The 144,179-nt window shown below is 39.5% G+C and overlaps 3 protein-coding genes and 1 long non-coding RNA gene across 8 annotated transcripts; 2 read left to right on the top strand and 2 right to left on the bottom strand.

The window, feature by feature from the left end:
• The first annotated feature begins 60,080 nt into the window (after positions 1–60,080).
• On the top strand, positions 60,081–86,211 carry CIBAR1 (CBY1 interacting BAR domain containing 1). Of its 3 annotated transcripts, XM_068933055.1 has the most exons (9): positions 60,081–60,181; positions 61,785–61,889; positions 62,254–62,488; positions 64,300–64,368; positions 69,615–69,716; positions 73,863–73,967; positions 75,097–75,210; positions 76,949–77,068; positions 85,381–86,211. In XM_068933055.1, coding segments are annotated over exons 2-9 (855 nt in total). In that variant the 5' UTR covers positions 60,081–60,181; positions 61,785–61,887; the 3' UTR covers positions 85,489–86,211. The 3 variants fall into 3 exon arrangements, with proteins under 3 accessions (XP_068789156.1, XP_068789155.1, XP_068789157.1); XM_068933054.1 differs by lacking the exon at positions 61,785–61,889 and having other exon boundaries at positions 60,087–60,181; positions 85,384–86,211; XM_068933056.1 differs by lacking the exon at positions 61,785–61,889 and having other exon boundaries at positions 60,115–60,181.
• On the bottom strand, positions 75,221–82,526 carry LOC104144820 (uncharacterized). Its single transcript, XR_694198.2, has 3 exons — positions 82,444–82,526; positions 79,619–79,923; positions 75,221–77,062 (listed from the first exon to the last, which is right to left on the bottom strand). It is a non-coding gene; the product is annotated as an uncharacterized lncRNA (long non-coding RNA).
• Positions 86,212–88,416: 2,205 nt separating the features above from the next.
• On the bottom strand, positions 88,417–96,264 carry RBM12B (RNA binding motif protein 12B). Of its 2 annotated transcripts, XM_068933052.1 has the most exons (3): positions 95,960–96,264; positions 93,526–93,571; positions 88,417–92,808 (listed from the first exon to the last, which is right to left on the bottom strand). In XM_068933052.1, the coding sequence occupies exon 3, from the start codon at positions 92,778–92,780 to the stop codon at positions 90,675–90,677; it is 2,106 nt and encodes a 701-aa protein (XP_068789153.1). In that variant the 5' UTR covers positions 92,781–92,808; positions 93,526–93,571; positions 95,960–96,264; the 3' UTR covers positions 88,417–90,674. The 2 variants fall into 2 exon arrangements, with proteins under 2 accessions (XP_068789153.1, XP_068789154.1); XM_068933053.1 differs by lacking the exon at positions 93,526–93,571 and having other exon boundaries at positions 95,960–96,181.
• A 1,951-nt stretch (positions 96,265–98,215) lies between these two features.
• On the top strand, positions 98,216–131,897 carry TMEM67 (transmembrane protein 67). Of its 2 annotated transcripts, XM_009676023.2 has the most exons (28): positions 98,216–98,444; positions 100,263–100,351; positions 101,849–101,942; positions 103,422–103,521; positions 104,045–104,114; positions 104,210–104,284; positions 104,964–105,026; positions 106,609–106,763; positions 106,891–106,999; positions 109,227–109,313; positions 111,342–111,407; positions 113,173–113,329; positions 113,701–113,824; positions 114,965–115,070; positions 117,149–117,205; positions 117,298–117,396; positions 117,915–118,013; positions 118,349–118,435; positions 119,229–119,328; positions 119,430–119,569; positions 121,660–121,800; positions 122,295–122,375; positions 123,550–123,666; positions 124,805–124,921; positions 125,003–125,107; positions 125,446–125,548; positions 128,136–128,278; positions 128,737–131,897. In XM_009676023.2, exons 1-28 carry the CDS (start codon positions 98,261–98,263, stop codon positions 128,815–128,817), a joined length of 2,949 nt encoding a protein of 982 aa, XP_009674318.2. In that variant the 5' UTR covers positions 98,216–98,260; the 3' UTR covers positions 128,818–131,897. The 2 variants fall into 2 exon arrangements, with proteins under 2 accessions (XP_009674318.2, XP_068789138.1); XM_068933037.1 differs by lacking the exon at positions 118,349–118,435 and having other exon boundaries at positions 98,219–98,444.
• Positions 131,898–144,179: the final 12,282 nt, after the last annotated feature.

The following is a 144,179-nucleotide window of genomic DNA, read 5'->3' as shown; positions in this document are numbered from 1 at the left end:
ATAATTATCATCTCCATTGTCTACATGGAGTTTTCATCACTAGCCACTGGAATAACATGCACTCACGTTTCACGGTGCTCACATCAGCACTCGTGCCATCTTTAAATTACGCAATTGCAGAGGAATGAATCTGGTCACTGAATTTATAGCCCGTATGTGCAGGATGTAGAGGGCTACATACCTGCTTTGCTGTCAGCTTAAGTGCCAGTAGAATCCAGTCCTGGTGCTTCCGCAGTTTCATATCCTCAAAAGACATCCCAAAGATACATGAGATTTGAGAATACACTGGACAACCTGCTAACACTATTAATCTTAATATTAACAACCTTTTTGTAGATCATCTATAATTACAGCATTGTATATTTAGATATTCAAATGTTATGGCTACCAACTGGAATATACCTGAATGTTTTATATGAGAACAGAACTGCTTCAATTTTCCCCATTAAATGATATTTCTATCACAGAGTCCTTGCAAAAAATGCTTAGCAAATGTCTGCGAAATAGTCTTTTATAATGTGACATATAATGATATTGTGTTTTTCTTTGGGCAAATGCATGATGTTACCATGAGCAAACACTAACAATGCACAGATGTGAACACTGCTGTGAATATAAATGCTGTCCCCTACAAAAAAAAAAAACACCCAAAGTACCGCATCTTCATAAATCCTATGGGTTTTACGCATTGTTACTATTGGAAAAACAACAACATATTGAGTGACGCATTTTCAGATAGGATTAGTTTAGTAAGTCTACGTAACTCAGCTTAGCTTCACCTTATGCTGATTTGGAATCCTGTTTCTATCACCTGAAAGTTACTGTGCTCATTACTGCTAGCCTAACAAGATATTCAAAAAGGAGGAAATGTTTATTAACTGCAAAGTAAGATATGTCTTCCTGATTTATCAATTATAATGTTGCAGCCAACATATTTTACTACAAAAACGTCATGCACTGTGCTTTTTGAAAAAATATATACTTTTTGATTGTTTCTGTTATTTCAGGAAAGCGTAAATCCATTGTACCCTACTATTTTATGTTTTTAAAAGGTGACCTATACTTTACATTTCAAATGCGGTTTCTTTAATGAAAATATTGTAATGTCAGTCCATGCAAAGCAAATGCATATTAATATGCGTTTACATCTGTCTCATATTAATATTCATGCCTGAATCCACATCCCTACACAAAGCCAATTTTCTGACCATCTGTGTGATGGCTGGTGGATGCAATGAATAAATTTTATTTGTGAGGGGAGTGATAAATCATGTATCTTCAGTTTTTCACCCACAATCTTTCCTCTTAGGTGCTAAAATGTTTCCATCATGGCTAAGAATTTTTAAGTAAACTAAACTGATTAACCCCTTAGCTGATCATGTAGCTTCATTTGCCGGGTGAAAGTCCACAAAAAACATACAGGCTTCAGTTGTGTGACTGAAAAAGAGGTACCGCAGCTTAGTAGTTTATTTCTTTTCCTTTTCTTCGTGATTTATTCTTGTCTCAGAATCACATTCAGTGTGATACTTTAGGTCAAATTTCTGACACTCATGCTGCGGAGTACATTATTTTGCAAGAAGCCCAACTGCTTGCTGTGGACTTGTCTTTGGAGTTAAATGCTATTCAAAGAAAGGTGAATGTAATCTGAACTTTAGCAAAACTGATTCACGTGACATTATTAGGCTAAGGTTGGCTAAGTAACTGGCTAAGTATGAGCCATGAACACCAATTGCTAAGGTACCCACTTTGCATCGGGTACAGAGCTTCGAGAATGCAAAGTGATGCTTACTTTTTCTACAAAACAAGTCTGCCACGAGATTCCCAAAATGTGTTTTTTTACGTCAGTCACACCGTTCAGAATAACTTTGCTGGTAGCCAGAACAGCTTTTTATCTGAGGGTTATTCGCAGACAGGCCATAATATAAATGTGATCTAGTCCAAAAACATAACTACAGCAGTTTTCCACAAAGCCAGGTACAATAATATTCAACCGTAGGGTGTAAATATTAAAGAAAAAATTCTCAGCTAAGCTTCAGTCCCAGACAGCCTAAGTCTGGAAGGGTGATTAAGACGACCTGCTTTCCAGCACTTTGTAGCCCTAACCACGCTTAAAAACAATCATCTTTTGAACTTTACCCTTACACACACCCCTAAACATAGACCCTATTTGCTCTCACTCACAAGCACAAGGTCTTAACGGCCTCATTCCCACATCCCACCCAAGCGCCATTGTAATTCAGAGAGATGGTACAAGAAGTTACCTTAACATCCTCTCCATCAGGCAAACACAGACCACACCTAAATCACAACAGCAGCACAGCCATTTATACCTGACTAAACCAGCGCTGGGGCATTCATTCAAAAACGTTTTGGGGTAAAAAGTGCCAGCACCAGTTACCTGGTTAGGCATGGTTAAAGCATTCACTCGAATAGCAAGACTTGTGCTCAAGTCGTTTTTCAGTCTGTGGTGTTCAGACAATGGCTGCCTACCACTCCACAGGCTGCTGACTAGTCTGAGGTTGCATTTCATCTTTTTTTTTAATTACCCCCTCTGCAGGACAAATGTGCGCCACAAATTTTTAAAACCAGAATCTTTTTTTTTTTTTGCCAATACTAGGCTAAATCATTTCTCCTGGAGTCACTTCACTATCTCTTGACTGAAGTTATGAGGATATACTATTTAGCCTAGGATACCAAAATCTCTGTTTAAAGTTGGACTTCACACACTTTTCTCGAAAAGGATTATTATCCACAAAGAGGGGAGAGATTATTCCTGCCTCCTTCTAATGTAGGTCAAATCATGTCAGCAGCAAATAACCTACTTCTACCTTGACAATCCAGCCGTAGGTAGTTTGAACATTATTGTGCACTGAACTGGAATCTGAAAAAGGAATTGTGAATGAACTTCACACTTCATCAGCATAATTGGCAAGAAATTACTTGCAGTTCCACTAAAAACGTACAATTGCTAAAAAAGATGCTCAAACAATACTGCAAAAAATAAGCAAGATAGTCAGTAAATCACCATTTCCAAGCAAACAGCTTTGTGAGAAACCTCTGACTGAAGATATATTTACATTTAATGTTTTTTGTCTTGGCAAATTGTGTTCTGTTTACAGCCTCTCATAATGGGAAAATAGGACATTTCCTGAGCATGTCAAATCCAGAGATCTGAATTTCTCTTCCTGCATTCCTCTCCACAAGGCAAAGACGGGACAAAGCAGGATATAGCACATTTTATCGCTAGCTTGTCGTTCAGGGCCAGTAGTAATTCTGAAAGACGTTACCATTCACATGGGTATTGAGTCACCTATCAGAAATGAGCTAAGTTTCATCAAAGTTCCCAGTGGACAATGCCTGTATTACAGATACTGCTAGGAAAACTATTTGGTTTCCATTACTAGTAAAATTCGTACAGAAATATCATTGATCAAAACACTCCCATTAGTTTTATGCTTAAAACATGCAAATATTTATTTATATTTTTTACAACAAATTTATATTTTTTAATATTTTGCAACATTGATTCCTAATAGTTTTAAAGCATCAGAATCAAATGAATACATGTATATTTTACCCATTTGGAAAAACAGAAACCATTTCAAAATTGGTTTTCACCTCTTTTCGTACTGGTTTCTTTGATTGTCTGGTATCTGCTCAGATATATATGCAAAATCTCTTATTCACAAAAACAGCAAAGAATAATAAAATCCCTGATGTTCACTGGGACTACTCACATGCCTGATGATATAAGTGTTTATAGATGCTTTGTTGGCCTAAATTATTATTGTCACTTTTAAGATTGCAACTGGCCAGCATAAATGCTGTGTGCATGCAGAGAGTACTCTTGTGGAGAAAGAGGCATCAGAGGGAGTGAAAAACAAACACGGCCTGGCACACTTTTACGTAGCTTCTTGTTTCTTGTTCTCTGCCCACTTTAACTAATGGGATGATCAGCAGGAATTTTTAAAAGGCAGAAATCAATTCTGTAATCAAGGGGCTCCCCAGACCAAGCCTGCAGGGGAATTTTCAAAGTCCCTACAAATCCACTGTAAATGTACCGGAAACAGATACAATCTGCAGAATCACAATGGGACAAGCTCCTGAATTAAATACATACCTAGAGTTCCCAGAACTGCATTCAGCTCCAAATGCCTTGTCTTTAATTATAGTGTCATTCATTTTCCAGTTCTCTTAAATAAAATAAGCCTTGCAAGTACTAAGCTTCAAAAGATTATTTGTGTCCAGACATGAATACAAGTATTATTCAGATAGCATTGCCTGTCACACAAGCACACAAGGGTTTTTCCCCTCATGCTTTGGGGAAAAAGGCATATTCATTCTTGTTATCTCCTCCAAAACTGTCTCTTCCTCTTAGCACTTCTAGTACCTCTCAGTGAGACTAATTACATGAGGAACAATGAGCAACTTGGTGTTAGACCAGAAATTCAAGACCATGTCAGGCAGCTTGATTCCTTCATTCTTATTCTTAATGTAAAAGATGGACTAAGAAGGCAGCAAGCCATGCTTGTACTGCATCTGCTCTGTTTGTACCTAGCTTGGCAGTGAAGCACAGAGCACTGCGTGTACCAACCACGTGTCAGGCTTTCCACCATAGGAAACTGAGCTGTAGCAAGACGGTACCTACCTTGTTGTTGCTGTCTAGCTGAGGCCCCCACTTTGTCCGTGTGGACAAGCAGAGCCTCTGAGATCATGCAACATGATGCTCAATGTCCGTCTTCTCTTAGATACCCAAGGAGCACACCAGGCCTTTTGCATTGGTCTCTCCCCATCACTTCCTCCTGGCTGAAGCGGTTAGGAGGAGCAACACAGGTGATGCACACCAATGCTGGCCTAGCTACAGAGGTTCAACGAGTGCATTTCTGCCCGCCTCAGAATGTCAGAACAAGGAAAAGGTGTGAGTCAAGCCAACAGCATTGATACCTAACATTCAGCCCCCAAACCACAGAACTCGAGATTTAATTATAAATCCAGTGTCCTTGGGCCTACACGTTCTACAGAGAGCTAAGCGTTTCTGACGGTTCTGAAGTAGCTTTCTACAACTGGGCTCAGGACCCAACCAATTACTTTTCTATACAAATACTTTCCCTGAACGAATGATGCTTGATCTGTATATCATTCCTTGGGTTCTCATCTGCTGTAGGCTACATCCTCACAGTCTGAAACTCCCACTCCAGGTCCTTACTGATTTCCATTTTAAAGGCTCCAGGAACCCTCCAGCACTGCCTCTAAGACTCCAGGCTGTGGCAATGTAGGCAGGCACAGCAGTGAGAAAAAAGGAGTGTGCATTAGTAAAGGAGTTCCTCTCAGAGCAATTGCACTTATTTATAGGCTTTCTCCCCGGTGTCTTTGTGGCTGCTATAATCTCCCTGGAGAATGTGAATAGCATGGGTGTTTTAAGTTTAAAAGGGTCTCCAGTGGATCATGGAGGAGAAAACTCCTCACAGGAGCTGCACCACTTGCAGCAAAACTTTTCATCCCCAAGGCTGAAAATGCTGACAACTTGGGCTAGGTGCTCAGTTTTAGCATGGGCTGCCCATCACCCAAATGTCACTATCTTCTATCCAGAGTAATCAGTATCTATGAAGCTGCCTTAAGGATTGCAAAGACAGTTGAGGAGTTTAAAAGGCAGCTAGCTGAGATAAAATGCAAATTTAATTGACTCGTTCTGAGTAAACTGTATGTGTTGTAGGGAGGAGATTTTAAAGAGTAATTGGGAATTTCTAGGTTCCACAAGCTTGTGCTGTATGAGTACACTGAAAGACTCACCAAGGGGAGGGTGGATAGAAGAGCAAATCCTCACTGACTTTCATAGGCTTTGGATCAAGTCCTTTGTATTGCTTCACGTGTTCGATCAATCTCTGTAAATTTCAAATAATGCATTAATAAGAATTAATAAGAAATAGAACTTAACTAGGCGTTTTCTAGCAAATTGCTTCACGGCTGGAAAATGTTACTTCATCTACATAGAAACTTTTCATGAGGTTTGTTTGCTTTTCAGCAAAACTTCTGCCAGCAGGTACTCCTCAGTAGCAGGATATACTTTCAGGGCAAACAGAGAAAAAGGATATTGCTTCTGAACTCATAAGTGAGCCACCTAAAAATGCACAAGACCCCAGATTCCACATTCTACTCTGTCTTATTCAGAAAAAAGACCAATACTTAAGAGGGCTTTAACACTGGATTTTTCATGCCCCAGGAGAGGCCGGGGGGATTGAGAGTCTCTGCCTGTCTCACTGAAGATGTCTCAATCTCTATAAAATAGCAGAATATTCAGAAGTGTGAAACACTCACTGAGCCAGGACAAGAGTGACAGCCCCCAGGTTAAGGCTCCTGTCCAGGAGCCTGGCGCCGCAGACAAGCAAAGGTGGGCTTCTCTCAGCTGGGTACAGTGCTCCAACTAACCATGAGGCTCTAGGCCCTTCACAGATGCATTCGTGTGTCTCTCTCGTTTTTCCCAGAAAGATCTTTGAAAACTTTTTGTTTCATCCAACACAGAACAGAAGGCTCCTTTCATCTCCAGAGGTTTTGCAGGCCAGGGAATCGTACAAAAGAGCTTACAGAGACTGGGTTTCCTTTTCACCTCCAACTCCACAAGGAGATTCTGCCTCTTTTGGGGTACTTATATTTTCTTTCCACTGTTCTCTTTTTGTTTCTGTATTTTTCCTTACTATTTGATGTTTTCTCTCTGCTGCAAGAAGCGGGCCTAACAGTGCCCTGGGCAGACAGGGCTCCTACCTACAGAGGAGGAAGGAGAGGAAAAACCTCGCTGCTGCGCCCAGGTTGCAGGTCACAAGTCAGCTTTTAACCTATGTCTCCTTCTCTACCAGAGGAGGTGAATTCTCATTTCTCAGGACTCTGGTCTTGCTTTCGACAGTTTTTCTTTCTTACATCCCATTATCAGTTTTCTCTTCTACCTCTTTACCATAGGTTCTCTGCCTGTGAGGACTCTGCGCTGGTCCGGTTTCTTTGCCTACCCTTAGTACTATGTCCTTAGCACTTAGACCTAGCTGAAAGTTCTCAGAAGTATTACCATCAGAAAATGTAGAAAATAAACAGTCTTGGTAAATATGCAGACCTCAAGAAATCTTTCAAAACTGAAAGATACTACTGCATACTACTGCATGTAGTTCGCCCAGCGTTTTAATAGAACTGGACCCAAACTATGGTAACATCAAGATTTCCAGTTTTTAAAATAAATTATTTCTATTCTTTCTAAACAAATATATTCAAAATTTCCCTTAAGTGGGAAATACTCAGGTTCCTTCTTTCTATTCCCAAAACATACTTATGTTATTTTTCCAGATTCTAGAATTTCTCAAAGATGGCAAATAACCCCGACAAATCTGATTTGTCTAATTAACCCTTCCCCACTTCACTAGTCGCACCATCAGCCATGATTCCACAGCTTAAACTCACACTTGTGTGTAGGGAGTTACATATCGCAAGGCTGCATTAAATCCGTGAAAAAGTTTTAGCATCATAAGCTCTTTACAACTTTAAGACCTTTTAAATTTGGTCAATATATATTTAGATAAGTAATCTCATCTGTGTAGCTCACTGTAGTTCCACTGACTCCATGGATTGATGCTAATCTATGAACCAGTGGAAAATCTAGCTCAGAATTACTGCACTTGCAGATGATCAGAGTTCCATCATTCATCACGAAATAAAGCTTAACTTTTAATTTCGTGAACAGAAAGGTCTGTGCTTTGAGAAAGGCCTAGGGTGTTCTGAGTAATATCCTTCAAAGACATTTTCTAATTCAGACGTTTCTCGTCGTATCATTTCACTAGTTGCAAAATGATATTAGTAAGAATCTGTTCTAGAACCAGAAAAACTCCATTTTTATTAGTCAGTATAAATGATCTCTTTAGTACCATGTTTTTGACAGATCTTAGCTTTTCAGTTAACGCATGCCAAAAACTGTCTCAGTAGCGCTCAGCAATAACATTCGGAATAATCTCAGGAACTCATTTATCATTAAAAAGTCACATCTCAGAATTGGCTGCCATATCATCTGGCATGTTGAAATAATTGTATTATATTTAACCCCTCAATAACTCAGCTACCTAAATCATTTCCAAATTATATCTTCCATTTTCCTAGGCTTTCATTATACTGACAAATAACTGTGTCACTACGTGAGCTACAAGTTCCTCGGAACAAGCGTTCTTCCCTGCGATGTTGTTGCCAGCTGATGCCAGAAGCAGTATGAGTGATTTGTTTGCTTTGTGAGGCTGGCTTTCATTGTCCTGAATTCAACACTAACATCTCACTAATCCTGTGTCTAAATCTATGGACACTAATGCCCCCTTTTTTGGACCTCCTCAGTGAAGTATCAAAGGCTTAGAAAGACTAACAATAATTTCTCCATCTGCAGAGCTCACAAAAAAAAATGAGGATAAAAATCTTTGCAGTACATAGGTTGTAAATTATGTATTTCTCTGGATATTACTATGAGTAATTCTGATTCACTTGAAGTGCTATGATCCAAAGTCTGAAAAAGATTAAAGGATGAATTTCCTTCTCGATTCATTATTGCACATTTTGTTCCTTTTTCATACGTCTCAAAACTCTGTTTATGTACGGAAAATGTTTTATTCATGGATCCTTACATAATTGTCCACGGCCATGCCACAGGATCCATTCAAATGCCTTGATGCTACAAATATACGTCTCATCTTATATTGTTTAGGATTACACAAACATTAACTCTACCATGTTCTTGTGCACTGATTGTGTGACATCTAAACGGTAAGTAGTCCACAAGTTCAAATTCTGCAATACACTAATCGCTTTCGTATTGCAAAATGTACAGATGCAGGACTGAGCTGATTGCTCTAGAAGGCTCTGCTAGGGACTGACTTTTTTCCAGAGCTTTCTTACTTTTCTTTCTTCCGTATCCATAAGGTTTAAAGGTTTGGTGGGGGGAGACAGGGAGAAATACTGGAAATCTACATCAAAATTTTCAGGGGATCATAACATCTCACCTTGGCAGCTTTTTCATCACCTTGCCAGTCGTGATCAGAATAAGATTTATTTTTGTCTAGATATGAATTTGCAGTGCAGTTGGAATGGCATAAGATTCTGCTAATGCACTCATGCAAATGTATAGTCATAGCATACAATAAAACCTCTAATTAGTTCAGATATGACATTGCTTTCTATTCCAGTTTACTAGTAAAGTTAAGGGATGGTGTGCGCTTGTTTTGAATACATTAAACACTTTGTTCTGATTAGATTCTGTGCACATTTCACAGAGGAAAATACATCTGCTCCATCAATGATATAAAATGGGTATTTCCTCAGGGGTGTGTAAAGTGTGTATAAATCTCTGCATCTGCCTGAGATTTGCATAGAGGCTGGTACATAGGTCACTTGTGCACTTAGTTTTCTTTGTGATTTGGGAGTAATGCTGGTTAGCTCTCAATGGTGTAATGAGATCATGGACATTTTTGCTTACACATGTAAAGTTTTATTCTATTGTGAATAGGGCTCTATATTGCATTCATATTTTAAGTTCAGTGTTTTTACATAGTTAGAATAAAAAAAGCTTGCTTTGAATGGTATCACTGACCAGCATTTATGCACCCAGATTAATTACATCTTTCAAGTTAATTAAATTAATAACTCACATATTTTGCCCATGGAGTAATTGTAGCAAGTCTGTATGTTGAGAATATTCATCACAGCTCACAGAAAAGCACCCTTTTGTATAGCCTATTGTCTCATATTAACTCACTTTTTTCTCGAGGAATTCCCCCTGCAGCAATCCCCACTGTAAGCCATTAGATGAGCACATCTGCCCACTCTAATGACCGCTCCAGTGTACACATACCTGACTGCCATCTAATTTAGACATCACCCATAGGACACTAATATTAATGTCTCCTGGGCCAACTAAGTCCTGGATTATTGACTGGCTACAGTTACCACTTCATTTGGTCTTTGGAGGTGAACCAAGTGCACCTGAGGTCATAAATAGGTCAAATGATTATAAAGCTTGCAGAGGAACCAAGTATTTTTGCTACCCTAATAAGAACCAAAAATACACTTTCTCATTTGTTTTGACAGAGAATCCAATTGCTTTGCCTTTATGCAATGTCCCCTTTGTGTAGCTATGAAAATGCAGCCAATTAGGCGTAACATCCTTTTTCAGTATGAGCAGCAAGTTAAATAAATTGATGCCATTTAAAATTAACCAGAAAAAAAAGAAAGAAAATTGGTGGCATCAAATATCTGATAATCAATCTTTTATTTTATAAAGAAAAGAAAAAGGAAGAAATCAAGGCTGCTATTTCTAATTAAAATAGTAAATAGAGATGTGACAAACAATGGGGGTTATGATTGCTGTCAATAAATACGTTGGGGGAGGTAAACACAAGGAGAGGAAAGAGCTACTTAAGCTACAAGAAAATGCTGGCATGAGAACAAATGGGTATAAATTGTTTCTAAATATATAAGACTGGATGTAGAATAAGGTTTTGAGCCTTTTGAGGAGTAAGTTCTCGAAAAAATTCCTAACATTATAGTAGGGCAAAAAAAATAATTGGTGTAAACTGGAGCCTAATAAGGAAATTATATAACCTATCTTCATCTGAGAAAAGGGCATGCACTCAGAAATCCAGGATTTCCCTTTCAGTCCTGTACTTCTGAAAGTCATGTTTGGACAATGGGTCAAATTCAGATATGTTGCAGAAAGCACAGCTCAAGGGATATTAGTGTCATTGCATGTTTTTACATTGAAAGCAAATCCACTTTGCTCTAGTAAAGCAAGAAGTGGCCTTCTTGTCTATACTGTACAGAAACTGGAGCTAACGCTGGCCCTGAATTTGGCCCATAGGGGAGCAGATTCAAATTCGCTAGAGCACCCATGGGGTAAAGAGTCAACTATAGCAAGTAAATGTGAGAGAATGGAAAATTATGGGTGTTCTCCTTCTGTGAATACTTTATATGCTTTAATTCCAAAGGAAAAAATGAAGTAGTAAGGACTGCATTAGGATGCAGCATGGATGCCACCAGCTGTAGATTTACAAGACAAGATAAAACATAGGACTAAGAAACAACTTATTTTTGTACAAATAACAGCCCAACACATGAAGAAATGCATATGAGTTCCCAGGTAAATCAGCAAACCTACAGAGCAATTGTGGGGGCTTGATGCTTCAGACTCTGTACATCTAAAACTCCAGTTGCCCTCAACGTGAGGTTGGAATTTCCAAGCTATGTTCACAGACGTGTTCATTCTAAGTTGCCGGCGTAAAACATGTAGGTGGTCACCTTATTTTTAAAAAGAAACACTGAGATTTTGATAATGAAGTATAAGAACAGAAGGAAAATGATACACCAGCTCTTCCACCTCTTAATTTTTGCTTGTTTCAGAGTAAGAAGCAGATACATGATTTTCCTCTGCCAAGTTGCTAAGAAAACCTCTATTGCAGGAACAAGGTCAATGCTACAAAGAAATGTATTTCCCTTTAAAAGCAGATTTACAGCATGCTGTTTTCACCTGATGTTATAAACTCTTGTACTGAACATTGTATATAATCCAGGGAAAGGGTAGTCATTTATACACATTTCTTTGTTAGGTGTTTTTCATTGCATGAAGAGTCATCAGCAATCTGCCCCTCACCTGCCTTTGAAGCCGGGTGAAAGTTGTCAACAGCTGAAGTATCCACGCAAGGGCAGATTAAGAAGGCAGCTGCCAGTTTCTCTGATCCTCCGGAGAGCCAGATGAGATGTGTTGAGACATGCAGTAGCTGCTCCAAATGTGCAAACCTCCCTTGTTCTCCTCATACACAGCAAGTACCACAATAAATGGGGAGTGATGAGGCTTTAAAAAAAAAAAAAAAAGAAGAGGAGTAATATTATTACAAATAGCAGTGTCGTCCCCAGAGTACCACTGAAGCTCAGAGAACTGTTGTTCTGGGAATGGTTCTGCTATTAGCACTAAAAATTAAGCAGTCTCACTAGATGTGGCTAACAGTTTTTAAACTGTCAAAGTGTTTCATATACAGTCTCTCTGTTTCCCAACTCCATTTCCTCATTAACAAAGCCAGAAGAATGACCGGAGTAATTAGTTTTCCTTCAGCTTATTTTCTTTCTTTTTCCTAATTATACTGGCTCCCCTGCCCCTGCCTGTATACATCAAAAACTTGCACTGGCTTCACTGGGAGATTTACGCAAGTACCAACTGATGGGTCAGAACCACTGTTTGAACAAGCACCAGGTAGTCACTCTTTCCTGTATACAGCAGCAGCACCAGAGATTCAAGTCTATACCTTGAACTTGAACACGGAAACACTGATTGAAGACAATGTAGCACAACTCATCACCCTCCTAACCATCGCTGACCACTCCTGGGCTCTGTGGTTTGCACTGCTTCTCCAGGGCAGCTCAAAGTGCAGGCAGTGCAGGCAGCATCTTCAGCTGCCAGCCATGGGAGGCAGGGATTTGCCAGCTTTGCCTGCACCCTGCCAACCGCACTGCTCCCGTGGCTGCCCTTGGCCCCACACAAGGACTGTGGAGGGAATTATTTTGGAAAGAAGAAGCTCCTCTTAGAAGCAGTAATGGGTACCTGCAGGCCAGTAATAAAGGCTAAGCTGAGTTCTCCTTCCACTTTCTCTTCCCCCGTTCCTCACTTGTGACCTCTCTCTACAGTAGAAGGAGGCTCCAGTTTCATCCTCTTCTCACAGGAGAAGAGGGAGAGGTAGAGAGGGAATGGGAAAAAGAGGGGAAGAGCCCTTCACGCTCACACAGAGCCCACTGGAGGCCTCCCACATCGGCTCCTGCTCTGAGCACCACCACGCCAGGTCTCCCACCCTGAGCTACTCTGAAACTCCACCGACAGCACTGCCACCCATCCTGCCATCAAAGGGATGCTCGCTGGCGACACGCGCAGGGCCACAGGCACAGCAGATGACCTCAGGGTTACTAGGACAGCGTGTGGGCACAGAGAGGCAGGGTGCTGAGCCAGTGCAACATCAGACCCACCACCACACATGCCCAGCCATGCACCTGCAGCAGCGAGAAGAGATGCCCCAGTGCAGGAGTAAATCAGCAACTCCAGGCACCGCTTGTTCCCACAGCGTTGCCTGCCCACCTGCACCGCAAGAGCAGGTGTACGGCGAGACTGGCACACACTCGCCGACACGTTTTTTGCATAGCAACTCCAGCTAACTGTTAACTGTCCACAGTTAACTGTGTTAATGTTGTTGTTAACACAGAGGTGAAATAAGGATAATGTCCCTTCGTCAGAGTTTTCCTTCTTACTTTCCTTTCCCCTTCCTGAACCATGACAACCCCTGTTCTTCTAGTTCGCCCTAGCACTACTTTGTCACTTGCTATTTCACAGGGGAAGAAAGAGAGAGGAAAGAGATTGCTATTTTACAATTACCTTTACAATACAGTAAGCGTGTGCAAGGTGAAAGGCTGAGCAATGGCAACAGCACTGCTGTAGCTGCTGCGTATGCCTGGTATCCACATTTCAGCCCGTGCTAAAACAGCTCATTGGTTTGACTGCCAAAAAAATCCATTTAAATAATTATGTACCAAAAAAAAAATCATTTGCACTGCACAACACTAGATGTCATTTGATCCCACCAGTTCGAGATACGCTGTATGGCACAGACACCTATGCTATGAACTGTCTGTCTGTCTGTCTGCCTCTCGCTTTCTCTCTCAGTAACACAAACAGACGCAACATGCAGGTCCTTACAGACCCCTGTCTGTCGCTGCAGAGTATTCGCCAGCTGCAGCATTAATATACAGGGCTGTCTCAGGATTTTTAGAAAGGTCTCAAGTCCAAAAACCGACCTAAGGAGAACATGCTGAGAGTAGGCAGGTTCTTTGGTGCTATTTCGTCCTCAGTCTGAGACAGACAGCAGGAGTCCCAGTCTGCACCGGCTGGGTAAATTATTGACCGGCTGGGTCAATAGAAGTGATATCTGTACACTCAAAAGGGGATTTCACACAAACTTCTATCACACAGGCCAGCCAGCCACAGGACAATTTTATGGCTGTTTAACTGATTGAGCCACATTCAGCCCAGTAACTAAACAAGCAATGGCTTCATTTCATATTATTAATTCTCTACGCTTTCTGCTAATTTCTCTCTTTTGCTGTTTTAAAATACACCTGTAAGTACTCAGTCTCCTGCTCTCTGCTCAGTAAATAAATGTCTTCAGAGCAGACAAGTTGCTGTTATTTATGCAGATTTCCATAGGATTTGGGAACGGTGTCAGAAGCGCTCTCTGGCATCTCTGCCAGCCTGCGAGGGCGTTTCTTCCCGTGTCATGGTGCACGAGGGTGCTCCCACAACCAGCCGCTAAGGCTGCAAGAAAGTGCTTTTGTTCTGCCTCAGATTGCCGCTAGGAAAGCACAGACAGCACGATTGCAGCCAGCGCCTCTGGTTGCGCTGTCTGTCCCTGCTCTGCCTCCTGCCTACCATAGCTCAGGGCTTTCAGCCTCTTGTCAGGGAAAAAGGGAGAGAGGCGGAGGGAGGTCACAGAGGATGTTCTCAGGGAAGAACAAGAAAATGCTCCAAGCACGCCTCAGACGGAGGCTGAGTCCTCCTTCCTAGGCAGTCGCCGCTGAAGCACCCTGAACCTCAGGCGAGGCCTTTCCACCCCTTGCTGAAAGAGGAATCTCTTCTTCTTTTTTTCTAGTCAGCAGCTTCTTATGGCTGGGGCAGTCACTGGTCATTCGCTTCCATTTCCAGTCACTGTAGACATTTTCTGCTCCTCTGCCTTCGGGTATGGTTGGCCAAATCCTCAGTCTTCGGGCTAAATATATGACAGAAAGCATTAGATTTCAATAGAAAGGCCGCTTAATCACATTTAATGTGAAATTTTTAAAAGTTTTTAGAGGCGTAGTCCAACATACAGAACTGGAAGAACTGACCTCCTGTAACATGGAATATCCTCAATTTACCATTGTTTTGGGGATAGTCTTTCCAGGAAAGTTACAGATTTGAGCTAAAAATGTGAATCTTACAAGAGAAAGATATTTATTGATTTTCTGTTCAATTCATACTCTAGTTTTATTTAAATAGATTCTTAAAATAATAACGTTGCTTTGAAATGCCAGGTACGTCTCAGCTTAACAGTGCAAAATAATTAAAGAAAAATTATAATACATACAATAAGACAGTCTTTTAATATCAATGACCATTTCAATCAACAGGGAAAATTAAATCTAAGATTGCAATATTATTATATGCATAAATCTGCACCTGCCATGCTCTAAGCTCCAGTTCTGTATGCAGAGTACTACATGATCAGGATTTTGTAAGATCTGAAAGCAGAGTATTAATTTCTACAAATGTTTATATGATAAGCAATGAAGTGATTTTTAAAATGTGCTAGATTTTTCTCTTCCTTGCACTGGTGAAAACCGAGACTAATGTGAAGTCTATATCATCATTCAGGACTTCTAGGGCCGCTGGGAGCAAAATCTACCCCATTCTGTTTGTTACCCTTTTTCATCACTGAAGACTTTTTAGCACTTTTATACTCGCCTGTTTCACAAACATGTGTTTTTCTCCCTTCATTCATAAAAGAAATTTGAATGGCATAATGCTTACGGTTTATTGGTTTGCTTGTCTACTAATATTCAAGCACAATCACTGATAGTATCTCTACTGCACTGGAAGTAACATCATGTTTGGTCAAGGATAGAGTAGGACAAAGATACTTTTTCTGCTTTTCGCCACAAAACTAACGAAAATATTTAAGAACAAGAAAAGCTCCCTGGGAACCAAAAGCCTGGCCTCCTTCCCGGGTGCTCTTATCTACAAACTTCTCTGATTGTGATTAATGAGGCCCAGGCTGGAGCTTGTAACAATGACAACAGGTTAATGAACGCTAAGGGAATGTGCTGGTGAAGTAAAAAAATAATTCCATTAGTGTATTTCTCAAGCTGCACACACCACACCTAACAAACAGCTAATCTAAGTGAGAAAGCTTCAGGAGATGTTGCCTTTCTAACCACAAGAACATCAGATAGCCTCACAGTATCCAACTGTCCCTACTGCTCATCCTCATTACACCTTCACTGTAAGGTTTACGCTCCTTCCTTTCCACCTTTTTCTCTTGAACTTACCTATATTCTCCTCTTCAGCTGCCTTTCTCATTAATCCAGATCATAAGGCCCAGGTAGCGGCCTTTGGGTCAGCTCTAGTCCATGGGTGGTTCCTATCCAACCTGTCATATCTTACCTAGAGAAAACAAGGATGGGGGTTCAGGCCACAAACACTGCCCAAAGAGCAGAAATTCTCCTTCTGCAACTGCCTAAGCATGATACCGAGAGCTGGAAGATGATACAGTAGCAAATGTGGTGGTGAAGGGGCCAGCTCTTCTCAAACAAGAATTGTACTGAGTTTACTTTTCTTGAAACCACAAAACTCCAGGATCTGCTTATTGCTAGGGAAGACCTAAAGCATAGGGCAAGAAAAAGGATCTCCTGATCTGGGAGTCTGCATAAAATCATTTGGCTTTTCTATCTCCCTGTTCCCTGCTGTGTTACCTAATGTTTGAGAGCAAAAAGTTCCATTGTGCTAGAGTATCCTAACACCTGCTGGTAGCCAAAGAGAGAAACTGGTGTACAGAAATAGATCCATAACCCCCTGATTCTCTCAGTGATCTGACAGTGCAACCCTATCATACTGGTTGTTATTAGCAAAGAAATAAACACTAATGATGTTTCGGCACAACAAAGCCCCAATTTTTCTTGCATGTAAGTGAACTGTTGCAGCTGCCTTCCTCTTTGGACAAATGAGTCATCATCATAACTTTTCTCCTTTTTTTGTTTTTGGACAGGAATTAAAAATGGTATATCAAAGAGGAGACCAAACTCTGATTTTGGTAACAAAATTCAGGGAGCATACTTCTGAAATAAGCCAAGATCCATATCTGGCCTATGTTTTTTATTTCTTATTTAAATGATTCTCTACTACAATTTCATTCAACTATATTGGCACCGAACTGCCATATTCCCTTCACTCTGCTTTTCGCATCCTCAATTCGCATCTTAATTCTCAACCGTGATAATATTATCTTCTAGTTGATGTCTCAATAAAACACATCTCTGCCATTTCAAATACATTTCCCATTCCAAACATATGCTTCTGATTTCAGAGAACTTGGTAAGAGTCTGGCACTTGAATAAAACTCTTTGGTCGTAAAACGTTTTTCCTCCTTGCTCCCCTTTTTGTGACAGGTAGTATTTGGGAAAACTATCCAACCTCCCTGGTCAGTCCTAACAAATTCTGATAGCCAAATACTCGTCCTGCATCCCTGCTTGAAATTTGATTTCTTTAAGCTGGTATATGCATGCCTATCTATTCTGCACTTAACAGCAATGCTCCCTAGCAACCATACCGTAATGAATCTCATTTCCTTAACCAAACCCCTGCACTCTGTAACTTTTGGATGTCTCTGAAGTCCTTCACAAAGCCAGAATGACATTTTGTTTGCTTCATTCTCCATTAAAGATGGTTGACCCATATCTTGAATTGTTCGTGCTCCTTTCCCTTTAATTTTTTCTCTTCCTGTTTAATCTCTGCTTCCTTTTCTGCTCTCTAAATCAATCCATGCAACAATATCCAGATTCTGGCATCAGTCAAATAGATCACACTCACATTAGCTTTATTTCATTAGAGAAAATGCCTGTCTCTAAAAGATCCCAGTTGCTTGCTACCATCCCATCTCCTTTACATATGAGCCTTACCAGGATTTCATTATGCACCCCAGAGTCACCATTTTAAATTCTGTACCAATTGTAGTAGCTAATAACAAAAATTACTCAACTCATCTGTTTAGTGTGCCAGGCTCACGCAACATGAAATGGGTAAATTCTATATTGCCCACATTAGTGGAAGGTAAGATCTGTCACTGTAAGCTGACACTTACTGTGATCTACAGTACTGAAAATTCCCAGTCCTTGGATCTGTACTGGTAGCAGTAGGATTTTTGCCAACAAAGTTGTACAGTGTGTAGCTTCTTTCTTTTAACTCTTTGTCGTTGACCCCCCATCAGTTTCTCCTGCAACATTTTGCCACGCAGTAAACTGTTTCTTCTCCCAGTTTTTTTCCGTACCAGGACTGTTTCCAGCCCTCCACCAGCAGACATCTTTCTGAGTAAATCTACTTCTCTCTCCAATTCAGCTGTCTCTGAGTTTTAATTTCCTAACAATGCTCCCATAAAAAATATATAACAGCAACCTCAGTAATTTTAAACATTTCTCAATAGGCACAATAGTTTAAAGCACATCAGTCCCATGGGATGTGCAGTAAACTGCGGTTTGCACTGTGCAGATGCCTAGATCAGTCACCACTTAATTTCCAATCAAACTATATATTTTTTCATTCCTGGATTACTCATTTTCTTTCTCACCCCTGTGATGCTTCACTTCTGGTCTCCAGTAGATGATGTATCTTTTATAACTCTGGTAGATACAACCTTTGTGCAGTTGTTAAGCTCGTTTTTCACAGTCACCTTAATCTGCAGTTCATACTGATAGGTTTCCAAAACAAAACTTAGCCAAAATTAGTTTCAAGATTTGAGCTTTAGAACTACAATAAAAAACTCTGAAGTATCTATTTTATTCCTCACTGTTACCTACACTCATACTTAATGTCATACAAGTACCTTTAGGTCTCTGATAGGCTCTAATCCACCAAAAAAAAAAAAAAAAACCCAGAGTGGTACAATTTATTAACTTCTGTTTACTGATTCAGCAATAGCAATAAGGGTTCAGATTCTTATTTGCTACATTGAAATAAATTAATAGATTTACTCTTAGTTACATCACTTTAACACAAATCACAGTCTGACCTGGAGTATGCAGCAGCTGAGGAGGATCTATAACACAAAAAATCCAAAGATGAGCTGGCTTTCATCCAAGATGGAAGTAAAGTGCCAGAAGAACAGGCAATATTACCAGCATTAACGTGTTTATAGCTTTTTATATCCTCAGCTGTGTCCAGGATGTGCTGGGTAGAGCTAAAAAAAAGCTGCTGCAAAGAAATCAGTTTTTTTGACCCCTCTGAACTCCCCACTCTCAGTCCCAGCACTGATTAGAAAACTCTTAGGGCCATTCAAATTTTATATTTACTGAGCGTAAGACCTTAGAGAACATCTGCTAGCTGAGGGTAACCCAAGCATAGCAGAGCCTCCTCATTCACAGAGCTCCCATAAGCCTGTTTCTGGAAGTGGGGTGAGGCTGGCCTGGAATAGCCAATAACTCTATGTTTGGTGAGGGCCAGACCTTCTTTGCTGCTGGGGTAAAGCAAGGGGTCCAGACCCCGGTGAAGGAATCTGCCCTGAGCTTGTGGTTGGCAGTACAGGTAGTCCATCAGCTGGGTCATGGAGGATAGCTGAAAGGAGCAATCAGGCATAAATGCTGTACAGACACGAGCTAGTGCAGAACCTTCCATGCTTTGGGATGACAGAGCATGCTCACCCCCTAAACCTTTCCACAGATAATAAGGTCCACAATTCTCACCATTCAACTCAGCTCCACATATCAGAAATGCTAAGCTTGGTCTGGAGTCTGCAGGCCACAGGATAGGAAACATTGGATTAATTATCTTTCATCACGCTTGTCTGAGGGTGAAAATTCAGAAACAGTTCTATATCTCTCAGTCACATGTTGGAAGCAAAGAAGAACCCAATCACTTGCCTGAATCCAGAATGAATGGGGGTAAGGCTACGGTTAGAAGTCAAACTGACCTGACTCTTCAGCAGAGTTAGCTGCACATCTCTCGAGCACAGACACTCTTGGTTATCACAGCAATCAACACTACACTTAAAGTTATGTGAATAAAAGTATTTATTGTTATACTTTGTTTAGATTTTTATGACCATGAAAAATTACTATTACAGCTATATCCTCCTTTAATCGAAAAACGCGTTCTGCAGATATGTTTTACTTCATCCTCAAACAGAAATTTTACTCATAAGGCAATAAATCAAACACAGACTTTTGAATGCTCTGTAGTGATTTGAGAAATGAAATGGTAAAATTATCTGAAGTTTGAACTGGGACAATCTTTTAATTTAAAATTCCTAATTATGCCATTAGATAACTTAAGATCATTCAAGAAGACCTGTTATCACCTATTGCGTGCACAGCATACAGCTGGTAATCATCTGAAAAGCAAAATCATCAAGTTCAAACAGAAAAGCACTGTCCTATTGGAGGTGCACAGCCTTCCTATACAGGACAAAGGCAGGAAAGGATTCCCTATAACAGACTACAAATGTACTTTTAATTCATGGCCATTAAGATGACATTTAGGCTTGAAGAGTTAAACTGGTCTGTTTGGCAGTTCTTTGTTTCTTCTGGACATCCCAGCCCAGGAGTCCTAATCAGACAACTGTTCTTGGCATAAGTCTATGCAGGAAGTGACAGAAGATGATCTGTTTTATAGCTATCTGACAACAATGTCTTTCAGTAATCTAGAATCTGCATTTGAACAGATGATCTGCAGACAAAATTCTCTGTACTCCTTAACTCTGTAAGGCAACTAGTCTCCCAACAGATTTTAACATGGTGTGTACTTTCACCACCGAAATTCAGGTTAACTCCTGTAATGTTCAGTGGAAGAAAACAGGCTTTTCAGGAGTGCTACTTAGACCAGAAGCCTAATTCTGTGTTTTAAGTTATTCGCGATAAGTAAGTTATTCGATTGTTTGGGAAACCTCAGGAGACTTTCCAGAAGGCTGAAAACCTGGTTGCAAACGGAGAATATTTTGGTATAGTGGCAGCATGGAAATCAGTGGTGCTGGATAACTGTAGCTGAATGCCAGAATCTGGGAATCCCTTAAAATCATTCTTCAGTAATGCTAGAAACTACTCGGAGTTCCTCTTTTCACATACACCAATGCGGCGATCCTCTGATTTCTGTAAAATAGCACTGGGCTTATGTTTACAGAAAGAAGCATTTACGGAATCACAGAACAGCTGAGGTTGGAAGGGACCTCTGGAGATCTCCTGGTCCAACCTCCCTGCTCAAGCAGGGTCACCTAGAGCACTTTGCCCAGGACCAAGTTCAGTCAGGTTTTGAATATCTCCAAGGATGGAGACTCTACAATCTCCCAGGGTAACTTGTTCCAGTGCTTGCTCATCTTCATATTAAAAAGTGTTTTCTTATGTTCAAGCGGAATTCCCTGTGTTTCAGTTTCAGCCCATTGCATCTTGTCCCATCACTGGGCACCACTTAAAAGAGTCTGGCTCTGTCCTTTTTATTGGCCCTCATCGGGTGTCTATGCACATTGATCAGTCCCCTGTGAGCCTTCTCTTCTGCAGGCTAAACAGGGCCAGCTATCTTAGCCTCTCCTCATGAGAGACAGGCTCCAGTCCTTTAATCAGCTCTGTGGCCCTTTACTGGACTGGCTCCAGTATGTCCATGTCTCTCTTGTACTGGGCAGCCCCAAACTAGACACACTACTCCAAGTGCAGCCTCATTAGGGCTGAGTAGAGCGGGAGGATCACATCCCTCGACCTGCTGGCCATGGTCTTCCTAAACCAGCCAAGGATACTGTTGGCCACCTTTGCCACGAGGACACATTGCTGGCCTATGTACAGCTTCTTGCCCACCAGAACTCCCAGGGCCTTCTCTACCAAACTACTCTCCAGCCAGTTAGCCCTCAGCTTGTACTGGTGCATGGGGTTATTCCTCCTCACATGCAGGACTTTGCGTTTAACTTTGTTGAACTTTATGAGGTTCCTCTCTGCCCATTTCCCCAGCCTGTTGAGGTCCCACTGTATGGCAGTGCAACTATCTGGTGTATCAGCCACTCCTCCAGCAGTTCATCTGTGAACTTGCTGAAGGTGCATTCAGTCCCGTCATCCTGGCCGTTAATGAAGATGCTAAACAGTACTGGCTCCAGTATCAGTCCCTGGGGAAAACAACGAGTGATAGACCTCCAGTTGGACTTCATGCTGCTGATCACAGCAACCCCTTGACCCTGGCAGTTCAGCCAGTTTTCCGTCCATCTCACTGACCACTAACCTAGCCTGTACTTCTTCAGCTTGTCTGTGAGAATGTTACGGGAGACAGTGTCAGAAGCCTTACTAAAGTCAAGGTAAACAACATCCACTGCTCTCCCCTCACCCACCACCCAATTATCTCATCACAGAAGGCTATCAGGTTGGCAGGATATGATTTCCTCTTTGTATATCCATGCTGACTACTTCCAATCACCTTTCTGCCCTTCACATGTCTGGAAATGGTATCCAGGATTAGTTACTCCATCATATTCCCGTGGAACAAGGGGAGCCTGAATGGTCTGCTATTTCTCGAATCCTTCTTTTTGTCCTTCCTGAAGACAGGAGTGACATTTGCTCTCTTCTAGTCCTCAGGAACCTCTCTTGATTGCCATGACCTTTCAGAGATAATTGAGTGGCTCTGAGAGTGGCTTCCCGATGACATCTAGCAGCTCCCTCAGCACTCATGGGTGCATCCGCTCAGGGCTCACGGACTTGTGTATATCCAGCTAGTTTAAGTGTTCCCCTAACCTGATCCTCCTCAATCAAGGTTGAGTCTTCACTGCTCCAGACTTCCCCTCCGGTCTTAGGGCCTTGGGATTCCTAAAGGCTGGGCTTACCAGAAAAGACTGAAGAGTAGAAGACGTTTGGTACCTTTGCCTTTTCTGCGTTCTTCATTACCAGGCCCACATTTTCCCTAGCCTTCCTTTTGCTGCTTACGTACTTGCAGAAGCCTGTCTTGTAACCTTTCCCATCTCTTGCTAGTTTCCTCTCCAGGTGGGCCTACCTCTTTTAATCCCATCTGTGCATGCTTGGACAGTTTTTCTATATTTCTCCTGGGTCACCTGTCCCTGCTTCTACTTCCTTTTGATGTTTGAGGATGTCAGGAGCTCCTTGCTCATCCATGCAGGCCTCCTCCTGCCTTTGCTTGATTTTCAGCTTGTTGGGATGGACCATTCTGAAGCTTGGAGGGGGTAATCCCTGAATATCAACCAGGTTCCCTGGACCCCTCCTCTCTCTAGGGCCATGGCCTACAGGATTCTTCCAAGCAGATCTCTAAACAAGCTGAAGTCTGCTCTCCTGAAGTGCAGGCCTGTGATCCTGCTGTTTGCCTGGCTTCCTCTTCAAAGGATCCTGAACTCCACCATCTTGCGGTTGCTGTGGTCAAGGCTGCCACCAGCCCCCATATCCTCAACCAGTTCTGCAAGTACGAGGTCTAGTAGAACACCTGTCCTCGTTGGCTTCTCGATTGCCTGTGTTAGGATGTTGTCATCAATGCACTCCAGAAACCTCCTGGATTGCTTGTGCTGTGCTGTGCTGTGTTGCCCCTCCAGCACGTATCAGGGTGGTTAAAGTCTCCCATGAGGACCAGGGCCTGAAAACATGAAGCTTCTTCCAATTGTCTGAAGAAGGCCTCCTCTACTTCCTCCTGATCAGGCAGTCTATGGTAGACACCCACAACCCATTTAGGCTTTGAATATGATATTCCATCCTTAAGTCATAATTAATTATAAAGAGCTCTAACAAAAGGCTAGACTACTATACCTTCAGTGACTCAGTACTCTATGTTATTACCCCGTCAAGTCAGTCCACTAAAGTCAATAAATTCTTTTGACTGCAGTGCAGCCAGCCTTTCACTGGGTGAGCTAAGCAGCTCTTCACGATTAGAGAGGTATCCAGCTCCGAAGTCTGAAATGTAGGGTTCAGGACAGGCACAGAAACCACACACTCATGACAACAGTGCACAATTCATTAAATTATAGTAAAATGTACCTTTGCAGGTAACAGAAAATTCATATAAGCTATTCCAAGCCGTCTCATGTTTAATTTGTATAAATCTGAAATAATTCCACTGGAATTCATGAAGCTCCAGGCCTGTAAAATCAGTATCAGTGATCATAGATCCCACCTTAACTATTTTTGGACATATCCACCAACTTTTCTGTATCTGACTAGACTTCTAGGGGTAATTTAATCAAGACAATGAGCATCATTTGAATTTGTAGACTAAATGATTGGATGTCCTGGGAAATACTTCTGGCAGGTGCACTTTCATCTGAAAGAGATTTAGCTGGAGCATCATTGCGGAGAATGTTGGCACCGGGCTGTTTATTAGATAACAATCTAGTAAGAATTATGGCAAAAGAGAGAATCAATTTTGGAGCAGATATACACATTAGGCTCTAGGTATGTGTAAACCCAACATCATCCAGCTGCATTCTAGGCATTAAAGAATTATATATACCCACTGGAAGTGTACCACAGTTCTGGCAGAAGTTCAAGAATCTCTGAACTTGTATAACCCCCAGAAGAGTTGTTTAGTAATCAAAGGGAAGAGAAGGTTAGCATCTTAGTCATTCTTGTTCTTATATAACAAGGCCTTTTAAGCAATGAAACTTTCACTATGGAAGCGCTAAATTAGCTTTAAAAGAGGAAACTGGCAGAAAACCCAGACTGAAAAATCTTAGGAAGAAATTGGTCTGCAAGACAAAACAAAAAATTGATTAGTTAAAAAAAAGAAAAATATATAATTGTGGATATAATGACAAATACATTCTAGAAGGGATAAAAATAACAAGAGTAAGTCAAATTGAAAAAGTGATAACAGAGATAAAAAATTTAAGTACAAGAAAATCTAATGATGAATTTGTGTATGCAATAGCTTAGAAAATACTTAATTGCTATAAACTTTCTATTTGCAGTATGTTAAGTGAAATGAAGTGTATTCTGTACCAACAACTCACAACAATTTTAATATCTTCTTTATTTCTCAAAGGTTAGTAGAGCTGACACAGCACAGATTCTAATATGATTTATACTGATTTAACTTGTATTTTTTGAGTGATTCAAGTGCCTGTGAGATCACAATCAGGCATTGTTCTTGAAGTTGTTAGTCTAGGTAGTGGGCCATTCACAACAGAGACAAAGACAGATGAACTTCCCAGGATACGTTCCCTACTATTCAAATCCAAGCAGTGATTTGTAGCAAGATATCACAAATCTCTTAGTTAAACATCCTGGGAGTCTTGGGGGCCTAGCAATGGTACGCCGACATACACCCGTGGGTTCAACTCCCTTAAGTTCAAAGCATTCACTGGTTCTTTGTTCTGGTCACCTTTTAAATTTTTTTCCATTTTTTTTCTCTGAGGCTTACTTCAGCAGTTGCTTTTCCTCTCTCAGCTGTTACATTACTTTCTCTATCCACCACTGGTATTCTTCACTCTTTTAATTCATTCCAGTATCTGTCACTGTGATGTACAATTATCAAGAACATTTTGGCTGCTTCTGTAGCATTTTCTAATAGTTACTGGAAATTTGCATGTTCTATCATTTTTTTTCAGGAGACTTTCATATCAGTTTAAGTTGGGGTTATATTTTGATACAGGTTAGAGCGTTTAATGAGTAATCAACTAGAAAACACAGGTGGTTTATGCAAAAAAAGTCACAGCATTCAATAATAGCTATATTGAAGTCATTAAACATAGTTTGATTGTTAATTCCATTAATTAAATCATATTTACACATTGTTCTGAAACATGCATATCCATTTCATACATAAGCTAAAGCTGTTTATTATTCCTCTGCAGACTCATCTCACAATGACATACCATCTCTCTGGAGTATCAAACTACACCTTACTCACTCAAGGGTATTCAGAGTCACAAACTTCATTCAAAAATACACACTTGATTACTAAATCTTAACTACCAGTTCTGATTTGTACTCTTACCCTCATTCTGTGGTCCACTGAGTTAGTACCACAGAATCATTCTTATTAATTCCCAGTGCTAGAACTGGATATATCCTTTTGATGCTGACCACCACTCTCAACACAGGCAATCACTTAACTGAGAACATGATCCTGGGTAAAGGTGAACAGTCTCCATCAAGTTTGCATTGGTCACTCTTTATCCGTAGCTGAATTCACCTCTCTGATCTCAATGGGAGGACTCCACTGTCTTCATCTCTCAGCGCTGTATTCAAGCTAAGAACAGGGAAGCACGTTTTTCTTCAATATCTAATGCTTTCAATAGCACTTGATCTTTTCATTTTATTTCCAGGCAGGCAAAACATTTCCTATCAACATTTCCAGCTGTGTCCAAGTACTACAGCTTGGCTATTGTTCAGTTAGGAGGATTTAGAGGCTGCATTCATGGCGGCTCAATGCTTCAAGCCTTTCAACTGGCAAGGGCTTCAGCATTTGTGCTATTAACTGGTCTACCACACTTCTTGCTCCTCTCAATGCCATGGCCAGTAAGTCAGAATCAGCTGGACTTCTTATATGAATCAGATGTGAAGCCAAGTCAGCTATCTGTGTAGACAGAAAGTCTGAGTGTTAAACCCTTGACAAGTTTAATCTTTTTGGATTTTAATTTCATACTTCTATATTTTTGTGTGGGCTTCATACTTTGGCTATTCTGCATCACTCTCCGCATGCCTTTTATTTAAATATGTGCTGGACTATGACTGCTTTGTCAGAGTATCTTTTTAACTGGGAACTATTACCTTTTTCAGTAAAATTCTTACAAGAACTTAAGTTTAGTCAGGTGCATCCTGTATTCAGTACTATACACCGACTAGCAACCAAAGGAAACCCTGAAATTGCAACTTTGAAAGTACCTTCCTGTACTGAAACAAGGCCAGAGATGCTGTGAGCTTTACCCTTTTTCTTGATCCCAGTCAGGCTCCGTTTTTGTTTTTCTCCAAAATATAAACAAGTCAAATCCTCAGCCCTATTAATATTCCTTCCATGCATTTAAATTTGAAAAATGGAACAATTTGTCTAGTCTTCCTTCTGCTTTTCACTCCTATATAGTAGGGCTGGCCTACTTGGTATTTCTAAGAGATATCATACTCTGAGGTCTCAGCATGTGTTTTTTCCTTTGGCTCTCAAACTTCAATATTTCATCCTACTGGGTACAACAAGCATGCTACTTTATCCATCGTTTGAACATTTGCTTCTAATGTATGCCTGGCTACCTGGTGGTGTGTAGCTGACACTGTCTTTTGCATGCCTTGATTCCATCTGTCTGTTGTACCATATGGTTGTAATTTATCTGGCAGATGCCCTCCTAATCACAAGTGGAGCATCCTCAAGTTTCTTCCATTTCATGAGTCGCAGCAGCTCCTCATCACATCATTAGCATTATTGGGAGATTCTGATCTCAGGCTTTCCCTTGCTGCTTTACTACTTCCTTCACGGCAGTCTTCAACAAACAATAGTCATCTCTGGGGATGTCCAGCAATGTAGAGGCCTTGCATAAACCCTCATGCCAGACACAACCATTTAAAATTTATCCTGTGACATGTAGGCCTGGGTCATAGTCAATTTCTGTCAGAATCCTTTCAATGCCCCGGCAGCTGTGCTGGCTCTCTTGCTTTAAGAGTGGTTTCTGCGGTTTGGTGTAGGGAGGAAGTACTCATGGTCTTCCACTTCTCTTTCTTCATCCATTACCAAATCAAAGACTAGTGAGACTGATTCTGAATTTCTACTGTGACCCCTCTGTCCAGCAAAGCCCGTTTCCACTTACTTAGCATAAGGCTTGATACACTGCCCTCATTAGCCTTTCCTGAAAACAGATGCATCACCAGGTATGCCTCAGGGTCCTGGCATGCCCTAGCTGACCAAATGGGAGGGATATACATTTGAAGCATGAGTTGCTCTATCTTCCAGTTATTTCCAGCTTATTTTATAATAATGCAAGAGGAGATCAACTGCTCCTATTTCAAGACAAAGTTATCTTAACACTGGCACCTTTCTTCTACCCAGAGAGGGAAACTGCAATCCTTCAACCCTGTAGTCCCCCAAGGTTATCTCTCTCAGTTCACTCACTTTCAAGCCCACCCAGAAATGCCAAATTCATTGCCAAAGTGATAAACATGGGTAGTGGGCAGTCAACAACCGAGATAAAGAAAACCTGTCCTCTAACAGACAAGCTTTACTGGAACATACACAACTATGCAAAGCCAAGCAGTGATACACAGTTTCTGTTAATAAAATCTCACTAGTCTGTTGGCCAGATGTCCTGTGAGTCTTGAGAATATGGAGATGCTCTACAGCACAGATCATGTAGATTCAGCTCCTTTAAGTTCAAAGCATTCACAAGTTCAAAGCTTTCTCTCAAGTTCTCTGTTCTGGTCACCTTTTATAATTTTTTTTCTGAGTTCTTTGTTTGAAGCTGGTAATGCCTCTGCTTACATCAGCAGTCCCTTTTCCTCCCTCAGCTGTTGCATTCCTTTCTTTATCTTTCCAAGGAGGCTTTTCTTGGCTTTTCTTATCTGCTTCTGTTCTGCTTAGGGAGTCTTAGATAACACAATGGCAGCAGCTACTCTTCTTCATTAAGAGAGGGGGCGGAAGGTTCAATCGTAAATTACTTATGCTAGCTGTTGCTCATGCCAGCTATAAGCTACTTGGCCTATAGCCTACTGACCTGAAGTAAATCATAAATTAAGTATAGCTTTTAATTGTTTAAATATGGTCACACTCGATTCATGGCTAATAACTCTTTACTTCCTCAGTACTTCAACAAATATCAACAGCTTTTAAAATCTAAGCAAACTACGGCCATCAATCCTATTTATCTGTTTTTTGTTGAAGTATTTGAAGGATTCCTGCTTTACAGATGAAGATTTTCCTTTACATAAGCATTGTTCATATTCTTTCATATCATGTCATCTGGCTGTTTTATAGCTATTTGTAATTAGCATTTCACCCAGTTCATCTAATTTAAGTTTTACTGACTTTCAGAGGATTTTCCTAAAATATGCTACCATTCACACCTTCTGTGTGATGGTTTGAATCCATGGCAGTTTTAATCAGAGACACATATCCGTGTTAGAAGTTCTAAACAGTATCTTCATTATTGGGTGTCTTTGGTTCCTTGGATGTTCTGTCACACAGTCCTGGAATTTTCTTTTACCTCTTTTTTTGAAAAATTGGTCTCTGACATTATTCTCTCTTTATTACTTGACACAAGTAAGAGCAACACAATGAACTCCCACGCATCTTCTGAAGGGAGGACCTATGCAAAAAAATTATACAATTTTTGGTAGCACATTCATCTGTCATAACTGTTTGTTTAATTCTTTGATAGTCAGCAAAGCCATCACTTCCTTTATAGGCTTGCTGTTCTTAATATGCTTAAAGGTTTCTTGTTTTTTGTGCTAATACCTCTGGATAGTGACTCACCATATTCCATCTAATCTGGAAAAAATAATGGGCTGTAATTAGTGTGTGCTCCACATAACACAAGGAAACAATTCAAATATGTAAACATGTATTGAAAAACATGAACAAGAACATGACTGGGAACAGCCAGGTAGCCTGGATTTACCAAGGGCAAATTCTGCCTAACTTGATAGCTTTTTATGATGATATGACAGGTACAGTGGACAAAGAAAGAGCAATGCTGACTTTAGCAAGACTTTTGTGATGGTCTCCTATGGTATTCTTATGGCCAAATTGGTGAAATATAGACTGAGTAAGTGGATGATAAGGAGAACGGAAAATTGCCTGGACTGCCAGGATCAAAGGGTTGTGAGTAGTGGTACAAAGTCCAGTCAGCACCAGGTTACTAGTGGCATCCCCCATAGATCAATACCGGGGCCAATACTGTTTGGTGTATTTATTAAAGACCCGGAAGATAGGGTGGAGTTCAGTAAATTCCCAGATGATACCAAATTGGGAGGAGTGGTGAATATGGTACAGGCAGAGCTGCTATGCAGAGAGACATTGATAGGCTGGAGAAAACTGCTTATCAGAACCTCATGAAGTTCAATGAAGGTAAATACAGAATCCTGCAACCAAGATGTAATAATCCCATGTTGAAATTATTTTCTCTTTTGTTCATTTGTGGGCACTGGTAATGAGCAGCAGGAGTCAGATTTCTTAGTTGCTAAGTTTTTTATTGCTAGCAGTAAGGTGCCTCTTGGCTGGGAGCACGGGAAGGACCCCAAGCAGTTTCTTGTTACAACTTTTAAGTGAAGGTAAGTTGTTGCATATTCAATACTTTAGTTTACCTAACCAATCAGATCTATTCATGATTCTCAGTTTTACCAATCGTTTTGTCACGTTACAGTATGAGATAGTTTCATGACAGCCTTAAATGATATAGCTTATAATCATTCATTAGCTGATTTTGCATCTCCTCTGGTGTTACCTTTGAACAACTTCTGTACTGCTGGCTGGATTAAACCGGTCTCTTTGCATTTCTTCAACTTTGTGTGAAAAACAGGGCTAAGGCGAGGTCAGATAAGATGTTCTGCTTGCAGGGCATGCGACCTTGTATGTTCTGTCTGCAAAAACCAGAGTATATTGGAAATTTCCTTAACACCCATGGAACAATACAAGCTGAGTACCAGCTGGAAAAGAGGAGCTTTGCCAAAAAAGAACCTAGACGTCCTGGGGGACAGCCAGTTGAATACAGTCAGCAGTTATGTCCTTGTGGCAAAGAAGGCCAACACAAACTAATCTAGATTAGCAGTACGAAACAGACATGGACATACTGGAGCAAAGGACCATGAAAATGGTTGGGGGCTGGAGAATGACTCCCATTCACCCAAAACTAAATGCTTTGCAATGTCAATTGTGCTGGGAAGAAACTGGAAGGGATGATATGCTGTGAATATGATTCACTTAATTCTGACAAGCAGGTACCTTTTCCAAGTCAGATGCTGGGTGCTTCTCAGCAGCTGTTATATATAGTGTATGTATGTATATAACATATAGTACCTAAATCAAAAGTGACTCAGATATATCTTCTCCACAGCAACCACATTTCCCAGCTGGTATTTATGCTTAGTCTGCATCCTCTCCCACCACCAGTGATGGGTAGCCAGCAGCTTAGTGACAGATATCAGAAGTTCTCTATCCCATAGTCAAATCTCCTCTTGTCTTTTCAAATTCTTCTCTCAGACAACCCAGCATGATTCCTGAGTTGCTCTGAATTTCCACCCTGGTAACTGAGAATGCTGATTCTTGTGTTACAACCATATTGATGGGAGACAAAGGTGCCAGGACACTTCTTTTTGTGGAGGGGAGGGGAGGTGTTTTTGTTTTTTTCTCCAGAAGAAATTATATGCATACAAACCTGCTAACTCAGCTAATTCAGTTTTGAAGGGAGAAAAGTAGATTTGCCATTTATACTCACACTCTTACATTGTCCATCAATTAAAAAAAAAAGCTAGTCATAATAAAACTCTCCAATTCTTCAACAGGCTCTTTAATCTGGTAGGGTCCCTGGTCCACAGACAGTAGCTGACACTGCAGGAACTGGCATTAAAATTAGCAAATCAATTTTGTCCCCTGACATGAAGAAGGGACAAAAGTTACCCAGACAAAATAAGCAAGTAATTTTCTCAGCAATGGAGCTAATGACCCCCCACCTATTAACGCCTCAAGGGGAAAACCTTCTGTATGAATTGGTGATCTCTTGTAAGGACAGTAGCCTTTCCTTTGGTGAGCAACCAAAGAAAGTTTCTTTCATCCAGCAAGATTTCTATTTTTTTACAAAATGTGTAAGAATGCAACATCCCTAAGACCTATATCCCTTTATTAAATTTAGTTGACATTGTTCACTGGATTCAGAAATGAACTGCGTAGACAAGCATAAATACATGTGCCTTGACACATACACAGACAGATAGGCACACACATATATGCCTGTTATCACATAAGTCTCATTTCCTTAAGCAAGCAAGATAGAAATACATTCACAGAAACACACAAAAAAGTCCAATGAGTAATACATAATCTGTATGCTTTCGTTAGAGAAGATGATTTTTAACAAAATAATGATTTAGTGGCAATTATTAATATGTCATATGAGCAGACCACCCACTGCCCACTAACAGAGACATCACACAACCATGCCATAAAACTCCAGGAAACTATTAGAAGAAAAGTGAGGTAAATCACCTCCTTTTATTCATGTCATTCATACTCTTCCAATTATGAAAATCCATTTACGGAATGACCATCCCTGCAGGATTACAAAGTCTGTGTCAGCACTTCCAGCTGTTCCAGCCCTCCCCAACAAACGTACACAGTAGCTGCTCTCAATAACTCAACGTTCATTACAATTACCCCACTTCCAACTCCCCACCTAGCATTCCCTGCCTAGCTGGAGAGCACTCCATGCAGTCATATCCTCCTCTGCTCCCAAGACCTAGGACAATACGGGATCAGCCACAGCACCACCTGTGCCTGCTATGAAGCTCATACTTCTACCTGTGCCCATGAGGCAAGCATTAAAAACAGTCTGCAACAGTGACAGCTCTAAGTCAAGATTTCATGGGAGGCTGTTTAAGGTTGCTTAGCTGTGTTTTTGCTCAGGAATTTTCAGTCTTTTCCATGCCTGTGCAAGGAAGCCACCCAGCAAGCCCTGTTACCATCAGACCTTCCCCACTGCCTTCTTGCTGCCCTGACCTTTCTGGTGCTGGTACCCTGGGAACATCCGCCTCAGTCAATGGAAACCATGGGTGGCAACATCTGTAAGAACCACACCTACTGCCAACAAAAGGCTAAAAGATGAGCTTCTGTGTATAAAATGAAAAAAGCTAAGGTCCTGAAGCACGTTACAGCAGTAAAACAAACTGATGCAAAACTAGACACAGATAAATTACTGTAATTGCACATTGTGGACCTAACTTGCATCCTTTCTGTTTGTACCGGTATCTACCAATCCAAATCGAATTTTAGTCAACATAAAAGAATGCCCACAAATAAATTTCCACAGATTTATCTAGCAGCTTGACTTAAATTTGGCTTGATTAAACTCATGTAGCCTTTGTGTCTAGAATAGGCATAAATTGCTAGAATGATCTTTCCCACTGCAAGAGTAGAAAAATTATATATTCTAAAAGAATATTAATCATCTGAAAGAATTCTAAAATTATTCTAAGTGAAAATTATCATCTCTTTGGGAGATGAAAGTTATAGAGGAAAGCCTCATTAAAATGCATAATTAGGTACAGGAAATACAAAAGATTGATCATAAAGCAGCACATACTAAAGCCCTGAACTACTGAAGGTATTCCTGAAGGATTATCCCAGAGTCTTAAAGAGGCGATTTGGATTTGATCAAGAAGTTTTAAACCAGTGAAGAAAATGAGCAAAATTTAGGCTGCATTTATGCCAATGGGAGCACGGTAACTTAAGCACTTACAACTTAAGTTGTAAGAACCTTGTTCTACATTTATAATGTATAGTGAAATTTGCACACTGGCATTCAGGATGAAAGTAGTACAATACAACTTCAAGTTATATATATCCAGTTTTCTACGATGTTATAATATGAAGGGTGTTCTTTTCAACCTTCCATTGATCCAGCCACTCCATCCTATTCAAGTCAACATCAAAAGTTCAGTTCCATTATTTTACCTTTGAGAAGTATAGGGCAAGAGAGGTAACCAAAAAAAGCTGCACTGCTATATTTGTACCTCAGCCCATACCCATGTTGCCATGTCATTATCCTTCTCCTCCTTCTCTTGCATTCGCTGTTTGTCTAACTTTCAAGCATCTGAAAGTATGACAGTATCTGTGCCACCTTGAATGCAGCTCTCAGGACAAGGGTATCTTTTTGTTTTGTAAGGCACTTACCATATTCTCAGCGCTTGCAAATTTATGAATAATAATGTTGCGCAGCCACATATGGCCCCTTCATCTTAAACGCTTATCAGCAATGGCCAATAGTGTAAGTTAGTAGGGGAGCAGAGAGCTTAGTGAATAGAAAATTAAAATAACAATTTTCATAAGTTTCTCGCAGAAATGAATTAGTCCGACATACAACACAACACTTTCTCTGCTGGCCAACTACAGTAAGTATAGTCATTAGCTAAGCTGCTTAAAAAGCTGTAACTTCACCCTGTGTTCAGCTAAAAACATCTCTGACCATTGCGGTAAGACAAAGCCTGCTGAAGTTAGTTCAGATGAGAGTAGTTCCAGAAAACAGTTTGCAGTTAAAGGTCCATATATCATCTCCCAGGGTAAATGAAATACCTATAAAGATACGTGGGATAGCCTAGGATATAACTATTTATCATTAATGTCATTAATATATATCTGTTATTATTATCATTAATAACAGATTAGTGTTTATTTCCATCTGCAGTTTTTACTTACTAGAATAACAATAGCATAGATAAAGAGAACACAGTCTACAGACTTTTTAGCCAAATCTATAGAATTGTTTAGTGTAATATCACTGTCTATTACATTTTGTAGTTTTTAGAACCATTTTTATGAAAATGCTATTGACTAGTTTGACCTTACTCATTCCATCTCAGATTAACTTCTGAAGGAGATTTCAGTATGGAAAGGCTCTATTACAGAAATAAAAGTCACTGTAGTATCTCCTCAAGCCCCAGAACTGTGCGGAGAGCGATGTGGGTCTATTCCTATCCCAGGCTGTCCACATGGTACTACTACTCCCTTGAAGGTCTGTCTGTAGTAGATACCAAGAGCTTGGATGCTCTGCACATATCCACAGCAAGACCCTCACTCCGGGAGGGCTGTTCAATGCCCTTAGGCTTTAAATTCTTTCCAGTTCCAATGATCCAGAATCACACCCTGCACCACATCAGGTCACTCCAAGTGACCTGATAAATTAAATTTAAGTTAAATTCCACAGAAATGTCATAGAATTCCTTTGTGCCCTACAGTCCTCTAGCATGGGAAAAATGTAAAGTAGTAGCACAACAAAACAAAAGTAAGGGTGGAATTGACCAATAATGGCAACTGTGAGGGGTGACATACTTCCCAGCGAGGCCTCTAGATATCTCTCCCTCCAAACACGATTCAAAGAGAAAGGACTCTGTTCTTTGTTTCCAAGCCTGATTCACTCCGAGCAGAAACTTCATGAAGCTAGTGCTGCCTTAAAGCCTCACTAAGCTCCAGAGATTCTCTGCTGGTAGAGAAAAGTTGAAGATCTGAAGATAAAGAGATTTAGGCTGTTCATGTACACTCAAATCAATTCTATTTTGCTGAAATTAGAAGTTTAGAATTGGATGATTAAGCCTTTTGTTTAAATTCTCTCTACAGGACTGTCCTGCAAGATCTCCACATGCATGCATCTCTATCAACTGGAAAGGAACTGACCTGAGCTTATCTTTCTTTCTTTACAATATGTAACTCAAAGATATGTTCAGAATTCAAAGTGTGATCTTCTCTGTACCAACTCTATAATACAGCAGCTTTTTACTATTCATGCACTCCATGTACATATCCCACTCTAATGTAGGTTTCTTCTCCAAATGTAGGCATTTGGCCTACATTTGGAGAAGACAGGCCCTGACAGGCCCTCTTCCCCATATGTGTCCCAGGTGGGACCGAGCTCACAACAAGGTAGGACTGTGACAGCACGTGGTCAGTGGCTCTGGCACGTGAGATATTTTCAAAAACATTCCACTGTCTCTGCCACAGTGTGCAAAGCCTCACAGAGCACACACACATCTGCGCTGGGCTCTAAAATTACGCATTTCGATGTTACAAGGGTGTCTCTTCACAGTGTATTACACTCGCAAGAGAGACATTGTATTTGAGGTAAACAATTTTTTCCTGTATCTTCTGCCAAAGGATGTTTACTTCCTCTTTTGTTTAATATTGGCTTAATTAGACTATTTCTATTTTTCACTAAAAGTGAGCAATTTCATCCTGGTGCAGAGTTCTCCTTTTCTGTTACATACATATATTAAGTCTAATTTGCAAGTGTCTATAAAAATTCATTGGGGGTGAAAATCAGTTTTGTCTTAAACTACACAGTATACTTCACATATAATATTTTTCCGTGAATCAAAGTGTACTTCCCTACCCATCATTTATTAATAGGCTTACCATCTGTATTCAGCTTTAAATTCCACCAATTAATAGACTCAAGCCTGGCAACATTGTGGGTACAGCTTTCGTAATGTGCTATATCTGATAAGCAATTCATTTTACGCTGAGGAATTTAACCCAATACCAAAGAGATTGTAAGAATAGATTTATTGCAAAGACTTAAAATAAATTGATTTACTTAGATGAGACAACTTTCATAGGCATTCATTTAAACACTAAACTTCACTAGCTGCAGAGAGTTAACAAATGTGCTACAAAGCTCTTCAACTCCCACACAAGCTGACTCACACAAGATAACAAAACTATTTACTCTTGAAGGAACTCTATATTTTCCTCTATTATTCCAAAGACTTCTCCAGTTCTGAGGGGCACAATTTCAGAAATGTACAGTACAGAGAAAGTGATGTTTGGAAATGGATGGGAGACCAGGTTATAAATCAAAGAAAAGAGTTCTAGTGACAAGTGGTTAATGTCACCATCCCAGCTGCAAAATTCATCTGAAATTCAGTAATTTATCCAGCTGCATCCATTATTTTTACAACTAGCTAGCAGCCCATTCCAAAACAAGCACAATCATTGCTGTTCAGTTCCTTCTTTCCACTGCATCTCTCTCATGTCATCTTTCTGCTGCTGCTGCTGTCATATCAAAACTTGTGTTGCATGTCCTCGGTTAATTTGCTTATACTATTCATTTGTGGGTCCAAATGTCATTTTCTGTGACTCCCATACTTTCTTCTAACACTTTTTATCTAAGTCGTTCTACCACGAAAGGCTTTTTTTCAGTTGTATCAATACAAAGCTGCCAAATGCAAGTCTGAAGTTTATGATTTGTACATGTCAAAATTAGATCAGACATTTCTTTCACTCTTCTTCATTTTGACATGTTTTTACTTTTGTTGGTGTTCCTTTCCAAACAGATCATCTGAGTCTTAACACTAATGAGAGGTCATACAGTTCTTTCTAGGAACAGAAGTTTCTTTCTAGGGCAGAAACTTAACCACAGGAAGTTCCATCTGAACCTGAGAAAAAACTTCTTCCCTGTGAGGGTGACAGAGCACTGGAACAGGTTGCCCAGAGAGGTCGTGGAGTCTCCTTCGCTGGAGATATTCAAAACCCGTCTGGATGTGATCCTGGGAAATATGCTCTAGAGGTCCCTGCTTGAGCAGGGAGGTTGGACTAGAAGATCTCCAGAGGTCCCTTCCAACCTCAACCATTCTGTGATTCTGTGATTCTGTGATTGCTTATGTGCTTTGTGTAATACATGTGAACGCCTTATTACTAAAAGCAGAGACTTTAAAAGTAGGTGGTGTAAATGAAGCGATGAGTTTTTCTTCTATTTTGTCTGACTTGGCCCCAGATAGGTACCAATAACAAATACAAGATAACAAAATCTCTGTGCTCTGGCCTTTTAGGCTAGGTCCAAGCTGGGGCACCTTGGAGCACTTCCAGTCTCCTCAGGCTGGAGTATGCACTTCAGAGCTTTAGGCTTGGGCAAGATCAGGCATTCCACAGCAATTACTTCATCCTGACATCCTCTGTTTCCCCTGGAGTGAAAGCCAGAACACAAGAGTCAGGTCTAAACCAGTGATCTGAACCTACTGGGGACTATGACTGCAGGGGCAGTGCTATACCATATGCACCATTAGCTTACACATAGCATTAGGAAAATAAGTCAAACCATTGAACCGTATGGGATGGATTAAGGCTTGTACAGGTAGCTCATAGGAACACCAAATAGCAGGCCAGAACAAAAATGCTTATAAGAGAAAGCCTGCTGTTTCAGTGAAAGGAAGGACAAAGACTTGCAGTTCTCAAGCAGAGGTTTGTGGTAAAGCAACAAAGAGAGGATTGGGAAGGGGGCAACACAAAGGAGTTGGGAATAGGTTCCATATGGCACCTTAAGAGAGAGGCAGGTGCAGAAATTCCTTAATGAGTCATGAGGTAGAGAAAGAGCTCATAGTATGTTTGGAATATGAAAAGAAGGAAGGGGCTGAAGAAAGAGGCAGAAGATTGAGTTTGATTTAAGATTAAATTTGAATTGAGAATGTAATTTGAATAGCATAAGTCTGGATGTGGTTACGGGGAAGCTGCAGAACAGGAAAGAGATTATGTAGCAGGTCTGATAGCTTTTTGGATCCATCCTGTCATCAAGTACCGCAATTCTTGGATCAATCCTGAAGAGACCAAAGAAAAACAAACAAAATTCTGTGCCGCTCTGTACCTGGATATGTAGAAATAAGATTAACTGCAACTAGCACATGATCTATTGATTAGATGCCACTAGATGATGAACTGCAAGCTAATGGCAAGCTATTACCCAGTCCAGTCTAGGAGCAGTGGAGTAAATCAATACATAGCACATATCTGACTTTTTTTTTTTTGCTGCTTTTTAGGGGAGGAAAATCTGCAACTTGCAATATTCTTTTAAGCATGTACAATGCAGATATACAACTTAGGAACTACATTTTGCTCTTAGATACATTGGGACAAAGATTTTTTTTTTCTCAGCTGTCTTTGGTGAGCACTGGACCTTCATTACAAGCACCTTAATCCTAGAAGCATTAGCAGCTTCGTTGTTCAAGCTACACAACGCATTATTGTATGAAAGAGGGATGCAGATAATAACTGGAGCTTTTTCATAGCTGCAACAGTCAGATCAAGCCAACTGTGGAATTTTGATTAAAATTCTGGAGCATGTGGCTTTCGTCCTGTTCCTTATTCAGAGATTAGACCTTGTTGCCCTTTAAATTTAATGAGTTTTGACAACGTTTAGGACATTATTTCTAGGAGGTGGAAGAAGAATATTGTTGTAACTGTCACTGAATATTTGGGGAGCTCTCTAAAGTCGAAATTCCAAATTGTAGAATCAACAATATCAGCAGCCAGGTATCATATACGTCAGTGTTGGGGATAAGTATCTTATTACCTCTACAGATTTAAAAATTTGTTCAGAAGACAAATAAGAAAGACATCAGTTCAAAACACTGTGGCTTCAGATTAACATCTTTCATTGTAATAAACTATTTTTCACCATAGGCAGCTATTTGATTTTCCTGCTTTATGAATCTGGTGAACTATATTTTTAAAGATTTAAGTTAGACTATGGATGATCAACGGAAAATTTCAAACTGTCATTCAATGACCAAATTGACTGTGAGATTATAACATGTGTTTTAATCGATAACTTACTTTTCTTTCCTTTCTTACGTTAATTAAGAATTAGTATAAAAAGAAATATCTATCTATCTATCTCCTGCACGTAGTATCTTTTCAAGAATGAAATGAATTTGTGGCTTTGTCTTAGAATGCATAGAAGCTGGAACAAAATAAATCTATTATTTGAGGGAATTTCTTTGTGAGAAAGCATGATTTGCTATCTTTCTTCCACAGTGCACTACCAAGAGTACCCTAAATCCAGACAATTCTCTCTTTACAACCACTAAAAAGCATCTAGAGGATTGTGTCCCATAGAGGATCCCCGGTACAAGAAAGACATGGAGGTACTGAGTCAAGTCTAGTGGAGGCCCAACAAGATGACTGTGGGCTAGAGCACAGGAAACATGAGGAGAAGATAGGCTGAGAGAGCTGCATCTGTTCAGCCTGGAGAAGAGAAGGCTCAGGGTGATCTCTTTGCCGTCTTCAGCTACCTAGTGGGAGGGTAGAGAGAAGATGGAGCCCAACTCTTCCTGGAGGTGAACAGTGATGGGACAAGGGGCAACAGTCACAAGCTGGAACATGGAACATTCCAGTTAAATATTAGGAAAACTTTTTCACCACAAGGGTGATGAAACACTGGACCAAATTGCTCAGAGAGACTGTAGGTCCTCCACTCTTGGAGCTGTTCAAAACACAATTGAATGCAGCCCTGAGTAACCTGCTCTAACTGACCCTGCTTTGAACAGCTGGCTGAACCCAATGATCTCCAGAGGTCTCTTCCCACCTTTAAGGATTTTAGAAGTCACAATCCTGCATTGTCTTTTCTAAATACCTTTGCAACCACCTGTAGAAGATGCTTCCCTTTAGGATCCCCTTACGCACCTGCTGTCCACAAATTTGTTCAATCTTTTTTAAACCTGCGGATACTTTCTCCACAAACTTCTGGAGCAAGAAATTCCAAAGGTTCCTTGCCTTCTAAGTTAAATGGAACTATGTTTAATCAGTTTTAAACCAGCCTCCTATTGGCTTCACCATGTTCTCTCTATTTCTACTGTTGAGGAATTTGGTAAAGAGCAGTTCTGTATTCAGCTTATCCAACATCTTCACAATCTCCTAAAGATTAATCATATCCCCACAGCCTGCTTGTCTCCAATTTGAAGAATCTCACCCGTTACCATTTCTCCTCATATGGCAACTGCTCCGTCCTCTTAATCATTTTAGCCATCTTCTCTGCATCTTCTCTAAGACAGTGGACTCTGTCCTTGACATGCAGAGACCATAACTGTATTCAGAACTCAAGATGTGGGTGCTACAAGATTTTATATAACGGTAAAATAACATCTTCGGTCTCCATATTCTCCATACCCTTTCTGATGAGTAGCAAGCTTTGAAAGAGCTCGGAAGCTTTTTTTGGCTGCTGCACATTGATCTAATAAACGTATTAAATTTCTTGTTTCATTTTAGTCATCAAATAAAAGTTTATTTATCTCATTATGCTATGCATCAGCCTTTCTGAGCTATACTGTAAGCTTATTATTTTACTTCAGCCTCCGTCTTTACACCATCAAATTGTGTCAGGCTTTAAATAAGTTTACAAATTCCTCTTTGCAATACCTTCTTTTTATTGTGAATTGCCCATGATAATCCTGAGCATCCTTTAGGACTGACATAGTAGGAAGAAGAATGTATGGTATGATATGCAAATTACTGTACTTTGGGGCTAACTTTTGCTATCAGTTAGTTCACTAATATCAGAAGGAGAGAAAACATTGAGTTTTTTAATTGATTATATGATTGATCCTAATCAAGCGTGTCAACTCTGGAGGTGATTTTGGTATGAAAAATGTTGCAACTTAGGATTGATCAGATGATGGAGAAAAAAGTGTGTATTGGCACTACTGCCAATACTAAATCCTGATTTGGAATGCTGTGCATTAGATTGGTACCCATTTTCATGAAAACTAGAAAAGATACTGGGAAGGACTAAAAGAATAATCGGGAAAGAACAGAAAAAGAGTCAAAGAGCTTGGATTACTAACCCAGCAAAACGGGAGTCTCAGAAGAGATACAATTGCTCTGTAGGGAAACAGAAGCAGGTAACATCAGGGTTGGAAAGAACTATTTGAACCAGAAGAAAACACTAATACCAATGGCCATGAATAAACGTGGATTAGGAATTGGAAGTTTCTAACCAGAAGGAAGGAGGTACGAGGTTGCTACAGGAACGCAACCAACGGGAGGATTGATGCGTAGTGACTTAATAAAGACTGTCCTCTTCAAAACTGTGCAGATTCAGATGGACAGCTCCCAGGAGCAGCAATTTGCCAGTCACCTTTCTCTCAGCTTGGGATAACCTAGCACATTGGCTCACCTATCTGCCAGAGCGAGTTTAACAATACAAAAGTTTCTGCTGGGAGTACTGGTCTCACAAAGAGGCCTCCACAAACAGTAGACCTCTACAATTCCAGAAACTAGATAGTAAGAAAAAAAGCCTCCCATGAAGATTACAAGAAGATACAAAAGATTCAAAACCAGATGGATATATTTAGTTTAATAACTATGGATTTTGTCAGTTTGCCAGGTTACTGCTGTCTGTATCTGCCCTGAACCTGATCCTCTCTCTCTCTTTCTAAAAGGGATGCTGTGGTAGCTGTTCAGCAACATACCTGTTAGGTCTCAGCTGGAGAACCGTGTTTAACTGCTTTCAAATAAATCTTGAGAGAGCTCAGAGAGAAAGCAGAAGCACGAACAAAAAATCAGTTTTGGAAAGTATAATCTTCTGAAAGGATAGAAGCGCTAAGTCTGCCCTAGCTGGGGAGAAAATCTATGTTCATTCACAGATACCAACAACCAGGATACTATAAAGGGAAAAGCTCTCAGATGATAGTGAAATGACTTAAGTTCTTCCTTGTAAGTGGAAAATGAGGTGGTAAACTGCGGAGTGGGACTTCACGGGAAGGTAAGAGATCATTTACAGAGGAAGAATCGAGGTTGTGGTTCTATAAGTTGTAAAACTAGGGTTCAATCCATGTGCCAAAAATAAAGGTGCAGTCATGTTTTTCCTTCAGTTATTTTCAGATTGTCTGCAAAGTCCATTTTTCGCTCAGATTTTCCAGAGGTCAAATAGGGAGAGGTATACAAAGTTTGCACTATTCCACTCCTCTTACTGAAGTGCTTACTCTGGAAACCAAGGAGGGTCTTTAAATATAAATTTTCTTCCTTACAGCTCCTGATGATGTTACAAGTAGTTTCTAGGTACTCTGGATCTTCCAGGAGAAACCAGCAGTTTAATTTTAATTCAATTTGCTCTCTTATTTCAATGTCTATCCTTCTTGCTAGAGGTCATGGCAACAAAATTATTGCTACTGCAAAATTATTTCATAATTTTGTCAGCTTTGTGCATGGATTTATTAGAACATACAGCAGTTCTAAGAAAAATATAGGAATGCAAATTTTAGCAGTTAAAGCCTATGATAAAACTCCTCCTGAAATGAGGGGGAACACAACTAGGTCAATCAACTGCTTTGGAAAGTCCCATCTTCAAATTTTGGTTTATTCCTTATTGCTCTATTCCTTCATTTCCATAAATAATTCTAGACAGTAGGACAAATAATGATTACATATCAGCTAAGTGCTTAAATTGACACTTTCCCCATGGCCTGAGTGGGAAATCATGATCGCTGTACTATGAGATCTCATAAAAATCCTTCATTTATTGAAAAATATAAAAATTGTATTGAGTATGTACACAGATTCACAGGAATGAGGCAATTTCGGCCCTTGGCAACTTTTCAAAAGTTACCATTAGGCACAAAGTGAAAGTATTACGAACTAGATTCAGGCAAGTCTTCCAGGAAAAGAAGAGAAAAGCCTCAGAACATATGTACATGCCATACGGGAAAGCTTTTAGACCAAGATCCCTTCAGACTCATTTATGGTGTTCAGGTCCAAGTAAGCTGATGATCTCTTCGATTTTTTCAAAAGAAGCCCAATTGATTACTGAGGCTATGCATAGCATCTTACTAAGCCCATAAGGGTTGTGGAGTTCCACTGTCAGGGTCTAATCCCACCACAAGTAGCAACCAGGCTCACTGCTGTACTGTATCTCATGAAAGATACAGTACAGCAGTGGCCCTTGTGGCCAAGAAGGCCAATGGGATCCTGGGGTGCATTAGGCAGAGTGTTGCCAGCAGGACGAGGGAGGTGATCCTGCCCCTCTACTCAGCCCTGGGGAGGCCTCACCTGGAGTACTGTGTCCAGTTCTGGGCTCCCCAGTACAAGAGAGACATGGCACTGCTGGAGAGAGTCCAGCGGAGGGCTACCAAGATGATTAGAGGGCTGGAGCATCTCTCCTCTGAAGAAAGACTGCAAGAGCTGGGCCTGTTCAGCCTGGAGAAGAGAAGATTGAGAGGCAATCTCATAAATGTGTACAAGTATCTGAAGGGGGAGTGTCAAGAGGATGAGGCCAGCCTCTTCTCTGTGGTGCCCAGCAACAGGACAAGAGGCAATGGGCGGAAACTGAACCACAGGAAGTTCCATCTGAACCTGAGAAAAAAATTCTTCCCTGTGAGGGTGACAGAGCACTGGAACAGGTTGCCCAGAGAGGTCGTGGAGTCTCCTTCCCTGGAGATATTCAAAAGCCGTCTGGATGTGATCCTGGGAAATATGCTCTAGAGGACCCTGCTTGAGCAGGGAGGTTGGACTAGATGATCTCCAGAGGTCCCTTCCAACCTAAACGATTCTGTGATTCTGTGATTCTGTGAAAGCCATGGGGCTTTCACGCAGGCTTCAAAGTCTACTATATGCACTGCATATTGCATGATCTAGGCCTGTCAGTACGATCACTGATCTTTCAGGGAGTCAGGCTCTTGCCACTTCTGCAAAACTGACTGACAATAGTCAGACTCCAGAAACTCAACAAAAAGTAAAATCTCAACTTTCAATTTCAAAGTTATCCCACACTCTGTAGCCTTCAAAAGAATTCTCAAGAGTTGGATGTCTTTCCCTGACTGCTTTCAGCTATAATTTCAACCATCAGCCTTCTTTTGTTATCCAATATGCCTTGCCTGTGCTGCGCTCAGCTGATGCAGTTGGCTGGCTGCCTGCCAGGTCTTGCCTTCCGTTTGTGCCAGTGCAGACAACTAGTGAGGTAAATATTCACAGGCATGCCTCTCATCCGAAGAGATGTGTATACACAAAGCCAATGCCAAGTAGGTGTAAAACTCTCAATATTAGGGACCCTGAAGAAAGCAAGAGGAGCCCATAGGCTGCTGCAAGTAGTACTCCCTTTGCTGAGGCTGGAGCCTTGTGCCTATCAGCCCTGAAAGGCAAAGGTCATGGGAAGTTTTTCAACTATACTTCCCAGGAATTTGATGACTGATTGGATATGCTGGATAAAACCCTCAGAAACAAAGTAAAATCAGGTGACCCCTTGGCCACAGGGAAATTGGAGGGATCCCACCAGAAGTTTCCCAGGTTTGCAGACATTCAGAACAAGACCCATCAAGGAGCAAGACGCTTCCTGGAGCGCGCTGATGCCTCTAGACTTCTACATCCAAGCAAGATTTTTTAACCTCTCTTCCTGACCCAAGACCCTTGCAGCTTTACAGCCAAACTCACCAGCACCTCACTGCACTTTCTGTGTAGGCGTGGAAGTTGTTTTCCATCTGTGAAGAAAATTGCAAATATCAGTAAGTAGTTACATAGCTGCAATTTGAAAAAATATATATAAAAAACACAAATTAAGCATACTGATGAAACTGGCAGTTAGTATAATTCAAAATCTAAGTGAAAATATCAATGTGCTTTAACTCAAGAAAAAAGGATACTGTCTAGTTATTTTCTCTAGCAGAAAAGGAGAACCAGAGCAACAAAGTATCATTTACTATCATTTAATTATCCAGTGAAGTCTCCTCTCTGTTTTTATTTCGTGTTATCCCAATAAAATTCCTTGAATTTTTAAAAAAGAAAATCAAGAACTGGTGAGTTGAGATAGTCAAAAGAACCAGTAGTATCTCCCAGTGGCATTAAACTGTTCCAGATGCAACAGACCATGAAATCCGAGGATAAGGATTTTCCTCAGATCAACACTTTCTTGTGTGCAAACAAAATATAATCATTTCAGAAAAAAAAGAACAATGCTCTATTTTAAAGAACATTTTAGAAAAAAATGGTTTATTTTAGCATATCACACATTTTTCTATTAAGTATGCATTCCTGTCACTTGCAAATATAAGGTTCAGTCACCACAAGCTTCAATTTATTATTTAAATGATACTTAACAGTTGCAATGTATTTCACTCCCTTTTAGTTTTCTAATCAGTTTTTAAAACTTCTTATATACACAACCAAAATTAACTTAATTGAAGTTCAGCTTTAATAGATCAGTCTTCAGCAGATTTCTGTAAACTGTCCAAGTCTGTTTCCAATAGGAATGTATCCTCCTACTGCTGTGCATGAGATAAAAATGGACTTATTGACTCTTAAAACAAGCACATACATGTAAATGAATTTCTCATAACCCAATGTTCTTCTATTTTCCATCTTCTTTCAAGCGGCAATCCTCCAAAAATGCTTACAATCTTATAAAATATCAACACTTTTTTCATAATTGCTTTTTATTTTTTTCTGTTTTGCCATGAAGTGTGTTTTACGTAAGAACGGCTAGATCAAAAATAGTCATAAACTCTTTGTTGCAAGTGACCATTCAATTAATGAATGATATCTGAAGCTTCAGCACATATGAGAACTGTTTATAGTTTTAAGAGTGTATCTGTAGAAATCGTTTAGCATATTTTGAAAGAAATATTAGTATCTTGTCACCAAAAGCATCTCTCCATTGTCCTTATTTTCATTTCTCTGAAAGAATATAAAATTGCAATTGTGTAGTCCTCAACTAACCATAATTTATATAAGCTACAAAGCATTTTAAATTTTTTGCAATTGCAGAATACAGAACTAACCACCTTGTGGGGACATGCTTCATTGTTTCCTCATCTTTGAGACTGACAGAATTAAATCTCTCTTGTGATTCTGAAACTCTTTGACAGACGAAGCACAGTGTATGAAAACTTTAATTACGAAACCTCACAAAGAAATAATGATTTTGCTGTATTATGTAGTACATGAACTAAACAATCAAAATAAATAATCTTTCAAATTTTCCATTAATCTGTAAACACTTAACTTCAGCTTTGTCTGTGACAAACAATGCGTTATCATGATGATACATTATCAAAGCTCAAAACTGGAGTATACCTCTTATAGCTGGAGATACTACTAACAGAGTATTACTAGTGTCTTGAAAATAATCTAGCGCATGGTGGATGATTCTGCTTTAAACTGTGTAGTTAAAAACACCTGTAGGAAACATTTTGATACTCCCATGATCTGAATCCAAAGTGAAAAATATGCCCATTTCAAAAGTCTTTGTTTTCTCAGCTGAAACAGGATCTAATACACTGGTAATATACTAAGTATCTGCTATACCAAGATTTATCATTTTAGCTAAGATAATCTTGGAAATCAACACAAATTTGTTGTCATTATCGAGTAAGCTGTGTGGGTGACTATAAGTAACGCTGTGTCGTTCTTCTGTAGATTCTTGAGCAATAACCTTACGACTTTGTTTTTATAGCTTTTAGCACAAAAAAGTTTTGTTTTATTTGAAGCCACGCTCCATGCTCAACTTTTTAAGACCTGCTTTTGCCTTGCATCTGATAGACCTCTACAATTAACTGAAAAACTTCTGCACAAATCAATGTAAGCTACTAGTTACGTGCTACGTTACTGTCTTTACTGAACCAAGCAACTCTTTTCTCCTTTCCTTCTAGAAAGTGTAATCCCTGTTACTTTCTACTGTGTATGTGTTAGTTTGTGGGTTGAATGTTACCATTGCACTCAGAATCACAGTCACAATCCAGATAAGAATTAACGTAACCAGGTAAAAATACATTCTGGCAGTAATCTCAGTGAAGAACTGAAAGCAGTCTACAAGCCCTTGTTGAGGGAATCTTCCTCTACGAATCTTCTTTTCCCAAGAGTAAAGGAAGCCCATTTCTTTCTGCTTCCATCGTATGTCTCCGAAACTCTCCTTCTGCAACCTCCTCAGGAGCTCAGCACAGGCTAGCTGCATCCTACCAGCAGTCCTCATGGCAGCCAGAACTGCTCTTTATCTGGCAGTTGTGGAACCAGACTGAAAATGTCTCTGGAAAGAGCTCCATCTCAAAAGGCCCTGCAAAAAGGACCCTTGCTACCATATTTCAAAGCCTTACCACAAACGCTAGCTGAACCTTTGCAGTAAACACATTTTTGTCCCTGTTTACATAGCCATGAGTAAATCTTCTGAGAAATATTCTTCTTGAATGTCAGCTCCTTCCTTAAGCTAAAAAAAAAACCACAGAGGCTGGGGTCAATACCATATTTTAAAAGACAAAAATGAACAACCATTTTTTTTGTATGAAATTCATTGCAAGACACAAGAAACAAGGAAAATCTTTTATTAAATCATTTCTATGGTGTAGCATTTTATTTTTAGCTTTGAAGTTAGCTTTTGTTAAAAGATTAGGTTTCTTCAGGCTTTTGCACTGAAAACAAGGTTTAACCAGCAGTTCCATTGCTAAGTGTCACTCTCTAAAGGTTTTCTTCACTAAGTCAACTTTTACCTTCCTGATGCAACAAATCAAATAAGAAATAGTCCCTGAAAGGGACCTGTGATAGATAGTCTAGTATTACTTCTTTATCTGATGTAAATGTATCAAAAAGTATTTGAAATTAAAGCTTATAGAGTGTGTATAACAAAGTTATTTTCAATGCCATTGTGGCAAAGAGTCTCTACTTTTACTAAGTTTCCTGTGTCCACTTGAATTAGAAATGATTTTTAAAGATTGTGTGTGCCTGTGTGTGTGTGTGTGTGTGTGTGTGTGTGTGTGTGTGTGTGTGTGTGCGCGCGCATAAAACTCCAGCAACATACAACCGGACAGTTTGTACATCATTAACAAACTGGAATGAGTTTATCACAGTTCATGTGATGGTATAGGAAAATGGCATCCATATGTGCTTTGAGTGAGAAATTGGATGGATTTTTTAGCAAATTTAAAGCAGTAACAAATGCTAATTTCACTTCTTTTACTCCTGTCAATCTCTGGAGGTTTTTATTGCCTTGTAAAGATGGCAAGCTTTATTGAAACTGAAGCACTGACTTCTGCTTGTTTTCAATTTTGTGCAATAAAGTGGGAACTGATCATAATAATTTCTCTATAAAAAAAGAAGATATCTTCTGTCTATAAAATGGAGCATCGTATAGACTTCTAGGTGAGCTAACCTATGCACAGAACACAGTGCACTGTTTTGCAGTGATACCAGCTCAGATCCGTCAGCTACTCTATTCCTCATACTGTGCCAGCTCTCACAGAGTCAGAGCTCATATGCAGCACCTTTTGCCTTGCACTTCTAGCTCCAAAGGTAGCATTCAACGAGTTCTCTCTCCTGCTTTCGTGCCCACAGTATAGCCATTCACTTAGAAGCATATAGTTATAAACTGAGAAGGCATTCCCATCCCTTTACTCAGTCTCAAGTTTTCCTTCGTGATTTTAGTCCATAACTTCCAGTCTACTTTGTGTATGAGCTTATGCCTGTCAAGCTGGCTTATTTACTTGTTTTCTCATGAATCAAAATTAAAGCAAGGCTAGTTTACAAGGGCTGACAACTGTTTTATTCTGTTTCATTTTGTTTAGCTTACAGCTGAAACAGAATAAAAATCCCTCTACCCTAATACAGCCATATAGAAAATGCACTTTGTATCACGAGAAAGACAAAAGTGTCTGAAATTCCTAGATTTTTGAATTATTCTTACAGATTCATTCGTATTTCATTGCTGAAATGAAAACAAAAGATTGAATTTGTTCACCAAGACCTATTTAAAATTTTATTGACAATGTAACAAATAACAGTTGTATAAAAACCTCAGTTTGGAAGAACAAGATATCCTTACAGGTAATGTCTTACTAAGGGAAGAGGAAGAGCTGACAGAGTTGTCATACAGTAGTGCATTCACCTTTGAATTCACCAAATACACTTTCTGCACTGAGGCTGAGGAGAGAAGTAACACTGATGTCACATTTTCACACTGTCAGATTCAATTTATATTAATTTCTTGTTTACATTCTGCCAGTGTAGTCTCAACTTAGTATTTCATTTGTGACTCCAAGAGTTACACTAGAGCAAAGGAAAGCACTGGCTGGCCCTGCTTACGGAACTGAGTTTATGCAATTGATGCCCAGCCAGAGAAAGCTCGTATCAGCATGGGCACCAACTGCACTGGTGTGCCCAGCTAACAGAAGGAGAGATAGTGAAATTTATTTTTGTCACTAATCAGATATGACACAAAGCGTAGAGAACTTATTTGTTGAATTACTTACTACCATCTTAAAATAATCACTTTTCAGAATATAGCCACACTTTAAATATGGAAAAAGCTATTTGCTGTGTAGGTAATACTTACTAAGCATAACTAAAATTGAAAGCCACATAACCACACTCAATGCTACTGCAAAACTATAGAACGTTTCTGTGGCCAGCACAACAAAATGTCGTATGCTGAAGACATACACAGCCAAGAAGTAATATACTCAGTAGCCTAAATACAACATGCTGTGGGCCGGTATCTGTGCAAATATTTCAGAAGTGAGAAAGGAATAATTATTCTGAGAAGCAACGCTATAACTGCAAACATCATTGTTTTTAGATACACAGATTGCCAAAAATTAAACACAAACCTTGGAGAAGAACAAAAGCTCTCTTCTCATGGGTGCAAAATTCTACGGTACTTCCCTCTTTGAGAGATCTCAAAGATATCATATCTAGCTTAAGTATTTCACCTCTTGACTTCTGTAGAAGGCTTGCTGCGATTTTTTCAGGCACTAAGTCACACAGAATATTCTATGTTCTCTTTGCACACTTCAGAAGTAGACAACAAAAGGTTTTCCCCCCTTTCATTATGTTTTATTCATAACCATTGAAAGGAAAAATCGAAACTATGGTGAGAGTCATTCTTTAGACTTGTCTCTATTAAAAAATTGAATCACAACTGGAAATAGTTTCAGATGCATATACGCAGGACTAGCACTGAAATCAGAGTAAGAACTAATGCAGACTTGTAAAAGGTAGTTTCATTACAATTTTAAAAATGAGATTGAAATGACATCTGATTTGCACCAGGGTTGCCACTGGGATCACATTCACTGGTGAAACAGGTAAACAATATCTTTGAGACAAAGAAAACAGCTGTAGGCTTCATTAGACTACAAAACAGCCATGGTATACAGTGTGCTTCTTACTCCCCATGGTCACTGTTCTGGACGCAGAGCACTGTCAAAGGAATGAATTTCTTCAGAAAAACCCAACGATAGCAATGACAAGGGTGTTATAAATATGAGCCAGAGTGGCTTTCCCTTAACCAGAGGCATCATATCTGATGCTCTGTGATGTTCCCAAGCTAAAAGAGAGTTCCTTAGTCTATATTTGAACAATCTCACTTCTTGACCACCCCTATAGCTTTGAAATAATGACATCCAGGGCTTCGTTCTCGGTTACATTGACTATTCTTTCTGATAGTTGGCTGCAGTTGGAAACAGAAAAAAAAAAAAAATGCATCCCAGGCCCGAGGATTTTTCAACAGATGTAAAACTCATGCAAAAAGTTCTATAGAAAGGAAGAGGAAGAGGAGTCTAGCTTAAGATACAGTTGCTGGAAAGTAACTTCTAGCGAGTTAGACCATTAATCAAGAAAAATAAAATGGTCGCAGCTCTATAGGTTATGAGGTGGTTGAGTAGTATTATCACCATTTACACTAGCACTACCCATTTATACTAATGGCACAGCTTACGATAATTAATCCTTCAATTCTGAGTCCCTTTCGACCAATTTGACGTATGTACTATTTCCACCCTTTACTACTTTTAGAAGACGGGCTGTCACATTGTCCTAAAAAAAATACTATAGATAACATTTTCTGGATCATTAGCTGAATAGCTCATACTGGTCAAGGTAGCTCGTCAGACTTCCAATTAATTTTTATTAAAAATGACTGCCAGATTTTCCTTTCCCTGCAATAAACCCCAAACAACAAAAATTAAGATCATTTTTAAATCTATAACCCCAGCAGCAAAGAAATGAATAAAATTGCCCCTGAGAAAATCATCATCTCTGAGGCTGTTTTTGAGAACAAGTGTATCAGTGGATGAACCATGGCGAGGTGAGCAGGGCTACAGAAAAGCCTGTCCATAAATAAAAGTGAGCTACATTTAAAATAGATCTTTTACTTATCACCTTCCTTTCTTTTGATTGCATTAAGCAATGCTTGCAAATGTATCAGTATTCATTTCCAAGAGAGGGGGGCACCCACCCACTATTCTCATCCACCATGTGTGGGCAGAGCAGAAAATCATTCACGTTCGTCTAAATGCCAGAAAACAACGGATTAAAAAAACAACAATCAGCTAATATTTAGAAAAATACTGTTACAGTTATGTCATGCTCTTTTTCTGTCAGCTGGATTGTGGCCTCAAGATGTTGATAAGAAATATAATGTTTGCATCCATAGTTCATTTCACTCCATTTAAAACAATAAGGGAAAGACTGGTAAGAGCAGACCAACGTATTTTACGCACAGCACTTACCCATTTAAAAAGTGGGAGGGGGAAGACAGCAAGGAAAGCAACAGGGGCCCGATCCTGTTCCAATCAAAGAAAATGAGAAGTTTGCCATTAACTGCAAGATGCTGGATTGTGCCTTTGCTTTGCTTGGCAAAGCTGTATGTCAATTTGGTATTTTCCTCTTGTGGCTAAAAAGCAGTCATTTGCTGCCCTCTGGAAGCAGTCTTCTGCATAATCTTTGGTATTCTGCAATACAGTCCTGTTGCTAGCTTTAGATTTTTTTAAAGCATATAACAACAGTGCAAAATAACATGGAAGCATTTTATTATCTCTGCATAAATAGTACATAAGAGTACATAATTAAAGATTAATCTAATGTTCATGAATTTCTACTGTATATTTAACTCTGTTAGTGCTATTGTAATGGCTATTGAAAAAAGAGAGCGTGATGAACTTGCGGTACTGAGGATGTTGGAGTGTTTTCTGAATTCACAGTATTTTGATAACATGTCCGATTATTCAGTGGATGCCTAGAATGTTATCCCATGTTTCTCCTAAGATTATCAAATAGAGATTACTTCCAAGAAGAAATGATCTCGAACTATTTTTTTTACGCTGTTTAATACTCAAAATTAGCAAGACAGGATCATGACTATTTTGTTAGCCGCAACCCTCACCACATTGATAAGGTCACAGAGAGGAAAGGGAGATTCATCAGGTCATGTGAAATCATCACAAAATAGCTCAGTAAGTTTAAATTGTGTGTAATCTTTTAATAGCTTTTTCTCTTCCCCTAAAGTAGTAAGGATCTCACTTATTAATAAAAAGTATTTGCCTATTAAGTTTATAGAACTTTTTGTTCAATTTTATTTTATTTTTGTTAGCATAAAAAACCTAACAGAGTGCTGGGAAGTGTCTGACTTCTGCCAACTCTCTAAAGACCTACGAACGGCTAACAAAATTTTCTTTAAACTTACAGAAAAAAGACAACCCTCAAACCTTCCAACCTCAGCTCCAAGCAGAAGTCAAATGAGAATTTAGGTGTGAAAGCAAGTAAGAGTAAGATTCAAATGTCATATATCATTCAGTTATCATAGCATAAGGCAATTAGATGATGAGCATAAAGTTTCCTTAGGCAAAGTACTTTTTACCTCACTACCATCGCAAGTTGATTTTACGGGTGAAATAGTCAAAAGTATAAATATTTTTCTAGTACCATTCCGCAGACTAACAGCTGTCATTTCTTTTAGATCTCATACCATCTTCATTACTATACTACTATGTTTCCGAAAGTGACCAGGCACAATGGGGGTCTCTTCTTGTAGGCCAGCTCTTAAACAGTTGAAAAGCTCTTGATTCTCCTTATATCGGACTAATTCCAGCGGAATAATTGCCCACTTAAGGATATCTGCAATAAGGCACCGCAAATCTGAGGCACTCATATTTACCAGGCATTTAAAAAATCTTGTTAGCTACTTTTTCACAGTAGTTTGACAAGAGATACAAAGAGGATGGGTCTGCAACTTCGTATCTGCAGTGAGGTATTCATGAGAATTAAACTGAATGAAAAGGTTATGCCAGCTATAACTTTAGGTCATCAAGGTTGACTCTGTAGTCAACGGAGAGAGATAGCTACCTCTAAATTAGATTTTGGTGGGTGAAGTATTTTTCTAATCCCAATGTCTCAATTAAATGCCAAAAATTGGGTAAAGTTTATTTGCAGCTGCTTACGTGTTAGCTCTTCATGAATTTCTACTTATTAGTAATGCTAATATTACACACTTCCCAGAATGAGTCTGATATAGTTTTTCCTTTGGGAAGGAAAAACTATTTGCACTTTGGGAAGTGCACATCAAAGTTCAATAACTCATTTCAAGTACACTTTCTCCTCATAACCAGATGCATGCTATTTTGTTTCTAACTGGCAAGGTCAAGATCAAAGGCCCAAGAGTTTATCCAGGTTCTCTGTAAATAAAAGAGTTGTGCCATCTTCCAAACAACAAGACAGAGATAGACATTAAGTTAATTACTTCACTTTGATTATTTGATTCAACTGCAATGTCAGTAAATGCTATGTACTCCCATAGTAAAATACAAGTAGAAGCTGGGTCATGACATGTCAAGTCCTGAGCATACCAATCAAAATACTGTAAGGTTAGTTATTTAAAATACTTATAAAGAATGTCAAACCAGGAACTTACAAAGTTTTCTAAGCTTGGCTGGCTGTAGAGTTTTCAGCTAAATAAAGCGTGGAGTGGATGCCACCAAGTGGTAGCTGTTATCACGCAGCAGTATCTTTAGCATTATCTCACTTTTGTGAGATATATATAGAGAGATGTATGTGAGATATGTATAGAGATATGTGGGATATGTAATAGTAGAGATATTATCTCTACTATTGTAGGAAGAGGAAAACAATTCCCTAAGGATAAAATTTGATTCTTACTGCCAATGAAAAAATTGTCATTGACTTGAGTGAAACCAGTATCAACTTCTTTTTGAAGCCTTAGATGATATTTACACATTGCCTTTTGGTAACCAATCCAAGGCTGCCTGAAAGACCAGATCTGCAGTCCATGTAGACAGCAAACCTGCAAGAGAGGTGCTAGGTGCATCTGGAAGACTTTTCCAAGTATCAAAGAGTATGTGGGTATAATATTTCCTAAATGAAATAGGACAATGAGATAAAATCAAGTATTACTTAATTGTCTTATCACTCCCTGATTCCAGAGAGTTCCAGATGGCTCCTTCTCAGACAAAGCATGGTCACTATTCTGGGAAGAGTTTACTGTGAAAATGATCACAGAAGTCTGTATGGTTGAAATTGTATCAGGTTTGTTTCTTCCTCTCTCCAGTTTATTCTCTCCATTCTCTTCTAATTTTACTGTAGCAAATTTTGTCCCTCAATTATCCCAACAGGTTTTTAAACCACGTCCCATGACATATAGAGCCTCAGTTTCATGCTATAAGTAATTCTCTGGAGGGCTGTTTCATGCCTTTGCATTATTTCAGCCGCAGTGGCACCACAAGAGGCCCAGAGGAGACATCCAGACAGGTACAAATGCAACCACCCTGCTGCAATTCTAGTGCTGAGCTAGTAATTACACTGAGGACATAAGCCAACCTATGCCACTTGGCCCTGGGATCCCTGGGAGGCAGTCGCTTATACAGGAAGCAGTTTAGGAACATGCTCTGTCTAGAGTCACACCCTTCAAGTGCTGCATAGACATAACTCAAGAATCCTGCCCCGAAGACCAGTTTGAGTCTGGTATAGAAAAGACAAAGAAATGTCAGTCAAAGGTATTGCACCTGGTATGCATTACAGATGTATGGTTTGTTCAGATAAGCTCCTTCCATCTCATTACTCTTCCAGCCTCACTCACTCTGATTTTGAACAACTTGGGAGACATTTCCTACCTGCTGAATGGGACAACAAAGACCTTTCTACTCTCCAATCTGCTTCTCAGGTAGCAAAGTGACTTGCCACCCATTTTGTATTTTAATAAATAAGAAACTGAAAAAGTAGAATTCTGACTTGTTTGTTCTTGTTGACTCATACTCTTCAATAATAAAATCTGTTTTGCAAATAACCACTTATTAGTTAAAATGACTTACCATGTTAATAATACAGGTGTCTATTTAATTAATATATGTATTAGCACAGTTATCTGAAAGCAAAAGGTAGATCAGATTGCTTCTGGCACCAGCCTGAGAGGAATGGCAAGTCAGTCTGGCTTCACGGCCTACTTTGCGTCACTCAAAGCCCTTAAGGCCAAGGGGGCTGCTTCTAGTGCTACTGCCATTGAAGCAATCAGGGAAGATGTGGCAGAATGAGCCGCATGTCCACTCTCCAAGGCTTCTTCTCCTCACCATCGGTATTCCAATTCAAAATGAATCTTTCGATTTTTACTAAAGATCCCCATGGAGAGATGTAATAATGAGTCTCTTCCCAAGCTTCCCCTCTTCCCTGCATTTCCAGCAACATAAGCAGATTGGTGTGGGCTCTTCATCTTGAGGCACCAACGTTCAAAATGTGCTTACATTGCTCAGGAACATTGCTCACTGAGCAGGCTTTGATAAAGCACTTTGACTGTCTAATATCTACAGTGCTATCAAATAAGCGGAGCACCATTCACTGATGATAATAAGAATATGCAGAATAATCTAGACCACAGATCCAGGAAGAGATATTGTACAATGCCTTCCCTGACACATGAATCAGTCCTTACTATATGTAACAGAGATTACAATCTGCATCAGAACAAATGTATGCTTTGAATAGTTAGCGTATCAAACACAGAACAGCATCAACATAGAACATCTTCATCTGATAATATCTGAGCAGTAGGTCTTAGCGATAAACCAGAAAGCATGTGGATTAGCTAGACTGGGGGACCAGCTCAAGCAAATACAGTTGTACTATAGAAAAGCGAATCTGGGAGAAACAAGTCTGAAAACGTAGATGATATCAACAGTAAGACTGAGAAAAAAATCCTACTTTCTCACAGGGCACTGGAAACAAGAAACATCCAAAAGTCTGTATAGCAGCATGTCCCAGATGTATTTTGCATTTCACCTTTGAATCCACTATTTGCATAAAGAAAAGCACAGAGGCAGAAATACATTCACAAGGTAAGTAAGGAACCAAACAAAAGAACTCTTCTCAGCTTGTGAAGAACATGAGAACATAAAAGCACACAAGACTCTGTACTGAAATGTCCTGCCAGCCCAGGATCCTACATCTGACAGTGGCCAAAGCTCAATTAAAGAACTAAGAACACAGCAAGCAAACACATAAATCATCATGAGACTTATACGCTCTAACCGGTACTGACAAAATGGATGAGAGAAGGTTATATCTGCCTATGGGTATTAGCCTGAAGAAATGATGTTTTACTGTTTTTAAATTATGTTGTCAATTTTTTCCTCTAACACACTAACTGATTTTTAATTAAGACATCCTGAACTTGGAACTGGAGATTTGTGCATTGGGGAACAACTGTTCCCAGAAACTGTCTCCTGACCTTGATGAAAAACAGAGATAGGAATAGGAGCAGATCTAGTTCCTGGATTAAGTGAGGGAACTGCAGACTCAAAGAAGTGAAATGAAAGGAAGAAGGGAAACATTGGAATAAAAAAAAAATTAAATCTCAAAGAACAGTCTCCAATCCATTGTGAGCTAAACTTTTATGCTAAAATTAATATCGTTTGACATTCAAGGTCTACAGTGATTGCCTTTCTATACATATGATAGAGTTGGCTAGCACAGGTGTAGGTGAAAATGGAGCATTATAACAAAGCAAAAAATATTCTGCAAACAATATGACTGAAACAGGAGCATTCTAAAGCTACAAAACATGCTAGGCTAAAAGAAGTTGTCACGCTAGCGTATGTGCAACTGACCAGTTATACTCAGGGAATTAACCACATATGCTGTTCTGCAAAGATGAACCTTTGGACCTCTGTGAATCATTCTGTAAGCACTATACTCTACATACAATATAAGTTTAATTTAAAATGAAAGCGACTGAATATCTGTTGGTATTTTACATATATATCTAGGATGAATTCACTGATGAAATGCTAAATTCCAACCCAGAAAAATGGCTCTACCTTACCAAAGGCTGAAGTGATCCCTAAATATTACAGTATAAATTCTATCCCTATTGGTGTGCTTGAAGTTGGCACAGACTCACGTATATCACTTTTTTTTTTTTTTTACCTAGCAATGATAGACAATTCAATGCTGCTGAAAACTGCTGGAGTGTTATACTGTTGTTCAATACAACAGTGCTGAGAATTCACTCAAATTCATTTAAGTCAAGAGGATGCTCTTTTTGGGTAAAGTCCCATTGAGATTTCTGGGTGTGACCATTTCTAAAACCAGTTTCACAAAATAAATAGACCTAATCATGAACCCTGCTAGTTCCTTATGTTCTGGAAGAACATAAAAACACTGTCAATTGAATATTTCAGAGCTTTCTGATCTTCAGCCTCCGGAAAAGCTAGAGGTATCTTTTATAGGATGTCACTGGCAGAAGTTGTCATTCATAAGATATCATCATCTTTAGTATGTTAGTCTGGAAACTTGCTTACAGGTAATGAGCAGGAAATTTGGCATTACTTTCAACATAATTCTCCATAATTATTCTAAATCATACTATAGAAATATTTTTCTACTCCATGATTCATGCAGCCTGTGCTTTTATGCATTCTGTAATGACTCAAAATTTCAGCAGACCCTCATGACATTATTATAATTCTTCTCAACGTTTTATGAGCCGTTGAAGCTTGCGGGCCATACAGTCCAGGACTATCTGTTGTATCGTATTAAGAACAATAAAGTCAAATCATGTGTGAAATCAGCATATACAAGTGAAGTTTTCTAAAGTCTGTGCAAAGGTTTTCAGGACTGAAGCAGATTCAGTTTGTAATAGCTGAAGATTAGCTGTCATTCCTCTTCTGTGCCTTGTTCCAATGACAACTCCCTTTTTGATTTCAATCACAAGTAACTTCTCTGTATTTTCAAAGTATTTTACCGTCTCATAAAGTGTCAAGATATCAGTCTCTGTCTCTCATTGCCTCATAATCTGAAGCAAAAACAATTTTGTACATTTTCTTACAATGCTTATACAGCATCTCATAGAACAGCACTCTACTCTGTAAGAACTTCTGGCTGTTCTAATACTTGCTATGCTTTCATTTTCCTGAGTGAAGGTGTTTAAACACGCTCTTAGTAGAACAGATGTTTTCTACTTTGGCAGCTCCTAATGATACAGGACCAGGTTAGAACCTGTGAACAAGAGGTGCTGCTGGAGTACCAGGCCTAATAAGACAGGACCTCTGCAGAAAAACAGGAGACTGACCAAAGAACATGTCAAAACCAATGGTTTGTAATTAAGCACTTAAGATCAGGACGCTGTGTGAGCACAAAAACCGAGTGGAAAAAACATGTAAAAGATGAGCCTTGCTTTGGTAAGTGGGCTGTTTGCACATAGGGTGAAGTGCTTAAACTTAACCGGAACTAGGCAAAGGAACCAAGGCTAAAGTAGAATGAGATGTCTCAGAGGCGCTGCAAGATAAACAATGTGCATCCAGTATGAACCAGGTAATTGAAGGGAAATCTGGGGGACTTTCGGGGGGAACAGAACCTTGCGAGGCCATCAGTACCTAGGTAACCGTATTGGCAGTACAGCCAAAATTGCCCTGCTAACAGTATCAAACCCACCAAATTTGGGTACAGATGTAGCAAAATCAGGAAATAAGGGAAAAAATAGCTAGGGGCAAGTTATTTATTTGGGAGGAGACTGCGCAGGAAAATGCAAGTACAAGCACAGTGAAAAAAGTAGGTCGAGTGACAGGAAAAATGGAGAATATACTACAAAATTAGTCAATGAACAGTGGAGGATTGCTCTTCCGACAGCAGGAGTGCGGATACCTGGGGACTGTCGCCAAGGTGACCTGCAGACCCAAGCCCACTGGCATGCTGGCGGGAATCCCCTTGAACAACCCACAGGACTCACCACTTGGTCGATGTCCAAAAGACTTGGTGTGGGAGGACAGAGTGAAGACGGACAGAACTGCACCCTAATAATAAGCAGAGTGAGACGGTAGAGAAAGGTGACAGGACTGTATGTAATTCAGCAGCAGCTGTGTATAACTCCTAAGCCTGAAGAGCGATGAACTGTAATGTAGTACTTACAGCAGTGTGAAGAATGATAGAATTGTAAATTAATAGTAGTAATGTGATTATTGGTCATTTAGCTAATTTATTAGATTATTAGCAGTGTGTTGATTAACCAACAAACCTTACAGTTTCTCATCTCAAGCCTGTAAGTGAAAGGAGGAGAGCAGGACCTTGAGGTGACAGCTGACTTCCCACCCACGGGACCTCTGAAGGATATTTTGAGATTACGTCTATTACTCTCTCAAGATCTTAAAAGGTTGCAAACCTTTGGGTTGAGCTTTACCATTGATTTCATAAGCTTTTCTCAGAGAAAAACGACACCTTTTTTTTTTTTTTAGCTTAGCCGACACAAACCACTATTAAGATCCTTTTTATTTAAACAATAGTTTGCTTTAGCTCAATTAAAACTTCAGCCTGGCTTGGCGTATGAAGCCGCCCCTAACAGCAATAAACTGATACAAAAGCCTAAGTCACAAAACCTAATCTTAAATAAAGGGGTTTAACGTCACGCTGGGTTAAGCCGGTAACAGTTTCTCAAGGCGTGCCGAGCGCGCGGCCCTGCCCCGGAGCGGGGGTACCGCGGGCACCGCACGCCGCCCTTCCTGAGGGGGCTGTTTGGCGGGCCCGGGCCCAACCGCCCTGCCCCCGCTCCCGCCGACAGGGGGCGCGGCCCAGGCAGGGCTCCGCCCCTCGGCCCCGCCCCCTCCCCCTCCCAGCGGCGCCGGGCGGCGGTTGGGCCGGGGCGGCGCTCGGTCCCCATGGCAACGGAGCGCGCGCCGCCTCCTTCTCGCCGGCCGCCGCCGCCATGATGATGCTGGGGCGCGGGCTGGACGCCAGGTAGCGGCGGTCGCGGCGGGGCGGGACGGGCCCGGTGCGTGTCCCGAGCGGCGGGCGGGGGCGCTGAGGAAAGGGCGGGTCGGAGCCCCTGCGGCGGGGAGCCAGCAGCCGCGGTGCCCGCTGTGGGCCTGCCGCGGAGGCCGGGGTTCGCGCGGCGGCTGCCTCGCGTGGGGCCGGGGGGCTGCGGGCCGTCGGCCTCCGGCCGCTGGGCAAGGCTGCGCCCGCCGCCCCGGTTTTAAAGAGCTTTGTAGAGCGGTGGTCGCTGGTGTAAAGGCAGAAAAACTTTTCCAGGCTTGGGGTGCTCAGTAAAAGACTTGCGGAGATGGTCAGGCCTTTCGCTGGTAACGCTTTGGTTGCCTTTAAGCAGTCTTTGAGGAAAAATAATAAGGAAGGGGAGGGGGGGAAAAACACCACTCTTCACACCCTCATGTAAGGCAAGGTGGTGTTTCATGTTCCAGAACTGAAGGTTATTTCCAGGGGAGAGCTGGGAGGTCAAAATTGCAGAGCGTGTGTACAAAAGTGCTTCGGGCTCCCTCCTGGGAGTGGAAAGGGTATTTTTTTAACGTGAAGATGTGTCCCAGCTGATAAAATAGGAAAGGAAACAGACCCTTTACTTGAGACTTTATAAGAGATTGTTAATGTTGAAAAATTATTTCAATACTTAGACTTACTTTCCCACTTCTGTTGTGATGTCTGTCCAATTCAAAGGGTTTGAGAGTCAAGCATGTCCTGGAGAGCCGAGTAACAACTCAGAGGTTTAGATTTTTTTTTTCCTTTTAAAGGAACAGAAATTGTTATGACTATAGTCTCCTTGGGCTGCTTATTATGAAGTGGCCTAACTGGTCTTTGTCCATAGTAGAACTTTTTCCTGGAATATTTTAACACAATGTTCGTCTTTATTCATCTGAATTGACTGCCTCATTACTCAGTCTTAAAGTACTAAAGTTTTTCCAGTATTTCTGATTTTATGTGTTGTGATATTAATATTTAAATATTGATCAGTACTTAGGTCTGGGATCATTTCAGAATATTAAGGGTAACTTCATAAAGATGAAAGAAACTTTCATTTCTGTACCTCACCATGAGAGAACTAGGAGTGACTTCTCCTGCTAAAAATTCAAGCGCTTTGCTTGAATCACTTCCTTTAGGCCATAAGGACTTCTTAGGACCCAGTGGCATTTACTGTTTGCTAGTTGGTTCTAGTAGTGCTTCAGCTGGAACAGTAGGATGAGTTCACTGGCACTGTGATACCCTTAAGCATGACCTTCAAATGAAGGAGGAATAGGAGAGCAAAATATCAAGTGACATATATGAGTTCACAATTCAGAATAACTTACTGAAATTATTAATTATGAACCATACAGATATTTGATTCAAGTTAAAAATATTAATGTAATGTAATTAAAAAGAAAAGAGTGGTGGGTGTGATGGGCATCCTTCTTTCTACTTTTTTTTTTGTTTTTAGAGTTGTCACCTCTGTATGTTTGTGTCCATTCACTTTTCTCCTCGTCTCTATTTCCCAGGTATCTTCACCCTCACTAGTGCTGGGTCAATGCAATTAGGTACCTGTTCATAACTTCAAAAAACTTTAATACCTTTACAGATTTTCCCTCTGCTGCCTAATTTTAATTTATCCAGCCACTGAGTTGTCCGTTTAGATTGCCAACTGGGGAAAGGAAGCTTTATGACCCGATCTTGTTTGAGACATGTAGGTGTTACCGTTGTGTTAGTAATTAATGCTAACAGTAATCATGGGCTATTGGTTAATCACAGTGGGAGAATTTCTAGGGTGGTTTTTGTGATTTGGGTTTTCCGCTATTGAATCTTTATTTTTTAGCTAAATGTAAATGCTGTTTTCTATTCTTTCTATTTTTATTGTTTGGTATTAGTTCATCACTGAGCACAAATTACATCAGACTGTTACAACGTTATCTTTTTAAGCTTAGATCTCTGATTTACCTTGAAATGAGATGTCCCAATCACTTATAAATTTTCCATAGTATGATAATGCAGGTTTTTATTCTGTATATGTTCCCCATCTTAATTTTCATTTATTTTTCTTTGGTATCTAGGGACAATCAGACTAGACAAATACGAGATGCTGTTTCAAATGTGGAAAAACATTTTGGTGAATTGTGCCAAATATTTGCTGGATATGTACGTAAAACTGCCAGACTACGAGACAAAGCAGATCTTCTAGTAAATGAAATATATGCATATGCCGCTACAGAGACACCAAACTTAAAAGTTGGACTGAAAAACTTTGCAGATGAATTTTCCAGACTTCAGGATTATCGCCAGGCAGAGGTACAAGATTAAAGCTGTAGATGTTGTGTTTGCCAACTGAACTTTTCAGTTACTCATCTGTGATTAAAAGGAGAAGAAATATACTCTGCAATCTTAAGAGGACCAGAGGAGAAAACACTCTTAAATGTATTAGTGGCACACCGTGATAGGCTCCCAAAGCATTCATAGTTTACTCTGCTAGTAACTTTAGTAAACTGCCTGTCATTTGTACTATTTAATTCAGTGAAGCTATCCATGTGAATGCTGACAGAGTTTGAGATAGCAAGCCTTTTGCAGAGCCAAAAAAACTCTTAGATTTTGGATTATGGTTTATGGTTAGTAACACTTTTCTCTTTTCTCGTGATTTGAGTTGTCTAGCAGCAACTGAGGTAAAATCAGTGATTTTCCTTTTGTTTAATCTGTTACCAGAAAGATCGTGAAGAGAATACTGAATGCAGTCCCTCACTGGGCTCTGTGATAGCCAGTCTGTGGTGCTGTAGGGGACCGCTGTAGGCTTCTGTAAGGCTGCAGTTCAACGTTTATTAATCTAGGTCACCTCAAACTACACAGCTGATTTGGACCAGGTGTGAAAGTAGAGTCTCATTTTTGCTAGATCAGTGAGAGCACAATCACAGGTCTTTATGCGAGCTATATAGCTATATGTGAGTCCATTCAAATTGTAACTTCTGATCCAGCATTTTAAATGTTGAGATTTTTTGTTGTAACGGGTTCACAAGTACTCAAACCAGTTTTTGGAGTACATGTTTGTTCTTTCAGAAGGCATAGAAAACATCCATGTATGGTTTCGAGAAGCTAAGAAGCATTATAATTAAAAAAGAGAGTAAAGTACTTGACGCTTTTGATGTTTTCTAATAGGATTTTATTTTTAAAGGAAATATTCTAAGTCGTCCTTATGTATTAACAAAGGAGAAAAATTAACACTTTCAAAATAAGTTAATTTATGAGGTATCTAGACTTCCTTACTGAGTAGCGCGTTCTGAAAACACAAAAATACACATGGATCTTTCACTGTGTATTTAGGGACAGATTTTTAAAAACTAATAAGAAACCTAAGGATGTGGATTGTGGGGTTTTCATAGGCCTTTCTGCCCCTGACTTCCCACTGAGCCACACACAGGTCTTTATGTTTCTATCGATACAAAAACAATTCATCTGTATATTAATAGAGTAAAATTATATTATGGCCTAAGATACACGTGAAATCATACTGCATGATATCTTGGTCCTTTTTTTACCTTTAAACTATGAATCTGTAATTTCAAGAGAACTGAAAGAAAAATTCAGGTGTATTTATCCATGAAAGCATTCATATGTTTTGCGCGGCTTGTAGTAGGTATTTGTAATATTTTCAGTACCTACAGTGCTGTTTCTGTTAGCCTTAAGAACAAAAAGGTTGCATTTCTTACAGCATATTTGACAGCTAAGATGTTTCAGTCTGTAATGCATATATTGCAAGTTTAAAGCAAAAACATTTATTTTTAGCTTTTTGAATAGAAAGCTGTAAACACTTGAGATGGATTGTTGGTTTTATTTAGTACTCAGTTGTTAGAATTTCCACATTTTATTTTTCCTTTTGTATTGCAACAGAAATAAGAGGAATTTTTCTAGAAATAAATTTTAGCTCTTCAAAATACAAATGACTTACTCGTTTTTGGCAGTACCTTTTAAATCTCCATTCCCACTATATTTTCAGTATATATGGACTAAATTTCTAATGAGATGGAGTCACTAGTAAATATAAGTAATTTGTTTTCTGTTTACATGCACCGGAGGCACACGTGACTTTAGTGACCTTGTGATTTCTTTTGCAGGTTGAAAGGCTTGAAGCCAAAGTTGTCGAACCTCTGAAAAGTTATGGGACCATAGTAAAACTTAAAAGAGTAAGTTAAATGTTTAATGAGGTACATTGTGGTGTTCTGGCCACTCGGTTACAATTTTCTATTTTGCAGGAAAACTGGTTTTGATTTTTCTTATTGCAATAATCAGTGTAACTGAAAATTTATATAAAAATACATCTGAGGTGGAGCTATATATGTGTTGCAGGAAATAGTTTTGATGTGAAGACAAGGATATTCAGACGCTAGGAGCACAAACAAGCATTTTAAAAAAAAAAAAAAAAAAGGCCCTGTGGATAGTGTACAACTTTCTGGATGGTACAAATTCAGGTGAAGGTTTTTTCCTTTATGAACGGTGCCAGTGTTTGTCTGTTGTTTTATTGGGTTTTTTAATCATTTAGAGTTCCAAAAGGTGAATGTGCGTGTAATACTTTTGTTCTTTAGTCATCTATACGCTGCCTTTAATGACAGCGTTTCAAACTTAGAATTAAAAAAGGAAGCTCAGTTTCTACCTTTCAGTTAATAATGTAGAAAAGAACTGTTTTGAAGCTAGTAAATGTGTAGTGGTCTGAATGAACTGGAAAGCCATAAGGATGGCCTGAAGATGCACAACTACTCTTCTTCCACTATATTCTGGAAACAATATGTATAAGGGCATGAAATGCTCCCACAAAATACCTATAAATTTATCTCGTTCAGGAGGAATAGCTAATTTTCCTTGAGCAAGTACATTTTATTAAACGGATCTTTAGTTTATAGGATGAAAGTAAGCTCTTTGTAGTACTTACATATTGCATATATTACACAGAGATTACTTTCATCTTATAAACTCAAATCTGTAATTGACATACCTGTATCATAACATAGAAAAGTGAAATGATCAATATTTAATGACATTTTACATACAAAATCTGACACTGCATTCATCGTGGTTATATCTTAGCACTTTTTGGCATTGCACCTCAAAAATTACTGTTTTTCATATATTTTGTTCGTGCATCATTCCAGCATGGTAAGGAAACAAGTAGTGTTTGGAAATTAATGTATAGCTATCCCACTTGCTTGTAAGAGAAAACGTGAGGAAGGAAATATGTTTTGCGCTTGACTGCTAATACTTGTGGTAGTCCTTAGCTTATATAAGGGATCGTTCTTCTGATGTCTTGGGCTGTATCGTAAGAAAGTTCTGTGTCCTGCACAGATGAACCTTACTGTTAAATGCTTTGTTGTGTCCCGAAAGCAAAGCTGTAGATTAGTGTCTCTGCCCTAGAATATACCATTTTAATAGTCACTCTGAAACCCAACTGGTGAGACATTGAACTTGACTGGATGTTCTACAGGATGTCAATATTGAGGGTGGAAGAGAAGTTTATGTGTTTATGGCAGTAGTGCTGCTGAGGAGACGCACACGACGCTGCAGTTGTACTTGGGGTTTCTGAAACTCTGAAGATACTGTCTTGAGGTGTGCTACATTGCCACTGATAGCCAGTAAGTGCTGAGGACAGAAGTAACTGAAGCCAGGTCATCGTTCGCAAGAACGAATGGCATCTCCTGTTGTCTATGTCATTTAGAATCCCAGAAACCATTACATGATATTTTTCTTAGCTATAGTGAAGGGTTCTGGAGTGTTCCGAAACTGTAGACAGGATTAACTATTCTGGCAACATACCTTTGAATTAGGACAGACTTCACTAAAGATGTAGAACACTAAATGACTTTTTTTTTTTTTTTCTGCTTGCTATGATAAACTTTGGTTGAAACTTCAACTGGCTGGTCTTCATTTATTGCCTCCAAACACTGGGCGGTGTTCAGTGAGAAGAGGAAGCTGTATCTCTTGTGTAAAGCTAGCACAGGGCTCTAGCTGTAGGACCGCTTTACCAAGTAACTACAGTAACTGTATTAAGTAAAACCAGACAGAATCTGTCATTATGGCCCTTTTTATAAAGAGGATGTGCTTACTACTTAGTGAATCTGTTCCAGGAGGTACACACACTCTTTTAGTGCTGTATGTAAAAAGAACTGTTGCTCTTTCCTTCAGGTAAGAGATCAATGTCCTATCATACTAAATGTTTTCAAGAGGCCCAGGTGAATCAGTACAGCTGTTTGCCCTTTATCTGCTAATGCAATAAAATGTTTTCAGTGACATGTCCTGGTTTGATCTGAGCAGGATGGATTGCCACACTGAATAGCTCCTTGGGGCAGGAAGTCGCAGCCTCAGTGGAAGCTAGTGTGGTATTCTTGTCCTGTAATGCAGCTTCAGTATAGCATTTTAGGATTTCTTTCTGTTTCATTTTTCTGTACATCAGCCTCCATTTTCTGCTTTTCGGCAATTCTGTTTCTGTGTTCTTTTCTTCATATAGAACAGGAATCGTAAAACCACGGTGATTCACAGATAGAGGAAAGGATTGGTTTGGGCTAATGTTCACAGAATCACAGAATCGTTTAGGTTGGATGGGACCTCCTGGAGATCATCTAGTCCAACCTCCCTGCTCAAGCAGGGTCACCTAGAGCATATTGCCCAGGATCACATCCAGACGGGTTTTGAGCATCTCCAGCGAAGGAGACTCCACCACCTCTCTGGGCAACCTGTTCCAATGCTCAGTCACCCTCACAGGGAAGAAGTTTTTTCTCAGGTTCAGATGGAACTTCCTGTGGTCCAGTTTCTGCCCATTGCCTCTTGTCCTGTTGCTGGGCACCACGGAGAAGAGGCTGGCCTCATCCTCTTGACACTCCCCCTTCAGATACTTGTACACGTTGATGAGATCCCCTCTCAATCTCTTCTCCAGGCTGAACAGGCCCAGCTCTTGCATGTTTCGAGGCTTAAAACAGGTAACAGTACAATGATGAGGAGTTACCAGCTCCTGATCTGGTAGGCAGACAGTAGCTGTGCTTCTGAATGCTTTGGAATTAGATGGTTGAACAAAGTTCTTGTGTGTGACTTTAAGAAATCTATAGCTGAAAGGAAGGAGGACTACAAGCAATTTAATATTCTCCATACGTGTTCTTTATATCTCACAGGCTATTGCATTCCAGCCAATTACTGCATGGATTTAATTAAAGGATATTTTCCAAAAATGCATCCGATCTTGGTTGAGGACACTGGAAGAGAATGTAGAATTGTTTGTGGTGGTTTGTTCTAGTGGTTAGTTGATCTCATTGGTGTTGCTTGCGTTGTTGAATTTAAATGAAAGATTTCTCATTTGAATCTCTCTAGCTTCAGTGCCTAATCTCTGGTTCTTGTTATGTACTTCCACCGTGAGATTAAAGAGATTTATGCTATCATACCTTCTCTTGGTGCAGATGTTTTCAGTTTAGACTCTAATTCTTTCATGGCAATGGTGTTTTCCCCAGCTTTTGAACATTTTTTTTATGGCTCGCTGTACATGCTTTTCATTTTTTTCAACACTCTGGACAGAATATATATGTCTTCTCTGTACCCTATCTTTATACATCCAAAACTTGTGTATAGCTCTTCAACTATAGCCACAACAGGACCAAAACTTTCGGTTAGGCTTTAGCTGGCACTGTGGTTTGGCTATTGTTGCTACAGAGAACAGAGGTAGACAAGGGAACAATACAGTCCTTGTAGGGATTTCCAAAGCCGCTATGTGCCAGAAAAAATACTGTATTTTATTATGGTGACTTTTTAATGGTATCCTCAGTGTTCTTAAGTATTCTCTGGATGGAGATCAGAACCCTTTGAGCTATAGCGTTAATTTTGATCAGCTGTTTTAAATGAGCCAAGAAAGTCAGTGCTGTTAATAGGGTCCAGTGATTTTATAACACTGAACATTCAGCTGTGACCGTTAGATACAAAACTGCTTTGTCCTGTGGGGGGAAAAAAACCTATTTTTGTGTCTTCCTTTTCTGTACCTGTAACTAAAATTCAAAATATAAAGCATTAAAAAAGTTTTTTTTTTTTATTATTCCTTTTCTTCTACCTGCACAACTTTCATAGAGGAGAAAACCCTCTCCAGCAGTCTTTTAGATGGCGTTAAAGGTAGTGTAACTTTTCTTTTGGAAGAAAAGATGCAATGTTAGTTTTGATAGGCTAAAAATATAGTTGCTTTCGTTATTAGAAACCAATTCTGTGTCTCTAAAGACAAAGCACAATGACAGTCACATGCACAAGGGCATATAACTAATAAGGATAGAAACAAAGAAACTTCCTATTTTTATGCTGACCTCATTTACAAACTCATTATTGAAGAAATACCCAGCACTTTGAAACTTGGCAGGCTTTTGTTTGTGTCATTGGCTTGTGACGTGGTCATAGAATCCTAGAACTTTGGAAGAGGCGCTCTTGGTTTCATGTCTTTCTGGGCCAAGTGAAGGAGACCTAAAACTGTTAAAATGCTGAAGTCCAAGGAGGGAGCACAGGGAATTGTCAAGATGATCGTTTTTAATATCTTTAATCCACTTGCCTTTCTAGAGTGGTAGATAAATGGGAACTGTTCTTTTGTTAGAGGAAACGGTGGTTTGAAATGTATGTTCAACTCCTGCCTCAGTTACTTTTGGTTAGACTGATTCCTTTGGGCTTTATTTGTACTTGTCCTACGTACTGCCCCTTTAAATGGGAGCTATCAAAATTAATTACATCTCCCACACCAGGAGCGATGGAGCTATATCTGACAGCAGATTTAAGATCTTGGGTACACCAAAGAATTTACAAAACACAGTTCTTTAACATGAACAGGAATTTGCAAGTTGTATGTAAACAGATTCATCTTTTCCAACTACATCATTACTAGGATGTGCCTTATTCCAAATGTATTTAAACTCTTTGCTAGCTATAACCCTTTCAGTCATGGATTTTCGCTGATGTTTTAAGATTTGTGTGCCAGTTCTCTGTTCTTAACTTTTGCACTGACTGCTGGATTTTTTTTATGTTTGGTTGGGTTAGGTTGGTTTGTTTGTTTTACTGATTTGATATATGTCACTGTCTAGTTCTAAATGTCACCTTTATTCCATTGCTAAGCCAGAATGGGGCTGTCCAGTTACTGGTTTTGGAATCTCAGCTTTTGACCATCAACTTCACTTTCCTTGAAAAGCTGTTAACTATTTTAAAATGTCAAAGAAAAAGAAAGGAAAAATAAGTGTGTGATAGAGAGTTGTGCAAGCTCAGTCCCCATTGACTTCTCTTTCAGGAGATCATTTAACAGGATAAGATCAGTAAAATCTGGTTTTATTTAAAGCGGAAGTTTTGTTTTTCCGGGTAATCCATATATGCAGAAAAGCACATTTCATATTACCCTACGTCTATTTCAAATATGTCCAAAACGTTTTATTTCCAGGATGATCTTAAAGCAACCTTAACAGCAAAGAATCGAGAAGCCAAGCAATTATCTCAGTTGGAAAAGACACGACAGCGGAACCCATCAGATCGACACGTTATCGTATCCTCTATTTCTAGTGACTATAAAAACTTTTTAAAAATTTCCCAGGAATTAAAAGTATGGTGTTTAGAAAGCAATATGAAAAGAATATTCTTTGCGGAGCTCTTTTCTGTTGATTTTGCATCTAAGTATATTACACTCTCAAGGTTTGTGATAATGAGTTATAGCTTACAGTAGCTGCTTTACTACCTACTCCTTTCTTAACTGAAAAGAAACTATGATAGAGTATACACACTATCTGATGTGTATACGAAAGAGGGGTAGGCGTACATTGCCTCTAGGATCTTAGAGGTTTTTGAAAACAAGTCTAATCAGACACCTCCTTTTTACCTCTGCAGATTTTTTTGTTCTGTTGTTTTTCTTTCGTTTTTGTAGTTATCATCCTTCCTTGTACCTAGATGGGGTATGAAATTCCTCCAATCACGAGATGGTGTGACAGGAAAAGTTGCAAGTCTATTAGCAGAACAATCCACCAGACTACTCTTCATCCCAAAAGACCAGTGACCTTCCATAGCATGCTATTCTGTATCACAGGGAAAAGTTAAATCTCCACAGAATTTCCATTACAATCACATGAAAGTTTCAAATTCTGATACAATCAGAATCTAGGAAATGTCAGATTAAAGGTCATCAAGGCAGTCTTAGTTTAGTCCCTTTACACCCCTATTTTATGATATGGCAGTTAAGTTAATGACTGTGTGCTGTTTGTTTTTTCTTGCATTTTGGAGTTGGACTTAGTATTGTCTAGTGAAGCAACCCAATTTGCAGCATCTCATCGACTTTTATTTCAGAAATGAGAAGCAATATAATGATTGGGCATGTGACTTCACAAAGAGACAAAATGGCTATGATGATGAAATGTCACCCAGGGAATTACATTCTATTTTTGTCTCTACCAAAGAGTTCCTGTGTAATACTAATCCAATCAGTTAAATCAAGGGATGACTAATTAGTGTTCTTCATGTAATGAAGACGCACGGATCATCAGCCTTAGGGTTGGAACCTGAGCTGTGATGCAGAGTTCTTCTTCATTAGAATTACAGGAGTAAATAATAACGCTAAGCTGTGCTCCTTGAAGGGAGACTGTGCCCTTTCTTCCTCTCCCTTCCCCTCCCCCAGCAGTAATTCCCATTGATTTCACAGATATATTGCTGGCACCTAGCTTGTTTTTTCTTGTCTCTTCACTAAGCTACTCCCAAATATCCTTCTGTAGCGTAGTTTCTTACAACATCTGTCTCTTCTGTACTCAAGACTCTGCCTGGAAAGTTATTAACTCTCAGTAGAGTCTGCTTTTGCATATGCCCAGAGGCACCAAATGCTATGCGCTTGTATTTTAAAGTGATCAGCACAAAGTGCAAAAATAGTATAGGGAGCGGGAACCCATTTGTATAACTTTGTTAAGCTTCCCTGGGCCAGGAAGAGATATAAACACCCTTTGCATTGGCATAGAAAGGAACGCCTCAGTCGAGTAACTTGTATGGCAGACCTTGTGGTAAAGAAATTCTGCTGGGAGGTGGGAATAATGCATTTGAACATTTGTAGGCTGAAAAGAGGTCACGTTCCTTTTTGGGTATAGCCTCTTGTCCTTGTCTTCTTTACTGATGCCCTGCACAGTGTCCACTGTCTAGCCTTTACTTTATGGTACTTCAGTCAGCTTCTCTTCCACACTGCCTGGGTCCCAGCTAAAGTAACATTCAGAACAGATGTTAGATGCAAGGTATTAGATGCAAGCTTAGTTCCTATATCTGACCCCGTTCCCAGAGATGGAACATTTAATTTATCTGAGCTGGGCTGGAATATGCTCGTTTGCTTTTGGAGGATGTATGTGGGTAAGCTTTTTAGGTCTGAGAGAGGCTTGACTACATTCATTGATGATAGCATAGCTGTTAGGCTCTAGCAGTGGCTCTGCTGTTCATGAGCCGCTGTGACATAGGAGCAGTTAATAGCTTTGGCCATATTTAGTAAAAGATCTGTACTCATTCACAGATTCGAAGCCCATGTTACAAAAAGTGGGGGTAGTAGAGTTTTGCAAAGAAAACCTTATCACATTTTTTTTTTAATGAAAATGCATTTCTTTAATCAAAATCCATTTTCCGAAACGGCCTACCTAGGTTGTCCGAATTAAAAAATAAGCAAACTCTCAGTCCAAGACAAACACCTATCATGAAATATTTCAGCCTGAATGCTCAAATTCTGACAAATTTATAATAAATTGTAAGAACATCCTATAATAGGAAGTTTCAGATACCTTAATAATAGCAGCCTCTAAGTATACAGAAGTTTTCAAACATCTGAAGTATATATTTAACAATATAATAAAAATGGTGGATGTGGAAGTAGCTATTTTGGTGATGAATATTGATTATTATTTTGCCATTTTTCCTTTACCCGTATTTCCAGTCACAGGTTGGTATTTGAGAAGAGAAAACATCAGAATAAAATATTTAATTTCAAACTGCTGTTCTGCAAACTGTGCAAATTGTGCAAGTTTAAACACTTCACTCTACAGCAAACAAAATTCCTTTCCCAAAGCATCAGCATGCAAAATTTGCCCAGACTATTTAAGATGGATCAGAAGATAAATTTCATTATCACAGAAATAGCATACAGTATTTGCATGTGTAATGACTGCTTATGTATAACAGCTGCTTTCATTTAAAAAGAGCAAATAATGATTGTTCTAATTGAGAACACACAAACTATCTTGTCTTAGTCTGTCTCCCTCCTGCCTGTGGGGAAAAATCAAGAAAGGGAAATGAACACGACCAAATCTAATACTTTAAAATTGCTACCAATTTTGTTTACCCAGTAACGGCAGAATAGTTTCTATGCAAACTTTAAACTTTTTTTTGTAAGGAGATTAGGTTTCAAGTTGATAACCTTTTGTTACAGGATTAACAGATTTTAATCAAAGGAAAAAAGCAAGAGAGTACGCTTTATGCGTTAGGTTCCAAGATACGACGCTAAAAAATAGGTCATGGGAACTGGGCCCATGGTATCTGCTTCCCTGCCATAGCACTTGTAAAGAAGTTCCTCTCTAAGCTGCAGTATTGGAGGAATAGGAAGAATCCAGGATCTTGATCATAGCTTGATCCATACACCATTTTCAAATTCCAGGACAGAATAGATTCCTGAAGATACTCGCTAACAGAGCCTGTAAGAGAAGACTGTCTCGGCTAATCCATGATGTTTCACTGGTATTTTATGGAAAATAAAATCTTAAGACCCAGATGTTAGAGTCTTCAACTGCAAACGCTTACATCTTTGTAAGAGTACACAGTCCTTAACCAGAATAGCTTCAGGATCTTTAAAAATACACAGTACAATTTAAATAATATAGTTAACAGATGAATCAAAATACGTATCGAAAATGGTTTTTGTAGTAACAAAATGAGAAAAAGTGTGTGAGTGTTTATGCATTAGGGATTGGTTGGTGTGTCTCTTTCCCAGTGCCCTGCTGAAGATGTTCCATTTTTTATAAAATAAATATTTTAAAATGTTTTTATAAAATAGCTGAAACATTTTATGGATCTGAAAATGATATTTACTCTCTAGTCTGTTGATACTTACCAACAAAGTGCATTAGCTCCAACTGCTGCTCCACTGACTGTTTAAATGGTCTACAAAAACTTAGTAAAACTAGGCTCAGCGCTAGAAAAGACTCATTCTACAATGAGTTGATCTACACTCAAAAAGAAAGGGTGGTTCTTGGTTTCTTATTTGCGGCTCTGGCCTGTGCATTCCTGTCCTCTCCTTTGTAACAGCTCTAGAGAATTATTACCCTTTGTTGAAGGGTAAACCCATCCGCATGGTTAATTCTCTGAACCCAGTCACTGTGTAGTCAGATAAGTGTCAGGGATGGCTTAGTGGAATTAGCAGATGGGCATTGCAGAAAATGGATTGGGGCAGAGGGACCTTCCCAGTTGGCTGGAGCTGGTCATTTTTCCTGTTTCATGTCGAAGTCATGACAGTGTAGAAAGCATCTTTATTTGTTTACTAAGCTATAACGAAATCTACAGATAAGTAACCCAGATGTGTAATATTTTGAAAACCCAAATTTAAAGGTTTTCATAGTAATTATAGCGAATGACTTTGTATATATGTATCAAATACAGGACTGATTTCACCTTTGTACTATTTTATCAGGCTGAAACTGAATTGCAGAGAGCTTCACTGGATGCAACTCGAACAACTCGGCAATTAGAGGAAACCATTGATAATTTCGAGAAACAGAAAATAAAGGACATAAAAGTATGTGTGCTCACATTTCAGTATATGACATCACATTTCATCTTGCATCTTAAAATTACTGTAGTTACTCTTTGGCAAGATTAGCATAACTTAGCATTTAGTTAAGTCTATGTAAATATAAATCATGTAATATTCACAAGTTTTTCATAATCCAAAGACTGCGAAATTGCATGTAATTACAAAATGAATTAATTATTCTTACGGTTTCAGTGGCTTCAAGATTTTCCTGGATTAGATTGTTTAGCGGCTGCAGTGTCCAAAAGTTGCTGTGTTCTATTTTGCTAGTAGCTGCATTTGTTAGTGGAATGACGTGTATATTAAATCAGCAAAATGAACAGTAATAAAGTAAACAATATAATGATCCATGCTGGAATTCGGGTAGGTTACTGGAGTTAAGTCTTACTCATGTAGAAAGTATCAAATGTTTAGTGACTGCTAAAGTCCCAAAGACTACAGCAATTGAGAAGGTTTAAATTATGTGATCTCATATTGAACTGTAAAATTGCTGAAGTGAAATACTTTTTTTATTAAAAAATATATACATATGAAAGAATTAAAATGAGTTCAAACCAACCAACCAACCAACCCACCAGTATTTGATATAACGTGAAAAAGATTGTGTGAGCTTAGGAGATACCATTGTAAAGGGAAGGATTATATCCATATATGTGTGTATATATATGTATGTATATATGTATGTATGTAGATATGAAAATTATTATATTATTATCTCCTATATAATTATTTCTAAATTATATATATGTTTAAAGTTTACAGATAACTTGTTCCAAACAAGTTAAGATTGCTATCTGTAAAGCAAAAGGCAGTGAACAGGTTTTGCAAATAGATTTTATGATCTCATTTTATTTACTCCTAATGAGTGTCCTCTTTGCTTTTCAAATGTTTACGTAGAATTTAGTATGAAACAACCACTGGATAAGTGACAGCCCAACCAGCATTTTATTTAATTTCTAACTGCAGGTCCAACTTCTTACTACAAAAAATAGAAGGTTTTGTGCAGTCATTTGTATCATAAAAATATCACACACACAAATCAGTAAGTTCTTGTATTAGAAGCAGAAATGTACTTTACTGCATTAAGAAAACCTTTGTTTTCGTTTGCTTTTAGAACATATTTTCTGAATTTATAACTATTGAAATGTTATTCCATGGGAAAGCTTTAGAGATTTATACTGCTGCCTATCAAAATATCCAAAATATTGATGAAAATGAAGATTTAGAGGTAAGAGTAATTAAAATTTACTTTTCAATTTATTTCTTATATAAAGAAGTCATTTTTTTCCACACTCTTGAGCTACACATGTTCCAGGCAAAAAATGAAACGTATTGTATGGGTGAGCAGAACAAACTATCATTTGACACTGAGCTCTTTCTGCACCATTCCAACAAGGAGTTTACAGACTATACAGGTTTATAAACCCAGAGATTTTAAAACTAGGTGAGAACAGCAGTGACTATCTAATCTTTTGTACAAAATACGGATAAGAGACTTTTTCTAAATTAATTGCCACTCCAAGCCGAGGTCGATCACAGTTTATTAAAGGACACCTTCTAGGATAACCTTTGCAGTGAATCTTGCTGTAAAGATGCACGCTAAGAGAGAAATCATATCATTACTCTGATAAGATGTTCTAAAGACTAATTACTCCATTTAAAATCTGTATTTTCTTTCTATTCTGACTTTTGCTTTTTTTCATCCTTAGATACCGTTTATTAGGCTGTTGCTAGAGTGAAGAGACATTTGTTACCAATTTTTTTTGGCCTGTGGCAGTTACAGCTTGCCTTCAAGTCACCCTTACTCTTGAGTTACAATTCTTCTGGATATTGAACCTTTAAACTTACTACTATTCAAATGGATACTGCGTGCATGTATTCAGTTTGTCAAGCAAACTGGATCATTTCCAATATTTTTCTGCTTTTTGTAAATCTTACGGTACTAACTTTATTTTTTCTAAGACATTATATAGGACTAAGAATGGCAGCATTCAGTCATTGGAAGATATGTAAAATCATGATTCTTCAGTGACAGTCATATTTCAGATCCAATAGTGGCTTTTTTTGTTTAACTTCGTTTAGACTGCCATGTCAATGTTATGTTATTCTAATTCCATAATTAAAATATCATCTATCACTGAATCAAAAAAAGAAAATCCTTTAAGTCAATATTTTATTTTTTTGCAACCAAGTTTCTAATCTCACTTAAAAACTCCTGTTAATTTGACAAAATTTACTTCCTATAAAAATATTGACTGGCCATGATCCTACTATCTTCCTTCAGTTTATTAAAAAAAAGTCTTGCATCAATAATTTTACTGTTTTCAGTATCCGGCTGCTAGTCCTATAATTTATTGTTTGGATAATGGAAAGAACTAGTAAATACAACGAAGGCTATGTTTTCCCCTGTATTCTAAGGCTTTTCCCAAATTGTTCTTGAGCTGCACATGTCTCTTGAGCATTTCAGAGGAAACTTTTGTGATGTAACTGTGATTGGCAGCAAGAATTTGCTGGTGAAGGGACGCAGCGATTCACCTCCCCCAAAATTTGGAGAGCCTGCCAGTGGTTTACTGTTTCTAGCTGGGGTTGGTATCTCTAGCTCAGCCTGAAACACAGCTGCCTCATACCACACACAGCATGTGCCAGGACCCCAGGTAACCATTGCAGATTCCCACCTCTAAATCACTCTTAGAATTCTGCATCCCCTCAGATCTCTGAAGAATGTGTAGTTGCACCACATAAAGGTGTTGATATGTGTGACGTGTCTCAGGGTGAGCGGGGATGTTACTTCTGCTAAAAGTGATCCCAAGTGATCCATCCAAACTACAGTTGATACATATTTCTACAGCAGGGTTTTGTTACAATTGTCCAGTGTTGCACTTCTTTTAGAGAGCTTCAGTCTTGTAGACTGTTAGCTTGCAAGCTGTATCATTGCATCAAAGTCACAGCTCTCTTCTTCTGAACAGGTTTTTCGGAGCTCGCTCTATCCACCTGACTATCAATCTCGCTTAGATATAGTTCGTGCAAATTCAAAGTCCCCCTTGCAAAGAACTGGTTCCTCAAAATCTTCATTGAGGATGCTACAGGTAAGAAAGAAAAATTAAATGTTAGATCACAGTATGAAAAGAATGTCTTAAGTAGAGCCTATGACATTTACATTACAGCCTATGACATTTACATTAGCTCTACTAGCTCTACTAACGTAGAGCTAATGTAAATGTGCCCAAGTCCACTGTCTTTAGTAAGTTTAGGACAGATGCAAGACATAAAGGGACTTCCAAGTCTATAAAGATCCTATTAAGCTTTTAATAATACAGCTTCTAAATACAGGTTTTTTTCACAAGACAAATATTAGCTTTCCAAGCAATGTTGTTTTGAAGACTGTCCTTTCTAATGATGTAATTTCCTTCAGTAACAAACTATAGGTTCTTGCAGAGCAAATGAACACTAGGAGCTTCTTAGAAACTGAAATGATGTTCTTTAACCTTTGCGTAGTCTTAGTCACAGGAACCACCAACTGCACAGCTCAAACTAGCAATACTTTCTAGCAAAACAATGACCTGTACCTTTCCCTTTATGCTCCACAAATGCAGAGCAGGTGAGGAAAAGCAGAATAGTAAGAAATGGAACAGCTGGAGTAAGTGCCACAGCTTTTGAACCAGCTGCCTTGCAAGTCTTTGACTCTTGTTTGCAGCAGTAAACTTGCAGACGCTATCTCAATATAGCTATTTTTCTTTATTATAGTCTTAATCCAATAAGTAAGATGATTCTTACTGGTGTATCAGTTAAAGACAAAGATGCCCTAAATTAAAATGACGGCATCCCACCTTTCTGCTTTCGTTGCAGTCGCACGTTGTTTGCCATACTGAAAAGTTAGTTTTCTTGACTTCACACACAGCATTACCCCTACTCGCCTCACAAGTCATAGCGGATCATTACAGTTGAATTATTCTGTTGCTGAAAGCGTGATTCATTCCATTTCAAAAGATGAAAGAATCCAGTGTTTAAGTGCATGAAGACGAACCTTTACTTTGAATAAGCTGCCCATCCTCACAGTCAGACAAGCAAATTTCAGGTTCAAGTGCTGGCTTCCTTGACTGTAACTAATCATGAAAGTGCTAGTTGCTAAAAATCTAGAAGTACCCACTTTCAACTAAGTTATTTTTGGTGAAAGAACTAATACCATAAATAAACAAAGGCTAATAAACCCCCCATAACATGAAGATCCATGCACTGAGATGTACAGAGCTATAGCATCTTGTCCTGTGAAGTCATAGTAAAGGGCAATGTTGGGGTCCAAGGCCAAATTATGGAACTGTAGTGTGCCCCAAATGCAAAGCCAGATCATTCATTCTCAGAACACTATCAGAATTCTGATAACACATGCAAGCCTGTCTCAGAAGGGTTTAAATGGCTTCACTGTGGCACGTCGTATCAAAATGGCAGGACACTGTTATTCAGGACTGGGTATCTCTTGAAGTACTGAGTGAGTGCAGTATTTCAAGATGTAAAAGTTTTTTTCCTTTAGATTAAAAAGAAGTCCTTAAAACCACTGTTTCGTTTATGACTCATTTTTCACATGTGAGATCCCTACTGGTTTTCTTTTAGCTTCACGGGCTGGCTTAAATAAAAAGCCTATCTTGTTACAGAAGTAAAATTTGGCTGCCTGAAAGGTCACACCTTCTGGTACCCAAGGGACATTTTCCTTTACTTCATACACATTGCCTGAAGACAGTGTAGGACAGCTACTGTGAAGTGTCCAATTTCTTCCCTCTAAAATATATGTTGCAATTCTACAAATTCATAAAGAGTACAGCTGTTTTGATAGTCCCTATCTAACTGAGATTAATGCCACTTCACCTGTTTAGGTGGACAGAAATAAGAGACGACATGGAAAGAGATTGTTTTTTCTGCCTTGTACACTACGGTCATGATCTGCTGTTACCTATTTGAGGAAATAATAGGTACCACGTATTTGAGGAAGTGTTTATCAGTTCATTTTTGAACACCAGAGAAAGCTGGTTCTTACCTGCTTTGAGAACTCCCCGTAGCACTGTAAAACAGTATCAAGGGTAGTAGTATCTGTAAGTTACTTTGAGGCACCACAGATAGCTACACTTTTTGGACCTTATAAAAAACAGGAATCTGAATGTATGACCTTGAGATTTCTCCCAGAGGTGGCCGAGAATTCCATTTTGGCTAATTTACGAGTTTATTGTACTTTTCTCTCTAGGCCTCTCTTTCAGCTATACCTTTTGGATGTTAATGTTCTCTTAACCTCCTGTTGGAATGTGTGAGAAGTAAAGGGAGTCATCTAGACCTAGAGCGAAAGCACTACACATTCACGATAGATGTCACCTTAATCTGCTGTGGTGTATGTCTGCAAAAGAGAATCACAGTGCAGGAAAAAAGGGGTGGAATACCTTACTGCAGTCAGTAGAGGGCAATAAAGAAGATGCAGGCATCCCAGTCAGCACACTTAACCGCATAGCCCTTTTTAATTCAGCAAACAGTACATTGTGGCTAACTGCATCAGTATCAGCACCTTGAAACTAGGGGCTATAATCCCTAGAAGCAACCAAACATCTTGCTAGCAAAAAATGTGTTGAGCAAAACCTTCAGTTGACTAGTCTCACCTTCTATGTGGATCCTTCACTTCCAAAGTTTTCATATCAGTCTGGTTTCATGCTATGTAATAATCCGTGACTGACCGTAATGCCGTAGTTCTGAATTTTCAGTTTGAAGCAGTTAGAGCTGGAATGTGTGAAGACCACTTACAGACAAGAAAATTACATCCTTGATATTTTTACTTTTGTTCCGCAACTCTTCTCCCCCTTGACGTTCATAGTTGTTTAGTCTTCATCTTCCACTCACAGTAGCTGAAGAAATTGAGATGCCAGTTCCTCCACCATACCTGCCAGACTTCATTTACCAGACAGTACTATAAAACCACAAGGAAAAGAGCAATGGGCAATCCTGTTAGAAAGGGTTAATGTCCAAAGCTGCACTGACAGTACAACCATAAAAACGTGTATTTTTTCACTTCTATGCAATTAAGATAATCAGGAGAGAAAACATTAATGTATAAGAAACAATATCAAGGTGTTATTCATAGGCTGGCTCTAAACCTTTTTGTGGGTTTGGGGATTTTGTTTTTTAAACAGGAAACTTTGCAGATACTTAATTTTACACAATTGCTGAAAATCTATGTATGTTTTCATGACAGTCCTTAGCAAAAATTCCTGCATTTTGCCTTTTACTTACTTGGCAATTTTTATCTTTGGTGTTTCATTTTACTGATTCAGATTGGTATGCTGTATTTAGCCAGAACTACAGCAGAGAATGACATTTTCCAAACTTTCCCAGGCATTTTAGATCAAGGTAAACTAAACAATTTTTATTGTTTATGTGCGTTTCATATAGCCAGCTGTTTTGCACCTGCCCTTCTAGGACAGCAAAGTCCTAGAACATCACGGCTGAAACTGTGTGCAGCCAGGTGTTCCAGCACTGCCCACTGTATCACAGAATGGCCAAGGTTGGAAGGGACGTCTGGAAATCATGTACTCCAAACTCCCTGCTCAAGCAGGGTCCTCTAGAGCACATTGCACAGGATCACATCCAGACAGATTTTGAATATCTACAGGGAAGGAGACTCCACCATCTCTCTGGGCAACCTGGTCCAGTGCTCTGTCACCCTCACAGTCAAGAAGTTTTTTCCTCGTGTTCAGATGGAACTGCCTGTGTTTCAGTTTGTGCCTGCTGCCTCTTGTCCTGTCACTGGGCACCACGGAGGAGACTGGCCCCATCCTCTTGACTCCCTCCCTTTAGATATTTGTACACGTTGATGAGATCGGCCTCTCAGTCTTCTCTTCTCCAGACTGAACAGGCCCAGCTCCTCAGCCTTTCTTCAGAGGAGAGATGCTCCAGCCCCCTCATCCTCTTTGTAGCCCTCCGCTGGACTCTCTCCAGTAGTGCCATGTCTCTCTTGAACTGGGGAGCCCAGAATTGGACACAGCACTCCAGGGGAGGCCTCCCCAGGGCTGAGGAGAGGGGCAGGATCACCTCCCTCCACCTCCTGGCAACACTCTGCCTCGTGCTCCCCAGGATATCATTGGCCTTCTTGGCCACAAGGCCACACTGCTGCCTCACGCTTAACTTGTTGTCCACCAGCACCCCCAGGTCCTTCTCGGCAGAGCTGCTTGCCAGCAGGTCAGCCCCCAGCCTCTCCTGCTGACTGGGGTTCTTCCTCCCTAGGTGCAGGACCCTGCACTTGCCTTTGTGCAGCTTCAGGAGGTTCCTCTCCGCCTAGCTCTCCAGCCTGTCCAGGTCCCTCTGAATGGCAGCACAGCCTTCTGGTGGGTCAGCCGCTCCCCCCAGTTTAGTATCATCAGCAAACTGCTGAGGGTGCACTCTGTCCCTTCCTCCAGGTCATCGATGAATACATTGAACAAGACTGGACCCAGCACTGACCCCTGGGGGACACCACTAGCCACAGGCCTCCAACTACACTCTACGCCATTCACCACAACCCTCTGAGCTTGGCCATCCAGCCAGTTCTCAATCCACCTCACTGTCCACTCATCTAACCCACACTTCCTGAGTTTATCTAGGAGGAGGTGATGGGAGACAGTGCCAAAAGCCTTGCAGAAGTCCAGGTAGACCACATCCACTGCTCTGCCCTCATCTACCCAGCCACTCATTCCATCATAGAAGGCTATCAGATTGGTCAAGCATGATTTCCCTTTGGTGAATCCATGCTGACTACTCCTGATCACCTTCTTGTCCTCCAGATGCTTAGTGATGACCTCCAGGATGAGCTGTTCCATCACCTCTCCAGGGATGGAGGTGAGGCTGACTGGCCTGTAGTTTCCTGGATCCTCCTTTTTGAAGACTGGGGTGACACTGGCTTTCTTCCAGTCCTCAGGCACCTCTCCTGTTCTCCAGGACCTTTCAAAGAGGATGGGGAGTGGCCTAGCAATGACGTCTGCCAGCTCCCTCAGCACTCGTGGATGCATCCCATCAGGGACCATGGATTTGTGGATGTCAAGTTTGTCCAAATGATCTCTTACCCAGTCCTCCTCCACCAAGGGAAAGTCTTCCTTTCTCCAAACTTCCTCTCTTGTCTCCGGGGTCTGGGATTCCTGAGGGCTGGCCTTAGCAGTAAAGACTGAAGCAAAGGCAGCATTCAGTAACTCTGCCTTCTCTGTATCCTGCATCACCAGGGCACCCACCCAATTCAGCAGCAGGCCCTCATTTTCCCTAGTCTTTCTTTTGCTACTGATGCATTGGAAGAAGCCCTTCTTGTTGTTCTTGACTTCCCTTGCCAGATTTAATTCCAAACGGGCGTTAGCCTTCCTTGTTGCATCCCTGCATACTCTGACAACGTTGCTATATTCTTCCCAAGTGGCCTGTCCCCTGTGTAAAACAGGAGGAGAGTGTAGCATAAGAGAGACGGACTTACTGCAGATTCTTCCTCCTGACTGAAATAGGTTGCCATCGTTTCTGTAGGACCTGCAGTGAAATATGCAGCTAAACAGCCTGAGCAAGGACAGTCATGCAAAGCTTAGAGAATTCATTTTTCACGTGAAAATGCATATGGTAAGAAGCAGCAAATTATCAGATGGCGCTATCTTTTTAAGATCAAATTACTTTTCAGCATTAAGTAATGCAAGTAAAGCATTGGTATACTTCAGCTTTATGGCACAGTAGCAGGTATCTGAATGCCTAATTTCCTTTATCACTTTCCTTACTTTGATCCAATTTAGTTCTTAGGTTAGCCATCTTAACAGCCACCTCACTTCCACCAGTGATAGTATTTATTTAATCTACAGCTTGGTCAAAGGTACTTGACTAGTGAGCAGAAAAAACCTGAAACCCCAAATAGTACCTCTTATTCTAGGAAAGAAAAGGAGGAATCTTTTATTCAGAAATGTGATTGAAGCTCTGCCTAAGAAATTCAGATGCACTTAAATGGAAAATACTTGAAAACTTAGAGTCTGTCAATTGAAATGAAGCCACCTTAACAGGCTCTATCCGCAGCACTCCCAAATCTCCAATTACAAATCAGTGTTGCTGTCTTTTTTTTCTTTCACAGAAGAATAAAGATTGGTTTTTTAGGCATTTAGCCCAAAGTTAACCCAGTTCCATCTAATGATTAACTTTATTTTCTGTTATGTTTAGAGATTTGTAACTAAGATAGTATTTATACCAAGCACAATTATCTGCATTGCCTGAGATCAAACTGCCTTTAAATATGACAGCATCAACAACTCTAAGGATTTTTCTAGTTCCATTAGTTCAATGATTACAGTTTGCTTTATGTATACACAAAAAAATTGTGTTACTGTTTTACACAGCTGGTACTTAGCTATATACTCCATGTAAATTATGAAATCTCAAAAGTCAGAGTTTAATAGCCAGCTTCTAAGGATTTTAAAATAGGGGATTGTAAAAAAGGAAAGTTTTTTCTTCAGTACTGAAGTCTACAGATATAAGCATCTGTGAGAAAACTCAGGAATCATAACTGAATATTTAGCAATTTCCTGAACACACTGTAAATCAGAACATTTGCAAACATGGTGTGTAATGCATACATAATGACTACACTAATCTGTGAAGCATTTCCTCTTTAAGTACTGTTCCAAAATGTCATATTCATACCTTTGTAAAAAGAACTAAGTTCTTTAAATGATGGAAAGTAAAAGACAGCTTTTTTTTTTAAGGCACAAAGAACTCGCTTCATTACTGGCAGCCAGAGGAAATACTGTTCTGCAAGGCTGGGTTACAGCGTTTTAGTAGAATTGTTGTACTACATAACACACAATAAATGTCCTAAATATGCGTGTAGCATCGAATCCACTACTGTCCCTACTCACACATGGAATAAATGAATATTTGCTGCACTGGCCATATGATAATGATAATACAGGATATGATAAAGATATAACAGATATGATAGTGTGTTTGTGAAGATAAGCCATACAGAGAAAGTTCTTGGAATTTCGGATTACTGGGGAATTTCGCAGTAGAATAAATACAACCTGAAAGAGTCTTCATTATGCAGCAAGGAAATTGAATTTCATTAAACAATACCTTATTTCTTGTTACTTTCCTATAACAGCTCTTTGTATTAGTAGAGCTTATAACCACCACCGTCAGTGGCAGACAGTCATTTTACTTGGATTGATAGAAAATCAGCCTTGAACTGAAAAGGCTTTAAAAATAAAAATAACCCCCAAATCCAAGCCTTAGAATGGTAAACGTATTATGTTTTGTATCTGCTTGTATCTATAGATATTGCGTTCATATCTTTCTCTTTTGCTTTTTTATATTTAGAAATGAAAATTTTACTTCCAGTGGAAAACTAGAGAAGCTATGCTTAATTAACAGTCATATTCCCCTTTAATGGATACTCTGTAAATATAAAGAAGAATTACTTGAATTAAACAGTGTTGACCCAAGAACAAATGGACCAATTGGCTATATATAAGCGCAGAGAATCACAAAATTATGACCACCATGGAAGCTAGTTTTAAGAAGTGTTAATTAAATGGTGCATGATTGATTGCTTGCAACAGAATGAGATGGGAGCTGTTCACACAAAGGTTTTTTCTGTGAACAATACAAGGTCCTGTGAAATATGCTCCCCCTCCCCCCCAAAAAAAAACTAACACAAAAATACCTTTGTTTTGATCACTGTAGCTCATTAAGAATAGAGATCATTACACTGCAATATGTTATGTTATACACTAAAATAATTTTAAGCTACAGTTAAAGAAACAAATGGGAAATTAGTTTGATGTTTAGGAGATAAATGGGGGTTGCAGATGCCTTCAGATAACTGCTGAACCTAAAATCATTGTTCAAAAGCATTCTAAATGACTTAGATCTCTATTTTTGTAGAGTTTAATGTTCCTTTTTCAAGAAAAAAAAGCCCCATATTCTGTTTTAAGTTCTTCATGTAAGCTGGAACATTTAGAATACATCTTCAGTAGGAATTAGATTAGATTTTTTTTTTTTAAACTGGAAGAGTGTGGTGTCTTCAGAATTATTCATTGACACTCATCTTCAGCCTGTTATCTGAACTGCCAGCCCACAAAGCATGTGGCTTATGCAATGTTGATTTTTAACATTAACTCCATCAGTACACAGTTGTTCCTTTATATAATAGCTGTCAGAACTACAGGGCACTCTTTTACATTTTAAAATTCATTTACCGTATTTATCGTCTGTGCTAGAAGCTGAAGGGGTGAGCATTTGATAAACCCTGCCCCCCCACCCCCCAAAAAAGGAAAATACAGGAACAACCTACAAGTGCATAGATTCTGAATGTTCACAGAAGTTTTCCTTCCAGGAAAACAAACATACTCAATTTACTTTTTTTTGATTTTGGTTTTAGCAGATTTCCAGCAGTCAGCTAAGAAAAGACGAAGAAGAAGAGGAGGAGGAAGATGAAGAAGAAGATGAGGAGGAGGAGGAATTAGATGCTACTAAAGAAGAGAGATAACAGAACTGTTCTAAGTCCAAAGTTTTTTAAGTGATAGGAAAAAGAAAAAAAGAGAATTCCCTTTACCTAACAGCTTGTATGTATTAATGAACATTTTCACTGAGGTTGTATTTTTAAAATTCCAACAGCAGCAAGAATTTTGCAATAATAGCGCACTGTGTTCTGCAGACAACAAATAAGCAGTTTTGAAGAATGGAAAAAATCTGCTGAAAATGGACAATTTCAGTAGACAAAAAACAAAACATTTAAATAGAATCCTATGTTAGATTTGCATAGATGTTATACTGCAGTCATGATTGCATACACTTTCATGATGAACAGTGTCCAAAAACTGCACTAAGCTGACAAGCAGTTATGAACGCAGGGGTGTGCTTGTCACTTTGCCAAAATATTACCTTATTCTCTAGAGACACACCTTTTGGGTTGTCTTCTAGCTATACATGCTATACTGGTTGTTCTACATCCTAAAATAACCGTAGTACCCGAATAATCAATTACAGCAGCAATCCTGCTACATTTCATTATCTACTCATGGATGACAGAAGGCTGAGTGATAAATACTGTTTTCTCATTTTTATTTTCCCCAGGCTTGACTGAGCTGATTTTTAATGGATTCCTTTACATGTACAGAATGACGCATGAACAAAAGTATAAGGGTCTGGCCCAACATCTACTTTTCATACTGCTTTGCTTTTAAATAAAAGTGCCTTCATAATAAAACTATTTTTTATAGTTGACATTTTATATACAGTTCAAGTTTACATGTTTGACTAAATTGGTTGATTAAGTTACCAATTCTATCAAACACGTAAGAAATTATACATTTTGAGTATGTTTTTATCTTATTTGGAAATGATGCTTCCTCATGTTTACTTTTGAATAGGATGTAATTGTCTGCCAGAAAGCTGCTGCCATAGTCTAGATATAATAAAAAATTACAGAAACTATCTCTGAACTCCTTCAGAAGGAGTTCTGAATAAAAGAGGAAGTAGTGTTTAGGTTAGTTCCCACTAAAAGATTAGTGGCCAGGGTGCAGAAAGAAGAGGAATTTAGAATGTAATTACAGAACTACTCAAACTCCTACTGACAAATATTTTCAGTCATCCTGTCAAAGAAATAGAAAAATCATATATTAAGTTGTCAAAGCAAAGACTTGTTTCACTCTTGAAATGTAGAGGAGACAAATTTTACATACGCCTCCCTCCCCCAAGTACTTTCTCACAACTCACCTTAACAGTTGACCATAAATCAAGGTCAAAACTAGAACAGCTGTACATCTCTGAAACACCAGTTCTTCACACATAGTTTATACAACAGTTAAATGGAAATGCTTACTTTGAAGCAATGTTTTGAGATAAGATTTTGTTTGTGAAAAAGCCAGTCTCAAATTCAGAAATACAAGCATTCTATATATATGCATGAAATCTCCCAGCTACAAGTTAAAAAAACCTCAAATAAATAAATAAATAAATAAATAATATTGATCAGGAGAAATATAAAAGTCTAAAACAGATATTTTTAAAAGTGTCAGGTCTGAAATACTTTATTTTTCTACTTTAAAATTTTCCTCAATATTCTTCTGAGATTTGCTACAGATGACTTCTCTCATTTACTAAGAAAATCCGAACATGTAAGATAGGGCCTTCACCACACCTACTCTCAGACTATATACTGAATAAGTACATCTTCCTCGAGTTTTGTTACCCCTGCACAACCACTACAGGGAAGAAAACAAAACAAAACAAAACCCTCTTTCTGCATCAAAGGATGATTTAAGAATATGGAAGATATTAAACATTGCCTAAAGATACTTCTGCAGAGATTTTTCTCATGGGCTTAACTGCTTAGTGCAAGACTTACGCGACCCTATTAGTTTGTATATATTTCTGACCACTGGGGACTACATGATGCAGGCTTTTATCAGTTCTTGTAACGTGTATTTTGCTGCTCCACTGAAAATGCTGGGCCATCTATCTGGGACTAGGATCACCTTGTTGTCCTCTTCAGATTATCAGATGTTAAGGATCTCCTGAATGCCTCAAGCTGCTTTCATAAATGATCGCTCTTACTAGTTTCTAAAGAAGAAAGGTCTGCAGCATCAAATCAGAACTTTTGGACAACTGTAGCAAAAGCAACCTCAGATTGAGAGTGACTAGGAAGCTAGATATATTTAAGATTAACAGCACAAATTGCATTTTTTTGTTGTTTTTCTTTTACTGTAATGCATGGAACTTAACAAAGAGCAGTAATTCACCAACTTCAAACCATGTAATTCCAGGTAGAAAAGTTTCCTAGATTCATCCTTTACACTGAGAGTGCCTCCAAACCATTAAAACGTCTAAAGTTAGAAAACCCTTATTATCGGGAATAAGGAACAACAGGACATGCTATCACCACTCTATGCACTTGTATCATCCTAAATCAGGTTTCAGTGAAAACTGTATGTGCACATGCACACCCCTAACAAAACCTACTAGGCAGATAATAGCTGCAAAGTTTAGAATCTACTGTCCCAGGAACCTTCTTGATGACTGATGTATATACATTCTTTCCCAGTTTCCTTCTGCTCCAGATCATCTACGCATACTTGGAAGAAGTACAGCTCTTGGTTTTATGGACCTTAAAAATTTTGTTTTGATCTGCCAACCAGACATTTCATAGATTAATGTATAAGAGTCATAAGTTGTAATTTGGCTTTAAAGCCAAATTAGATATAGGGCAGACAAAAACAACCTTAAATCACACAATTATGACCGCTGCCACTATGCGTTCTGTGTCCGGTTTTGTGAAAAAAATGCAGTTCCTCCTCCCTAAAATTAATGGTACTTTATCAGAACTTACTCACACTTTCTGGAGAACAGATAATGTCACTGAGATAGGCTTTTCCTAAAGCAAAAAAACTCAAGCCACAAACACACTAATAAGATTTCCCCTATCCCTCCAAATTCCAAATCTTTTTAATTAAAGATTTTTATTTTGTGTAACATCTCTATTCTAGAAGCCAGGCTGAAATTTTAACGCTGTAGTTTTTGTGTTTGAAGTTACTAGCTGGAAGAACTTTAAAAACAACAAATCATTGAAAGCTGATTAACTAGAGGAGAAATGAGCTACATCCAGTTGATAATAAAGAAGCAAGAATTCATAGTAAAGATGATGTTAACTTACAACAAAAATCACACTGAAGTTTTCAACTGCATGATTAGGTCAAACAAGTTTATTCTGAGGATTCCTGATAACAGATGTCTTTATTTTTCCTGCAAAGTCTGTTAGCCTTGTGTTTATTGACCTTTTTAGTGCAACTGGGAAGAAAAAGCACCAAAATTTTTAAAATCTCTTTAAATTTGAGGGAGCATTCAGAACACAGTACAATTCTGAAGCTGATTCCTACTAGACTGTATCCAAAATTTGAAAATCCTGCTACCTTTAAGTTTCTTTGCTCTAAGGAATCTACACATGCAGAGCTGACATTACTATTTTCTTTTAAAATACTTTTTTCGTAGTACTTGTAACAGACAACAAATAAAATGCAAAAGAACTGAAGCTACACTAGTCTTTTAAAAGTTATACAATAAAAGGTCTCTTGTTTTTTGGTTTGTTTCTACTCAAGAGTTTATACAATCATCTGGTAATTAATGATGACTTCAGATGCAAGAAGTAATTTAAGGTTTGACTGCCAGTGAGGGTGATCACTGGAACAGGCTGTAGAGTTGCTGAGGTTGTGGAGTCTCTATCCTTAGAGATACTCAAAACGCAACTGGAGAAAGCCTTGAGTAACCTGCTGGAGTTGGCCCTGCTGTGAGCTTCGGGGCTTGACTAGATGATCTCCTGAGGCCCCTTCCATTCTTAACTAGTCAATGAATCTATGATTTTTGGTATCACCTGAACAAAGGTTAATGCTACAAGTTTTCACCACTGTGTTGCAAGTTTGCTGGCTCAGTTTGAAGATTGCGTTTCATAAAATTCTTTAGTACTCCAAATACTATCTTGTATAACCTCAACGTCAACAGTGTGCAAAGTCCTTACCTACACAACCAAAATAAGTTTCCTACTGAGCCTAAAATTTTAAAGCAGAGTTTTTCCCAAAACAGGTCAACTTATTTCATGTTAAAATTTAAATATGCTGGCAAAAAAGTTAGAAAGCATTGTAAACACAGAAATAAATATCTTCTTATGTAAGATAACTGCCACCTTGGTTAAGGTGACAGACTAATTTAATTAGAGTGACCTGGTATGCAGTCAGACATCACTGGCAAGTTGATATTCATATAACAAGTTTGTCATGATGAAACAAAGACCACCCTGAAACCTCAGTCTGAAGCCCAAACGCTTTACCTGTCTCCAAACATTCATTTTCTGCCTCAAGGTATTTCACTGTGTGAAGAGACCAAGAAAGCCTGTCATACTGAGTAATACAGTTTTGGAGTCACTGTAACCTAACTAGTCCCTGCTAGGCTGACAAGTTCATTCTTCCCACAGAAAACAGCCAGTATCCTTCTCACCAAGATCCACGTATAATGAGTGAGGTAGCTGAGATCAGTAACTATACAAATTTTAAACATAAAGACACACATTTAGTGGCTTTTTTTTTTTTTTATTTATTTAAAAAAGTTGCAAGCCAGCAAAGCCAGCTAATATGAACAGGAAGCTCTTAATTCCCCCCTCCCCCCTCATTGAGATGCCTGTAACCACAGGAAACTGAACCAAGATTGAACAGTTTACACAAAAAAAAAAAAGTCTTTTTTTTAAGCTATCCTGAATAAAAAGTGTAATTTACTAATGCAGGCAGCACTGAAGTTTTTCTACTTGAACCGTTTGTGTGGTGAATCATTCAGCACTTACACTTTTATTTGATGAAAAGTCATGGAACATGGATTTAAAGAAAACTGGGGGGAGGGAAAGAAGGAAAAAAAAAAGGAACATTGCAACTCCATGCTTTTATACCTTGATATTCAGTGTCCTCCAGAATTTCTGGGTTCTTCTCTGCCACAAGAAGAGGACACGATACAGTTCTCAGAGATCTTAGCCATTCAGATATTTCAATCAAGAACTAAACAACTAAACTGGATACTATTTACAACCGTTGATGGAAACTGTTTCTTCTGCATCTTCCAGTAATTAAAAAAAGTGAAAATAATTGTCAATACTGGCAAATCTAGAATATTTTATTCTAGAGCATTTTTCCTCCTTTAGAGCAAACTCAACTTAACTTTCCGTGGACCAATTGGCCTATCATTCAGTTCATTAATAGCAGCCATAGCTTCCTCATAGTTTGTCATAGCAACAATGGCATCACCAGAAGGCAATCCTTGCTCATTATACTGTATAGAAACTGACTCTGGTATGACTCTGTAGCCATAGAAAAAATCCAGAATCTCATTAGGAGTAGCTTTAAATGGTAAATTTTTCAATCGAATAGGAACAACGCGTTCAGAACCGCCACCGAAATTTGGATCCGGCATAAATCTTCCTTCAGGAAAACTTCCCATTTTACTGCTTCCAAACTCCATTCTGCCAAAAGGTTCACCATCACCACCAAAATCCATGAGTGGTGGAGGACCTCTAAAATCCTCAGGAGGGCACATGAAATCCTCAGGGGGGCGCCTAAATTCAGAAGGATGCCTAAAATTCCCAGGGGGACCAAATGAACGCATGGGTGGTCCCTGTGGTGGTCCAGAGGGTGAACCAACTGGACGGGAAAGCTCACCTCTGTCATATGCCTGTGAATGACCCTGCATTTCACTTGGCCCAGACAAGGGAACAGTTACACCGAACTCCTGCATCTGCTCTTCAGATATAAGTCTTAATAATACCTCCGTTCCCAAGAACCGTCGCCGATTTAAGCTTTCTGCTTTCACGGCTTGTTCTTCAGACTTAAACTTCACTAATGCTTCTCCCAGCCCAACTCCTTTGTCATCATAGAGCAAGTAAATATCATCTTCATCAATATCAAATCTTGCAAAAAACTTCTGCACTTCAATTTTTGTCACATCAAATGGAAAATTTCTTACATAAACACATATTTTAGGGCCAGAATGACCTTCCTGATAACTTTTTTCCTGTATGGCTTGTCCAGGATGATCTCTTTCCTGGGATCGTTTCCTCTCACAAGAATCAATTATTTTCAACATTGATCTTCTTGAAATCGGAAAAATGTAAACAGGACGATTGAGAAGAACCTTTCTATGATATTCCAAGGCAGCCTGATAATCTCTCTCACTCCTTAACATCACAAAGGCATCTCTAGTCCTCCTCTGATGTTTATCCATTAGGAACTTGATTTGTTTGCTGCAAATATCCAGATCAGGGAAAAAAGCTCTCAGATCTCTCTTCTCAAGACTAGTAGATAGATTTCTTAAGTGTATGTAATATTCCTGGGTGGGAGGTGAACGAGAACGCGTTCTTTGTCTCCTTGGTGATCTTGAGTGAGAATGCTTCCTTGAATGCATGTAGCCTGCACTTCTTGTTGGAGAATGTTCTTTGCACAAAAAGCGATCCATTTCACTTGTCATGTCTACCCTCCCACCATATTCAATCCACCGTTCTTCTGTAGATGGTCTTATTTCTATAAACCTCTGACCCATGTATTGTCTATGGCGTTTGAGTCCTTCTAAGGCATCACCAGGCGTGGCAAATTTTACCAAACAATCACCATTGTTTAAGCCATTGCGATGCTTTATCAGAATCACTCCATCGACACGTAACCCAGAAAGGAAAGCACGTACTCCATCTTCTGTTGCAGAGTAGGGTATACCACGTAGAAACAAGTAAAGATCATCTGGATTAAATGGATGAGAATCTTTTCTTGACTGGTTATAGCTTGATTTAGGTATACCTGCATCACCATGTCTTGTGCCATTGGTATGGAAACCAACCTCTGGATGATTTGGCGGACCATAACTAGATTTGCCCATTCCTTTTGTAATAGCTGCAACTATATGTGAAATGTCTCCAACGCCTGATGAACCAGAATTATTAGTACACGTTCGTCTAGACCCAGATATAGTTTCTCGTCCCCCACGATCAAATCGTTTCCGGCTCATTTCTATGGTATTCTGCATTTCTGTCTTGCTGCTGAGAAAGAGCTCTATGCGTGAGTCCTTGATAAACCCTCCTGAACAGCTCATCGCACGCCGTGCATCTTCATCTGTTGCAAATATAATAAAAGCCTCCCCAATTTCTCCTCCAATAATATGCACACCTCCATCAGGAATATTCAATCCCAAGAAGAAACGACGAATATCTGCAGGACCCGCAATAACAGGAAGCCCCTGTAAACGGATGACTACAGCCATGCTGAGCTCAACCCACAGCAAAAATCACCTGCAGACAAAAAGGTACACATGATAGCACGTCTTTAGTACTCAGCTATTACAGTATCTTAACACTTAAGCTAGAGCCTTTTTAATGAATGGCCTTGTCTCGATCAAGAGAGAAGGCATCAAACAAAAACTCACGAGTTCACACAAGAATAAGATTAAAACAGCATTCACTGAAAGTGGATTAGTCAGAACAATTAGCTACTCCACCTGCACATGTGCACACATCTATCAATATTCCTTATCCTAAGGGCAACAAAATCCACCTAAGTCACTCCTCACCATCCACAATACATAAGGAACACCTAAGTCTTTCAAGGTATAATTACTGTATGCCAGAGCTCTCTGTCTAATCCTAAGGAACAAAAAATTCCTGTTTACTTTTGATCAAGAGACTTGCTATTATAACGCAGAAAATTCTTGATGATAAAAGAAGAAAAAATAACAACTACATCACTGAGAAATGAAGCAATTCACCAACAATGACGACTTTAATGCTTTCTCAAGTTGCTCTAGCCAGTGATCAGTTCTGTTCAATAACGTGTATATTTTCTCAGCGTTCAAAAACGTTGTCTCTTTCATGTAGTCAGAGTATTAACTGCAGCAGCCACATGCGCTCAGGAGAGTATGTCCTATTTCCCAGTCACACGTCTGTGAGAAAAGGCCTTGTGTGATCTTTTCACAATACTCAGTGAAAAGCGTTAAGCTTTTGGCAGCTTACCTGTTTCTGCTTGGAAGACCTGATAAATTCTGTAAAATCAACTTAACTGTGGAAAGAAAACGAAACATAATTAATGGCTGATATCCGTACTTTGGTTTACACACTGTGCTACATTGCTGCAGCTCATCCATAGCAGTGGCTAATAATAAAGCCAAGCACTGTAATGGAACCACAGTTTGGGGTACCATGAAGAACTCCTTCCTTGTTCCAAGGGAAAGACAGTAAAATGCTATGCATTGCATCTTTGTGTCTCCGTTTTAGAAGCAAAGAGCATTCAAAAGTTAAGTTGACTTCTGCAAACGGTGAAAATACGCTGAGGTTATCTCATCAACTGTGCCACACTGAACTGTTGAAATGAAACAGACTGATCGTAAAGTGAGGGGAACACCCTCAATTCTTGGGAGTCCTTGAATGATGCACAAGTCCATCTCAATATTACTGTACGTGTCCATTCTTCTGAAGTCCACCTGCTTTTAAAGTTCACAACAAGAGTATGCTACTCACCATTCCAGCATTGCACTTAAGGGTACACAGTGAAGACAATTGCATGAAAGAGCAAAAAGAGTCAACAAGGAGATATTTCAGTGACTACTTCAATTTACAAAGTAGAGTTCACTATTTTCCCTAAATGCATACTGCCTTTCAAATATAAGAATCACTTAACAAACTAACTTCCATGCATCCCAGTTTTTTAAATTATCATCTAGTGTCATATATACATAGAACGCTACTCTCTCAGAGCAACGACAAGCCTCCAGACAAATGGCTGCATCCCTTCAGAAAAAAAGCCCAAGACCTTGATGACAAGTATCTGAGAATATTCCTTGGACAAAACTCTTGCTCAATAACAAGTGTCATGACACACTAATGAATGAAGATTTCTGATGCACAGTTATCTGTTGATCACAGTAACTAATCGCTCCTCCTGAGCTTACAAAACAAGTCGGAGAAGCCCCAGTTTTTTAACTGATTCTATGTTGCTTCTAGGTCAGCACTGTATAAACACAAACTGAAGACAACTGCCTGTTTGATAACTGCAATGAAGATCATCAGCTCTCCGCATCTTTATAATCGATCTTCTCAACAGATATGGTAGCAGTGCCAACAAGCAAGGAGAGAACTCAAGGGCAGAATTTTTGTACAGAACCTTCGTTTCTTGGAAAATCAAATCCGCTGGCCTGCTATTTCATGATGTATGAAACCTGTAGCATTTCTGAATTTTGCAACTCTGTATTCCTATCCCAATTTTTACCCAGCATTCAGAACCAGATATCCTCAGTACTTCTTAGGTGGTAAACGTCAAGTCCTCCACGACGGCCCACGGATACAGAATACAAATTGCAGTGCTCAAACAAGACACACCGATTCAAGATCATAACGTGATATTTAAGAAGTCCATAAACAAAAATACCAAAAATACAAGTTCGGATAATAGGCTTTAACTAGCTGTGCATTAAGCAACGAAGAAGCGAAAGCCAACACAGACAACCAGTGCAACTGTTTAAATGAATGACCTAAAAGTGACTTTTAGGATGAAAATATCTCACAAGACAAAAACCAGATCATCAACTGAGCAAGGCCTTCAAAGAACAAGTGTTTAGATAATAAACAGATGGCCTCATGCCAACACTTTAAAAGCACAGAAAAGTGCACACTAATGCTTTAGGAAATTCTGTATTTAAGCTGAGCTAACTAGAAAGTCGTACTGTGCCTGCCTACACTTCCACAGCCTTTGCAGAGCACATTGCAAATGCTATTAAAACTTCATACCACCTCACTGAAAAAAAAAAGCCTTCAAATATTTCATGAAAATAGGACTGCACTAGACTAGCACTTTTACTACCGGATAGAAAGATTACACAATCTGTATGCAATGAAGCCAACAGGAACACCCACAGAAATACCAGAAGCATAAAACTGAATTTTGATGAATATGTGAGTTAAGAATATGCTGGGTCAGGGAAGGATTGTTTATTCTAATCTTCTCCAAAACAAGCCTCAATAGTCAAAGTAAGTCACTGGGAGTGAAAGCCTCCAACACCGCTGAAGGCAGACGGGAGGGTGCCCTGCAGCTGGGCGGCCGCAGGGCCGGTTCCGAGCGCTGCTCCTCGGCGAGAGGCCGCTGGGAAGCCCCGGAGCAGCGGCGCGGCCGGCCGCACCGGCGGAAACGCGCCCCGCCGCCGAGCGGGCGAGGCCGAGGCGCGGGGAGCGGCGGAGAGGCCGCCTGTGACCCGACTCCGCGCAGAACGAGCGCGGCCTCCCCGCGGCACCGGGATGGGGGCACTAGGGAGCGAAGGGCGAAAGCCGCCAGCCGGGACGAGGGGCCTCAGCGCGGGCAACCGCCGCGCAGCCGCTCCGCCGGCGCGCACCCCGCGCCCTCGGCTACGCAGAGCCCTAGGGAAGCCAGGCGCCCTCCCGCGCGCCATCCACCCACCGGACACGCCGCCGGGACAGGCTCAGCACCGAGCCCCGCAGCTCCCAGCGCAGCACCGCCAAGATGGCGTCCTCCTTCTTCCCCCCGCAACAAGCAGGCCGGGGCCGAACTGCGCCTGCGCGACCCCCTCCCCTCCGACCCTACGGCTGAACTTGCACGAATCCTTCCGGGCCCCGCCGGCCGCGCGGCGCGGCGCGGCGCCGAGCGCCACCCTGCGCTCGTGCGCATGCTCGGCGCGCACGCGGTTTCCCCCCTCTCCGAACCGCCTCCGGGAGGCGGGGCCGGGAACGCCCTGTCCCTACCGCGCTTTCCGCTGCGCATGCGCTGTCTGGCTCCCCGCTCGTTTCAGTACGCATGCGCTCTGCGTAGGCGCGCCGCTGACGCGTGCAGCGTCGCGTGGTCACGGCGGCGGGATGTGCGGGGGCCGCTTTGCGAGCAGTGCGCATGCGCCGCCGGGGCGCCCCGCGGGACAGCGTTGGCGGCGCGCGCCGCCGAGGAGAACGGTGTCGTCCGCGCCGCGGTGACAGCGGGCGGTGGCGGCTGCGCTGATCGCTAGGGTTACGGCTGTTTGCAGCGACCTTCAGCCTCTCGCTTCCGTCAGTTCCGGCGCCTGCCCGGTTCAGGAAAAGGGGCGAGGGGGAAGTCCCTGCGAGGGCTGTGGGCCCCGAGGCTGAGAGCCGCTGGGAGCCGCCTCAGGCCTGGGCCTGGGCCTGCGGGCGCCTCTGGCACCGGAGAGGGGGTGTTGCACCCTGTGCTTCTGTTCCTAGGCGGTTCCCAAAGCTCAGGGGCCAATTGTTAGAAAAACAGTTTCCAACCTAAACTTTCTCGAGGTTGGCTCCAAGCGTGCGTTGGGAGAAATGGGAGGAAGGGAGAAGTAAGTAAGGGGTAAGACTGTCCATGCAGAAGGGGAGAGGCAGGCTACTTTCATCATTAAGGTTAGATAGTATTTTATCCATGCAGTGTTCATCTCACCTCCCTTTCCCTGTGTTTTAGACGTATTCCCTTATATTTCTAGACAGCAGTTCTATTGCTAGTCAGCTCCATTCTGATAGACTAAAAAAGCTTGGGGTAGATTCACACCCCCCCCCCCTTGGTCATCCTGGTAGCCCTTATCTGTCTTTTCTGGGATCGATCTCTATCTGGAGCCTAGGAAGTAGAATATGAGAAAGTGCTTCTGATGGAGTCTTCCGCAGAGCCACATCCAAAGCACGCTTCTCTCTTCTCTGTGTCTTTTGGAAACACGTTTCCTGATTTAACAATACAATTACATAGCACTGGTGGTTTGGTTACACCATGAGTAACTAATAAAATGAGGTCCTTCTGTCCTTTCAAACTGAGTTTGGGGAATTGCATTCCATTATATCTTAGAAAATAGCTAGAAAGTAACTGACATGAGGCTGACCAGAAGTTGTGAAGCTGCCTTCTCTTGGCATCCAGAAGCTTGCTGGTTATCACAGTATTAACGATTTATGAAATCCCTCTTCACATGATATAGCTTAGAAGCAGTGGTTGGAAATCTCACAAAAATAGGGTTAAGATTCTTGAGAAATAATTTTACTGCAGGTATAAATGCTATTTTCTCTGGAAATAATGCTTATAACCCCACTTTCCTAGCTTCACTGCCTGGGTGCTTGGCACAGAGGGAGCTGCTGTCTTCTCCTTGACTGGAGATGTTTAAAAAAAGAACATACAACATAGGAATTATCTGCGATAGCTGTTCGCTATCTCTAGGAGAGATGTTATGAACAGGAACTGAAGCATAAAAAGTTTAAGCATAATCACCCAGTATCTCAGCCTTTAAAAAATTCCATCAACGCAGCAATACAAATCTGATTAGGAATGAAGCATTTGGTGCGATAAGCATATATGCTTCCAAGCAGCACTATTATACGGACTCAAAATAGTTATGCGGTTATCATTCAGTAAAGAGATAGTGAGGAATAATGAAAACCGAGGACGCTCGAGTACCCAGAAAAGTTTTGGTGATGCTTGGGGGAAAGTGAATAAGAGCAAGTGAAAAAAGGGGTAACTTTGGCTTTGTGTGCGTTCATCTGGGCATTCTGTATGATCGCTCTGCTACCCGTCTCCTTAAAAACGAAAACCACACGTTTGCACCACCTGACGCTGCTCTGCCGCACCGCCGATGCCCTGCCGCCCTCCCCGCTCCCCGGCGGAGGCACGTCCGGCGCAGGCGCGCCCTCTCCCCCGTGAACGCTTCGCCTCCGCGGTTGGGCCCTTCGGGCGCTCCGTACCAGAGGCGATTGGCCAGTGAGAGCGCGCGGCTGCAGCTGCTGGGTAGCCATGGCGACGGCGCGGTGGTGGGGCGCCGCCGCGCTGCTGCTCTCGCTGGCCGCGGGGCTCCCGCCGGGCCGCGGCTTCTCCTTCCCGCTGCGGCGGCCCGGCGGCTGCGGCGACGCCCGTTACTTCGACATCTCCCGCCTGGCCTGCGGGCCGTGTGGGCCCCACCAGAGGCCGAGCGCCGACGGTGAGCGATCCGCGCCGCAGGGGGGCGGGCGAGCGGGGCTCCTCGCGGCTGGAGGTGCCAAATCTGGGCTCAGATTTGGGCTGCTTTAGTTTGCAAAACGATTGTTCTCAGGTACGAGTCTGAAAAGCAGTGGAAAGGGTCAGACCTTCCAAAAGGCATAGGTGTCCGTAGCACAGATACGATATCTGTATTCTGTTATATATCCAAGAGCAATATATGTACACCTTTTCTCTAATCTTTCTTTCCTTAGGCATTTCTGTTGTTACAAATGCCCACTTTTTTATCAGTAAAATTCTATAGGTCCCTAAATTTCTCTTCTTGAGAGCTTCCAAAACTTGAAGCTTCTTGTCAAAACTCACATGTCTGAGAACTTAAATATCTGAGACTTTCAGGCTGTGCACAGATTAATCCGAGTCCCATGTGGGAATGTGGAGGATGCTACACGTATTGACAGTACTAAGTGAAAAATGTACTAAGTGAGCAATGTTCGCTTTCTTTAAGAGACATGAGTGTATGATAGTGTTCCGCTTTTATGAATACTCAGTTTTGGAAAAGTGGTAGTTTCAGTGGTGTATGTACATTAACAAATCAAACTAAGACCCAACAGCTTATTTCTTTGGAGCTGGTCCCTCGATTAAACGCAGTCATCTGGACAGCTGCGCTCCCTTATGTGAGGTTCTGGCCAATGAACTGTTGCATGCTCTGCTTCCTACGGCGTAGCTACAGCAAGAACGATGGGTTGTCCCTTGCCTTTGTCCCCACGCTGTGGGATACTCTTGGCTTGAGACTGTTGCATAAAAAAAGATGGTCACCTGTCCCACCACCTTTAATGATATCTTAAGATATCCATAAGAAACATACTGTAGCGGTTTTCAGTTGCATTGATCATATAGTTATCTAAATCCGTAAGTCCTTTAGGCTTGAATTTTCCTCTAACATCACTGTTCTGCTCGGGGCTTCAAGGAAACATATAAATTCCAAGGCTCAAGGATTCCATGAGCTCAAGGATTTAGACTTCTCCACAGCATCTTCTTAGAGCAGTTTAGGTTTAGATTATAAAACCTCACCAAATTTTATGTGAATGTTTACATGCACGTTTCTATGACCTTAAATAATAATAAACACACACTATAAAACAGAATTGACTCTAAGTACTAATAAAATGTCTTCGAACTTACAGAGAGGGATCCACAATATCTTGAGAGTAAAAAGTTACTGGAAAAAAATGCTATTGAGTGTAACAAGCGTCTGCTGTGGTGTGCCATGGTAATTGTGTTTACTTTAATAATAAACATTAGGTACGCTCTGTTACTCATTGGAAACTGATCCGGATGCACAGTTTTAAAAGCTTTGAATTTAAAATAGCTTTACAAACTACATTTATATTTTTGAAAAAATCTTCGCATATAAAGGTTATGTTTTGTTTTTCAGAGTGATTTCCTATTCGAAGGATTAAAAACTGAATACAGACATATGATGCTAATACTGTTGTCCAGAGGATGGGCTAAGTGAGTCAAGATTTGTACCAGTTATTAGATCAACTGGTATAGCTGAAGGAAGAACGCAAAGACACACACCTAGTATAGTTTTTCTCCCACTGTATCAGTCAACCTAATCTGATTTTCCCAAAACCTTTTCCTACAGTCTGTAACATCTACTTTTTTTAAAAAACAAGGCGATTTTCATGCACATGACACTCAAGTGTTTTATTTGTGTACCTAAGAAACTAAACTGATCTCTTAAGAAAAATAACAGCTCTATTATGTGGAAAAAACAGTTTTGATTTATGTAGTTTAAAAGGGAATTATTTTTTTCCAGGTCATTCATGTGTATGTCAGCCAGGATTCAGGATGGTTTCTAATAATGGTGGGCCCTCTGTTATTTGTGAAAAATGCCCGGAAAGTATGGTAAGCATTGAACTTTTCATAGTCTGCCATAATAATGCTTTTTTAAGTCTGGAACTTCCATCTAACTGCAAGTTATTTTTCTTTAATTTTAGATTATTTTGAAAATCAGTGAATTTTTAACCTTAAGACCATGTAGTATTTATTTTCCTCTTTAAAACTGTTTATTATTATTAATTTGCAGGGACCTTTTAATTATAAAATTGTGTTTTTAGGCAAAGTAAGAGTATTTTAAATGTTTAATTTCCTTCTGCTCCTTTTCTCTTCTGCTTCATGTTGTGTTACTCTTACCCTGAGACCACTTCTTTATAGAAAGCCAAAGATGAGTTTCAGTTTTTTAGTTTGTTTGTTTGTTTTTTTCCTTATCTTATTTGGTTATTTATATAAATCCTATTTTTGTAATATTTGGGCTGTATCTTCGTACCCTGTCATTTATCTTTTCACTTTAAAAGCAGCAGCTCATTTTGCGTTATTTTAGTTACACATACCTTTGTGATTTGCTCTGTTCTTTCTGCCTGTCTCGACAAAGTAAACTTAGTTTTCTCAGTATTCACAGCAGTGAGCCACAGGCACCAGACTTAACCAGCTTTCTCCCGCTATAGTAAATAGAGAAATAATATTTCTCTACCAAAAACAACTCTTGAAAGTAAGAGCCTTCCAAAGTACTTCTTTCTCTCCAGTAAGAAAAACTCTCAAGAGATCGACTTGAGCTGGGTTAGTGAGATGCTTAATGGCTGACTGGGTAACGTAACTAATCTCCTCCCTCTTTTCATCATCTTGTTGCTACTTTAGAAAGACTTTGAGGGATATCCGTTGGTGTTTTGATCTTTCTGCTATTTCTTTTTTTCCTATAATGCTGGCATTATCATTATTATTAATCATTCTGATCCTAAGACAAAGCTCATGCAAAGACAAAAAGGTGACAAGGGAGAAGGGATTAACATCTGTATCACCTGAGAGGATCAGTTCCCTTCGTCTGCCTCCTCGCCTTTGATCTGTAGGGTAGCTACTCATGGGATAACAAGTGTGCTTGTGAGCTCTTTGGATAAGTGCAGGTTTCCATGCGACTGTGTTAATTGCTATACCTTGACTTAAGACTCCTCCATTTCCATTGCTTCTGTGTAGGTATGTATGTATAGGTAAATATGATTATTTCTGCATTGTTAACATTTATGGAGGGTTTTTTTTTTTTTTAAGTGTACACCCTCTATTTCTTTTGTAAACATAGCGCGTTTAACCAACTCTTGTCTTCATGATGGATGTTAACTAGTGTCTTCAAAAAAACTTAAGAACATCGTTTTTACTTTGTCTCTGCACAAGGATTCTTTTTGCCAGATTGCTTAGCCTGTTTTGGCTTTAAAGTTCCATGAGTGTTATTGATATTGTTATAGCTAAACACATTTTCTAGTAAATAACATGTGAATCAGGCATTTTTCACAGGGATTTGGTGATTTTTTTTTTTTTTTAATAAAATTATTATAATCTTACACTTTATTTTAGAGTGGCGTTACTAAAGATGGGTGGAATTGTATTACTTGTCCTAAAGGCCTAACTTCAGAAGGAAAATGTAAATGTCTCGGTAATGAAATATTAGGTAAGAAACATATGCAAATTATGAAATATTACTGTCTGTTTTACATATTGGAATTTATTAAGACAGCATGTTCTGCTATTAAACAACAAAGGAAATTTAACATATGCTTACACTTCTAATGTAAAAATGGGACATTCCTTTTAGTTTGAAATTTCATTCCTCAAAGAGAGCAGAAATATCTGTATCACTATTCATTATATTAAAAGCTATACTGCAGAAATTCAAAATGAATAGCAGTACATCACTTCATTTAAGCTGGCCAGCGTTGGGGGGAGGAGTTAAAAATAGGATAAAAACAATGTCGTCATAGACTAAGAAGAAAAATAAAAATGCTTTGAGGAATATAATGAATAAGCACTTCTCAGTACAGCAGTTACAGATACATTAGTAGGTGGACCAGAAGAACCTGAGCAAGCAAATTGCCGTGGATTAAGATCAGTGGATTTCATGCTTTCCTGGGACGTGTCCCTATATCTGTGCTTCCCCAAGACACGCTTCCATGTATCTGTGACTCTTACTTGATATTCTCTAATAGTTGCAGATGCTTTTCAGTGGACATAGAAAATTAATTTTAATGTTAATATAGTGTAAACGTTAACTATGTTTTTGCTTATTTTTCGTAGCATAAAACTGAGAGCACAGTATAGTTTTTACCAAGGGTGTGAAAAGGCTCCTGGGTGCTCTTGTTTTCCTTATTTTCAGATATAGGACCAAAAAGGCATATAACTCCATATAACTCTCTGAATCAGAGTATTTCATAATGTTGTCCAACTGTTTAGATTTCTAAAAGAGCATACTGTAGAGCTGCTCTCTTCCGCATGACTAATTTAAAGTTTTCCTATAGTTCTTTAAAATAAAAAAAAACCTACCTCTCTCCTTCAAGCTTTATGAGAGTTAAAAAATACATTTCACACCTTCATGGTAAAATATTGAGAATAAAGCTGATTTCATATTTTCTACCTGCAGAGCTTCAGTACTGTAATTCTTTGAGGCTTTTGTATGTATTTTTTTCGTAGTTAGACTTGAAACCTCTTGACAAATGATATGATTGTTGAAAGATGCAATTTTGAAACTTGAATTTGTGACAATTTTCACAAAACGTTTCAGATGAAAATTAAAAATAATATTTCAGTAATTTGTAAACTTAATGTTTTGAATTTTAGGTGTGCAATGAAGTTTTGATTTGAAATTTGGTTTAAAGATCAAAGGAACAGCAATGCTGGACATGAAATAATGCATTTTTTATTAAAACTAAATTGCATGCACATAAATATAAACAATATATATCTTATATCCATATATTCATGTGCATTTGTAGTGGATGTTATTGCAAATTGTGCTCTAGAATTTTTAAAAAATGTGGTCTTTGCATTTCTTTCAGAGGTCTGTGTAGCTACTTTCTTTTTTAGCACTGTTTTTAACCTGCGTGACATATTGTGCATCATGCTATTTTATCAGTTGCTTTTCTTTTCCACTTAGTGGAAAGAAGTATTGATGGCGTTTTGCTAAATGAAGCGTTATGTATACAGTGTAATGGAAGTAAGCAGTCATTCTCTGCTTCAGATGCCTTAGGAAATAGGTAAGAATTCTTGTTTCTTCTGTGTTGGTAAATTTGAAATTGTCATGATCTAATTTAAATAGAATGCTCTTTATGAACAGTCTCTGTCTGTGAGACAGACTGTAAATATCTCTGACTAATAGGAATATTTTCATTTGCTTCTACTATATACATGTTTAATGCTTAGGGGCAGTTTTAAAAGCAGTGAGTTGGAAGCTCACATTGAAATCATTGTGTTCACTTAAGTCCTTATATAACCATACATTTCTTTGCTTCAGACTGACTATGAGCAGGTTTTGCATTGAAAACAGAAATGGAAATCTTAGTTTGATAATTAACTATTTTATTTCTTTGCTACTTGACTGACAGTGGAAACAAATTGGTAATGATGTTGTTTGGATTTCAATTCAAATTATGGAACTTTCTTACTATGTTACCAGGCCTTTCCTGTTTGGAACGCAAACTTTGTAATCTGCTTTCACTAAGTACTAAATCCCATACTTAACTACAATTTAAATGCTTTCTTCATGTTTGTGATCTATAGATGTATAAGATGTCAACAAACATTCATCAATGCAAGCAAGTCTTGTGACTGTAGCAAGCCGAATATTTTAGTAAGTACAAGAAGGCTTCTTATATTGAAGTTCAGAAAATGAGAATTACATTGACAAAGGTATAAATTTCCATTTTTTTATTTTTGCCTTTTCAGACTGGGGGATTATGTTTCAGTGCTAGTGAAAACTTGCCCCCAAAGGGAATTGCAACTGTTCGTTTTGGACAGATAGTAAGTGTGTTTATTTTGAAAAGTGTGTTTATTCTGAAGGTTGTCAGGCTGCCTCATTTTTTATGTTCAGTAAATCTTCAAAGTCTGTTTGTAAGAGCAATTTTGCATGTAGTTTTTGTTAAATGAATTAGAGTTAGAGTCCTGTTTAAAAGAAAGCAAGGAAAAGTCTTCAGTTTTCTTGAAAGTAAGTATTTGTCTGGCTTTCTGAAAATGCTTAGTCTTCTAAATAATATTTCATTGAAAAAATGTCTTTTTAGTTGTTTACAGTATGTACAAAAGCTGTATTTAGCTCCAATATGAGTAGTTAAAGCAGATTGTGAAATAAGTAATTTGTGAAATTTGGTCATGATTTAGATTCACCCCACCGTCAACACTTTACCCTTGAAATTTTTAGCACTTACCTTGTGCAGTAAAGAAAACTCCTTTTTCACAGAATCCATGTTGAAAGCTTAAGGTTAACCACTCTAATCCTGTGTATTTTGTCTAATTTGGTGAAGTGAAACAAATTATTGTATTATAGTTGTGTTTGAACTGAGCTGGTTTGATTTAGACATTCACAAGGACAAAAAGCTTTTACAAAAAATATGTGCATTTTTTGGCTGGCATATTGTTTTTCAGATTATTATACATTGAGTAAATTGTTCTGAACAAAGACAGTGAAACAGTTCCTTATTTACAGGGTGTAACACTGATATCAGCATGGTATCTAAAAAACCTACAAGCCTCAGCCTCTGCCTGTTGGGTGAGTTTTAATGTGTTTGCAGTTTATCTTTTATATAGAAGCAATGCTATAAATTAAAAAAAATTAATCTTAAAATCTTGTTAAATCTTAAAATACCTCAAACATAACTTCCAATGATTAAAGCCTTAACTTATTTATTTTTAAAGAATCTTATTCTGAGATGATGACAGCATGTAAGAAGGAAAAATACGTGCAGCATGTTTAAAAAGAGTATTGGACACTAGCCAGTGCTAGTGCAAGTCTTTACAGCTGGGATCTTCACAAGGTGAATGGATGCTAACGGAGAGGGTTTATGTCACTAATAGAAACATAAGGTCGTGGATCTTGTAAAAGACTGTGTACATGACTAGAGGAAATGTATTAAAATAGAAGTTTTAATAAGGAATAATTTTAATTCCTGTGACCCTACTGTTTTATAAACAAAAATGCTGCAGTAGTCAGTACTTACGTGAACTGTTGAATATATTGGGGTAAAGGATCGGTCAGAAAATTAATTTCTCACCTACTCAGTATTAATTGGCAGCTGGTCTTTGGCCTTTCAGTTAATCATTCTGTTCCATGGTGGAAAAGGATAACCTTAGAACTATCCTTTTTGGCTTTGCTCTGATTTACGTATGCAAGTGTTATTTAACATTATACTGCTGTAGATGGCAGTAACTGTGGGTGGAAGAGTGGCTGCAGCAGCAGGACCATGCACCTGCACGTGGGATACGCCTCTACCTTCTTTCTATCAACCGTCTTATCACACATCCTGATTTCCATTTCTTATTCATCTCCTCAGGACTGGACTTTAACTTCTCATGCCCCACCTTTTCTCCTCCTCTGACACACAGGTCCGAACTGTGTTTTCCTACTTATCCCCTCCATTCCCACAAACCAAGACTACCCTCATCAGTTTTATCCTCTGTCTACTTCGGGTCACCCTCTCAGCTCTTCAGAGATGCTGTCTGGATGCATGTGCAATGGCTGGGCTGAGCCACACAAAGGCGATAGCTGATGACAGGTTAATACTAGTGCTGTGGTCAGCACCTGCACACAGATGCCAGGCATCACCTCTGCCCATCACACGGCAGTAATCTGTTTATCAAAATTTAACAATGTTGTAAATACAGCAGTTTAGGAACAACAGAATAGAATTTGTACTAGAAATGAAAAGACATTCACTATACAGACAACTATAATATGCTGTCAGTCTTAGGTCTTTGATGGAGTCATCTTTGTCGTGCAACCTGAGGTGTTTAAAGATTTTGATTCTTAATTTACTTTTTTAAAAGCAGATTTTGACATTTCTGTCACATCATGCTATCTAGCTGTTGTAACTGAAATAAACTCTGAAATTTCAGTCAAGGTGTCTTATGTACTATAAAAGTAAAAGTGTTGATTTCATACTGCCATCTTTAGACCTAAAAAATGCAGAACCTGAATAGCTGGAGGAAAATATTAGGTGTCAACAAAACAAATCGCTTTCAAGTAAATCAAGGGTTTAGACATGGCTTATTAAAGATAACGTCAGTTTTTATAACTGCCTTACCAAAGGAAGGTCGTACAAATATTTTTGTGTTCTTGTGTTTCTTTACTGCAGTTGTACTCCAATCTAACAGCATGCCAAGCTCTTGGAAATATGTGTGTGATGAATATGAACTCATTAAGTTCTTCAAGTACTGATGCCTGTGGTTTGTTTCAGTATATTTATGCCAATACAGCAAGGCTAGGCATTGTTCATTCAATATCCTTCTGGTAAGCTTCCTCTTTCACACTTTGTAATAAAAATGTCATATAGAAGTTAATATTCTGAATGTTCTTTAATGTGCAATATGTAAAACATTGTATTCCTTTAGAGAAAACAGATTGTAATTGTTTTTAGGAGGCATAATCTACCATGGCTATATTATGGTGATCAGCCAGGATTAGCATCCCAAGTGCTCGAGAAAACACATTTTCCTACAAGCTTCAGTTTTAAAGGAGCAAATAAGGTAGGTGTTGGGTAGCAGGCATGGGGAAGCAGAAACTAGGAAGGGGACATCATAATATGAAAATGTTTAGATTCATTGCAGATACAGCACTACTAAAGATAATTTTGAGGAAATTCGCGTAAAAAAATCAGTATGACATCTTTTGGAAGGGGAAGGTGATATTTGTGTACAGAATCTCAAAGAAAGATGATTTTACTGACTTGCAGTCATTCACTCAAAGATTTCATCTACTAACACTCTCACACTCACAAGGCCAAGATGTGCGTGCCTAAGTGGTCTGGCCAGGATCAATTGCATGTGACACAGGGAATCAGGGATGCCAGTTATTAAGTCCTCATTATGTCCCTGAGGGTTGTTCTTGATTGGCAGAGATGAACTAGTATTGGGCAGATGTTTTATGCCTTTTAGGATTGAGCTATGCTTCACAATCTTGCTTACTTCAGTTTCCATAAATCTTAGGGAAAGCTGCTGCACTTCATCTTTCTTCCTTGTTGGAAATATATACATCTTTATAGCTATTGTCTACTTTCCTGGTGAGCTAATAGGGGAAAAAAAAAAAAAAGGTATATGTGATGTGCTGTAACTTTGCTGCCATCCTCCTGGCATCAGGGTGTGGGGTCTTTTGCTGACAAGTTGTCTGTGCTGTGGCTCTATCACAACGCATTCCTCAGTTTTATTGCTGGACACAGTAATCTTCTTTATTGATATATTTGACTTCAGCAAGGCTTTGGACACTGTCTCCCATCACATCCTCCTAGGTAAACTCAGGAAGTGTGGGTTAGATGAGTGGACGGTGAGGTGGATTGAGAACTGGCTGGATGGCCGAGCTCAGAGGGTTGTGGTCAGTGGCACAGAGTCGAGTTGGAGGCCTGTAGCTAGCGGTGTCCCCCAGGGGTCAGTGCTGGGTCCAGTCTTGTTCAATGTGTTCATCAGTGACCTGGAGGAAGGGACAGGGTGCACCCTCAGCAGTTTGCTGATGATACTAAACTGGGGGGAGCGGCTGACCCACCAGAAGGCTGTGCTGCCATTGAGAGGGACCTGGACAGGCTGGAGAGCTGGGCGGAGAGGAACCTCCTGAAGCTGCACAAAGGCAAGTGCAGGGTCCTGCACCTAGGGAGGAAGAACCCCAGTCAGCAGGAGAGGCTGGGGGCTGACCTGCTGGCAAGCAGCTCTGCCGAGAAGGACCTGGGAGTCCTGGTGGACAGCAAGTTAACCATGAGGCAGCAGTGTGCCCTTGTGGCCAAGAAGGCCAATGGTCTCCTGGGGAGCACGAGGCAGAGTGTTGCCAGGAGGTGGAGGGAGGTGATCCTGCCCCTCTCCTCAGCCCTGGGGAGGCCTCCCCTGGAGTGCTGTGTCCAATTCTGGGCTCCCCAGTTCAAGAGAGACATGGCACTACTGGAGAGAGTCCAGCGGAGGGCTACAAAGAGGATGAGGGGGCTGGAGCATCTCTCCTCTGAAGAAAGGCTGAGGAGCTGGGCCTGTTCAGTCTGGAGAAGAGAAGACTGAGAGGCCGATCTCATCAACGTGTACAAATATCTAAAGGGAGGGAGTCAAGAGGATGGGGCCAGTCTCCTCCGTGGTGCCCAGTGACAGGACAAGAGGCAGCAGGCACAAACTGAAACACAGGCAGTTCCATCTGAACACGAGGAAAAAACTTCTTGACTGTGAGGGTGACAGAGCACTGGACCAGGTTGCCCAGAGAGATGGTGGAGTCTCCTTCCCTGGAGATATTCAAAATCTGCCTGGACGCGATCCTGTGCAATGTGCTCTAGAGGACCCTGCTTGAGCAGGGAGGTTGGACTAGATGATCTCCAGAGGTCCCTTCCAACGTAAACTATTCTGTGATTCTGTGATATAAGCCATCTGTTTAACCCTTTTCCTTCTGTTACTTCCGATGCTTACACACACACACATTTCCGTTCATACTTCATTCATACCAACTTAATATTTCTGTTACAAATTTCTGCAAGTTGAGTTGTATCACAGATAGATTTAATCTATCACTCCAGCCCAGAATTTTCATTTGAGTTATCAGTGAAGCTGTAGAAGAGTTGAAAACTGCATTTAAAAAAATAAACTGCCAAAACCAGGATTAAAATACACAAAATCAAAGGGGAAAAATGAGACGTTATGCTGAAAGTTCTAGGGAAGCATGAAGTGATAAGATAGTGGTCCCTTAAAATGTATAGGTCTGCTCTATGGAGATTTTTTTTTTGTTGTTATCAAGGTTATAAAACTGCAATTTATTGCAGCCTCATTTGATGCAGCGGGAAACTTTCTTAAGTGGCAGAGTTTGGAAGGAGGAGTCTTACAGGTAGGTTTGATTTTTTTTTTTTAACTATCTTTTGTTGATACTATGATGTTTTGGTTGTCTTGAGCCAAGTTAAGACAAAAGCCAAGAGTTTGATAACTGCAGTAGTGGCAGTTCAGCCTTAATATAGCCACAGAACTAAATTAGTTAGATTAGAAAATATCTTTTGATTCTTGCTCAGGGTGATCTCTCCCCTTAATCACATGTAGAAATTCAAAATTGCTCTCGTTCTCTTTACTAATATGAACTCTGAATATTGGAAAGTTCTGGAAAACAGCAGTAGTCACTTAGAACCAAGTCTCAGCTACTACTTCTTTCTTCCACTGAGCATACAGTTACCTGTTTACATAATTTATTATTAGCCTTCTTTTTGTTGATGAGAAAAGTGTGTTCTTTAGCGCTCAGTCCATGTACTTCTTCAGAAGATTGTGGGGGTTGGGATCTATTGGATACTGTTACTTGTACTCCTGCTACGTTATGGGGATGCCACATCAGTAGTTATGTTACTGACAAAAGAAGTAGGAAAACTAGTTTACCAACCCTTTCTCTTTTGTCTTTCTTTGTTATTGTGTTTTTTTTCTTTTGCTTTTAAATATAAAATGTACACTTTAGCCAGTATCTGCCTGGCTTGTTCACAGCATGAAGTTGCAAAACTTACTGGAAGACTTTACATGGAAAAGGGGAACACTGTACCCCTTGACACTACTCTTGGATTTCAGTGGCGCACACACATTCCTCTTCAGCAGTTGCATGCTGTCTAGGGTGTGAAAAGTGAAGCGAAGATGCAAACACAAAGTGCTGTAGTAATTAGCACAACACTTCAGCAGCAATTGGGCAGCTGTGAAACAGGTCACAGACTGTAATCTCTTTAGCAGTCAAGTGGTGATATAGGCACTTTCAGCAATCCTCCAGGCAGTCAATAATAGGGATACTGGCAAGAACAATTGGGAATTGTCTGTCGCCTTTCTAGGTTCTTTGTGTCACTTCTTGGAGCACAGATAATACTCAAATGCTGTAGTATCTACCGAAGAGCAATTAAGTTTCAGGAAATAGCAGTGACTGCTGTTTCTTTCAGTATTGTTTCAGGATGAACTGTCTTGCATCTGCCTCCCAAATTTAAAGGAAAGTAATGCTCGAGAAAACAGGTCATTAAGGCTATCTACTGTGCATAGAAAATAAGATATTCTGATGTAGATGTTAAGGCTTTATTGGACACGTTAATTTCCCAGATGCAGAGCTTTTGGTAGCTATCAGAAATCAACGCAGAAAGGAATAGCTTTTCCATTCAAGGTCTTTTTAAATGTAAGAGATTGTGCAGGGCAATAAGATGTTGCAGTGCCAAAAGCAGCCTCAGTGCCTCATTGTAACAGTTCCTTGTGTTTTCATTGCACAGTAATTGGATTGTGTTTTATGTAAACTTAGAGTTACTTTTCATTTTGGCAAAATGGCTATCGCTCCACTAAGTGCAGTCCTCAGTTAGAATTTGGCCTGTTTTCCTAAATCATCTTTGTATGACTTGTTCTTCACAGAAAAAATTACATTGAAAAAGGAAAAAAAAAAATCCTATTTTCCATCATAACTTTGATACTCTGCGAATATTAGCCTGAAGGAGGATAGGTGAACGTGGAGTTCTCCCTGCATAGGATTCTTACTTTTAACAGAAGGCACTAATAAAGCTTGAGGCAGCACAACACTGTGCATTTAACATTCAGTGCCCCGAAAGGCTATTCTTAGCTGGTTGGATGCTCTGTTCCACAAATTTCAAGAAGTTCAGTGACAGAACTGTAAAATACTATGCAAGTGTGACTAAGCTAAAACAGTATTTTAAGAATATTAATGTTATTACAATAAATAATTATGTTTTCTCTTCAAAATCAATCTCTCTCTTTTTAAACACAAAAAAGAATAAAATTCAGTGCATCTTTTATTAGAACTGTGAGTACATAAACTGCCTAGGGTATCTGTGAATAGTTCATACTGTGAGAAAATTTTCCCTGTGAATTAGGTTAATTATTAATATGTTTTGTTCAGCTTTGTCCTGATACCCAGACTAAACTGAATGCAGCTTATATGTTTGGAACAACATATGAACAAAATGTAAGTATGAGATAAAATGTCATACTGAATTTCGAATTAAGTTACTTTACATGTCATCAGTAATTCAGTGCTCATTGAAGGCCCTCAGGCATTGAGCCAAAAGCTGCAACATGGACTTTCTTCTTGTGCAACTGTTGTTTATTCTAATTTCTTAATTTTTGAATGAAATAAATGTGCTTGTTAATTATTGGAGTACACCCCACAAAACTTTTTACTACATCGACAGCCAAAAAATGAAGCTGACGCTTGCCCAAGTGAGGCACTTGACTTATGGAAGGATGTTATGCCTGCATTCTGACAGTCATATGCTGTGTTCTAACTTCTAATTTTCCTGCCTCTTTCATACAGAGACAAGGTATAAGGTCTGTCAGTCATGCCATGCCTATCAAGCACCCCTATTAACTCTTTAATACATTCCCTAATTTCAGCAAATTCAATAGGGATTGACATCTCAAAGAGAATGAAGTTCCTACAAGTTTTAAGCACATAGATGACTCGGGAGAGGAAAGAGATTCTTTTACTGTCCTAACTATGGAAAAAATTGTATTGGAAGTTCACGCTTACTAAACAGCAGCAAAGCCAGAGGGGACAGAGCAGTTTTATCTGTCCCTGTTGTGGTAAAACTTGAGCTTGTGTTTATTTAGATGCTACAGTCAGACAGCCATGGACTCAGCTCTGCCAGCAATAAGGCTTCGTTAGTTTTGGCACTTACATGTTAAAAAGGGAGGTCGTAATCTCTTTTAGGGGAGAATAGCTAGTTTATTTGTATAAAGCTGTATGTTTGCGCACAAAGAGTGCGCTCTGTATGTGTGCACCGCATCTAATACCTATTTATTTATCCATTAGTAATATTTATTAATACGTTAACATTCAAAACTAATACCCACGTGATGTGTTGCAGCGTAAAAATATTGCTGCTATTTGGGTGGTGTGAAAGTTTTGTAGTGTAGAAGCTGTCAAAGCTTTAGTCCTTGTAAACTGCAGAGTTTACCAAATAATTTTGACAAATATCTGTTTTGATATCTTTACTCTTTAAACAGTTATCATGACAAGTGATAAAATTGTTTAGTGCATGTTTAAGTACTGCAGACAAAACAGAAACTTATTTTCTATTTTGATCATTGAACTGATCCAGTTTGGTTAATCTTTTTTGTGCCTTTTTTTTTCCCCCCGAAACTTGTATTTATTATTGATATGTAAAAGATGTGAAGTATTAACAACAGTTATTATTACTAAGTTTAAAATTAACACCCATAAGTATTAACTTACTGAGTATCTTTTCATAGAGTTATTTTCGTGGACTGTATACATCGCTTTTTTTTTTTTTTTTTTTTTTCCTCTCCCTACAGCTTTGGGGAAAGTACAGTTGAAATGTTGTATGACTGTTTAAGGACTGCATGGTAGTTTACATATGCAAAAAAACCTATCCACCCTCATTTCTAATGTCTTGACTTCAGTGTTTATGCTATTCCAAATTTTATTTCTGTGAAATTTGCTAGGATATGTTTTCCTAATCTCTTGAAAATAGAATATTAGCAGAATTTCATTCTTCATTAGTCATTCTGGTCAATTGTGGTCATTTCCAAGAGGTTTGTGCCTCTTGGAGTACTTCTTAATTGCTTACGCATAGCTGGAATGCTTTGTCTTTTGCAAAGTACATAGGACAGATGTCACAATAATTTTATAGGGGAAGAATCTGCAACTTACTGAGAATCACTTAATGGCTAAACTGATCTTTTTATTCTAACATTTTATTTTCCTGTAGTGCAAAATTTCAATTTCAAAGGTGTTATTGGATTTTGCTAATCCAATCTTTTATGACGTATTCCTTGAATATAATGATGGTGAGGGACAGCAATATCTTTGGGCTGTGCCAGTTTTAAACTTGAATCTTCAATACAATGAAATGTTTGTGAATCAAGGTAAGAATGTCATAGTAACATTTCTATGAAATAATCTGAATGCTTTCAAATACCAAGCATTTTTATTAATTACAATCATTGAGTTGTTTTTAAAGATACCACAATCCACCGTAACTTTCCTGTTTTAAGGATTTGGTATATTGTGGTCAAGGTATTATAGTGGTATGTGTAAGCTTTGGTTGCATACACTGGCCCAATCAGTAATATGCCCAAATAAGGTTATCTGACTTCATAATATATTTGTTTATATTGAAAATAAATCATTTACATCTTAGATATAATAATGTTTTTCACTTTTAGTAGATGTCTTTCCTTTTGTTACTGAATTACAGTTTTTTAATTTTGCATGACTATACCATGTTTTTTCAAAGGCAGCAGTATGAACAACTGGCTTTTGACTCGTCGATTTTTTTTGGTGGATGCACTAAGTGGAAAAGAGAATGACTTGGGAAAACTTCCAAGAATAATTCGAATTGCTAGCAAAATAACAATAAGGTGAGTAAATACATATTGTATATGGAGATGCATATGAAATAAAGCCAGTCTTGTGCAATCTGCATTTTATTGCATCTTAAAGGAAAGTTGTGTTATTGTGCTGTTGCTAATACATTGTTTGCTGCTTTTTCCACTGCATACTTAGAAATAGCAAGAGTAGGTTGTTTTGATGATTAAGTGAGAATACATAACACTGATTTGATTGGATTAAAATTACTGTGATTACTTCCCATTCAAGATGGATTAGACCATGTGTGTATAGAAGTTAGCAGGCATTCAGTCACCTCTTGGAAGCAGGTGGCTTCTAGACCTAAGAACTCCTCTTTTCCAGTGTGGCTGTTGCTGTCTATGTGGGCATGTTCATACTCCATGTTCTTCTTTTGCAGTATTTTTACAAGCTGTTGCTTATAGATACTGTCATACAGTCCAGAATAGACTTGTGTCATTTAACTGCAATTGTGAGACTACCTCTTAGGGTCATACTGCTTCTTTATTTCAAGTAGAACATGTTTTAGAAGAACATTTTTTCCTTCTTAATGTCATTTTTTTTTTTTCCCGAGATGACTGTCTAAACAAAATTGAGATGTCTCTTATACTTACTGCACTTCAGAATTTATTAATTATGAATAGCAAGGACTACTGGTCCATATAGATAACAGTCTTTAAGATTCATTTAACATACTAACTCTATTTGTTGAGAATTACATACTACGTTATTTCAGAAAATAAGGATTGTTCAGACATGCTGGGAGAACCCCTTGAAAAGAGGATAATGCCAGAGATTCAAAATAAATATAGGAAAAGTAATTCTGTAACGTTTTGAGAAAATTCACTTTTTAGAATTAACTTCAGTTGCAGCTATTGTAATGTGAATTATAGGTAAAGATTGATTTAAGATATTTTCTTACAAATTAACAATTCTCCTCCCATTTTCTTCTTATATGTTTGTATATGCCTTTTATAGTCCAGTCACTTTTAAATATGAGTTGCCATGTCATCGGATTTGTAACTCACATTTTATTGATAAGGTTGTTTTGTTTGTTTAGTTTTTTTCCTATTGGTACAAGTTTAAATCCATGCTTTTCAAGCAGCTCATCCATTTCCTGGGTTAAAAATAATATTCTGTTTGTATTTCTGCAGTATTCGTTTGGCATCCCCTACTCAGAGGGGAACTATCTACCCACCTCTGATTACTGTTGCTTACACAGATGTGGTTATCCAAAACCCAGATACTCAGAGTGTGATGGTGAGTTCTTTTTGCTATTTTAATTGAACAGAATTGTTCATGGTGCTTTTAGTTCTGTCAGAATTCCAGCTAAGTGAATGGCTTTTTTTGATTATGAAATGAAATAAGCAGTTTCTAGTTCTACAAAGTTTAGGAGTTGCAAATTTTCATTAAAGCTTTAAAAGCTTTTAAAACAAAGCTATTCAAAGTATTTTCTTGTAAATTTATTTTATTTAAGTCCTTCTTAAATTAAAATACCTAGAATTTTACAGTTGGTTGTATAATGGTAAATTAGGCCAGAGTGCAAATTTAAAAAATGTATGCACAGAAAATAACCAGAAAAAAATATTCTTTATGCGCTAAACTGAAAGTAGCAGCAATTTAAGCACAAAATGGAGTACTTTTCTTAATGCTGTGTGTTAACAGGAGATGGTTATGGCACAGACATCTCAGGTCACTTGTGGTTTAAGTTAAGATTTTGGCAATAAATCTTAACATCCTTTGGTGTTCTGTCTGCTCTGCTTCATTATTTGCAGTAGATCTCTTAAGCGTTAAATAATCCAAAATCTGTAGCTGCAGAGGTCAGAGACCAGCTTGGAATCTTCCTTTTCTTAAAGCCACAGAGTTCGGCTGTGAGAGATGCAAAAGAGGAGAGTATTGCTTCCGACTTCTCCTTCCGCCCACCATAACGGGCAGCGGGCCCTGCTGGGAATGTCTGACAGGCCAGGTCCTGTGCCTTCGTTGCTTATTAGATCACATTGCTTTAAAAAAATGAAAATATTGAGTTTAGTGTAATAATCATTCCGCTATAAGTAAATGTGCACAGACTGTTAATACTAACGTTTTCTGCTTATCAACCTTCTTCAATGCTTCAGGCTTCCGATACTGATAGACATCTACCTAGAAATTTCTGATGCTAGAAGCATTCATATTCACTGACTATTAGTTGCATGAAAGGGAAGAATAGGCTGGGAATAAGAAGGATAGAAAAATTAGAGTGAGACAGTTCTTCCCTGTTTAAATAATGCCTTTATTTAATCACAGAAACAGGACTATTTTTAGAAAATAATTCAGTCAAATGGAGATGGCAAGAACAATTGTTTTCAGTTTCTCTATTTTGTGCTATTGTATGATTTCCCCCCTACATGTAGGTCCAATCTACTTAGGTGCTGTCAACTTTGGATATGTCTTTCATGTATTTAACAAATTTGATGCAGAGCTCTCTTAAAAGCAGAAAGACATTAAATTTCATTACAAGTTCTTCAAACTCTTGGCTTCTGGTAATTGAGCATATTTACTCTCAAATGTAAATACGGTGATAGCATTAGCTGTGACAGGAACAAATGTTTCTGGAAACCAAGGTACTGTCCATTAGCATGGCAATTTTTGTTGTTTGTTTGTTTGTTTAAACTGAATTACAAATGCTATTCATTATAATGTTCTGTTAACTTTAGCCTTGCAGTAAGAAAGACCCAGGCCAAAATGTTGTAAAACCAAGACAAAGATTTTTTAATTCCTTCTAGAACTCTTTTAAATGAACTCAAATTAGGTCTTAGGTTAGATAGATACTTAAGCTAGAGAGAACAATTTTGAAGTCATGTAACAACATTTATTTCATTTGTACTGGAAGAAAAAAATGCTGCTTGAGCTATGTAAGAGCTCCCTTCTCAATTTTGCATATTAGTGTAATTATGTTTACTTGAAGTTACTCTTAATCAACACTGTTAAAAGGGAAAGTATCGAACACTTGATAACTCCTTTTTGAAGCAAAGTATGCACAACTGTAAGGCTTATAATCCGGTGCAGCTCCTAACTTGGGCAGAGCAGAGGGCCATCCCCAGCATTATCTGTGATAAGATCTGTCTGGGTTTCAGTTATCTCCGACATTAAGTATGACAGAGCACATGCCAGCACCGAGGCTGGCACTGCGGCACATCAGGTCAGGACGTGTGCGCTAGAAGAGGAAGTACACTGCACCTCTACAGTAGTCCTAGATGGCAATTGCCACCAACTAAAAAGTAGTAAAACACCACTGACTATAATCGGTGTAGCATTTCAGAATTTCTGTACATATTTACTTTTTATATTTTAACATTCAGGTTTCCTTCTCAGTCAATTATGAGATGAACCAGTCAGAGGCTCAGGTTCAGACTGATGTAAGTAACTGTCCTTTAATTTGTTGATACTGTGATTTGCTTATATTTTGTCTCTTTAAAAATATCTGCAAATAATTTTTCATTCTCTTCAGATTGCATTAGGTGTGTTGGGCGGACTTGCAGTTTTATGGTCCCTTCTCAAGACTGCAGGCTGGAAGAGGCGTACGGGAAGCCCTGTAATTGACTTGCAGGTATAAATAACTGGAGACCGAAAGGGGGACATGTTTTCCTATCTTTAAGGAGACCTTTGCTATCATTCCCTGTGGTATAACTATTCTGCTTCTTATGGTAACTGAAATAATGTATAGCTGTTTAAATCTAGCTGCATGGAGCTATGGAGTTAGGATCACTTGAGCAAATAGATTTTGGGGGGGTTTTTTTCCCCCTTTTTTGGCTTCTGATACTGTCATTTAGGAAATAGTTTTGCTAAAAAGGCATAAATGCAGGTATTTATAAACAGAATAAATCTTATCAGTTGAGTGGTCTAACTAGTTTTCAGACTAGTTCTCCTCTGAACATAAACCAGCTGATGGGAGTTTCAGATATTAAATATATCATAAATATGTGAACATAGAAAAATTCTGTTAGGGGCTGTTTTTCATTAACAGAATTTACTGTAGTGTGAGCTGCATAACATTTTATATGAATGGACTGTATACATTAATTAACTAGTTCTACAGATTTGTACAATGTTCTCTTATAATTACAGACAGTCTTGAAGTTCTTACTATTTTATGCTGGAGACCTTGCCAATGTTTTCTTTATCATCACAGTGGGCACAGGGATTTATTGGCTTGTGTTTTTCAAAGTAAGTCTTTTTTCAGATTTTGTTGTTATGAATACTTATTAATATTGCATGAATTTAAAAACTTTTTTTTTTGTTTTTTGCCTTTCTGGTCAGACTGTTGAGGCAAGTTTTTATATGATGTTCTGTGTGTTTAAATTTTTGTGTTTGGCTTTTTCCTTTCCTTAGATTCCATTGTGCTTGTAGTCTTCTTAGTAGTCAGTTAAAATATTTTACAAATTTGAAACAATTACACACAAAATATAGATCATTTTCTGCAAAAGGTGTTCACTCTTGAGCACTTAATGTGTAATTACGTATGCCATCTATGCTGTTTCAATATAGCTTCTCAATTATAGGCTCAGCAGTTTGTCTCTGTCTTTTTACCGCTTCCATCTCAAGAAGAAGATTTTGTTACGTATGTAGGATGTGCTTTTAGTCTAAAGGTAAATGTTTTTTCTTTGGGCATTCAAGGCACTTTACATATGCTTCTGTATATTTTCATTAGGCTTGTTTTTAAACGTCTTGTGCAGTGCATTTTATTAGTGTATAGAGGTAAACAATTATTTTAACTTTATTTCTAAAAACTAAGTCATTTTTCCATGGAAATAGATTTTACGGAGTTTTTTGTAAGGAAACAAGTGTCTAAGAAAGATGATCTTTGGAAAATTATTCTTTTAAAGATAAAAATGTAAAGAAACACAAGTAAAATAACAACATATCACGAAAAGAAGTGCTTTCTTTTTAGAGCAAAATAAAAATCCGTGCTGTCAGTTCCTGACCAAAAGGAAGCATAACACAGACTAAAATAATTATGTTCAAACATATCTGTAGAATTCAGAGGTCAGTATTCTCTCTTCATGAGACATAGAAGTATTTCATTAATTTTGGGTGGTATATTGAATAAGAATTAATAATACAGATAAATGCGTTAGGAAGATCCTTACTCATCTTGCTGGAATTTATTACTTTGGTATTATTTTCCTGATAATTCTGGGCATAATCACAGTGCTGACTGATTATGATGTCACTCATGAGCTCTATTATGACTTACAATTATTCTAAGCTTTAAATTTTAATATAAAAAGCTTAATTAAAAAGTTGCAGTGTCAGGTATAGTCAAGTGTATTTTTTGCTGTCTTTAATGAAGAACATGTGCTTGCAATGACTTTCTTTTTCTTTGCCTGTATGCTCTTGCTTACTCAAGTTACAATTTTTTGGTTTTTGTTTTTTTCTTAGGCTCTGCAATTATTGCATAAATTAGTTTCACAGCTTACTATAGATATTTTCTTTATTGACTGGGAAAGACCTAAGGGGAAAGTTCTTAAAGCAGTTGAAGGTAACTCAAGCTAACCTTGTTTGTATATACAACTTTGATTAAATTCTGATATTACTGTCAAGTATTAAATTTCAGAGCTTAACTGTTTTTATTCTTTTTAGGTGAAGGTGTTATAAAAAGTGCTGCTGCACCTGTGAGCATATGGAGGACATATTTTATAGCCAATGAATGGAATGAAATTCAGACAGTGAGGAAGATAAATCCCCTCTTTCAAGTGCTTGCTGTTCTTTTTTTTCTGGAGGTATTATTATTGTGGTTATTTTTTTATAATTCACAACCAGAGCATAACGTAAGAGTCTGTTTCTTAATTCTTCCAGTCTTTATGGTAATAGCAGATGACCGTCAAGTTCAGTTGAAAAAATGTAACTTTTTAGAATAAGTTAGTGTTTTGAATGTTTCATTTTATTTATATCTAATTCTATATCTATGTATGTGTGTGAATCTATATGTCATTGCAATATTTCATTATGAAAAGACTTTAAAAAAAAACAAAAAAAACAACCAACCTTGATTACCTTGGACACCGTTGTTTTTGCTTTATTTTTCTTTATTTTTGGTAAGCTAATGAGTTGCCCTAAATGGCTTAAGAGACTGCTAAATTTGTGTACACACTTAATTCTTTATTTGCCTACTGGCTCCCTTCTGCCACAGTCTATGGCATTTATATTTATCTGAAGTGGAGCTTCCTTCCTGCTAATTTGCTAGAGGGACCTTTTATAAAACAGGAAATGAAATCTGGTGGTTCTGTTCTTGATGTCATAACATAAGGCAGTATGCCTTCAGTTATTGCTTAAGGGTATGTAAGTAATTGTAGTTTAGCTTTTAGAAAATACTTTGGTTTGTTTCTTCTGTACTGTTTGGTAAGTGCTTTTACTTTGGTATATACTTTTGAAGTGTGTAGCTTATAGTTGTTTATGTGAGGTTTATTATATTTTTTCAATATTTCTATTCATTTTAATATTTCTATTTTAAATGTCCTATTTTTATATTAAATTAAATGCAGTAAGCAACCTTTTCTCATTAACTACTTCATTTTTTTCCTGTTGGTAAATACTGGTCAGGACCAGTTTAGGTGCCATGTTAGGGGGAAGGAATGGGGAGAAAACTGAGTAGGTATTCCCAAAGCTAACTAGTCTCCTGAGATTAGTCTTCGTAGGCTGCTGTTACTAGTTAGTACAGAGATACTCCTGTAGAAGGTGATTCATGTCTTGCTCTATAGTTGTTGCCATGTATTCCCATCTGGAAAAATCCCTTTCTACTGATAGTGGAAGAAGTCTTGGAAGATACCTCAGTAGGTTCAAAATAGCATGTGCGAAACCCCAGATAATCTTAATATCCTTCATTGTCATGTTGGAAGGTTGCTCCCCCAGGAGTATGACAAACCAGACGGACACGGCGTTTAGCTGCTGGATACAAAGGAAAAACTGTCATATTGCACAAAATTGACTTCTCCAATTACCGTTACTGATAAAGTGACTATTTGATCTGCCTTAGTTATGGTGACAGGATGTAAAGTGGTAGAAAACAAGCCTGGAAAAGTATGAGCTGGAGGAAGCTAAGAAGTGTAGAAGAACTTTTCCTCCCCTCAGGCCGTATGTCTAGCACTAAAGGAGCTTCTGGTTGGCACTGGTCACCACTGCAGAGTTTATTATATGGGTAGTTAAGATGGTACTTTGGCAGCAGAGCTAAGGATTTCAGTATGTTTCTATTTTAGTTTCAGTTCTGAATGATTTTCTCAAAATTTTTACGTCTTAGAATCAATATTTCAAAACCTAATTTTTCCTCTTATTTTTATTTGTGGATTTTTTAGACAGTTTTTTTTAAAATAGTTTCAACTATACGGACAGTAGAGAAAATTATATTTCTGTATAATAAAAACAAAAAACTCAGTTTCTTACATTTGAAAAATCCAAAAATTGTTTTAGCCCTGGAAGATGCAGAACAGAAAGCTGAAATTTGGCAGACATAGAATCCCTGTGCGGTCTCTCTGTAGAATCTTACAGTGTTTATCAATAAAAATCAGTGTAGACTTTTCCTGAGTTTTGCCTTTGTGTATTTGTGTTTCTGTATCTGCATACATACAAAAAACATACGAGTAAAACATACGTAAAAACATACATACAAACATACATACATATGTTTTTAATTATGTTTCTAAATAATAACACTGGATCACACAATTGGACTCTGTTATAACAAACATGCTACTCTTCTCAGCTGCATTTTTCCTGAATTTTTCTTTTTACTTTCTGTTACGATGGAAACAACAGAGTCATAAGTAATGCTCTTCATGGTCCCCATGTTTTTAAAATGAACTTCGTATCTCTTCAGGTGGTGGGATTTTCAAACCTGGCTTTAATGGATTCTTCTTCCAGTCTTACAAGAAGCAGTGAGAGTTACATAGCTCCTTGGAGCCGTATTTTGAGATTTGGTGTGTCTGCTGCGCTCTGGCTAGCCATTGCATTCTTACAGGTGAGTAACTGACGCACGATATGCTGAATTATCGTTGTGGGACTGGTTCTCTGAAGCTAGCATATATTAGGCCACCCACACTACATTAGCACTACATAGCATTAAGTGTGTTCTTAACTGCTTTGCTGGTTCTAGACCTCTAACTTCTAGCTAGTGTAGTGACACATTACAACTCAAAATGAATCTTCTAAGCTATGAAAGATCTTTCTTTGTATTCACTATCTTCTCAAGGGGAAGAATTTATGCAACTACTTTATTTTGCTTTAAACACCTTTGAAGGAACTCTAAATGCAAAATGAAAAACAAGTTATTGCTAGAATTTTACTTCATAGAGGAAGGATGTTAATCACGTTTCTGGGGGCCGGTGCAAAGATGACCACTGCTGAAATCTGTAGTTTTTGGCTGTTAAACTTTGAAGTTAACTGCTTTAAAATTCAGAAGATAAAGTCAGGTCTGGTGAACTAATAAAGTAAAATGTCATTGGTTTATTTCAGATTATATTTTTTGCTGTGTTTTATGAAAGATTTGTTGAAGATAAGATAACACAATTTATTGATTTGTGTTGCATGAGCAATGTAAGTATTTCTTAATCTTAACTTCTGTGATGGCATTTTGAATAGGATAGTATATAAGATGGTTTTAAGAATATTAAATAACATTTATACATTTAATTTAATCAGAGATCACTAGCTAATACCCAAAATCAGTACTTTTTCAGCTCAGTGCAATCTGCAAGAAGATTTCAGTTTAACTTTAGCTGGAAAAAGATTCTAGAGTCATAGGTATCAATATGTCTGTTTAGACATACGATTTTTAGGTTGTTATTTGGAGTTATATTAGTTATATATGCTCATATGGAACTAAAAAGTACCAAATTATGACAGAAATTAGCCATGGAGCTATATACTCACATTCTTTCTTCTGATTTGCATTTTGGTGCTTTTGTCTTCTAGACGCAGCTCTTCTGGTTTTAATTAATATATTTATATTCAGTTTCTGCTCCTAGCTTCTGATTGTTCCTCAATCCACTAACTTCATGGTTATCCACCCTGGATAGCTATCACCTTTCTCCTACACTTTCGTTTACATCTGAACTACTCCCCTTTCTCTAGTTTACATACGGGTCTTAGTGCTGCAGGAATTCTGGGTTAACAAGAGTGCAGTCAGAATAGATTGAATGAGCTCATTTGGCCAGAGCTTATTAAATAGAGGTATTAACCCCTTTTATCAGCCTTTCCAGCCTTGGTTCTTCCTTCTCCACAAAACTTCTAGGTTTTATTGGCTGAAACCGATGTAGTGCATAGGTTGTGACAGCAGTAAATTTTGTATGCTGCATGATATATAAGCATTGTATCATACTGATTGAAATTCTGTTACATGCAATCTCCTTGGAGCTCAACTGAAATCGTGCATGTGTATTATACAACATAGAAGTAACTTTTAAATCCAAATTAAAGCTACTGTCTTTGCTTAAACGTGTTTTAACTTTTTGACACTGTAGAATTAATAGTGATCCTTGCAGTTAATGAACTAAACCTGAAGCTAGCGTGTGTCTCTCGTTAAACATAGATTTAACTAATACATGAAAGAGTTATTAAAATTTTTTCTGCCGTATGTATTTTGGTTCCTGCCTACTTTGTATTTTGTAGTACTGCTGGTCTTGCTGATCTCCACTGTGGATTCAAAAGTACAAAAATAAAAATATACTATTTTAAGTAAAGTATTCTTCTCTTCTCCCACCCCTTCTAGATTTCAGTATTTCTCTTGTCACACAGCTGCTTTGGTTATTATATCCATGGGCGCTCTGTGCATGGCCATGCAGATACCAATATGGAAGAAATGAGTATGAACCTAAAGAGAGAAGCAGTAAGTAAAAGTAGTAAAATTTACACCTAATCATTTATTTAAAAAAAAAAAAAAATTGTATTATGTGTCCCTATGTGCATTATGTTGCACCCTGAGTTATCATTTCTAAAAAATGTCAGCTGTTGATCTGTAAATAAGTGACTCATTAACTCCTCCTGTAATTAGCTCTCCTACTCTCATCTTCTTCACATTCTCTTTTTCTGATCTCATAGATGTAAAATTCCTGTTTTTCTAGTAAGTTATTTTTCTCTTGTGTATATATCGTCTTTTGGATACTGAAACCTTTCATAGGCTTATAGCCACATTCGAAGAGATGCACACTAAGAGGCTTTCATAAAGAGGCAAATCTGAAAAACTCTTACTAAACATCTACTTTTCTAATAAATTCTCTTATTCCATATGTACCCCTTTGGTGACATAACTATGTTTTATAGAAATCCATTTGAATACGACTTTTGTAGTTCATCATACCTTATATATTTGCTGCCAGATTAGGTAAACATATTGGAGCAGCCTGTACTAAATGTCATGATATCTTGTAGGGACAAGTAAGAGGAAAATATCGTGGATAAAGGGTTTTGATAAATTTAATTATACCTGACCAGAAAAAACATAAACATGTGAAAATTGAATCTCAAACATTGAATTGCAAAGCAATATTTTAAATAATATTTTTGCATTGATTGCTTGTTCCTACAGGTTTTCCTAATTTTTTATTTTAATGTAATTTATGAAGAAGCATATTTTCCTATGGAATTACTGAGTTTTGTATTTTATTGGATTTTTGAGATTTATTAAGTAAGTTTTGAAAAAGTTGTGGAGAAAGTCAGAAATCCAAAGCACAAGACAGAGCAGAAGAAATACGGAATAAATTATAAACACAAAACAAATGGCTGGAGAATGAGCGTCAAAAGATATTTAGAATGTAATGAACTGAATATAAGTGAAAAGGGGAATATGACTTTGTGGCAGCAGGGGTCAGGGTTTCATGTCCTAGGGAAATCTTGCTATAAAAGTGTAGTGTATTCCGATATTTAATGATATGAAGTAGTATATGCACATGAAAGAGAGATGAAAAGCTTTTGATTTTTCTGTTCTATATATGAGTGATATTAATAATGTTAATTTACAATTACAGGAGAATCTGTGTAGTCAGAGAGGTTTGTTACCAAACACAGATGGCCAGACATTTCAGATTTCCATTTCAAGAAAAATGAGACTACAGTATGACAGGATTCATGAAACCCTAACAAGGGTAAGTGAGATATTTGTATTCTGTAAATGTTATTTAAAATTTGGGTTTTTCCACTGAAGTCCTTATCATGTTATATTTCAGAAACGTGGTCCTGCTAGGCTTTTGGACACATCTGCAAATACTTTTGAACAAAGCACAAAGGCATACAACACTATGAACAAATTTCTTGGTTCGTTTATTGATCACGTATGTATATTGACGTTAATATATTAAGGAAAACATAATAAGTAGAGATGAAAAATTGTAATTCTGAAAGGCTGTAATTTCTCTTTAAGCATAGATGCTTAAAGACTTGTTATTAAAGACTTTATGCAACTAGAACACTGGTCTGTTCAAGGAAGAAGAAAAGAATACTGTCTGGCAGTGCAGCCTGCTCTTGTAATAACAAATCCTTTTTTGTTATGCACTTAGAATAGACCTTTTTTTTCATTCATGCAGGTCTAAATAGCTGTACTCCACCTTGTAACAAGTATCATTCCTTTGAGATCTTAAAACTGGAAGTATTGTCTTGTCTTTTCTTATAGGTTCATAAAGAAATGGATTATATTGTAAAAGATAAGATGCTGCTTGAACGAATTCTTGGCATGGAGTTCATGGAACCAATAGAGAAAAGTATTTTCTACAATGGTAAAAGGATCTGTGACTTGGTGTTTGTGCTATTATAAGTGTGTAGGTTTCTGTGTAGATTTCTGTCCCAGGATTTACAATCTAAACTGGATTTTACAGCAGGAGAGGTAGTTAAACAACAGCTTGTTAGGGAGGTATTTAAGAGACTCTGTACATGTTCTCCAGGTTGATACTATCTCTAGGTTGCAGAAATCCTGGTTATAATTTCTTCCAATATTTTTTCCTTCAGGCAACTGAAAGGATACTGCATAGAGATATGCCCATGTTTATGTGGTGCTCTCTAGCTATCTAGATCCATTTTTCCATCTTGTAAATGGAAAGAAGACTCACAATACTATTTAAATAGTTCAGCAGTATGTTTTTGTATAGAAATGAACTTCTTATGAGATATCTAAAAGCATAAATATGAAAGGTGATTTTTCTGAAGAAGGTATTAATCACAGTGAGGAAGTTCTAGTGAAATAATTGATATTAATACACCCACCCACTCATCCTTGACCACCAAGTTAGGCAAAGTCCAAATAATTGGGGTTCTTGAATATTTCATTTTGAAGCATTTTAAACACTGCCAATACCTACGTGAAAAATGAGTATTGAAATAGGAACAGGGATGACACCAGTTCTGATTCTGGTCCTTGAGTTATGCAGAAGCAATCCAACGCTTGGGTTCTCCAGTGCATCGTCCTGAATCCCAAGCCCACCCTAAGCCTAGCTATAAATATTTCCAAGTGACCACTACTTATGTTAAAAATAGTTTTAATGACAGTTCTTGACCATCTCTTAATCTTAAACCTAGGTTCCTAAATCTAGATCCCTGGAAGATTGATGCTGTGAAACATCAAGGTTCCAAAAATCTTAATCTACTTGTAATTACTGCCGGGTGACTGACCTTGAATGACAGCAATCCTCATCTAGGGTTAGGGCCTCCACTCCCAAGGTTCTGGAACCCTGAGTCCAACTTTAATCCTGTTAAAAGATACAGCCTGGGGACCAGTATCCACATTAAAATGAAACATAAGCTGTAAACTCAGGCTGTTGCAAGCTTTGTTTCTCGGCCCTCAAGCTGTCCAGAATCCATCAAAAACACAGTTTTTTCCAACCCGTATCTTTGAAAATCTTAACTTAAACCCCATTCTACCCCTAGCTATAAATACAGCCATCATCTGCACAAAAACTTGGTATAAGTTAGTGATCCATGATGATGCAGGCCCTCATTTTGAGTCCCTCGAGTACTTAGTTGTCCATTTTCAATGTTCAGAAACTCTAAATCATATCAAAACCATAATTCAAAGCATTGATATTAGCAGGTGACCAGTACACATCTTAAAAATATGTCTTTGTTCTTATGTAACAGCAGTCCTCGGTTTAGGTTGCTGAGCTATGCAGAAGTTATGTTGACCTCGCTTACATCAAGGCTGCAAAAGCTGACCCCTAATTTGAACCACATGCCTTGCTATAAATATGGTTAGGAATGCAGCACATGTACTGCAACTAAATAGAAGCTGTGGCCATAGCCTGATACTAGAGATGTCTGAATTACACGTAATTCATCAAAAGCTTGGGGTCTCCACTCGTATCTCTATGAAATGCTGACTTTAGTAATGAATATTGCCAGGTAACCAGTATCTACACTAAAACTATGGCTAGGACTTTCAGCAGCCACAGTCTGTGACTCTGCACCTGGCAGTTCCAAAACCTTATTGCCAACCCCAGTTGTACTCGGCCTTAAATATTGTCAGGTGTGCAATCCCTGAGGTAAAATTAAATGTTGAACCACTACTGATAGAAACAATGATGTGATATCTCCAAACCATGCAGTGTTCAACAGAGATCTGGTCTTTTGAGTGCTGGTATTTCTAAAATCATAACCCTCAGCATTGATATAAATATATTGCTTGATGGCTTAGATTGCCGTAGTTCTTAGAAGTTTAGGTGTGGATCAGGATTTAATGACGAACCTGTAAAATATGGAATGAAAACATGCTGTTAACACTAGAACTTGTATTAGACATGTTTTTCTGAAAAAGTAGAAAGAGCGAAAAGAAACTCTATTTTCTGTAATTGCTCCTTTTAAGTGCTCTCTCTTTTGAGAGTGGTGCTTGTTGATAAAGAAGGGAACAAGTGGTCTAAACTAGTTTGGCTACAAAAAAGGTATTTTAAGCTTATAAAACCTGTTTCCAGGAAAACTGTTAACCAGATGAGCAAAGATAATGTTAAACTCTGAAACTCCCCTTAAGAAAGGCTTTAAGCATGTGTTTTATTAGTTGTTGAATAGGGGCTAGAGTCAGCACTTGCTAAGAAATTTAACAGCAAGGAACTTTGATCTGTTTCTGTCTAGTTCAGATTTCTGAAGTGAATAAAGGTATATGAGGGCTTTTTATATTGTGTTCTCTCAGTATTAAGGCATTTTGTGAGTGAAAAGCTTTGTATTGGTTTTGCTTAAGTATAATGCAATAACTATTTTTTATGGTATTTTCTTGCTCAGACTTTCCTTTCTTTATCAGCTTTCTCCATGTGGATTGACAAGCTTCACAAACTTGCACTTCACAGAAATAATCCTTTTTAAAAAATTATTTTGTTTCTATAGATGAGGGACACACTTTCAGTGATGTTCTCTATTATGGCAATGAGACAACACTGCTCATCTTTGATATCCTGTTTTTCTCTGTCGTGGATCTGGCTTCCCAAAGTTTTGTTTTAGCAGCTATTCTAACATATTTGCAAGAGGAGGTAAATATGCAATTTTAAAAAAAAAATCATATTTTAAAAATATGGGTTAGTATGGAAGTTCATATAATTAGCTAGATACTTAAGCTCTGTAAAGCAGTATGTTATGACATAAGATTGTACTGATAGCTTATAAAACAGTTTTTTGATTTGTATGTGTAAAATAGACTTCGTGAGAGATTAGTTTTATCCTCATAAATATCATGAATAAAGAGGGTACAAATAGCTTTCAATAGAAAACAAAAGTATCAGTTAAAATTAATCACAGATAGTTAGCTAATATTTCAGAGTGAAAAGATATTGGAAAATATTTCAAAATCACCAAAGGGAGTTAAGCACCTAAATCAAAAATAACATGTCAATGAATTAAAGATAATGTGAAGTTGTTATTTTATGTTAGATATTGAAACAATGTGTTTTAAACTTTCTATCTTTAATATGATTTTTCTAAATATTCTTAGATATTTAAGTTTATTCGTAATACAGTTGGACAGAAGAATTTGGCATCCAAAACGCTGGTGGATGAAAGATTTCTCATTTAATTGATTAAGAAGATGAAATACATTTAGTTCATCATGGAAATCATATCCAGGAGCAAAGCATCTCTAAACTACAGGTTAATTGTAGTATGCTGTTCAATAATAATGATTTTGATATTTGTCATCTTTTTATATGTTTTGTACTATTAACTTTTATTTTTATGTAATTAAAAATATTTTTAAATTTGCAAACGTAAGCCCTAGGCCTTTGAAAGGAAAGGTACATGAAAATAAGTGGTCAGAAGTAAAGCTAATGTTGTAATTGGCATAAGGCCAAATTTATTTAATGGCTTTTGCTAAGATATGGACCATTCACTTTGGGGTGATAATTTGAATATACTTGCTGTCAGGACAGGTTGTCATCTCTGAAATTTTCTAAAAATAACTGAAATCTTTTTTTTTTTTTTTTAACCTTTTTTTTTTTTTTGAGATATAATGTTTAGCAAACATACTTCAAGTTTTATACCATACAGGATTTGTTAAGAATTAAACTAGCAAGTGTTTCAAGAGGACCCTTTAAAGGTCACTTATTTACAGTGACTTCAACTTGAAACTTTAATTTTTCTTTGTTGGCATAGTATTATATGCTTTTATCTCCTCCCTTTGCATTTACCTAACTTATTGTTTTTTCTTGAGTTTGGACTATATGTTACAAAGTTCCATGTATTTGAGATACAGTAGTGTTACAGCAATGCAGAAGAATAGCATACTGATAGAGTAGAGGAGAAGGTGGATGTTTTTGGTCTGTTACTGATATTCTGTAATCTAATGTGCGATGCCCAGGAAAATACAGTAATTCCTCTGTGCTGATTTCAGACAATGAATTAGAAGTAATGGTTCTCATCTTTTTGGAGTGTTTTCACAGGTGCCTATATATTTATATGCCTATATCTTTTGGCTCTAATTTTCTGGTTTAGTTATCTTTAGATTTAACACAGTAACCATAATCATTTTACCTTTATTATCTGTTTGGAATTTAGCCAATTTATCAAATGCAAATGTCTCTTAATAAGTGTTAAGGGAGATTATGAATGGGTTTCAAAACATCTTAGTGTACCTCCCATTTGTATCTCTGAAAAATCCTCTTACTAATGTTTTTTAAGATTATATCTTTTTCAGTAAATGATCACCCCAGAAGTTTTCTGTTTTTACAGCTGTTGCTTGTCTTTAGATGATTCAGCAAGGGACTTTCACCAGCAAAAACACCATAAAAGTATAAGTCCAAGTTAGCCTCCTTTTTCAAAGTGGAGATTAAAGATGCAATTCAGCCCCGTTAGTTGGACTTAACAGATTTTAAATGCAGATATGCTTATCTGAGTTAAAGCAGCGTTGTTTTTTCAGGTGTTTCTTTGCTTCATAAAGAGGAAGGTGTTCTCGTATTGATACCATATCATGATTTCAAGCTGTCAGTAATATAGACCTAAAGCTCAGGGTCACTGTAGCTCTAGCGTATTTGCTTTTGGAGTTGTAAAAGCAATGTGACTTGCTAGACCAACATAGTTACTGTAATCTAATAGAACTTGTGTCTGCGACTAAGGTTACAGCAAGGTATTTATTAATACACAGTATAGCATGGGATGTCTGTCCATATCATACTTTCTTGACTTTTGTCTGTTGTGCACAAGTCTTTGTTGGTGCAGCCTATGCCTCGAAAAAGGTGTGAATACAAAACTTCCAACACTATGTAAGTGTCCACTGTGAATAAAATGAAGGTTATTGTCTTCGTATAATTAAGCTGTCCATCTGGATCTGTTAAAACAGCCATACATTGAATTTCTATTCAGTGCTATGACTACAACTTCACTAGTTGTGAGGTGTTCTGTCATATTGCCTGTCAGTGATGTATCAAATGCCAAACTGTAAACTAAGCTAAGGAGCCATCAGAATAATGTTCCTCAGTAGAACATTTGCAAGGCAAAGTTATGCTTGTGTGATGTCCGTATATTTCTCTGGTCAATATCTTTGCATCACTTAACTGAACTAAACTTTCCAGATCTTGCAAATCATACTGAAGTGTTGGTGTACAAGAGGAAATACAATCTTTCATGTCACCATATTTATTCAAGAGGACTAATGTCACTAAAAAGACGTAGAAAGTTACTGTGGTAATAAGTGAGCAAGTAGACCATGAATGAACCTAGTACAGTTCTTCTCATATTGTTGCCTCCCAGCAATAATAACCATCCATCATTCTCATTGATAACAGGCAGAAGCTTTTTCTGTGTTGATTCTGATGATTTTCTAGTCATATATTATTTCAGAGAATAGACCCACACTTCAAACATACCTCTTCTAGAATGCTTTGATGTATGGCTTACTTCAGTCAGAATAGGTAAAAAGTAATAGTCAGACGTAGGTAAAACAGGGAATGTCTGGAGGCAAAAGGAAGATATGATTGTGCCATGTATAGACACAGCCATGCAGTTTTAATTTAGCCTGTCTGCTAACAGTAGCAATGGAGACACAGCTGCATGCCTGCCCTCAGTCTTTTGCTAAGGTACACTTTTCCATGTTAAAATCATGCTCTGAGTTGACTTTAGATATGCCTTTAATTATGTGCTGCCCAGAAGGGCATGTGGAAGTTTTAATGGCCTTTCAGTTTGAAAGGCACATTGTTACAGGTGAATGATTAATTAATGTAAAAATGTCCTGTTGAAACAGTTCCATCCCTTGGACCCAGTCTTTCTCCACACTACACACACATCTCTGTTATGTTTTATTTTTCCAGATCATTTATCTAAAATGTTAGTGTAGCTAACATGTTCACACTACATGCTTTAGGAGAAATAATTACAGGAATCATAAACTACAAGAATTCATAGAAATGTTTCTTCATTCTAGCTTTCCAGTGAACACTTGAAATTGGTTTGACTACACTTTATTCTTATATTGGTTGATGTTTGTTCAACAAGTAGCTCTTGTGATTGTAATTCCAACTAAATGGTGTTACTTTTTCTAATTAATATGCAGTTACAATGTGTCATTCATGTGGCCTGTCTTCAAGCTTTTAAATTTAATAAATCACATGGCATTTCAAACTCTTCCATATTTGTCTCTCTGAGCAATAAAGAAATTTTAAAGGATTGGAGGTTTGTTTTTTTTTTTTTTTCCACTTGTTAAATGAATTTCTCTACAGCATGCTTTTCCTTCCAAGAACATGAGAAGTTCCAGAGTACGGCAGCAGGCTTCTGGTTCTGCAGTCCACAGAAGCTCTTTCAGGAAAAGTTTATATACAGACTGCAATATCCCCTTTCCTAGTTTTGGATAACCACAACTAATGAAATGAGCTTATTGCTGGGTGTCTAAGTGGCTAGATGCCAAAATATTCAATGCCATAAAAAATTATAACTCCTGTGCAAACAAGTCATAATGACTGGATATAGTAATTTCAAGAATATATTTAAAATTCATAGATTTCATTTACTAGTGAGAACTTAATTTGTATTTGACTACAGTGTTAAAATGAACAATGGGGAGGAGGAGGGCCTTTTGCCCTGTCCTTTGTGTCCGTTGAGGTAAATCATAGGCAAAACTGGCACAAAATATAGAGTGAGCCCTTAAAAAAATGTCACTGTTGTCCATCAGATTGCTCCTATATGGAAAAAGTGACAATGCCATCCAAGCTAACTGGGGTTTGTTTATTTTCAATCTGAAAGGAAGTCTATAAGAAAGAGATGGCTTACGGAGGGCAGCGTTGCACTGTACTCCTATGAAAATCATGAGCAAGCTGAGGTGATGGTTACTATCCTCAGAACTCAGAAATGGTCTTCTTCAGCAATACCTGCTTTCCGCTGTATCTCTTTTTTCTAGCCAAGATCACAGTATCATGGCCTTCTCTGCTGTGCCTCTTCACCTTTTAAAAACACTAGTACCCTGTCCCTCTTCTGTCATTCCTCAAGCCAGTATGTCCACCTGGTGTTTGTCATAGCCTGTTCTTCATCTCACCAGCTGCAGTCAAAGTTCCGATCCTGACCCTGGCTTCCTGCATGCAAAATTGGGCAGCACAGCTTTGCACCAGGGGGAATTACTGCCTAGGCACAGTGTCCCACTTCTCTGGGCAAATCAGGGAAGGTGCAGTTTGACTGGCCAGAAGGCTTGGAGGAAGAACGCCTTTGTGGGGGAGTTTACGAAGATATGCAGCAATGGATTATGTACCTTATGTTTTAAGAGGGCAGCAGGTTTTAAGGGGTGAAGAATGAAAATGCAAATACAGCATTAGAAGCATTAGCTTTAAAAGCATAAAGTCCAGATTTCCATACCTGTCTGAAGGGAAGAATGAATGAAACCAGAACACCTAGAAACAGGTCAATGTTCAAGTATTAGAACCAAGCTTTCTCCAGCTTTGCCTCCTTTGTTTTGTAAATACCGCCTCCACCCAGCACTCCCAGCTTCCTTGTGCAACTCTTAACACCACCTGCAGCAGACAAAAGATGGTACATGTCATGGCTGGCCTGAAATACCAATATATTCACTGGCCAGCCACCAGCTGCCAAAGAAATGTAGGGCAACAGAGCTCTGCTTGCCTTTTCCTTAGCAAGGGCATTCATATTTGAGACACTCTCTGTACCAGCCAGTGATATTTATGTAAGACCTTCATAGCTTGGGGACCTTTGCACTTGTATCAAATATCAAAGTTAAAAACTTGTTTGGGGAATCAACAGATAAGCCCCATTTCCTCAGGAAACGACACTGAAAACAATCCCTCTCAGGCAAGGTTGATATTGTCACAGCTTTTAATAGCAACAGCGTGGCTGCGGATATAATCATGGAGACAGGTCTGCCAACTCCCACAGGCAAGAGTGCAGGCGGTTCTGTGCTCTGCTATGTGTGGCTAGGGCATGTTTAAGGGCTCAGGCTGTGGATCGCAGAAGGGAAGTGAGGTTCCTCAGGGAATCACCACAGAAGATGCATTTACCTCTCCCTAAGAAGACCACTTCCATCTCATACCAGCAGAGTTTCAGTAAGCCTTGACATTTCAGAGCCTTGATAATCTGTATTGCTCTCTGACCCAATCAGACTAAGCTTTATCAACACACTGGTGCTATGCAAGACTTGCTGCCCCCCTCAGTTCTCCCTGCTAACCTTCCTCTGAGCAATAATACCATAAATCAGACAACAAATAGGTGGAGGAGTTAGTTACAAAATATTTGATGTTTAAAGCTCACCTGTAAGCACCTGTAGAGTAGCTCCGCAGCTACTCTACTACTGGTGGCTCCGCAGACATAAGAAGACAGCATTGCGTGAGTTCACATTTTGAACGTTCAGAAAACTTTCTCTTTTCCCATGGAATTTGAGACCATATCAGACAATCTCCTCGCAGTCTGTTGTGTTCATGGTATCAAAAGTAGAGGATATAGCCAAAGAGAAGAAAGCATAGTTGTCACAGAGTTCTAAGGCAGTTACACCTACATAACATGCAACAACTAGGAGACAGAAATGGAGATGCTTCCTCTTCTTTGTTTTTTATTTATTTTTGCAAAAGTGCCTCCTATTATAACAGCTACTGAATTTCAGTTTTACAGCTCTGTGCACGAGGGTGGCAGAATGCCACAGAATGAAGTTGAATTTGTTTGGTTAATTAAAGGAAATAATGAAGGAAAAGCTGGCCAGCTGGTGAAGTACGGGAAAAAAAAAGAAATGAAATAAAAAATTTGTAATCTGTAAAAAAATCTGTAAGAGAAGGTCAATGTGACCTTCTCACCCTGGTTTACAGCTGGGGACAGAAAAATAATCCCCTTCATGCCATTTCAGAATAAGTCTCTAGTTTTTCCTGCAAATGCTTAACTGAGATATTTACTTTTGCCTTTGGCTGACCCCTGAGGCAAGAGGAATTGTACTCGTTTCTGTCCATAGCAAACAGCCCAGTATCTCCCAAGGCCTAACTTAATCACTCTTCCTGTCTGTGCCGTGCTGGAGACATCTGAGCTCATGGACCGTCTGGGACCCAGGATGTCTCTGAGTCTGCCCTCTGAGCCTCCCCTCCAGCCCAGCCCTCCCTGCAGTCGCTCTGTCCTGCAGCCAAGTCGCAGCAGCCAGCAAAGGGACTCAGCCGGCGCTGGCTGCCCGTACTGCCATAGGACAACTGGATTTTGCTCTTCCATGGGCCCTCCCTTTCTCTTGAGCCATTTCCCTGTGAGTCGAGGCCAATGTGCTGCCAGAGATGCCAGGCATTTGGGGCTGGTGGGGCGAAGCAGCCAGCAAAGCGGGACGTCTGCTGGCAGAGCTGCGGGGCTCGCTTGGGCTGCACAGCGTTCGCGTGCCTCGCCACTCATCAGGCAAGACTTGCCATAGAGGGGAAAGGCTATGCGATATACACTGATAAAATGTAGATCCAAAAAAAAGAAAGAAAGAAAGAAAGAAGTCAGGTGTTCTTGTGCCCTTAAATTTGCTGGTATATATTCATCATGAGATTTTCTTTATCATTGGATTGTAATCATCCCCCATTATGTTATTATTTACTCTGAAATAAACAGTGACGCTATTGGTAGTACTATGTTTTATGCCACACGTTAGACTACATAAGGCCCTTGTAGCCCTGGTTGGCTCTGGGGTCACTTGTGATGGCTGGCCACCAGCACAGCGTCCCGGCTAGAAACACCCAGCAGAGTGACAGCAGATGGCAGCAAGCATTGAAGCGGGGCCGAGGCTGCTTTCCACACCTGCACCAGCCACTTCCCCTCACCTCTTCATTTTCAGGTTCACCTGGGCTTGCAGCACAGCCCAAATTCCCCAGAAATCTTTGCAAGGTGATGTGTGTTGCTGATATACTTAATAACATTTTAGCTGAAAGCTTGGTATTTATTATATAACACTGAAAGGTCCTGACAGAGGTAATGCTGGGAGAGGGAGGTTTTGGGTGTTCATTAATTCTAAAAGCATAAAGTCAGAAATTAGTTTCTGCATGTTTCACAATTGGAGGAAAATATGCTGTAGCCTACTATTTTCTGGAAAGGAAAAGGTTGCATTTCCCATTTTAAGCAATTTGGTATTCATGGATCTGAAGGTCTGAACTTTGGAAATACCCAAGCTGCTAATATGTGGCATGTATGCAGCAGTTATTTTTACAAACACTGGAAAATATTCTGGCCTAGTCACTGGTCGATACATGAGATGATATACAGAAAGTATTTTTTGCAAAGGGATTGCTATGCAGAGATGAGTTGTGTTACGAAAGCTCCCTGCTCAATGCAGAGCTTGCTGAAGCTCTAGGTTTCCCCAGCATTATCCCCAAACCCACTTTACAAGGACAGGGAAATATCCATCTCCATAGGCCTGAAGGCAAAGCTTGACAGTGTAGACCTGACTATATTTCTCAAAAAATGAAAGAGTATGGCTGAATGGTTTGCACACAGCTAAATCTCTTGTTTCTGACTCATGCTGATGATGCATGCTATTCTCAAAAACAGCATCCTGCCTTTGGAATTGCAGAGCCCCTAGCAATATGTTTTTGGAAGGCAAAATACTGAATTCCTCTGAAGGCTGGAGGAGTTGTGATCAGTCCCAGAGCTTTTGTGAACATGCTGATGGGGAAAAGCTGGATCTGAGCTCTCTGGATTGGGCGTGCCCGATTTGGCAACAGAACCAGCAGCACCTTACAGCGCTGCTGTTTGGTTTACAGCTGCAGATGTCCTGCTGCTACATCCCTGTTACACATTCTGGTGTAATGGGGAGGGCAGGGGTCTAGCGCTGCCAGCAAGGAAATTTTGCTTCCTAAACCGCCGTGCTGTGAGGAAACCACAATTTCCAGAAGTTCTTGCTGTTCAGAGCTAGCACTGGTCTCCAGTGATTTCTTTCTGACAGTATAAATAAATTCAGAGTGATGCTTAGATGACACTTTTCTGGAAATAAAAATATGCCATTGTGCATACCCACCAGATTTCAAGCCTGAGGGGACCATTAGATAATCTAGTTTGCTCTTGCTGTATGCCACTGGATGTGCTCTACTCTTCCAAACGTGGCCCTTTGCTTCCCCATGATTTATCATTATGGGCAACTCTGCCATCTCAGCAATCATTACTGTTAAAGGGCTGGGACTTTTAAAGATGCAACTAGGGAGCAGATGCATTTAAATGTATCTCACCAGAGGAACAGAAAGAAGTTGATACCCTCTGGGGAATGGCTTTTGTTTCCTAATGCTTTTAGCTTTTATCCAGCTTCTACTTTCTCTCTAGCACTGTTCAGTTGCAGCTGCTTTGACTATGAGAGCTTGAAATCGGTGCAGCAGGTGAAAGCTGCAGTTAGAGAATATGGGAAGCTTAAAAACCCCAGTCATTATCATGCCACCAGTAATTAAAAAGCTGTACTGCAAATGACAGTGTACAATTAAAGGAGGGTGTTTTCACATTCTGTGCATGAATATATGTGAGAGTGCAAAATCCTAACTGCTTTTCACTCTCTTCATCAGTCTCTCAGATCAGGACTGGTATAATAGGAAGTCTGCTAAAAGAGCAAGCCAGCTCTGTGCACACATGTGCTCGGTAATGAATACCCTTAGAAATCAGCACGCAGCTGGGAATGAGCTGCAAGAGCCCTGGCCTGTAGCATCGTCTTCGACATGGTGCTGTAATGGATCTAAAAGGGAAAGGGGATGTGAAATGCGATTGCTAGGTGAGACTCCCTCGCAGGGCCTGTTCCCCCGCAGGCCCAGAACGGCTGCCAGTTGCATCAGGGTAAGAGAGGAAGGAGTGAAGGAGCCAGTCCTGGAAAGGGGCACCTGCAGCAACGCGGGCATGTGGGAGCGGGGGCTGAGCCAGGCCAAGAGCTGCGTGGGGCTTGCGTAAAGCACGGTGCCGGCGCGGCTTCACAAGCGCTTTCGGCTGTTTTTTTGGCAGCACTCCTGCTGCATCACGTGGGCAGGACGAAGCAAACAGTTCCCGTGGGCTCCCTCTCTCCAGTGCCTTTTTCCAGGGAAGAGCATGTGGTAAGATTTAATGCCGAATGCAAAATATGGCTGCAAGCCCTGGCTGTTCGCAGCCGCCCGCCTGATGTGCATCGAGCTGGACCGAGGATGGACCCGCACCCTGGTGCAGCAGGGACCCTGGGCCTGTGATGACAGATTCTCACATGGGCATTTATTCAGCTCTCCTGCACCGCTGCTGGTGTTTTCCTAGGCCCTAGCCTGAGAGCCGGTAGGGGCCAGTTAATCTTATGGCCCCAAGGAATCGCTTAGGAATTTAAAAAAACAGTTATGAGCCGTTATAAAAGCGTCCAAAGCTCACATCCCTGTCCAAAGTCATGCGATCCTACAGCTATCTCTGTCTCTTGCCCCATGTTGCAAAGTGCCAAGGACTGCTTTTACGGACAGCAAGGGGGAGAGAGCAAAGTCTCCCCGTTTGCTGTGGTCAGGGACCCCGGTGCCTGTAAATGGATCCATCAAGGAACCCCCCCAAGCCCGGGCCGAAGCCTCACCGGCGGCCTGTTCCCATTGCTAGCGCAGGCGCTGACATGGTACATTTATTTTTAGGATTAATTTTTGAGTGGGGAAGTTATGCATGCTCCCGACTACCTAAGCTGTTACTAAAATGTAATTTTGCTCCTGGTTTACAAAGGCGTAATGGAGGCTGTCATCCGGCCAAGCCTAGAACAGAAATGCTTTAAATAACTTCCCTCTCGTTTGTTTAGTGCTGGGGCAGTATTGACTTAATACTGTCTTGCTGGTGACCTGCTACAGCGTTTAAACTTCTTTCACAGCTTGAAGAGGGAGTGAGGCCTCTCGCTTAAACCCTTTCCCCACCGTCCTGCCCGGGGCAACGGGCCAGCGCGGGTGGTAGCGCGAGGGTCGCGGCGGCGCGGCGGAGGACGGGCATCCACGTCGCCCAGCTTCCCCGGCGGCCCGTTACGCTTCTCGTGCCTGCTCGTGAGCGTGCTGTCGCGCACAAGAGGCGGCCGTGCGGAGGCCAGGCGGGCAGCGGCGGCGGCGGCGCCCGCCCTGGGGCGCCGGTCGGGGCTCGGGGCCTGCAGCCCACCGCCGCTCCCTCGGGACTGCCTGCGCCCAGCCCGGCCACCACCCCCGGCCGGCCGGCCGGCATCCTCGGGAGCCTGTAAAAAAACAGGACGAAACACAAATTTTTGTTAAAAAGTGCGATGCAAAGAGGCCCTTCCCGCAAAGCGGCCTCAGGGTGGCGGGGGAGGCGGGCGCGGGGCGGCAGCGCTCGCACCGGCATCCCTCCCACCAGCCAGCCCGGCCCTGTTAGAGAGGGAACCGGCTCGGGTTTGGCTTTCAGGGACAGCGAAGAGGCTTTGCGTGGCGGGCTGGCGTCGCCCCGGCGCTCGGCCCCCCGACGGAGGCCGGAGCGGGCAGCGACGCGCCTTTACCCGGGCACAAAGCGATCACAGGGCCATCTCGGGCCCCAGGAAATCCTGCCTTCAGGACTAACCGAGCATTTGGTTTTGTTTCCTGGGACAGGAGGGACTGGGTGGGGGTGGAGGGGCAGAAATGCCCGGGAACACGGGAAAAATACATTTCTGTGAAGGGTGCAGTTGTGTCCCAGAAATACCTGAGCCGACTGAAGACGTTGCGCCTGTGATGCAACCGCAGCACGGCGAGTTTGAGGTGACCGGTGAAAACGGTGCCCGAAACGCTTCGACCTCCCTGGGTACTTGGCAAAACGTTGTGTGACCTCCCCGTCACAAAACCGCCGCCGCGCACCAGGGCCCTGCTCCCGGCCCGGTTGGGGCCGAGCGCTCGCGCTGAGCGGGACGGGCTCTGCCCCAAGCGCTGCCTTTCCGGCGGCGACGTGTGGCCGCATTACCTACACGCTGAGTGTTTTCATTATCCATATCCAGCATTTTTTCAGCAGTTGAAAACACCCCACAGCATCTTGGCCCGTGTGACCTGACACGTGAGCTTCTTCGAAGCCAACGGAGCCCCGACATCCCCCAACCATCCCATCCGTCCCCTCCGTGTCCGACGGTGTCGCTGCTGGCTGCCGTGGGGATGATTTTGAAGGCAGAAGCCAAAGGCAGAGCCTTGTGTTTCTGCCGGTGGCAATCTCTGCCTAGAGTGCTAGGGGGGTTTTTAATTGTCCTAAAAAAGCAAAAAAAGAAAAAATATTTTTAAACAATGTCAAAGCAACATGTGTGCAATAAGATCTGATACAAGAGAGACAGGTAAAAGTGAAGGATTACAACTCTGTGTGCCCAGAGAACAGCAGGTGAAAAAATATTTTAAAAGCTGCAAAAGATCAGATGATAAATAATGTGTCTCTCAAGTTTTTCCTGCCCGTAAGTGACCTTAAATATTTTCTGCTTCGTTTGTTATCATGAATTTGCTCATGTTTATTTGATTCAGCAGCTCCGTGGTGGGTCTTCGGCATGTCTTGTGTCATTCTGGCGTCTCTCTCATTCCTCTACTCTTCAGTGTTGCCTGTAGTTCCCCTCGCCATTGCCCTTCCCTTCATGCCAGGTAGGACGTGAAGGGAACAAAACTGCAGAAGACACAAATCACTCCAGTGCCACCAACTTCTTATTGTTGTCATCTAAGTCTTAGCAGGTTTACTCAAAAAGTATGAATTGCGGGAAACTCTTACACATTACCAAACACCCAGACAGCTATTTTAGATTAATTATTATTAGGTACTTCCATACAATGGTAAGTTGGGGCCATATTTCCACCTACATCTACATACATTGCCTTTTTATGCACATGGTCACTTCAGTGGTTAAAATCATATTTTTATAACTCCCTGCACATCAAAATGTAAATAAACAACTTGTTTTGCTGTTCTGCTCCGTTCATCATTGCCAAGCATCAGCCACAAAGAGGTGCAGGAATTAGTGCTTAGCTGGCAATTTTGCTGATAATGCACGAGGCAAAGCAGCTGGTTCTTTTGCAGCTATATCCTCTCTACTGACAGAAGTAAAAATGTGCTTCAGTTATTGTCAATAAACAAATTAGATACTGCTCTGGAGATATACAAGCCCTATCTAATAGTGGTGTGTCACCAGGCAAAGAGAAGGGCCAGCCACTTCGAACAGCCAGTGAAGGGAGATGTGACAAAGGACGACTATGTGCCTCTTCCCTGCCTCTCGCAGCCCCTGGGCTGTTTTTAAGGTTTCCTCTCAGGCCTTGGCATCTCGAGGAGCACAGGGCAGCACTGCTGGGGCAGCGGGACCCGAGCTCCCGCACCCTTCTGATGAGGGTGACAGCAGCGCTGCCAGGCAGCAATGTATGTCCTACAGCTGGCTGGGAATTCTTCCATCAGAACAATAGGTTTTCATCAGAAAATGCCAGTTCATCAAAATCAGCACACTTTCAACCAACACACCAGTTTTTAATGAACTTCTGCGAAAAAAGAAACAGATCTTTCTCAGAAACTTGCTTCATTCCTTGCCAGTTTCTTGAACTGCAGAGGAGGCCAGGACTCCCAAATCTGTGACTCCAAGTATTTTAGGCCCAGGGACTTTTTATTTTCCAGAGCTGGGGACTGTGGAAAAACATAGCAGGAAGAGGGCTTAGCTCCTGGCAGCATGGGATGGAGCCTGGGATCCCCGAGGATACCATCTCACACTGAGGACGTCAGGGTTTCCACGCCCCTCCTGGGAATGAGGAGCCTGGACACCTGCTTATAATTTTATTTCTAAAATGAAATTAAGGTTTTCTTGAATTTCAGAACCTCTCAGAGACCAGAGAGTTTGATAAGTTCTCATAAGTGCTGCTATTGCTGTTACGACTGATAATAAAATTGGTAAAAACATTTAAACCAGGACTCAGATAATACAAAAGGAAACTGCAGAAGAAATGAAGTTTACAGAAGCACCAAACCCTAAGTAACCAACTTAAAACCAAAGTATTATATTCAGATCGCAAACACGTCTATATCTCTCCCAAACTCTGTTTTGAAATTGGTATCTGCTTTGTGGTCTGTGACATACAAATCCACTTGTCCTTGCACTGCTGGGAAGAAGAGTGCTTGAGATTCACACTTCAGCCAATATCCTGCATGTGTAGCATGTTCATATCAAACCAAGCCTTCCCCTAGATGGGGAAAACTGAAAAATTGCCTCTTGTGAGCGTCTTTATTACCTGCCGTGCAGCTGATTCACCTCTAACTCTCCAGTCCTTCCTCTCACTTGTTGCAGGATCTGTAATTCTTTCTGTGGATTTCTTACAGGAAAACATATTCCCCTTAGTGCTGGCTTCACTGAGTTGAGGGCACACATTTCATCCTTTTATCCAGGTGCTTCTCTCTCCTGTGTTTGATGTTTGTAAGAGCTATTTGCCGATGATTTCCAAGGTGTCATAATGACAGGTGTTGTTTCTCTGATGTATGTCAGAATGAAATTGCCGTTATGAGATCCAGAGATAGGGTGGAATAAGAGACGTACTGCTTTGGCTGTGGTTATAGCAGTCTCTCTTTCTGGGAAGACCTTTCCTTCCATCACTCAGGGCAAGATCAGATGCCAAATTGGATGAGTCTTTTGAAATAGATCCTAGGAGCAAATGTTACTCGGCACAGTTCAAGGGCTTCTTGTATAAGGTGACAGTCCTGCGGCCCTCCCTTTCTTACCCGTGCAGAGCTGTCCTGATGGCTTACCAGCACCTAGCACCTGCAGCTCTGTAACATCTGATCTGCAGAGCTCATGCTGAATATGACATTCAGAGGCATTTTGCAGAACTGGGTTACTCAGCTCTGACAGACCCACATCCCAAGGGAACAAGATGCATAACTGCCCTTTGAAGAGCTGCTTCTGCTGTATTTGAGGATTACCTGTAGTTAGGAATCAGCTTAGTCGTGAGCACTGACTCAGATTCCTCTTTAACATCTATATCAGCCATCCACACGTTCCTGCAGAGCTCTCACGGCATCAGACGGGGTGCAGGCGTGAGCACAGGAGCGCAGCTGCGAAGAGGGGCAGACCCCATGCTGGGAATAGAGCACGTGCCCCAGCACTCAAGCAGGATTTGAGCAAAGACGCTGAATGTAACTCATGAAAAGGAGTAACTCACTGAAAGGAGTGGATGAGGTGAGGAGCAGCAAGCAAGAGAACATGAGGAAAGATGAGGGACTTTGGGGGAGAGAAAGTTTCCCATTGTCACAGCTGAGCCTTGGTGCCTATGACATGGGTAATGAGATGGCTTTTTAATGTCAAATACATCTTGGACTGATATATCACCCTATTTTTCCTACCGCTTTTTCATTGTCAGACCTTGTTGCTGTAGTTCATTAGAAACATCTACTAACAAAGTTGTAGTATTGTGACTTCAGCAGAAAAGGCAGAATCTTTACATCGGTGTGATGCCTTTGATTTGGGTCCATCAAGATCATGTACAGCTGAAATGAACCCACTGCCCTCTCTAGCCAGGTGGCCACCCTGTTAGAAGTGGACCTGGATTGTTTTCTAGTCCATTACTAAGTCCTGTGGTACAAGCATTACACCGGCTTTATGAGCTCTACTTAAGCTATTGCAATAGAAGTGTATGAAGCAATTGCACCTAATGGTCCCTCTGTCTCTTCTGCATGGGTTTGCTACCCCCATTCTCCCACCGGACTTGGCCAGCTCATCAATAAATCTATTAGCCAGGTGAAAAGCTTTCTCCTAACACATTCATTCACATTTTATGGCTTAGTTCATAATACCTGCATTCCTCTTAGCAAAAAAGAGAAATTTAGAAGTGGTTATGATTTACCAAATGGAGAGAGAAATGCTTGAAATGAACATTCTGTCCTTTTCCCACCCTGATGGATATAGGTTTACCGGTCTCAGAGATACACAAGTGGTTAATCTTTGTCTTTGTTCTCTTTGATTGTCTGCTTTTGCAGTGTTTGCTGTAATACAGCGTGTTCTGTTTTCAGCCACTCAAATCCAGATGTCATTAGAGTCGATTAGTACCATGCAAATATCTAAACACAGAATGGGTCCCACTTTATTAGCTGACTTTTAGTTCCAGCATTGTTTCACTCCTAACTTCATCAGATTTTACTATGGGAAAATCTGGGCACTCGTTCCAGTGCTTAGATTTTAATTCAACTTGTTATATTGAAGAACTTGAGTAGCTTTAGTTGAACGAAGGATGCCTTTATTTCTTTCAAATCTTTTTTGTCATTTGACTTTTCATGTTATAATTACAGCATCAAGGCTCGAAAAATTGCAGATTTCCTACAGTCCATGTTTCAGATGAGGGTTCAAAGCCAATTTGCTGTGCGGTATTAAATATAAAGCAAAGATGAAAGAGCAAATGCAATCCCCTGTATTTGATCCAGAAGCTGACAGTACTTTTTCAAGGTGTGTTTCAAAAAAGTTGTGCAAACTGATTTGGAAGGAAAGCTCAGCTGTAGGCTTTTGAAAGAATCCATTGGTAACTGAAGCAATGATTTTTCTCTCTCTTTTTTTTAACTGAACTTTATCAGAAAAACAGAAACATC

Source organism: Struthio camelus, chromosome 2, assembly GCF_040807025.1.
Source record: "Struthio camelus isolate bStrCam1 chromosome 2, bStrCam1.hap1, whole genome shotgun sequence".
NCBI classification, from domain to species: domain Eukaryota; kingdom Metazoa; phylum Chordata; class Aves; order Struthioniformes; family Struthionidae; genus Struthio; species Struthio camelus.
This window is presented reverse-complemented; position numbering and strand designations above follow the sequence as displayed.

Excerpts from the sequence above, each read along its gene's own strand:
- RBM12B (XM_068933052.1), bottom strand. The coding sequence starts at position 92,780 with ATGGCTGTAGTCATCCGTTTACAGGGGCTTCCTGTTATTGCGGGTCCT.
- CIBAR1 (XM_068933056.1), top strand. The coding sequence starts at position 60,150 with ATGATGATGCTGGGGCGCGGGCTGGACGCCAG. Across the intron at positions 73,968-75,096 it reads AGAAAATAAAGGACATAAAA|AACATATTTTCTGAATTTAT; the intron begins GTATGTGTGCTC and ends GTTTGCTTTTAG. Across the intron at positions 77,069-85,380 it reads CTTCATTGAGGATGCTACAG|CAGATTTCCAGCAGTCAGCT; the intron begins GTAAGAAAGAAA and ends TTTTGGTTTTAG.
- TMEM67 (XM_009676023.2), top strand. The coding sequence starts at position 98,261 with ATGGCGACGGCGCGGTGGTGGGGCGCCGCCGCGCTGCTGCTCTCGCTG. Across the intron at positions 104,115-104,209 it reads GTAGCAAGCCGAATATTTTA|ACTGGGGGATTATGTTTCAG; the intron begins GTAAGTACAAGA and ends TTGCCTTTTCAG. Across the intron at positions 113,330-113,700 it reads TGAAATGTTTGTGAATCAAG|GCAGCAGTATGAACAACTGG; the intron begins GTAAGAATGTCA and ends GTTTTTTCAAAG.